This window comes from Hirundo rustica, chromosome Z, assembly GCF_015227805.2.
Source record: "Hirundo rustica isolate bHirRus1 chromosome Z, bHirRus1.pri.v3, whole genome shotgun sequence".
NCBI classification, from domain to species: Eukaryota; Metazoa; Chordata; class Aves; order Passeriformes; family Hirundinidae; genus Hirundo; species Hirundo rustica.
Window position 1 is genome coordinate 57,258,719 of NC_053488.1, and position 121,896 is coordinate 57,380,614.

The 121,896-nt window shown below is 39.1% G+C and overlaps 3 protein-coding genes across 9 annotated transcripts; 2 read left to right on the forward strand and 1 right to left on the reverse strand.

Moving 5' to 3' along the window:
• Nucleotides 1-12,888: 12,888 nt before the first annotated feature.
• CZH9orf85 (chromosome Z C9orf85 homolog) lies at nt 12,889-29,898 on the reverse strand. 2 transcript variants are annotated; one of them, XM_058424231.1, is made up of 5 exons: nt 29,766-29,898; nt 16,978-17,084; nt 14,728-14,841; nt 13,752-13,932; nt 12,889-13,043 (listed from the first exon to the last, which is right to left on the reverse strand). In XM_058424231.1, the coding sequence occupies exons 1-4, from the start codon at nt 29,865-29,867 to the stop codon at nt 13,755-13,757; spliced, it is 501 nt and encodes a 166-aa protein (XP_058280214.1). In that variant the 5' UTR covers nt 29,868-29,898; the 3' UTR covers nt 12,889-13,043; nt 13,752-13,754. The 2 variants fall into 2 exon arrangements, with proteins under 2 accessions (XP_058280214.1, XP_039947254.1); XM_040091320.2 differs by lacking the exon at nt 12,889-13,043 and having other exon boundaries at nt 13,473-13,932.
• Nucleotides 29,899-30,101: 203 nt separating this feature from the next.
• ABHD17B (abhydrolase domain containing 17B, depalmitoylase) lies at nt 30,102-49,892 on the forward strand. Of its 2 annotated transcripts, none has more exons than XM_040091116.2 (4): nt 30,102-30,216; nt 36,494-36,968; nt 47,056-47,235; nt 47,688-49,892. In XM_040091116.2, the coding sequence occupies exons 2-4, from the start codon at nt 36,502-36,504 to the stop codon at nt 47,905-47,907; spliced, it is 867 nt and encodes a 288-aa protein (XP_039947050.1). In that variant the 5' UTR covers nt 30,102-30,216; nt 36,494-36,501; the 3' UTR covers nt 47,908-49,892. The 2 variants fall into 2 exon arrangements, with proteins under 2 accessions (XP_039947050.1, XP_058280199.1); XM_058424216.1 differs by lacking the exon at nt 30,102-30,216 and adding an exon at nt 30,690-30,835.
• A 20,684-nt stretch (nt 49,893-70,576) lies between these two features.
• CEMIP2 (cell migration inducing hyaluronidase 2) lies at nt 70,577-121,611 on the forward strand. 5 transcript variants are annotated; one of them, XM_040089757.2, is made up of 24 exons: nt 70,577-70,809; nt 84,019-84,355; nt 88,654-88,794; nt 89,347-89,908; nt 93,050-93,219; nt 94,534-94,722; nt 97,404-97,573; nt 100,081-100,290; nt 100,696-100,901; nt 101,519-101,588; nt 104,218-104,346; nt 106,014-106,102; nt 107,741-107,872; nt 108,411-108,446; nt 109,171-109,326; nt 111,888-112,065; nt 112,519-112,734; nt 113,423-113,634; nt 114,139-114,324; nt 115,506-115,725; nt 116,295-116,393; nt 117,516-117,664; nt 118,400-118,506; nt 119,252-121,611. In XM_040089757.2, exons 2-24 carry the CDS (start codon nt 84,031-84,033, stop codon nt 119,446-119,448), a joined length of 4,149 nt encoding a protein of 1,382 aa, XP_039945691.1. In that variant the 5' UTR covers nt 70,577-70,809; nt 84,019-84,030; the 3' UTR covers nt 119,449-121,611. The 5 variants fall into 5 exon arrangements, with proteins under 5 accessions (XP_039945691.1, XP_039945688.1, XP_039945693.1 ...); XM_040089754.1 differs by lacking the exon at nt 70,577-70,809 and adding an exon at nt 71,615-71,664; XM_040089759.2 differs by lacking the exon at nt 70,577-70,809 and adding an exon at nt 72,824-72,857.
• The last annotated feature ends 285 nt before the right edge of the window (nt 121,612-121,896 follow it).

Here is a 121,896-nt window from a genome sequence, read left to right on the forward strand (position 1 = left end):
TGAAGTGATTTTGGAAAATGGTGCCCTGTCTATCTTGGTACTTGAGTTTCTTCTTTTTGACAAGGCTTTATAAGATAAACATATTTTCAGATTAGCCAGCTGAAACTGAAGAACTAAGAGAATATATGGTGTTGAGTATAAAGACATGCCAAAGTGCCTTCTTTACACTTTCAAAAAGTAGGCAATATATAGAAGAAAGGGGAAAAAAAAAAAAAAAAAAAAAAAAAAAAAAAAAAAAGAAGAAGAAGAAGAAGATACTTTCTCGAAGATACTTTCTCGAAGGCTGATCTCAGTCATTGTAATGATCCTAGACCAGCTAACCAGGTGGAATTTTTGCTGCTCCAGTTTTGTCTGACTGAGCTCCATGGAGTGATATATCTGAGTGCACTTCCTGTAAGCAGAGCATTTCACTAGCACACATCTCTTTGTGGTAAGAATCATTTAAGGACATATACATTTTCAAGGTAATACAGGTCATCTACTGATGAGATATACCCACATTTATGCATTTATGATGCATAAATAATTTTTCATGGTGTGAACATGCACATTCCATGTTGATGTATATGTTGTAAATATCAAACCTACAGAAGAACAAATCTTTGGGGGATTAGTTTTTAGCATTAGGATGATAGCTCACTGGTCAAGAAAGCCCACCATGGAGCCCCAAATGAAGAGAGATGGTGGCCCCTTGCTGGGCAGGGGCTGCTCAGGGTGGTCGGTGGTGGTGGCAGCATTACAGCTTGATAGGTCTGAGGGCAAAGGTCTCCTTTCACCACCAGCAGCCTCATTGTGTCTCTCTCTGGGAATTGGCTCCCTCCTGGCCTTTCCAAGCTGGACTTCACAACACAATAGTGATCCTGAAGACACTTCTCAGGTTGGGTACAAACCTGCTGAGTGCTGGCTGACCCTGTACCAGCTGTGTGCTGCGCAGGAAACAACAGTGAGCTTCATGTGTCAAGGAGTCAGCACAGACCAGGCTCCCCAGGCACAGGGGTGTTTTTGAAAGTCTTATCTTACATATAGAGAATGTCCCTTGGACTTGTTTTGTCAGCTTTTTTTTCCAGTTTGTCATCAGAACTGCCCTGTAGATATGAGATTAGAGATAACCTGCTGCGTGATACAACAACAGCAGTTTGGTGTTAGGCTGAATTGCAAGAAGCTTTTCTATTGGCACCACTTTATGAAGCAATGAAGTAATTTTGACAAGGTAGTTCTTTTTGGGGGGTTAAGGAGGAAATAAAACTGTGAAAGGTGACAATCTCAGAATCTGTGCAGAAGTTAAGCTTTTCCAGTCACCATGGTTACTTGCTTCTAAGCCAGAAACAGGGAGGGAATGTATAATTTATATCTTTAAACAGGCCTGCCTTATTGAAACTATATTGTGTTCTGAGTTGGACCCACTTCAGTAAAAGTGTTCAAAGAAGCAGGCCTGCATTTGATGTGAAATACCATAGACATTAATCAGAGTAATCAATTCCTGCACTCTGCAAACAAAGATTATAAAAAATGAACTGACCAAGCCAGAGTCAAAGTGGGTTCCTTGGTTTTTTTCCTAAGGTGGCACAAAACCAGGTTTGATATTTTTCAGAAGGTGATTTAAGACTGTAGTTGTTTGCCAGCACAAGGCCCCGAGGACTATTTAGGCTCCTGAAGCAAGTGTTTGGTGGTGCATGGAATATTTTCTAGGCATTCTGCATTGATGTGTTTGACCTTGTAGCTGTTTCTGCACCAGGAAAAAAATTGCTGATGTGGAAGGCAGTGTCTGAAAAATATTATTAGGAATATGTTATTGAAAACAGTATTTCTATCTACTGGGAAAAAGAAGGACATGATTTCTCTCTTCTTGTCCATTCGCTCAAACTCTCATCCATTCACTCCTTATTAGGAGGGAAAGGAACAGGTAGTTCCAGGAGAAGAAGATGTCCCTGCCCATATAAGGGGGGTTGTAACTAGATGATTTTTAAGGTCCCTTCCAACTCCAGATCATTCTATGTTTCTGTGTTATTTTATGTACACCGGCAAGAGCCTTCAGGAAGAGATTTTCCAACACAACATCCAACTCTTAAAATGTTATATATAAAATATTATGTCTCTTTAAAAAACACATCTTGTTCCATATCCATGCACTTTACTTTCATCCATATACAACTTAATTACATGATGGTCTGTACCTTTTACGGCAGAGCCTTTTGTAATTCAGGAAACACTTTGGATGAAATTCAAATAGTCCTTGGAAAAAAAGACTTACTTTCAACTTTTAATAGAGACTTAGGCACTACCTTATTAATTTCAAAAAACACTAGGGATGTGCATACTTAGATTAGGTGTCAAGAACCCTCAGATTTTTTTCTGTGATAACAAATATTAATTTTACATCATTTAATTGAATATTAATACTATTACTAAATGAGAACAGTATTGTAAAAACTGTAGCTTTCAAGTGTGTTTTTATTTCATGCTCTTGATTTGGTCTTTAAGTATAAATGCTCACATTGTAATTCATTATTAAACCATGGTGATGTCATCAGTTATGATTGTGACCCGACATTTGATTTTGACACTTCTATGATTTACAGTATGTAAAGGAAGAGTTCTTGACATCTGAACACTGCTGGTGCAGCTAATCTAACCACCACATTTACTGCAGCCAAGGCAAGTGATTCATGAGCTAAATTGTGAACAAAAATGGACTTTTTGACTGTTGTATCATCTCTAAATGTTAAAAAAAAAAAAGTTTAAAAAAGGTTAAAAAAAACCAAACCAAAACAAAAAAAACCCACAAACAAAAAATCACAAAAAAACCCAAACAAACAAACAAAAAACCACAAAAAAAACCCCAAACAAACAAACAAAAAACCCCCTACATCATTTGTTTTAAGCAAATCTTAGACTTTACCTGTGACGGTTCAATTGCAAATATCTTTCAGCAGAGAGGAGCACTGATGCCCACCCACAGTGTGATGTTATAAATTTAGAAACACTCTTCTGCTGTTACCATAGAAATCATTTAAGTTTGGGGGGGGGGGGAAAGGAATTTAGAATTTAGGGAAGATTTAACAGATGTTGTTAAATTTCATCTATTTTGTTTTCAATGCACCAAATACCCTCAGAGTTAAAAACCAGTCAAACTAACAGAGGAGAGATGTTTGAAATCTTTGGCTCTGCCCGAGAAAAACCTAGAAAACCAGAAGAATTGCTGGTAGCTGTCTTATCCAACTCTTCTATGTCCACCTGTCTTACACCATTGGAAGATGAATCCTTCAGCTCCCAAGATTTGGGTCACTTTTGGGATGAACAGGAATTGCACCTGTTTGATGGGCTGAAAAGAGTTTTACCTCCAAATATATCTTATTTGAGACTTAAGACCTCCTTAGATGCAATAGCCTTTCCAGCAAGAAAATTCACATCAGAACTGTGAACAGCTGTAACAGCTTTTCAAAACAGCTTCATTTTGTGATTAATTTGTATAAACAATCATTTGTGGATATGGCTGTGGATTGTCTCATTATAGCGAGATTCCATGTGAACTACAAGGTCTTCTCAGCAGGAGCAAGTTTTGATCCAAGTGCCTAGAATGCAAAAAGCTTCATATTCAAAATCACCTTTAGCAGAGTAGAGATTTGAAAATGTCAGATCCAGACACCATTAGATTTTGTGCTGAGATTCCCAGTGATTTTTATATGGTCTGGATTTGATGTAGTGCTCACACAGGACCAAGATCTTTTCTGCTCCTCACCCCACTCAACCAGAGAGGACACTGGGGAAAGGACACTTCCAGGACAGCTGACCCAGCTGACCAAAGGGATACCCCACATCATATGACATCATGCTCAGCATATAAAGTGGAGGCATAAAGAGGAAATGAGGGACATTTGGAGCAATGGCATTTGTCAAGTCACCATCACCTGTAATGGGGCCCTGGTTTGCTGGAGAGGAATGAACACCTGCTTGCCCACAGGAAGCAGTAAACGAATTCCTTGATTTCCTTTGCTAGTGTGTCTGGCTTTTGCGTAACCTTTCTCTTCACCTCTTGCTGTACATTTTACACTGTCTTTATCCTTACCCATGTGTTTTCCTTTTAACTCTGATTTTCTCCCTTATCCCACCAGAAAGTGAGGAGGAAAGAGGAGAATTGGGAAGAGCAGAATGAGCCAGTGGCTGTTGGGAGCTTAATTGCTGACTGGTGTTAAACCCTTTAAACTCTTCTGTCTTTCAAAAACATAAATCCAAACCACTGCACAGTGCTGACTACTAAGAAGAAAACAAACATTAATCTGGTCAAAAAAGCCAGGACGCCTGAGATAAATTAACAGTTCCATATGTCTCAGAAAGTCTTTTGCTATTTCAGAAGGAAACCTGGTGCTGTGTTATACTATGCTGATACAGACCTGTAATACTAAATAAAACAACATGCTGGTATGGATTTGAATGTTCTTATGCACATGGTTATCTTCTAGAGATCACCAGTCAAAGTCTGAAATTAATTGTGAAGGAAGTAAGAAGGAGCTCTGAAAACCACTGAGGAGGAGTGGCCAATAAATAGTTTTCATGTCTCTATTCGTAATCGCCTATGTTTGCACCTTGTCTGTCTCATGACCACACTCAAACCATGTTCTCCAGAGCACACACACGCACACGCACAGATGAAGTGAAGGGATTGAGGAACTGCCAGAAGAGAAAAAGACAAACCACAAACTCAGATGCTGCTGCTGTTCTCAAACTCAGAGGATTCCAAATAACCCAACCCTAAATATTCAGCACCTTACAGGTATTTTTTGTTGACCATCTTCCAGTTGCTGACTAATGAAGATACTAGTTCATTTTAAAATATAGGTTCAAACCTTTCTTTCAAGGAAGAACTGCCAATCATGCATTACACCCCTTAGTCAACACAGTGACTTTTAGTGAGAAGCAAACATTTCATTAGTTTGGTACATATGGATGCCCAGGTGTATGTTGATACAGTTTCTTACAAATTTTCAACGTCTGTCAACAAAGGTCTGAAATGAAAGTTTTACAATCATTTATAATTTTGGCACCCAGAGCTGAGTTTGCTGTGACATTGAAACAATTCAGAAAGCATATTCAGTGCATTAATGTATTGTGTCTGGGTGACATGGAGCTGACTTTCTTCACGGCAGCCCACAAGTGTTACTCATGGCAAAGCCCTGCTCTTCTGGTAGCAACTAAACAGCTCCTGGAAGTGGTGAGTGAGTTTCAATTTTTGATTTGCACTGCTCCAACACCCATTTTTAATTTTATGTTTTACTTTAAGGGTTAGGATTGGGTCTCAATTTGCAACCTTACAAGTCTCCTTACCTTTCTCCTTCCTTTTCCCATGTTGCAGAGAAGGAAGTTAGCAAGCAGCTGTGTGAGCATTTGACTCTCAGCTATGGCTGGTCCACCACAGTAAATGGGCAAGTGAGTTTTGAGAAGGAAGTCATTACAGGAAGGCAGACTAACTGTTTTCTACCTACACTTTTTTTTTTTTTTTTTTTTTTTTTTTTTTTTTTTTTTTTTTTTCCCCCTCCCCCCCTTCATTTTTAGGCTTCTTTCTCTGTCAACAACTCTACACCAGATTCTCTAAGATTTCTGGGGAAGTTATTGAATTGAACTTAATCTAACTATGTTAAATCCTTTGATTTGTGTAATTTATTGTGTTTGTGCAATGTTCCCTTGGTTGGTTGGTTGGTTTGGGTTTTATTTTTATTTTTGTGTGTATATTCTAATTAATTAAATATTCACATTACAAGAGGCCAGCATACAGTATTAGGTCGGTAGCTCTGACTTCTGGAAGCTCAGCACTTGCCTACTTGTGCTACTGCAGCTGCAAGTGTGTTAGCCAGGCTGGGAAGTACGACCTTTTAAGCTTTCCCTAGAAACAAACTTCACATTAAGAGCAGGATTTCCAGCTCATGTATCTGCCCTAGATCCCACCTCCTCCCCTCAGAAGGTTGCTAGAACTGCAGCTGATCTGTGCACTGTCAGCCCAGTGCACGGATCAAGGGCAGCCGCATCCCTGTGAGATAAAAGCTGCCCGGCTAGCTCTACGGAACGGAAACAAAGCCCTTCCGACTCACGATGCGATGTATCACCGAGCCGTGTGAAGCTAACTTGCAGGCAACCTTTTTCACTTTGTTACAGTGACACCTGGTGTTGCGTGGTAGCCCTTTCGCGAGAGAAAGCGAGGACGTCGGTAAAAGCAGCACCAGGAAGGCTTGTACTTAGGCACTGACAGACAAATGTTCTAATTTGCCAAGGGTGTTGTTTTTGGGTTTTGTGGTGGTTTTTTTGTTTGTTTTTTGTTTTTTGTTTTTAGAATTACTTTCTTTCTTCCACACTTACTAAGCTAGGAAAAAAAAAAAAAAAAAAAAAAAAGGTTCTGTGACTTTGTGCATCTACTCTAGATTATTTATGAATGAATTATACTCTGAAGCAACAATTGTCACAGATTTGGGGGCCCTCTCTACAGTTTGACAGCAAATTATTCCTCTAAATATAAATGAAAAACCTTGAATCAAATTCTTCATAAAAGTGTGTCAAACGTGAAGCCCACAGGGCTATCTTGATGTCAAATTAATTAGGGAAGATATATTAAACTACCAGTATAATTTACTCAAGCTCAGTAAATCATGCTCAGTAAATCAAGCTCCCTTGTAACATCATTTACCTTTAAGAAGGACAGTATTCTGTCCTGGTTTCAGCTGGGGTAGAGTTCGTTTTCTTTACAGTGGCTGTCATGAGGTTGTTTGGAGTTTGTGCTGAACAGAGGGTTCATTATACGCAGATGGTTGTTATTTTTTAGCAGAGGTTACACAGAGCCAAGGCTTTTCCACTCTTGGTGCTGCCACAGTGGTAAGGTAAGGCACGGGAGACTGGAAGGAAACAGAGCCAGAACAGGTGACCCAAACTGACCAAAGGGATATTCCAGATCATCATGCTCGGTATATAATGTGAGGGGAAGGAGAAGAAAGGGGGTACATTTGGAGTGACGGTGTTTGCCTTCCCAAGTCAACATCATGTGTGATGGGGCCCTGCTCTCCTGGAGATGGCTGAACACCTACCTGCCTGTGGGGTGAAGTCAATTAATTCCTTACTTGGCTTTGCTTGTGTGTGTGAGTTTTGCTTTCCTTATCAAATTATCCCTATCTCACCCCACGAGTTTTCTAGCCTTTCCCTTTCTCTTCCCTATCCTGTGAGTGGGGCAGTAAGTGGCTGCCTGGGGCTTGACTGCTGGCTTGGATTGGGCCACAACATACTCCCCAGTTGCAGACTAACAAAACTCAGAGCTATGGTTATTGAGAAGTAGTTCTGTGAAGAAGAGATCAGCACTTAACAGGGTCACTAATGGTAAAACTCTGTAATATTAAGAAAACCAAAACCTCTCAAACTCCCCCCCAAAAAACTCAAAAAAATCTCACTAAAAAGTTTATTAAATTACCAAGGTAAAGGAGTGATAACTGTTTTGTCACTGTGAGGGTCTAGCTTAAATTCTATGAGTGGGATTCTTAATCTGAATCATTCTTTTTTAGATCATTTCTATTTCGGCCCCAGGAGAAGTACTGAACAGTAATTACTGTCCATTGTAATGTCTCCTTTAAATTACTTTCATTTCAACAAAAGTTAAGCTATCTCAAACAGCAACAAGGTATTTCATTTCTTGGAAGCTGCCAAAAACCTCAGTTGACATGCTGGGAGGCAAGAAATACCAATTTGTTGTCAGGCTAATTACAATAAAGCTCTAGGTTTATTATTTGGACTAATTTCCATGCACATTACAGTGACAAGTGAAGACTGCAGAGTTGAAGAGAGGGCAGGTGCAGGCAGTGTGAACTTCTATACTTCCATACTCACAAGTTGTTTCCTGCCACACTCTCTTCCCTTTTTTCCACTTTCCTCCCACCCTCTGCCTCTGTATGGCATTTTGGACAAAACTGGCGGGACAACCCTGCTTGACACCATCAGATATTTGACAGAGGCCCACCTCTCCATTTAAAGGTGCGCATGCACCACACACTGTGATCTCATCAATGGCACAGGTTAGTGGCAAAGGTCAAGAATGCAAAAATGCCCAACAGGATTAATTCTGAGAGTGTCCTGGGTAAGTGCTGGGGGGGAAGGGAAGGGCTGGGGGCAGGGGGAGAAGAGGAATGTTATTGTTACTGTTTTGGTGGTTTGGTTGGTTTTGTTTGGATTTTTTGTTGTTTTGGGTTTTCATGTTGTTTGATTGGGGGGGGGGGGGGGAGGGTGTTGTTGTTGTTGTTTTACTTTTTTGGTGGGGCGAGGGGGTTCACAACCAGTTAGCTGCTAATGTGATTTTTTGAAGTAGCATAGACAGCCACTACCTGTGCTTGGTCTCTGTAGATCTTGGGTGCAGTCATGAGGATGAGAAAGAAGCAACTAGTTAGATGTGGTGATCCAAAATGCAATTCTTTCTTGAAAGGAGAATTCATAATATCACAACTACTAATACCCAAATGCAACTCAAGGTAGTACAAAAACTGGAAAGAAAAAAACCTTCCTGCTGAAACACAGCAAAAACCATAGCTCTAGGGTTCTGGCTACATAGTTTTGGGATGTTTTAAACCTTAAGGCAACAATTTCCTAAAATGGGAAGATTACGGCAATACAGCTTGAGTCTTTCTAGACATTTCTAGGCAAATTCCTTGTGATCTTTTTGAAGTATAAGATTAGTTTTATAGCATAAAGATATTATTATTATTATATTTCTCTAAGTATTACAGGCAAAAGCTTGTTCCATTCTGGAATGTTCCATCACTAACTTACTGTCAGAAAGACTAAGCTGCTACTGAAGAGTTATTTTCTTTGAAGAATGAGATACTAGCCATTTCCACAGAGACCTGAAAAACCTTTGTCATGTAGGCAATAGTAAATCTGCTGTAGCTTTAACGGAATAGAAGTTGTCCGGTTTTATGGGGCTAGTTTTTCCTTGGATATGGAACATTTGAGATTATTCTGCATTTCTCCAGTACTAGAAAACATATTGTATGGCCTTTTCATCTTTTCCCGCAAGATCCATGGCTTTATTTCATTCTACATACATCTCACAAGCATTACCGCTTTGTAGCGGGTCTGCACAGCAAGGTTTTGGTAGTGGGGGCGCTACAGGGTTGTTCTTTCCGAGAAGCTGACCTACCATCTTCTCCTGTGTCTGATGAAACCCACACAGTCCACCTCAAGGTGGACCCACAAAGCAGAGCAGTTGTTTTATGGTTCTGGCATCAATTCTGTTCCTTCCACTGGGAACAACCTGGAGTAATACATTGTTGCTGACAGTCAGAGTCTGTATCAGCTCTCGTGCCTGCTAGAAACTTGCACAGCGCAGTAGCTGCAGGAAAATGATGCGAAATAACTGTAAAAGGAAACATAATAGTCAGGAGTCAAGAGCCTATGAGGAAAAAAAAATAGTCAAACTGTTACATATGTAGCATTCTCTCTACATGTTATTTGACATATGCTACAAGTTTCACTGCTGGTACATTTAATAATAATTGAACTATGGATAATTTTCATGGATAGTTTTGATACACGGTGTCATGCTTGCTCATATAAGATAAGGGAAACTGCAAATCAAGTGCAAGAAGAAATATTACAATCTTGAGGCCCAAAAATGCAAGATGTCCTAAAATGAGAGATTTCAAGTGAGTGCTGCTATTCTGTAACAGGAATAAACTCCTTTTCTATTTTGTTTTGTTTTGTTTTTGTATAGAAGCATGGTTTTCTCTGTTGCTGTTTAAAAACAAATTATTAAAGTATTCGGTGCTGTTTTCAAAGCATTTATAATAATACATCTGATCCCTTCAATGTGGGTTTCTGAAGTTATGTCAGAGGCAAATGCAAGGAGAGATTCTGGTAAAATCTTAATGTCTTTGGCTCCTGTTTTCAAGTCCTCAAAATCAAGCTTATTATTGATGGCTGAATTATAAGTATTACCCCTGTTACTACAAATAGGTGTTTTCTCATTGACTTTGGGGGGGGATGGGGTGGGGAAGATAATACTTATGTGATTTCATCTTAACTATTTTAGTGGTTCCAACAGAAAAGTCTGCTACATGAAATAAGCCAAATATTTTATTTCTAGTCTGCTGCACGTTATTTGTCTGCAAATGTGTTATTAAGCCATAGAAAGAGCTCACTTCAACTCTTTCAAAGTTTAGGGACCCTCCTTTACAAACTCACTGTATGTGATGAGCATGTATACAGGGGTCATACCTTTTTTACACAAAGAGTTTTGAATTGTATTAGCTTTCAGATGAAAGGTGGGCAGAAGAATTAAGCAAGATGCTGTCAGTTTTCGTGAGCAGCTCCCTAAACCTCTGATAATGAAAGATATCTCTCCGTGTCACTTACAAAGCTTTCCTCATTAAATCTATGTAAGTCAGGTTGATGCTTCCAATAAGCATTTCGTTTTGCATATTCTACCAGCCTACATTTACTTATGAGAACTCCTAAACAAAGAAAATATACATAATTATAGGGATAGAGGTATACAAGGTGGCTCACATTTGATGACTTGCTGTATTTTCTTCTATTTTCCTTGCTAATGTGATGATTTACATCTCAACATCCAAGTACATGCCCATTATAGGGAAAAAGCAAGCTGTACTTTTCTTAATGAACCGGTAGTCCTACAACTCTTCAGAGGCTGGTATTATTACAGTATTTAGGGGAACACAGGTTAATCAGTAGCCAAGACAAGAATAGAAGAGCCTAGCCCTTGCAAAACTGGAAGTAAATCATGGGGCAATGTTTTTTGCATTACCTGTTCCTTCAAAACATTTGATGATAGGATATCTCAGAGATACCTGTGAACTTTGACAGAAGATTGTTAAGGAATTATGCTAGGAGGTAGCACTGTGTCCATATCAGAGCCTACTCATACTGCAATGAACCCAGGTTGTCTTAAGGAATCCTTATACATGGCAATTTTACTTTCGGAAATGTGTACAAGTCAACCACGTCAAGTTCTGGCAGCTCCAGCCTATGACGAGCATTTCCTCTAGTGGAGTAAGAATCATCTGGCATGCCTGCCTCACACACACCGGCAGTCCACTATCTAATTAATTACTTCAGTGTTGAGTCATGCCAAACGACACTCCTAAGGGCAAGCTGGTAACAGGAACTCAACTGTCAGCCCATCACTGCATCACTACTGATGCATCAAGTATTCTACAGCTGACTAATTAACATCTATCATTTTCTTCTTCAGTAATGTATTTGGTGAGGCACTGCAAGGTCCAGACAAATTCTGAAACCCCTGATCAGTAATACTGTTTAAATTGCAGCTCAGTACTTTGCAGGTACTGTGGTATTTTTATTTCCTGTAATGTTTATAGACACAAATTCATTATTATCTGTGAAAGAAAAGGTAGAAAGATTTCAAAATCTCAATTAAAAATTCTAAAAATTATTCTGTTTATTTGACTACCCTGAAGATCTCAGAGATCTTTGATGACTTTTGGTTTCCTTCTTTTTAAAAAAACATTCTCATTTCTGTATTTTACTGAAGATCAGCATTTAAAGGGGTCCTACTCCCACATTATCCTCTGTTCAGTAAGTTCCTCAAAGAGACAAGAAAACCAAACCCCTGATATCCAAAACTCTTACAAAAAAGAGTTATAACACCTTAATGCAGTTCTGAATATATCCTAATCTTCAGTCAAAATTAAATGAGAAAATGACAATTGTTCCTTTTACTTGTGTTAGAAGTCTTCAGTAAAATGCAAACTCATTTTCCCTTGCAAAGCTGCCATTTTGTAAGCTGACTCACAACCACCATGTTAAACAGTGTTGCAGAAATTATTTCCAGCAGTATATCCTTTAGCCACACTTACAACCAAAGACAGAAGGCTTGCCAGAACCAAAAACTGCCTTCAGGTAGGCTGGACTAACACTAGCCAGCCACCACTGCAACCATGCTCTCCCACAGCAAAGTTCCACCAGCTATAGTACCAGCTTCGAACAGAGCATCAGGACTGTGACATGAAGACTTCAGAGGACTTTCCCTCTGTACAAACATTTTTGCACAGTGTTGCAAAATATCATTTATCTCTGTTGCTCTGCTCACTCCTCGTACTGACAGGTTGTGTCACCACTATAAGAGAATTCTTCCCCTTATTTTCTCATTATACAGCTCCTGCCAGTTCCATCACATGTTTTCCTACCATACCTTCCTCTCACCTTTTGACAAAGGATAAGGCCATTATAAATTTTTCCAAGTGGAAGAACACTTCCCATACATATGTCACTTTCAAAAGCCAAATTCACTTTTGGGGACAGTCATGGGTTCCCCTCCAGACAGGACCTTTCTGAACCTAAATTCAGATTACTTATTAATTTCCTTCTTCCCACCCTCCTACCTGATCATCTGCAGCATGTGCATGGGATATTCTTTGTTCACTCTGCCCTTGTTGACGTCAACTGGCAGGGCAACAGACACTAAGTCAGATGTCATTGCTGTCCTGCTGGAAGGACTTACCTGTCAGTGAAACAAGACCTTCAGATACAGCACTTCTGAACACAGCTGACAACCTCCTTTTTTGCCACTGAACACCTCTTGGTGTTTTCCAGCTACACAGGACAGACGTGGGGTGCCTGTCTGCACCCAAAGGATTAAGTTTCAGTATTTCCTTCATTCCAATGCAGGGAGGGGTAACAATCTCAGAGCTGAATTTCCTCACAGATCATTTGAAAAATGAAGTTTGAGAATCAAGTTTTTCCATGCTCACTACTGCAAATCAGGCAAAGCACCAAAACAGATGTGGAATAGTATATTGTCATAGGTTAATGTATATATATAATGACAGTTACATGTAAAGAGCAAGAAGACAGTATAGAAGAAATCAAACCATCTTGAATCCTGTAAATACAGTTACTGCAACTTCAGTTAAGTTCTTTGTACAGCTTAATCAACTCTGGAATAGAAACTGGGAAGGGAGTAACTCTATAAGCATCACTCCACTATGCAAGTCTTCTTACACCAGAGAGAACTACATCAGATCCAGATGAATCTGTGAATTCTGAAAATGAAAAGAAAGTGTGAGACCAGTTATAAGAAATTCTAAAGTCTGCAGGTTTTTCTTTACAAAACATTAGCAACAAGGTCACAAAACTGTAATGCATAGTTATACATAGTAAATAAGCATTAACTGCTCATGAACTGTATTGGTGATAGCATTCACACACTCGCTTCTTTTTTTGTGGATCCTCGCCCCGCCCCCCCCCACCCCCCCACCCCCGCAGCCCCTCCGCAAAACAAACCCCCCCAGACATAAGTGTAAGACCCCATTTGGAAACTCAGTGACAGAATGTTGCAAGTTCTGCCTTCACAAAACCATTACAGCTGCTTTAGCTCTTCCTATCTGTGTTTATTCTAGACTTCCATGTAGATTTCCAGGTAGCAATAATACTTCCAATCAGCCACATAAACGAAAAAAAATTAATTTCAGACAATTACACAAAGAGGCTTTATTCCATAAAAATAGGAAGTTGTTACATTTATGAAATAAATAAGTATTCTTACAGATAGAATTTCTGAATATTTTCAAAGCAATTCTGTTCCTAATACACAGAAATGTGTATTAATACAAATCCCTACATGCATCATCATACACAATGCCAACATTTTCATACAAGGATCTCAGATGTCAAATCAGGGCTTGGAGCAGTTTGAGGCAAGCATTGGTTTTCCATATTTGATTGCATATAATCTCTTCCATAAACACAACCTTTTAGATCTCTGTCCTTTCAAAATTCATGCTTTTAAATTTTTCTTCAAGCACATCAGAGTCTCCATCACTGTCTGCACTACTGAAATTTGTATCAAAATCCAGCTCATCCTTTGATTTACTGCTCTCCTGGCCAATTTTAGAAGTCTCACTCTCAGTTCTGTCTTCTCCTTTATCAATCCTGTTAAAAGCAAAAGGGATGTTATCATCACCCACTTCTAGAATTAAAACAAGAATGGGATGGAGGATAGAATATCCTCCTGGCATTTCATCCCAATATAGAATGGAAGATGGCAGGAAGTGGGAAGATGGAGAAGAGGGGCAATAAAAGTCCCTAAAGTTACTTCACACTAAACAGGAAAGATATAGAACCCAGTAGAGTATGCATAAAAAACTACTGAGTACAGAAGAAACTGTAAGGAAAGAAAAATAAATATTTGAACAGCTTGACCAAGTAAGCAACTGCTGGACTGTTATCATAAACTAGTGAATTAATGTTTTATGTATTCACGCTCAATAAAGAGAGAAAGCTAGTAAAAAAAGCCCATCGCCTGCTGAATATACTGCGGTAGCTGTGCTCAATATTAGTCCTTGTTTAGTTCTTCTGTTCACTAGCAACTGAATCATCAAGTGGCAGACAAAATGCAAACAGCAAAGTGGCTTGTGCATAGTTTATGACGCTCTACACCAAGATCTGTTTTGAAGTGCTTTGTTCTTAAGAAGATATACAATTTATCTGTTGGTGTTAAAATGTGTTATCCATGTAGGACATGTTTTGGCTCAGCCCCACTAACATCAATAAGCATTTCACCCCTAGTTACATCTGAAGAAAGTGAAGAAAATTACTCCTACTGACTAATGTTTGGATTACTGAAAATATGGTATAATGTACAACAGCTTCATGGTAGTTTCCAGGCTTATTACACAGGAAATTATCAGTACAGGACTGAAACTGAGCCCCCTATGAACTACTTACGGAATTACTATTTCTTCTTGTTTCCCACACTTAGCACAAATTTCAAGTTTTCCAGCACATGGTCGACAAATAATATGATAAGGATCTTTTACAGTCTTCTGGAGGCACTTCACACTGTGAAGAAAGAACATGATTAAAAAAATATATATGAACACATTCCGGGTTCAAATACAATATACAAAAGAGGAATAAACGCTCCACAAAAGTGGAACAACACATTTTAGGTCAGTTTCAAATTAAACACTTGGTGTTTTATCAAGTAGCACTATCAAAATCATTTTGTTCACCCCTCTCCCTTACTTTTCTCAGGAAGAATTACTAAAACAAGTACGGAAAAAGAAATATTAAATCAAGAATTTTATATTTAAGTTGACAAAATAAACATTTCCATTTATTTCAGTAGGTAGTTTTTACTTTAAAAATTGCATTACTTCTCATTTAATTATAAAAATAGCACATGGCATTAAAAAGTACATGGACGTTACAAATAAAAAGCTTTTAGTTCAAACACTGCAATGACTTCCTCTTGAACTTCTCAGAGTATAAACTGAGTCAGTGCTAGACTTTGTTTTTTGTGAACACAAGCCTTCATGGAACAGTATTCTCAACAAAATCAGCCTAGTACGGTAGAGGGCTTGGGCTATTCTTTTTCAAAATATGATAGAATTCTGTAGACTTAGCAGTTTCCAGAATTCTGTGGCTTAACATTCAGATGGCATTTCTAAAGCCTCGTATAACCTGAGAACACTACCCAGAACAATATACTTCATGTAATGCTGCTGTCTTGAAAGTAATTTTCTTGGTTCTCATGCCCTTGAAAGTTTTTCCCAGGCATGTCATACCAAACAGGAGCACTACCAATGCAAAGCAAATTTATAAATATTTTTTTAAAAATAGTTAAACTTCTAATAACTAAGTACTCAAAATAGAAGTAAAGAAGGGAAAACTTGTGGTTATACTAACACTCATAATTTTACAGATGTTTAAAACAAGTTGAGGTACAGAGAAGTCCTCCATCCCCATCTTTTGCAACATAAAAAATCCTTTTTCTTTCTTTTTTTTTTAATTGTCATATTTTTAATGTCTATTTTACTTTACCCAGAAGCTTAATCTGTTGAAAATTTTCATAGTCTTGTCATTCCAGAACAGTGTCTCACCCAGCCATTGTATTGCTAGCCTAGAAACCATCACCTGTAAAGCTGGAATACTCTGAAGCACAACTTCTTTGTTCAAAAATATGAGGGAGAACATCACATATTCTGTTATAAGCTGCTGTTCTACAACACCACTTTTTCTACATCCAATGCTTCCCTGATTTACATAGGGGTTTTGCCTGCTTTCTTCCCTTTGGGAAAAAAAAAAAAAAACCCAAAAAACTGGATGCACATAGTTATTTGAGGAAGAGCTAAAAACCCACAAAACCCAAATTCATCTGTGGTGCACAGAACACAGAACGTTTACTTTTTATTCAGTAAGCCTCCTACCTATTTTTTTTTTTTTAAATACAAAAGGGTGAAATTGATTACTAATACCAAAATAGAAGCTACTGTAACAAACCTGGCTGTATTGTGCAACACAGCCCAGCTGTGGTTTCTCTGAGTTCAGTTTCATTGCTGAAACACTGGCTATGTCTGCTACCACATGAGATAAGGACCTCCACAACTGAGCAAATAAGAGGCAAGCAGAGAGCATCTCCTTCAGAAAACGAAAATAATTTATAGGCTTGTGATAGGTTAAAATATTTGTAATCTTTGTTATACAGTTCTACAAAAATGAGTAATAAAGAACTCTATGCAAATAGTGCCAACATTTCTTACTTAGGATTATAGTTTCTTACAGGAAGGAGCAAACATGCTAAGAGGTAATGAAATGCATGTATTGCAAACAGTAGCAAAGTACAGAAGAGATGTGCAGATCCCTCTAATACAGATGTGAAACAAGACCTTAGAAAATTGTTACACAACAGGTTCGGGTCTGACTTTTTGTTTAGGACGACACACATGGAAATGTCTACAGTTCAACCAGTTTTAACAGCAAAGAGGGAAGCAGTTGCTTTTCCTGTGTCTTTTTTTCAAAGTTTAAGATAAAAGACTACTGATTTAGAAAATTAACACTTCCTATATGTTGTCATTGCAGACTCCACACTTGAAAAATGTTGCATAATAGCAGCTTCTTGTGAGTTTCCAAAGCCACTTTCCAAAAGCTCACAAACTACACAACCAACAATTGACAAAAAGTATCTTCACTCACCATTTTTTAGGTTTTGTCAGTAGTTTGTACTTTCTGAATTTTACTCGCCACTCCAAGATACCTTTGCAATGCTGACACACCCCGTCATGAAGCTTAGCATTTATTTTCTGAGTAAGTAAAAACAAAAAAATTAATATTGATTACTTCCTTCTGCAAAGAGTAAAATCTTGCTTAGAAAGCATTTATCCCATCATAGGATTGACACAGTACTATAAATATGTTTGCTTGATATTAACATTAAGCCTTTCATATACATTTGTCTAGAAATTTTCCTCAAAGGAAAGAGTATGTCGAGGTTAAAGACTAGATGATGATAATGATGATGATTATGTTCTTAATAGTTGTACTTATTTTTGTTATTATATTGTTGATAATTGATTACAGTAAGTATTTTATCATTTTCATCTCTAGAAGTTTTACAAAATGGATTTAAGGAGAAATAAGCCCTGACATACACAGTTTCTGTCCAAAGAAGACTTACAAGACTTAGCATTTAACTTACTATTGCTCAACCTACCACTATACTACATAGTTTAAATAGCCTCAGGATTTTTCCTCAGATAACAATAAAGTATAATCCATACACTATTTGCAGTCAAATTATTCAATCTCTCTAATGCTAGCCTTCCTTCATGAAAAACATTTTTGCTCTCTGCACTTAAGACCAAATCTTTAAAATTGCAATTTAAACCATGGTATGTTTTCCATACAATGAAAAATTCACCTTAATATCTCCTACATCATTTTGTGTTTAGCTTTCTCAGAAATATAAAATGTCAACTCACCAGTAGTATTTGCACAAGAGAAGTTATTCTGAGATGGGAAACAGTACAAAACCACACTTTCCTTAAATAACAAGCTAGGTCCTTGTAATAGTTTTAATTTCGAAACCGGGCAGAAACACCAATTAATGTAGTGGTTTCACATTCACTAAATTCTGGTCTTAGTACTTACTCTTTTTCTGTGGGAGAGAGACTTGGAGGAAAAAAACAAAGCAGGCTCAACTTTAAAAATTAACAAATAGATTATTAACACACACTAAAAGAATAGAAAAAAGTAAGTTGGAAAAAAACTAGAACAGAATGAAACTCCAAAAACACTCTTCCCTCCCCTTACAAACTGTTCACTTTCTTACAAAACAACATAAAGAGACAAAACTTGTAATTTTCAGTCAGTTTTACTATCTGACAATAGTCTTTCATCGATTCTTTAGGGTAAGAGTATCTCTTAGAGTCATGGGTCCCGCTGACAACTTAGAACAGTTCTCTTGTGGGTTTTAAACTGTCACACAAACAACCGCGCGGAGAAACCTGCCTTTGTGACCCCTCCCAGGAGCAGTTTCCTAAGCTACTTATGGGTCATGGGTCTTAGACTTTTGCATACTGGGGTGTCACCTTTTAAAGATGAATAACTCCAAAGCAAAGGATTCTTCACCTCAAGGTACAGAGATATCTTCTCACTTCTTCACTGGCGCAGAGAGCTTCTCGTCTTTACCTCTGTTCAAGCGTCTTATAAGATTAATATTACTTAGTCTATCACAAACAACTTTGCTTAAATCCACACACAAATCAAAACAATCATCTCCCCAAATGCATATCTTTCCTATGATTTAAAGGAATCATCTAAATATAGAGTTCATTTCCATGGCTCAAGTAAGAATAGAACAACCAACTCTTCAACCCTCTGTCCCAATAGTCTTTTCACTGTTGCTTTACTGACTTCATGCTGTTGTTCTTTATGTCACTTTATCCTTTCCTACTCTCTCAGAGAAGGGCCAAGCTCTGGAAGCTTCATGTTGCTAGGAAAGGGTTAAATCTGCAAAAAGTCTTTGTCTCTCCTTCCCTAGCTCGTGGTATTAGATGTTCAAGGCCGCACTAGTGAAGCAAGAGGAACTCACACAGAAACATCAGAGATCGGAGCACTCGGGCTGTCCGGAATCACAAAAAACCAGGCAGGATCATAAATGCCTTCTCAGCCCACCCCCCAGTGTAAATCAGGGCGGCCTCGGCCTAAATGGTGCCCATAGCTTTTATCAGGGGCCCAGCAGAGATCTCTCCCTGCTCCAGGGAAGTTTAGAGAAAGTAGTTGTTGTAAAGCAGCAACCTCTCCTTCACCCCCGCTTCACCTGGGAGCCGATGGAATCCGGCCAGGCCTCAGGCCAGATCCCCTCCAAAAAAGGGGGGAGCAGCAGGTCCAGCTCGATGTTACCTGTCTCTCTCTGGCCAAAGGAAAGAAGAAAAAGGACCCACCTACAGGAAATCAAGGGGTTTTATATGGTACTTTCCAAAGTCGTGGCCAACAACTTTCAGTGGTCAGAACAGATGCCAATATTCCAACTAACCCTCTGATAGATCCCTGTCTCTTCTAAAGCAATTCCCAGGTCCTGACCTGAAAAATTATTCTACATTCTTCTATAACCAAAAAACCAAACTGTACTAACCCATGACAGTCCTTGTATGCTCAATCTAATTTTATTTCTTCTCTTAAGAATGCCAGCAGTAATGTTATCTATCACATGGGTGTTCATATTAATTCAGAAATTTAAAAATAGAAATTCCATGGTTAAAAGATGCATATAATAAAAAAAATATTTTAAGATAGTTTAAAAATTACTACCATATCAACATTGCATCAATAAAATGGTTTAAGCCACATCTACTTCTTAAGATATCAAAAAGGAGTGATTCTGTATAAATTTGGAAAAAAAAATATGTTATTCTTTCACAAATAAACTGAAAAAAAAGTTATTATATGCATACAGCATCTTCTGAAGTAACTTCCTGCTTTTGTGACCCACAATAATTTCTTACTACTCCGCAAAGCTTTACTTCAATACAGAAGACCAAAAAAACAAGCCAAGCTTTAAAAATACGGTATCTTATTCTATTCCAAAAAATGTACATGGCAGAGGAGATGCTACTCTCAAGTGAAACTATACTCTGGGACTTATGTTCCATTGTCTCCTTTTTTATTAAACTTACATGTCCAGTATGAGCTTTCCCATGGTGTGGATAACTGAACCTGTGATACTTTCTGGCTGTTTCAGTTAAAATAAAATTATTTTCTAAACTATCAAATACAGACTTGGCATATTAGGGAGCCAACCAAACAAGGTTTTGCATACTGCTTGAATATTTGTCCTAGGGTGACTTTATGATGCTTGTATCCCCAGTCGTCTGTTCTGTTTGTGCTGTATATTGAGTTCTGTGCCTTTAAGACTGGTTCTAAGAGCAAGGAGAAGCGCGGAGTTTGTTTTGAGAAAACTGCCTGACTCCTCCACATTCCCCTCTGGATTCGATGTTCACTTTTAGTTAATTTCAGCTAGCTAGCTAGGGTAGAGAAGTTCCCTGGACTGTTTTTTTTTTCCTTTTTCTTAGAACTGTTTAAACCTGCCCTGGACTGAAAACCAAGGGGAGCACTGGGGGCTGCACCTGCGTCCCACCGGGGCCTGGAGCTCGGCATTTTCCAGCAGCACCACAGGGACTGGGACTGATAAAAACTGAGAGAGAGCTGAGCTACACCCGCGGCAAGAACTTTCTCAGTTTGCCATCTCACTCCAGAAAGAGAGGTTTTATTGTTTCATATTATTCATTCTTTGTACTTGTATGCACTTTGTTTGTTAAATACAATAGTTTTTTCGACTTTTCTCCGAGGATGCTCTTTACTGGACCAGCTGGGGAGAGAGGCCGTTTGAGTCTGCTTCCCAGAAGGACCCCATTCAGGGGTTTTCTCCCAAATTTGCCCTAAACCAAGACAATATTGAATACAAAAAGCTGTGGTTCTGATGCATTACAAATGTATTTTCCAAAAAAAAAATACAAACAATTGCTTAACGTGCAAAACTTCTGAGAGAAGAAAATCATTGGTAAGTTCCCAGCAGATATCTGTTAAAGGAAATTCAATATCTTGCAATTCAAACTGTTATGAGCAGTGCCTGTGCTCAGTCTTTCAAAATTCATGCAGTTCAAAGACAAGCCTTGTTTTCAGCACTCGACCAGCACAAAGTAAGGCTCCAAGCACTACAGCCCACATAAACTTCCAACAATCTGCAAATTAGCCTGAACTTCCCAGTGCTCCCCCTTGCTCCCCTGACTTGCATTGACTGGGAATGCAGGAGGGCAGTAAGATACAAACACTGTAATTTGTTTTTCAGTTAGGGATACATTTATTGATACCAGCTATTTTTAATTTTGCTAAGGCCAAACCCAGTGAATGACGAAAGACTGCAGTAGCTTAAGTTGAAGGTAGATGTTTGTCTTTACAAAGAAGCAGTTAGCTTCCTGGATGAAAATGACATTGTTTCCCTAAACACATCCTGAGGAAGCTGGTGCTGGGGTCAGGAGCCGTGGCACGATGCAGGGACAGGCTCAGCAAAGCCTCTGGATGTCAAGAGTCTGTGCTCAGGACTGCACGCCCTGAAGAATGAAACAGAACCTACTTCAGAAACCTCTCACCTGAAGCAAATCCAAAGTTCATCAAACAGGCAGCCTATTATAAATTCTGCTAAATATTTGTTATGGAAAAAGGAAATATGCATAGTTATTATTCACGGAACTTTATAAATTTCTTCCTCCCCCCAATACTTTTATTATCTGGCTCCAGAATAAACAACAATCACACACTGATGCATTCCACATTTCTTCTTTTTCAAGTCAAACTGAAACACTGACTATCCCAAAGGCCAAAGATGGTAAAGATGAAGGGGCAGTATAGCAGGGCACAGGCAACCCAGGAGGTTCCTAACATAGACTGATGACAACTGCCTTCTCTAAGTGACACAAGAGCCAACATGGAGAGGTGCTATGTTCAACTTTGTTCTCACCAACAAGGAGGGGCTGGTGAGTGTGAAGCACGGTAGCCTGGGCTGCAGTGACCATGAAGCAGTGGATTTTAAGGTCTTTGGGTCAGTGAGGAGTGTGGGAAGAAGAACACTACCCTGGACTACAGGAGAGCAGACTTTGGCATCTTCAAGGATCTCCTCAGTAGAGTGTGATGGGAGAGAACTGTGGAGAGAAGAGCGGCCCAAGAGGACTGGATGATATCAAAGAGTTGTCTCCTTCAGGTTCAAGTGCAATGCATCCCTATAAAGAGGAAATCAAGAAAGAAAACCAATGGACAAGGAGCTCCTGGAGAAACTTAAATACATAGCTTACAGAGGGTGTAAGCAGGGAAAACGAGTCTGGGGGGAATGCACAGAAATTGTCCAAAAACTCAGGGAGATGCTTAGGAAAGCCAAAGTATGGGCAGAAATAAATCTGGCAAAGGACATCAAGGGTAAGAAAAAAAAAAAAGGCTCTTTAGGTACGTCACCGATCAAAGACAGACTCAAAAAAAATTAGTCCTTTCAGGAGAGATACAGGATATGGAAGACCTGGTTACTTACCCAGGACATGGAAAAGGCATTTAGACAGCGGGATTGAGTGTACCCTCAGCAAGTTTGCCAATGAGACCAACCTGTATGTGATCAACACACTGGAGGGAAGGGATGCTGTACAGAGGGACCTGGACAGGTTTGAGATGTGAACAAATCTCATGAAGCTCAACAAGGCCAAGTGCAAGGTCCTGCACCTGGGTTGTGGCAATTCCAAGCTCAAATATAAGGTGCATGGAGACTGGACAGGGAGTATTCTGAGGAAAAGGACTTTGTGGATGTTGGTGCATGGGAAGCTCATCGTGAGCTGGCAGTGTGTGCTTGCAGCCCACAAATTTGGCCAGCAGGGCAAGGGAGGGGATTCTGCCCCTTCACACTGCTCTTGTGAGACACCACATAAACATTCAGCTCTAGGACCCCCAACACAAGAAAGACATGGACTTGTCAGAACAAGTCCAAAGGAGGGCCATTAAGTACATCATGGAACTAGAGCACCTCTTCTATGAAGGCAGGCTGAGAGTTGGGGCTGTTCAGCCTGGAGAAGAGAAGGCACTGCAGAGACTTTAGATCACCTCCCAGTACTGGAAGGGGCCTATGAGAGAGCTGGAGGAGGACTTTCCCAAGAGGATGTAGTCACACGCTAAGGGAAATGGTTTCAAACTGAAAGATTGTAGGTTTAGATCAGATCTTAGGAAAAAATTCTTTACTGTGAGAGTGGTGAGGCACTGGAACAGGTTCCCCAGCGAAGCTGTGGATGCCTCACCCTTGGCAGTGTTCAAGGCCAAGATGGACGCAGCTCTGAGTGAACAGCCTGGTCTAGAGGAAGGCGTCTCGGCTCATGACATGGGGTTTGGAACTATATGATCTTTAAAGTCCTGTTCGAACAAAACCATTATATGACTTTATTATCACATTTATGTGTGTCAAAAATCACTCTAAGTATCCTGATCCAGGCATAAAAGCGCCTGGACTTTTCAACATGGTAAGACCACAAATCTTACCCAGCTGCTGATGAAGAAATCACAATGCATCTGCTCAGAAGGTCATAAACTGTAAGAAAGACAACAGCTTTGAAGTTCTAATTTCCTCCTTCTAAAGAGGCACACATACATCCTCTTCAGCAATTTCCTGTATTTTTTACTCAATTTTGATAACTCAAGTATGGGACATTATAATTAATCATTGGCTCAGCACATCTGAATACAAGAGACACTAAGACTCTACAACCCTACAAGGCAGCTGGTTTAAACAGTCAATAATGATTGATGGGTTGATGTAAAGAAAGCAGTTACAGAGTTTAACTTGTGTTTATCTTTCAGATTTTGCTCAGGAAAAAAAAAAAAAAAAAAAAGAGGCATGATATCTAAATGCTACCATTACTAAAACAAGTTGTTAATTTAGTGTGGATTTTTACACTTAATTCAGCATCTCCTCTGACCAAAAACCACCAAAACACACCATTTTCAAAAACAATGCAGACTTTAAGAAATAAAGAAAGCTGTCCTTAATTAAAGATTTGAATAGCCTCTTTTTTCAGATTTTTGCAATTGCTAAAAAAACATGTGAGAGAGAAGTTTTCACAATAAACCAGAAGACAAATTTTTCTTGTTTCTCAGTTTCCAGTCAGAATGGGGAAGACACCAGTAAAATCAAATAAACCCTTCTGATGCTTACTTTTCCAATTAATATTTAGTTTTTAATATATTTTGTATACTGTTTCTACCCAGCTTTTATGCAGGTAGTCAGGCCCTCACACGCAAACAGGAGGTAGTGCTTGAAATTAATTTCTTGGTGTGAAAACTACTTGTCTTGGTTTGAAGACAGGTATCTGCTAGGGAGAGGCAGGGCCTCTTTAGGAATGGGGAATTCCAATCCCTTCCCTCCATGCTATTATAATTTGGAAGATTAAAAAACAACTTTTCAGTCAGAGCTATGGGGAAAGGAATAACAGTCCTTTACTAATAAATATAACAGGACAAAGAAACAACAACAGCAATATTAACAACAACAACTACTACTACTACTAATAATAATAATAAACAGAACCAAGAACACCGAGGGGCTTTGTCTCACAAGTCCCAGGCAGTCTGATCCCTTGGGACCCTGAGAGCACCAAGCCGAAACGGTGGAAACTCCGGGGCTGATGGCTGGAAACAGCGGGTTGTCCCCGGCAGGCAAAGTGAGCAGCGCTGAAGAAGCCGCGATGGCCGGGCAGGGCTGGCCCAGCTCCAGCAGGGCAGGCAAGGAGCTCCGAATTCCTGGGCACTCCAGCAGATGACAGAATTTCCAGGACCGGACCCTCCATTAACAGTGGACTCCACGCAGCCAGCAGTCGCCCGACCGTCCTCTCCGAAACCAAGAGCAGAAGAAAAAACCACCCTCAGCTCCCGGAGCCCCCGGGCCTTTCCCTCCCCCTCAAACTAAGTGATCTACTGCCCTCACCACTTCTTCTGTGTGGGTCAAGTACCCTTAAAACATCAGTATTTAGTCTCCTAGCAACTTATGGGGGGAAAAATTCCACAGGAAAACTTAACCCCCAATACTACTCCAGTATGTTAGATTATGTTTCTGCTGCAGCAGTTTCTCTGGGATTTTCTTTATGCTCATTTCCGTGTTTTAGTCAATAGCTGTCTCTTTCCTTTAGCGTACTTTGATCCAAGGAGGAGTTCAACTCATCCAGTGTTTACAGTATGTCTATACTTTATCCAGGGAAATTACAGTTACGCAATACAGACATACCTAAGCAGTCTTAAGGTATGAGGCCACAAAATATCCCATGTGCACACTATATGCACAGTCAGTTGTACATTAGTGAACCAACATCCTCTGCTCATGTAACCTAATATTAAATCAACTATCAACCTGACAAAAGCAGTTCAGAATGTATTAAAGTAAACGCACCTACACCTACTAACTTGGCACACAAAATAATCCCTAGCTAAAACTAGGATTAAAGTGCTCACAGGTAAGATGCAAGGCCAGAGCTTCAAAGAAGCTTCACCAACCATTTGTAAGCTTCTAATTATGTGGGAACCTATGGCTATTTTGATTTCCTCTACTGAAAGCAGATTCCTGCAACTAAGCACATATCAGTGGTCTATTGTCCTATAAGTGTAATGTATATGAGTGTAATGTTAAAGCCACCCATAAACTTCCTCAACAGAAACACAGGTGACACCATTTCAATCACCAAGGACAAATGCAGCACATGGATTGAACGCAGGATTACTGAACAGCTGAACTCAGAAAAACAAAACTCCACAGGACCTCCAGCACATGACTTAGAGCAGTTAGAGTAAGTCAGTGCAGACTGACAAATGCAAAACTGATGCCAGATTTCAGGATTCCAATACACATTACACAGGCTGAAATTGTCCCCCACAAAGCTTCACTTGCTCACATATTGTATCAGCATTACTTGAAATTCCTTTTCTTACAGATATTTCTGATCAAATGTACTTCAAAACTTAAGCAACCTATGGATATAGCATTTAAGAGAGCTCTGGAAGGACTCTCACCATCTCCCTCAGAAAGAATAGAAAATACACAAACACACACACACCAGACACATATCCTGCACCTACCCACACATTCTTTCTCTCAGTCTCTGCCCCACCTCCAGAGTTGGGTTAGAGTCCAGAGCAGATGTTATATTTACTCCTATTCTCCCTACATGAAAGGTTACCACCCAAGACAGAATGTACTTTTGAACCCAGAGCAACAGGAGTGGCTAGAGAGTAGACCTCAGCTACCTACCAAGCTACTCTACACTGCAGCAAGAACACAATCTAAAAAACTGCAATAGTGTTATCTAACATTTCCAGTCAGCCACTCATTTATCTCTATCTCCCTTCTGTGCTTCAGAATACAATTACTGACTCATCATTTAAGCTCTGTATTCAGCTGTTCTCTCCCTAGTCCTCTCCCACAGTCTCAAACAGTGTTTACATTAAAACAAGTGATTTATCCATGCACCCAGCTCAAAAAGTAACTGACATTAACACTGTGGTGAAACTGAGGCTCAGAGGTAATAACCCTTGAAATTTAGGGAAATGTGGATTATCATCTTGGTTGTACTTAATGAAAGGGAACAAATGGAGAAACAAAACAGTCGTTTGAGTGTAAATAAAAATCACTTTGTGGTTTACTATCTTTCTACAATGGAATTCTAAATGTTCTCATTAAATTATATTTGCTTTCATTTCTAGAACTACTGTAGCTTCCATGATGACTTATGTAATATACTTTACATAAAATGTATATTCATATAACATAATGTACATTCTTCAGCTCGGTGCAGCAAAGAGCTATTCAGGGATATGCCATGTAATACAAATACCCACGAACAAATTCCAAGATTCAACAGCTAACAAGACAGTGTCTTACCCTGTCCTGGCTATTCCTTCTTCAGGTCGTCCTAAGATGCAAACTTTTTCAGCACTGTTGTAGGCTGTTTACCAAATACAGTAGAGAGGCAATGTACTTTGTTGCAAGGATGTTTCACCTCAACAAGTCTATCTCAGAGTAATGCTGTAGTAAAGACTGGTCATTAGACAAAAGACAGATGGATCTTCTAGCATGTTCTCAAGTAATCAGATCTATGGCCTTTAAGCTTAGAAAGTGGACACGGTTAGTGTCAGACAAAGAGCACAAAGCATTTCAAAAAACGACAATTCAACTAGATAATGACTGCCAGCAGAGAAAAGACAAAATACTATTAGATCAATTTCTTCTGCAGATACTGCTTCACTGAAACAGCAATAACACCATAATTAATACCTCAACTCCACCCACTGTACAACCTGAAGCTATTGTAGTAAATATTCAACATTGTTAATGCAGTGCACAATTACAGCAGGATTCAAGTTCTCAGCTGACAAGCATTTTGCAGCCCTTCAAGACAGCATTGCATTGGGCAGTGTACAACAGCAGACAGGCCAAATACAGAACTTCCCATATGTTTAACAGTGGTTTACAGGAAATCCACTCTCTTTGAGGATCTTTAAACACTCTTTTGATCTGCTGAGGTAATGAGAGGTAGAAGAGAGTAAGCCTCACTCTGGTATCAGTCCCTGTGATAGAATTTCTGATTTCCTTTTCCTCATCACACATTGAACATCCGTAACACATCTGATCATCCAGGACTACAAAACAGAGATGCAAAACTGTCATCATTCAGCATAGTCCATATCTAAACTATTACATTAATCATCTATGACTTAATCTTTGATAGTCTAACTTCCTTAAAATTTCACAAACAGTCATCAATATAATGACCCCTGTGTATCTCTGCCCTGGTTTTGGCCATGCCAGAGTTAATTTTTCGACGCTAAGACACAAAGGTTATGCTATACCACCTCACATCATCTTCCTGCCTGGAATGGCAGGAGGGGTCCCCTCCAGGTCACATAGCATACTGTGGTCTGGTACTGCCAGGGGTCCCACACAGTGAATGCTTGTGTGTCAATCATCTCTTCTACACTATTGCTGTTACTGTTTGTTTTCTTAGTTCATTTGCTGTTTCCAGTAAATTATCCTTATCTGAACCTGTGATCTTTGCCTTTTGTGCCTCCAATTCTCTGGGCTACAAAGGGAGAGGTAAGGGGAGGGGTGAGTGAGTGGTGCATGGTTTAGAGTGTTTCAGTTGGAACACTAAACTGGGAAATATAATTCCTAAAACACGGCAATACCTTAGGACTTGAATTTGCACATGACAGTATGTGCTAAGAAAAAGGAATGCATCCTCTCCCCTTACCAAAGGGAAAACTATCTCTGTATTCCATCACCTAACCCCAGAACAGGAAGTGCATTCTTCAGGATGGTACTTCCATACACTCAGCCCTTTCCATGAACCAACTGGCATAGACAGAAAGGAAATAATTTGCTTGAAATGGAAAGAAAAGAGAGACAACTTGATGGCCACAGCAAATCTTGACTACATTAAAAAAATATATATTTATTTGAGTGCATGATATTGTGCAGCCAGCTCTATAGGATATAAATTATTTTCAGAGGGAAGAAAAACAGAAAATCAGCCATGTGGATATTAAAGTGATTATTTCAGTTACAAAACAGATGCCAGAATTCAGTTTTTCTTTGAAAACTTTTTTTGATAGACCAGCTCTCTATGCTATTTTTTTGTGTGTATGTTTGTATCCAGACAGAAAATGCTCTACTATCAGAGGTCATGCAGTGACTCACACAACAAATATACTGCTTAGAATCCCAGGAAAGCAGCCTGTTCAACTTGCAGAACCAGTCCCAAAAAACATCTCAAAAACCAACCAAAACAAACTCACAAAAAACCCCAAACTCCCCTCTTTGCCATCAAGGCTTTAACTTACTACTTTGTTCCCCTCCTCTCAGCTCTTTCTGACAACCCAGGCAGGTTCAGTTAAAGGGATATTGATATGACAGAAATTGCACCAGATAAACTCTCCTAGGTTATTCATTCTCTGTTTCATCTTAGTCACCTTCTCGGTTTAGCCTGCAAGATGAGACATTCCACTTTGGTGGTGTTCTTCAGCCCCTTCTACATATTATGGAACGAAAGCGACAAGCACAGAGCATTTTCAAGAATATTTTGTAAACCACTTCCCTCTGCCGGCTTAGAACCCAAACTGACAAAACAATCTTCTGAAACAACAGAGTGAGGATGATAAGTTTTGTAGAAAAAATGCTGATAGACTAGCTGAAGACACCTTTCTATTTAACTTATCAGAAGAGACACTCTTTTTTTTTTTTTTTTTTTTTTTTTTTTTAAGAAATGTACAACGTACTTTTTAAAAAAAAAGTACAATGAAAGTTATCTTAAAATATGCAGATTGAAGCTGGGTATTTATGTGTGATGGGGGGAACTTGTTCAAACTAAGCTCTCAAAATATCAAGATCTCTGAGCTATGACCACATAGTCACAAACCTTGAAAAGACTGAACACCTTTCTAGAAGTCATAAGGATAACAGGCCATGGAACATTCAATTACTGCAAACACTGCACGAACGTCTTCCTCTCAGCAGTTCTTCGGCTTAACTAGGTCCTTTTAGGTCCTAAGTACGATTCAACTCACTACACATCTGCCTACAGTGACAACCTGTCTGAAACGTCTGGCTACGATTCTCTCTCAGCAGCACTGAGCCTGGTGTGGGCGGACCCGCGCCAGAGGTATGCCCATCACTAAAACGGCGCCGCGGCATCCACTGCCGCGTGACTTCCTTCGCGACCCCGAAGCCTTTCAGGATCCGGCACCAGGCCTGACAGGGCACGGTTTCAGAGGCTATAGGGGGAGCTGCTCACGCTTTCGGCAAGAAACCCTTCCCACCGCTCCGGCCCCCAGCGCCGCGTCGCCTGCAAAGGGGCGGCTTCTGACGCCGGGACAACTCCGCGCCCCGCGGGCCGCCCGGTCCCGTCCCCGCCTACCTTGCGCCGGGCGCTGGTGTCGTACTTGTCGTTCTTGAAGGCGCGCGCGTTCTGGTGGCGCTGGGGCCGCGTGCGCGACACGTTCCCCCGCTCCGAGCTCATCCCCGGCCGGCGCCGCCTGCCCCGGAACCGCTCCGCGGGCCCGCCCGCGCTGGGCGGTGCCGCCGCGACTGCGCCCCCATTGGCGCTGCGGCCCCTGGGGCCCCGCCCCGGTCGCCCCCGCGCCGGGGCAGTCTGCGGGCGAGGCCAGGCCGGGCCGGGCCAGCTCCGCTCCGGAGGCTGCGCGGGGCGGGCTCAGCGCTGCCAGGGCCGCGCGTTCTCCGGCCGGGGCCGGGGCGCTGACGGCAGCCTCCCGCCGCCGCGCCGTTACTCAGCACAGCGGGCGTCCCCACACCCCGCCGGCCCGGCGGTCGGGAGAGCGCGGGGTCGCCGAGCGGAGCGCCAGCTGCAGGTAGGGGCTGTCCTCCCCCGGCGTTGCGGAGATGAACGGTGTGCGGGTGATCCGCTGCCGCGGTGTGCCGGCGAGTTGTTTTCTCCTGGCGGGTCCGTCCGTGTCTCTTCCCCGACCCACGGCCCGTCCGCGCTGCCTGGCGCAGGCGTGTGTCGGCGGCCCCTGGGGCCAGTGGAAGGGCCCGCGGCAGCCACCGGCGTTTCCTCAGAGAGGCGGACGGCGCGGCTTCGGTCTCCGGCACGAACCGGGCGGGGAGCTGCCGGCTCAGGCCACCCTCCTGCCCGCGTCCCTGTGTCGCTGGGCTCGGGGATCTCTGGCGGTGTCGCCCGCCTCAGGGTGCCCGGGTGCTGTGGGTGATCTGTCCCTGCGCTCCCGCCTCTGTGGTCTTGCCCGGACTCCTTTGTCGGAAACGGGCGCGCTGACTTGCGACACGCTTGTTAAAGTCTGGCTTTTCGCGGCTCCACACAGTGCCTTTGAGTCGCTGCTGAGGACTCCGGTGGAGCCCTTTTCAGATGCGGACACCTGAGGAGTTAATTTAGTTCCCGACAGCCTGGTTGAATTTTTTCTCAGCTTCTGCTGTTGAGGGTGGGAGTGACGCTGGCCTCAACATTGCTCTCAGGTATTATTAATATAAAAATTTAAAGTATTTGGTCAGTCATTAACTAGGAAAGTTCATGGCTGCGGAAATCGGAGTAGAACCACCTGAACGCAGAGCGGTGTTGAGGGCGGAGCTCCGTGCTGGTGGCCGGCCGGCCTGGCGCTGGGACACCGGGCTGGGGCGGCTGAAGCACGGCCGGGCCTCAGCGCCGGGCAGCCGGCGGATGGTTTTAGCAGGGCAGGTCCGGGGTGCAGAGTCTTGCTTGGAGCATGCAAGGCGTTATGTAATCGACTTAATCCCGCAGTTGTCTATCTGGAATCTTTAGAGGTTTAGTTTGTTCTGCGGGTGATAAAGAATCTCTGGATTCTTCAATGTTTCCTGTATTCCCTTCCTTTTTTTCAACTGTGCCGTTAGGTTTTGATATATACAAAGCAACGAGCAAAGAATAAATAATGTCTCTCCGTGTAAGTTAAGATAGCTAGAATTTGTAAGACTGGCGGAGGTGTCTATTTGTTTGGAATCAAATTAACCAGAGTAAAGTTTTGGTTCCGTCTGCTTCTTTGTTTTCGTATAGTATACTTTGTCCTTTGAAAAATATCTTAAATAGTTACTTCACGGTATTTCTTAGTATAGCTTTTTCATAATTGAGTAGACTTACTTTGTGTTGTTTTCTGAACTTGCTGTGTATTCTTTCTTAATATTCTCTTAATCATTTTATGTAGTACTTAATCAGACGCTAATGATTTCTTTCTCACTGAACATTTTGTTGCTTTAAGTGTTGGACTAGTTAAAGGATGTCCATATCCTTCTGTTCCATTTTTTTATATAACACAGGTGTTGAAGTAAATATTGGTACTGGCTTGAACTCAAATTTTCATTGTATTGTGCTCAGTGAAAATATGAGGAAAAATGCTTTAGAATTGGTTTCAACAATATATAATGAATAGTAAAGATGAAAAAAAAAAAAAAAAACAAACAAGAAACCCACAACCAAAATACACACAAATAGCAACCAAACAACAAAAAAACCCCCCACCAGCTATTTTAATATCTTGCTAGTTATGGTTTGAACAGCACTTAAAGTTCCAAACCAGCATCTGTATTTATGAGTCTGACTTTGTTCTTGTGAATAGTTCGCATGAAATAGACAATTTAATTTAAATAAAAAATTAGAATAATTTAATGTAATATAAGATTTCTAGATAAGTGTTTGCAAGGGTTGGGCTGCATTTGAGATTAATACGTAGGGAAGTATTCAAAGATGTGAATAACAGGTTCTACTTTCTTGTTATTATGTACAGAGATAGGAGGACAGGAATAATTGTTTATATGAAAAAACTACATTTGTGTTCTCCAAGGAGTCACAAGATAAATACTCGAGGTATTCTTTAAGATTAAATAGACATTTTCTCCCTTCTGTCAGCCTTTATAAGAAGGCTAATCACCACAGAATGAATTGAAATCACTGCCTGTGAGCAGTTTTACATTTGTAATTTTATATGTTAGGTCTTTATTCATAAGAGAGTTAACGAGATAAAATTGATAAAATGCTCTGGCTTTCCTTTTAAAAGCTATCCCAGAAGGGGTAAATAATAGTTACTTGGGTCTGTTTTATTTCTTAGCCTCTATTGCTGCAATAGAAGAGTTTTCTGCAGTTTCTTCCACAAAATTTTCATACCTAATTACTATGAAAAATGAAGTATAAATTTAAAGGAGATGTATTTTTTATTGTATTCTTTGTGTTGTTAGTATATTTTACCAGGTATTAGAACAGTGTTTGCAGAGCATCACTGGCATTTTTATTACTACTGAAATGTCGAATAGAAGGTAAGATAGCTGTGTTGTTGGGATGTGTTGATCTTGGAATTTGATGATGCTGTAATGAGTACATATGTTTACATCATACATGCTCAGAAGAGCAAGTGTTAGACTTAGGTATTCACAACATGTCTTAGTCAAATCACCCCTATTAAAGTTACTCATCTGGACTTGTGGAACCATATGCTTAAAGTAATCTGGTCAGAGTTGTTTTGGCCTCAGCTTCACTAAGAACCCAGGTAAAGCACACATCCAACTTATTCACACTCTCATGTGAATACAATCCCTCACAGTGAATGACAAACCAGTTCCAGTATAATAAAAACATTGTTTGTATTTAGTTGGAACTATTCTCCTGTGGAAGTTCAGTAGGTGTTTTGTGTCAAATTAGTTCAGTTAGTGACCTACTGTTTTTCTTGGGTCTTGTGAGTGAAGAAAGTAGCATGGATTTGTTTTAAAGAAAAGAGTTGTTGGTTATTATGATTTAGTTTGAGAATGACCCTGGAATCAGAATGTTTTGTTTCACTAGGAATATTTTTCCATTGGATTAAAAGATCAATATATAAAGCCTGCATTAGTCTAGCGCAGGGGAGGAATAATACTTCATGTATTGCATTGTATGTACTACTGAATGGTCTTCAGCCTGTTATTTGCCACAGCTGGTGACAGCCCATTTTTAGCACATTTGAGCTGTCTTGGGGGACCGTACCACCACATCAGCTGATTCACTGTGGTTTACTGCAGTACCGCCCTGTGTGTGAATTCTGCAGGCCAGCTTCCAGTCTTTTGAAATTACTTTTGGCAAATAGCAAATATTTGCTGAGTGAGATCATATTTATGGTGTTGCTGGGCTGTTTATACTTATAAATAATGTAAATTCCTGATCTAATTCTTTCTGACAAGTGGATTTGGAAGAAATAAGAAATTCTGTAGCTATCATTGTGTGCTGGTAGAGAGTGCAATTTGCTGTTCCTGGGCAGAACAAACTATTTCTGTATCACTTTTGGAGGTACAAATTCTTTTCAATTTTTCACAAAAAAAAATAATAATCAACTCTTAGAATAAAGTATAATATCTAAGTTCACCTTCAGTGTTTCTGTAGAGGTGGGAAAACTGTCTTGGAACAGATCTATTTAATAGTTTCTGATAGAAACAGAAGTGGTTTCAAGTATTGGGTCATAAGTACTTGGGGAAAAATACTTAATACTTAAGACTTCTCCCATAGACTCCTTCCACTTATCCTGACTTTTGGGTATAACTGAAACTTAATGATCATATAATCTCATCTGGCGAGGATAAGCTATTCCAAATTTGAGTGACTAATTGTGCTAATACACAAGATTGTTACTTCAGTTGGCAAAAATATGGTCTTTCATTCAGGATCTTCTTTAAGAGCCTGCCTGCCTTCTTATGGGAGCTGATCAGTACTTCCTGCCATATCCTCTAAACTGGTAGTGTTGATCTCCCATGTCTGAACATCTGTGGTTTCCCTCTGTTTTGAAGAAATCTAGAGACCTCGGGTGAAAACTCTTTGTGCCCTCTTTTTCTGGATTATTCCCAGAATACTTGTGCTGTTTGTCAGACTGTCTCACTGTGCCTGTTTTTGTTGCTCTAAAAGTAGGCCCCATGTAACACTGTTTGCAGTATGCTTTCATAGTGTACCACCAGGAAGGGACCATTCACACGTCCAAAAATACGGGTAGTTGTTCTGCAGTAATGTTAGTGGTTTTGCAGCATTGTCCTTGAAGCTTTTTTAGAAAGAAATTTATGCATGAAAGCTATGTTTCTGTATGAATTTAAGGACAAAATTTGAAATATCTAAATACTGTTAGGTGTCATAGTTAGGAGTAAGATTTTATTGTTGGATGACGCACATACTTCTGGAACAGCATGGTACTGTAGACAACTGAAATCTGCTTGTTTTGTAGCTTGAGTCAAAGCCAGTATGTGAAACTATAAGTGTTTATGTTCACAGAGAACTGTCAGGAGATGAACTTGAGACTGGTAGATAGATTTAGTATGAAAAGGTTGTTTAAGTTAAAATGAAATGTCAGATGCCTTAGTACAAGGAAAGTAGCATAAATACTTATCTTTTGTGTGCTGGTTTCCAGCATGGTGCTTGTCAAATTTTGCTCTTCTTTTCTCTGAGAAGAAGTATTGCTTCAACAAAGGATTTTACCCCTCTCCCTTCTCACAATGTCTACTTTAGGGGCAGCTGTATCTTTACCTGGCTTGCTTTAGGTATATGTGTGTTTACTTTTTTTCCTCCACCTGTCTCCTCGCTCCCTGTTAAAACCAATGCTTTGAATTGATGCTTGTCTTAGTTTTGAAAGACAGTTGCCTGCCAAGGAAAGCTAGAGCCTCCCTTGGAATGGAGAATGTAAATCGCCTTCCCTTCAATTATAATCATTTTGCAATTAGGGGCTTTCAGGCAAAGATATGGGAAATAGGAGTAACAGTTCTTTACTAGGAATATTAAAAATCAAAGGGAAAATACAAATGTAGTAGTACAAAATAAAAAGGCAAGGAAGCAAACAAGGATCCTGGAAAAACCCGTGACAGAGTCAGGGATATGACCTGGCCCTGGTGGTCAGGGTGTTAGAAGTAGTTCAAATAAATCCTCCTGGAGTAACAGATGTGGTTCTGTGGAGTAGAGATGGTCCTATAGAAAAGTCCAGTGGTGACGGGATGGGTCCGGTCTTCCTCCAGGAATCCAGTGGGAAAACTGCATACCTTGTGTTCTTCAGTCCCAGTTTTTATCTAGCTAGGAACAGCTGGCTCCTCCCCCACTGTGTGGAGAATCTCACAATGGGATGATGCAATGTGTCATGTCATTGGTGGGCTCTAATGGCCCATTGTCAGAAGATGTCCCCCTGGAGGATAGAGGGTGGTGAAAGAGATAAGAAACACTGCCCCACCTGGATTTAATGGCTGGGCCATTATCAAGAGGCATCCTACTCCTTCTTCCCTGGAGGATCAAGAGAAGACAAACCATCTCCTAAAAACCAACCTTCAACAGATGAAATAGAATACACATTTCTAGGTTACATAATCCACTAGAGTACTATAGATTATATTGCTTTAACAAGTATCTTTGATAGGGAATTTAGTTTGGTATGTGTTTAAAGCATCAAAAAAACCCACCCCAGTTGTGTAATTTATACAGTTGCAATTCCTATGTGCAAAGAGCTAAGATTTCTTTGGAGGTTTTCAAAATATTTAGGTCTGCAGGTATGAGGTGCAATGATAAGTTTATGGCTGCGTTGTGTACCAAAGTTCTACAGTTTGCTAAGCCAGAAGCATCATCTTGTTTTGTCTTCTAAGTTTTGACCTTCATGCACCCTTCATACTCCTGATGGTGCTTGCAGGAGCTTGTACCCCATGATTGCAATACACATTCTTTGTATTTAGGAAATGCTGTAGGGATTTTTAGCTGCAGAAATCTGCATAACCTTAGTGTGCTGCAGCTCTGCAACATTTTTTAATTGTTCTTTATCACATATGTATTTTTCAATGGGAAGATTGATGTCTTAAGTAACTTCTTTTCCTCCAAAGAACTCCAGGACTCATGCTTGCTCTTTCCCTGGGTAAAGAGATCCATCATGTTTTAGTTTTGATGTCTAGCAGGGCTTTAGAGCTACCACTCCTCTTTAATAATATACTCCTGTGAAGTAACTAATAATATCAAATTAAATATTGTATGGAAATATGCATATATGTATCTAAGTCTTTGTTTTGTTAATGTTCAAAAGTTATGCATTATTTTCTAGAGACGTTATGTTTACTTTTTTTTTTTAAGTTGGGGGTTTTTAAATGTCAGATTGTACCTGGAAACTGACATATTCTCTCTTCCCATTTCAGACTAGAAGATGAATAATCTTTCCTTTAGTGAACTGTGTTGCCTGTTCTGTTGTCCACCGTGCCCAGGGAAAATTGCCTCCAAGCTGGCATTCTTACCTCCTGATCCTACATACACACTGATGTGTGATGAGAGTGGTAGTCGCTGGACTTTACATCTCTCAGAGCGAGCAGACTGGCAATATTCTTCTAGAGAAAAAGATGCCATTGAGTGCTTCATGACTAGAACATGTAAAGGCAACAGGATTGCCTGTATGTTTGTGCGTTGCTCACCTAATGCCAAGTACACTTTGCTCTTCTCACATGGAAATGCTGTTGACCTGGGTCAGATGAGCAGCTTTTACATAGGACTGGGTTCACGGATTAATTGCAACATATTCTCCTATGATTATTCTGGATATGGTGCAAGTTCGGGGAAGCCAACAGAGAAGAATCTGTATGCTGATATTGATGCTGCTTGGGTGGCTCTTAGAACAAGGTAAGACATTAGCTGCCATTTTTCTTTTACAGCGTCCTTGTCAAAGGGTTTTATTCCACATACATCAGTAGTTGAAACAGCACTGCTGTGATTTAAAATTAGTGGATTCATGTCCAAGACATCTGGTGGTGCCTGGTGCTGAAGGCATTGTCAGAATTAAGCAGGATCAGTACATATTACTTACGTGCTGAAAAAAATTTAAAGGGAATTAAATTTAATAAGCTGTGGTTTAGTCTTGAACCATTAGAGGATCATCCTTATCATAGTTTGGAATTCTCTCAGCTGCAAAAATTAAAAAGGTGGGGAAAATCCATAATGGTTGATACTTCAGTAATTAACCCGCTCTTATGATGTGGATGTGAGAAAATGCAGGTGTTTTTTTCAGATAATTTCCATCTTTTTTTGTAGGGAGAGGCAAGGTTTCTGTAAGGTTGAGATCACCTTTGTTTCAGAATTCTGACTAGTAGCTACAGCATTTCCAAAGAGAGAGACACGTTTTTGCTTTATATAGAAAGCTATCTTCACAAAATATAGTATGTGGGAGAAGTTGTAATGGATCTGTGTAAATGCCTTATGGTGAGAACAAAAAAAGAGGGATTTGGAGCAGTGGTGTTAACTCAAGCAGAATAAAAATGGACAAGAAAAAAATGCAAATGAAAGTATGTTGTTTCAGCAGTTTCTGTGTTCTAAGCCTCTGGTTTTGTGGGAGATAACAAGATGAAAGATTCTGAATGCATTCACTGACGTAGGTGAGAATCTTAGAGAATTCTCCACCAAATAAGTGCAGCTTCTCTAATTTGAGAGCAATTTTCTCCATGATTTTTTTTCCATTTAGCTCAATATTATTCTTGTGTTACAAATACCCAGACTACAAAAACTATTTTTAAAATAGTAAATCATAATAATAACTGATTATAAGAATAACAATCATAAGAATAACTGCTCACCAAAAAATCCCAGCACACTGTGTATTTTACACCAAAAAGGTGTAAAAACCTGAAGTGTGTCATGGCTTGGTCATTGCAACTTGAGCATCCTGTTTAATAATTATAGTATCAAGGATATGACTAGTGTAAGGGCATGTGGACTTTAAATCCTGGGTCCTGGTAATTGTCGCAGTGAGTTTAGAACTTCATCAGTGTAGTATTAATGAGCAGATTGTCCCTTTTCAGTGTTTTAAATGCACCTCTAGTCTTGCATTCCTTTTACATTATAACAACAGTATGATACTTCTTTTCAAAGAAGCATATGTTATCCATGTATTAAATAGGGGGAAAGCTTATTGTCATAAACCTCATTCAACCACATGGGATAGGTTTTCAGCTTCATCTATTCAAAAACGTATACTAGGTTGTTAAGTTTGCTTTTGGCGTTTATTTTTATTACAGTGGAAACTTGACATATGACTGTTCCATAAGCCAAGAGCTTCAATAGATGCACTGTTGACTATGTTTTCTAGCTGGTAGTTATCTGAACATCAGCTACTCAGTGAAATACCCAGTAATGTTTACCAAAAACGTGATGTGGTTTGTGAACAATGTGGAAGACAGAATTATTTAAATGTAACAGAAAATGCAAGAGAACTAGATGGTGAAATGGAATACTTTGTCAGTTTACAGGCTCTGTTTTATAAACTAGTTTGTAATTATTGTCTCTTCTTTCTCATAACAAATGCCTGAATAGAAGACCTGCAAGGAAATGTGATTGCAATTTGAACTTTCACCTCGGTTCTTAAGCAATGAAGTGTACTTTCTCTAAACAAATTAGATTGTTCATAACTGGTGGGACACAGGCTAATGGCTTTAAACTGAAAGAGGGTAGATTGAGATTAGCTATAAGAAAGAAAGAATTTTTTTCCTGTGAGTATGATGAAGCACTGGAACAAGTTGCCCAGAGAAGTTTCTAAGAGAAGTACTGGTTGCCCAGAGAAATTGTGGGCAACTTCCCTATCCCTGGAAGTGTTCAAGGCCAGGTTGAATTGGAGCTTTGAGCCGATTGGTCCAGTGCAAAGTATCCCTGCCCATGTCATGGAAGGTGGAATTACAGGATCTTTAAAGATCCTTTCCAACCCAAACTATTCTGTGATTGTAATGTGCCATCTAAGTGTGCTCTTTCATGAGCAGACATTGTTGGTCAGACCTCTAAATATATCCTATAAGATATTCTTATGAATATAAGAATATGACCTCACCTTAGTCCATTTTTTTGGTCTTTTTAATTATTTCACGTCCAGTAGAAATTAGGTAATTCTATGGAGTGTATACAGTTTACATTGGTCTGCCCAACTTGTGAATTTCACACGTGTGAAGTGAATTTGGTCTACTGCTGAAAAAGAGGTTGGTGTTGCCGGTTACATCTGTAGTATTTAGAACAGCTTTCCAATTGGGCAACCTGGTCTCATCCGTGTATCTGAATGCTGGATGTATCAGGGGAAGTGCAGCACATGACTTTGGATACATGTGCTCGCAGTTTGATTATCCAGCTATGGTATTCTCTTGAGCCCTGAGACAGTACTCAGCTGTGTTAAAATACTCAATGAATATCTGGACTAGAACGGAGCCTTTGATTATTTGCTGCATCCTTGATTCACTTTCATAGCATAGCCCGTTCTGTCAGTTTCACACTGGCACCATCTTTAACATTTATAGCTAATTCTGCAAAATCAAATTAATTTAATAGATTGTTTGCAGGATGTGTGTACAGCTATAACTCCTTGGAAATTCTTGTTGATGAGATGAGGTAAGAAAGGAACCCCTAGAGTTTTAAATGATGTCTCACAGTTTGTGATGTGATGAAGAAGTTACCTTTGGAGATTGACCACAGTTACCCATAGCTCCCTGCATTCCCAGTTCTAAAAAAATGGAATAATAGAATCCAGCACTAAAAGGTATTTCTGGGGCTTAATTCTACAGTCAACAAAACCACTTACAGTAAAGACTTGCTAGCATCTTAAGTTTTGCATCTTGGAAACACAATTCTCAGCATAGCTGTCCAGTGTGGACTGGACACCTGGGGTGAAATAGTCTGGAACTTGTACTGAGGGTGATGATGAGATTTTGCTCTGAATATTAATAGTCTTGTAAATGAATTCAAAAAACTAGTTTGGCAGCCTATCAGAACAGGTAAACGGCAGATGTAGATGCTGAGTTGTGTCCCTATTCTTTACCATTACTATGTTAATAGGAGGCAGTAGCTGCCTATGTGGATGACAGCCATGAAAGAAGGAGGTGTGATTCACTGCCTTCATCAGGTTTGGAAAAGTTGTACGTTGTTGCATATTCATGTGCATGGGACTGTTTAAAAGCTGCAAGTGAGGACATTCTTTTTCCAGCTGTCATAGCTGCTGAGTGTTGAAATACCAGGAGTGATTTTGGGATACGCCTATTTTCTGCTGTTCTGGTCTCTGAAGGCCTTTGATGACACCCCAGCAAGGGTGGAAAGGTTTAATCAGCTCCAGGCAAATGCAGGGCAAGTGGCGCTCCTTCACAAACCTCTGAAAACGTGCCAGCATTGCCTCATGACTAGATTTACCTGTAAGAGGCCAAACAGCCCTTTCATTGTTGCTTATCATGGACTGTGCAATAACTGACAAATTGAAGAGTAAATCTCACCATCAGACGATGTGATAAAGTGGACAGAATGTCTGTAAATTGAACCGTCAGGTATAGGAATAATACTGAATCTCTCCAGATGTTGGCCAAAAGTGTTCATTTCACAATTTACAAATTACTCTTTTTCATTCAGAAGTTGGGGGCGGGGGGGAGGTTGAGGTACTATAACTTTGTGCATTTGGAGAGAAATTGAGGTTTTATTTAAATTGATAGGGAAAAGCAGTTCAATTACCACGGAAGAGAATCCTTGACAATAGAACAAGTGTATTTGTAGCACTTTAAAATTTAGAAGGGGCCGAACTGTGATGAGAAAGGCAGAAAAGTTGCAGTTTGTTGATTACAATGTGGACAATGGATGTGCCTCTCATAAAACATAGTTCCTTTTTTTTTGCTCCCAATGGAAGATATTATATGTACAAGAAACAGATTGTGCACCCAGTTGAGGAAGAGCTGTATGCTCCTGGATTTTATTCATGGTCTGGAATGTTGATAGTTACAGGTGTGGATAATGTTCACACCCTTCATGTTCTGCAACTTGAAGCTGTAATTTCGTGTGTTACATCCATGATGACAAAAGATTCTGAATGTGCATTAAAAATCCCCTCAGGATGTTCACCCTTGTTACATGTGCCTCAAGTGCTGTGTTGGTTTTCTAAATGTGTGTGTTGCAATAGCGTCACAAACTAGTTTCTTTAGAGCATCTAGTATAAGCCTAAAGACGTTATATGGAAAATTTACCCTTCTAAGCTTGGTCTTCTCAATACTTTACTTCATTATTGTAAAGTGATCGAGTCATCTATATTAAGAGCAGTAGTTCAGAAGTAAATATAAATTATCTTGTCTCCCTTATGTATATCCAGATCAAAAAGGCAGGTATTTTTATTAAAAACCAAAAACAAAAGGGGGGAAAAAAACCCAAAAAAACCACCAGAAAACACCTCTACGTACCTTGTCACAACCAAACATGCATTTTGTAGTTTGCTTATTGCACATCATGGTAATGTGATACAAATCCAGTGAAAATATAAAATAAGGTCAATATACAGTGTAAGTGATGTTCATCCAATTAAAGTGTTCAAGGAAAGGTCAGCACTTTGAGCAACTTGATTCAGTGAAATATTACCTCCCTGTGGCAGGGGCCTGGACTATATCACATTCCAACTTCTACGATTCCACAAAGAGAAAAAAAGAGAATGGAGGGGTGGAGAAAAGGTGGATGGACCAGTAAGATGAGTGCTTAATAAAGTGCAGAAAAGGTCTTGATACAAAGACAGAAAAATCAATGAAATAGTGGAAGAGTTTCAAGTAAATTGCATGAAGTTCATCACATAGGGAGGGAAAAAAAAAATCATTCCTGTTTAGCAGTTCTTTTCCTACTGGAAGCTGAAAAGATCAGGCCAGGAGTGTTTAGGGTTGCTTCTTTTACGGGAGAACATCTGGTCAGCATATATAGGGCCACAGAAAAGGATACTGGCTTCATTAGTGTTATCTTGGGCCCTGGTTCCAGGCAGTGGAACAGTTGGGACCATTACAACAACTTACTGTCTTGATCCTTCCTCAGCCCACCAGTGGCATGCTGTTCCCTGCCTGTCTCTGAACAGAGGCAGCACAAAGGAGCACAAAAGCAGTTGCTCCACTACTGCCATACAAGATTTATTTAGTTCCTTTCACTAACTGTTAAAACCTAATGATGGGGAACACGCTGCTGAAGCTGAAAATAGGAAAGTGGTTCTTTTCTGTTTAGCAATAGCCTAGCTTTGTAGTGACATTAACCTGTGCCTTTAGCACGGTGATGAGGCAGAGACTCGTGAGCACTCAGACACTGTGAGGATGTCAGGAGGCTTATGTGAACACAGGTTCTGTGTCAAAAATGCTCTTTAGATTCCACCTGCTTTCCAGGCAGGTAACATTTAAGTGTGTGAACATAAAGGATGAATTGGGTGTTGAAAGGAATTTCAGTTGCTCTGGGAAAGAGGAAGATGTTTCTGTCAGCCTTCAAACTGCAGAAAATATCTGTCAAGTTTTGTACCAGATTCTGCCCAGAATAACTTGTCCATGAGGAACAGTGCTTTCCCTGAGAAGGTACATCTGTGTGTAGCTACTTTTAAGGTTTTCTTCCAAGGTCGTTTTAGGTGATTATGGCTTAAAAAAAAATTCACCAAACTTAAAAACACCCTCCATTACCCTTATCCCAACACTGAAGGTCTGTCTATGCTGACACACATTGTCTAAGGTTACTTGAGTGGACAACAGTGTTTACATTAGTCCTATTATCAACAGAATTAGCTTTCAAAGATAGCAACAGTCTTTACAGCATGTCTTTGACCTCTTGTAACCAGAGGAACTACCTGAACCATATGGTTCTGTAAATGTCATATTCCCCTTCCTCAGGATGGCCTGTACTTACAAGGCCTAATTAAGAGAACAATGTTACTGCAACTTTTTCTTTTGATCTGACACTCCTCCTTTGTGGGACCAGGTATATAGTCAACTGTTATTTTGACACAAAACTTCTTGGAGTTTAACAAGCTATGATTCTGTTAAAAGAAGTAAACAAATTTTATGACTAGGGTACTTAAAAAGTTACCTTTTCAAGAATTTTTCTAGTTTAGATTGTAAAGTGATACTTTTGAGAGATAGCAACAGAGGGGCAGTTAGGCTTTCTTTTTTTCCAAACATTTCAGAAACCTGTTTTATTGGGCTTGCAAGGTCCAGCTTTGGTAGCAAGAGGCTACAGGGGTGCCTTCTGTGGGAAGCTGCCCGAGGCTTCCTCCATGTCTTATAGGGCCTGTCTCTGTTAGCTCTAAAGATGCATGTGCTGCAGGTCAAGGCTGGGCCAATTAGAAATTATGGTAGTGCCTCTGGGATAATAGTTTTAAGAAGAGGGGAAAAGAAAAAATGCCCATTGTAATTTCAGCCAGAAAAGAGTGAAGTGAGAACATGTGATGGAACAGCCCTCCAGACTCCAGGGTCAGTAAGGAAGGAGGGGCAAGAGGTATCCCAGATGTTGGGGCTGAGATTCCCCTGCAGCCCGTGGTGCAGACCATAGTGAAGCAACTGTGCCCCTGCAGCCATGGAGGTCCACAGGGATGCAGAGATCCACTCACATCCCAGGGAGGAGCCCCACATCAGAGCAGGGGGATGCCTGGAGGGAGGCTGTGATCCCCTGTGGAGAGAGAAGCCCGCACTAGAGCAGCCTGTCCATGGAAGAGTGACCCACGCTGCAGCAGTTTGAGGGGGACTGTTGCCTGTAGGACAGACTCACATCGGAGAAGTTGTGGAGAACTGTCTCCTGTGAGAGGGATGCCACGGGAAGGATTCCTTGCCGTGAGCAGCGAGAGAAACAACGTGTGATGAACTGACCATGACCCCCTTTCCCTGTCACCCTGCGCTGCTGCCGTAGCCTGTAGAGCTGAGAAGGAGAGGGGATGGAGGGGAGGGTGTTTTTAAGGTCTGTTTTACTTCTCATTATCTTACTCTGATTTTGTTAATAATAAATTTAGTTAATATCTCTATTTGCAGCTGGTTTTGTCCATGATGGTATTTGATGAGGGATCTCTCCCAGTCCTTATCTTTGCCTATGAGCCCTTCGTTAAGTTTTCTCTCCCCTATCCATCTGTGGAGTAGAGTGAGAGAGCTGCTTTGGAGGTGCCTGGCACCCAACCAGGGTCAGCCCACTAAACCTTTTCGCAGGAAAAGGGAAGACTGGAATGAGTGGTTGTAATCTCTGTTTTCCAAGCTCCTTGGAGTTTGTTATTTGGCAGGCAGGGGTTGATTATTAGGTTTTCATCCTCTTCAAGCTAGAATATTCAGAAGGCTACCACCACTTCTGGTTATTGATATCTTTCTTCTGGTTTACAGTTTGCAAAGCATGTAGTTTCTGGTGGGCACTGTAGCAATTTGTTTCACTGTGTTAGAGTAATGATTACTTTAATCCAGATACCGTAAACGCTCCTCTTGGCTTATTTTTTTTGTAGCCATCACTTATCTGTCTTCAGGCTGAAGGAATTTGATCAAAAAATAGGGAAAAGAATAATGAGAAAGAGGAGAATATATGTTCCAAAATATTCTTTTTAAGTTGCTGTCCTAGGGTGACCCCTAAACCAGGACAGTTGGGCTTTAAATTCCTGTGTAATGGCCTGTACCTTGTAAAACTCAACATCCAAGGAAATGCAAGTGTGGTAATTGGCAAGGTTTATTATTTGAAAACTGTTTTATCATAATGTGCTGTGCAAACTGCATGCCATACTAGTGATGCAATGTGTCAGGTATTCATGCAAGTTTTGTTCAGATTGTGGGAATGAGGGAAGGCTGTACTGTACTTTCAGAATGGACAAATGTGATGTGAATTGGGAGATGAATTGTAAAAGAATAGGTGCTAAGATGTTCTCATGTGTTTTAGAGTAGATGGAGAAATAGTGAAGACCTTCGATTTGTGTTTTGTTTCAAAACTTTAATTTATTGTATTTATGTCTGTTGGAATTTTCAGAAAATCTTTCTAATGCTTGAAATTGCTTATTTGAGAACTGTCATGGGGTGAAGTGCCTGCTAGTAGTTCCAGGCTGATGATGAAGACTTAGAGTTTTATAAGTCTTAATTTGATTATGATCTGATTATGACTAGAAACTCTTTCTAGGAAACACTAATAGTAATTAAGTAGTCATGTTGCAGCAAGATTCCTGTGTCAGGCAGAGTCTGCCTCTGTGCTAATACTTTAAAGATTTTTACATTTCACTTTATCAGAACTGAATTTAAATAAAAAGGTGAATATTAAATAGACAATGTTAGATGTGAACAATGGGTCTTAAACCAAATTTAGCAAATTATTGGTATGCCTAATAAGTTGTGCCACTGGTACGTGACATGTAAGTAATACTACAATCTTGAAATCTTCCTAGACACATATTCTTTTATTAACTGTTTATTATATACTGATGTAACTTAGTAAACATTTTTTCTGGCTTATTAAGAATTACTTGTGGATTTGGGGGCAGCTCTTTTGTTGGTTGGTAGCTTGAATGTCTTGGTACACATGAAACACATTTTTTCCTAACGTTTCTTATTTTTTTTAGTCTCTTAGACTTTACTGATTTTAGTGTTTGGTTAACTATATCGTTATTGACCCATGTTTATAAGATACTGGAGAATTTTTTTGTTACTTCTGCTCCCCTGACTTTACTGGAGGTATTCAAAATATACTAATTTGTTAACTTCTTTGTGGGTATGGGTGTTATATAGTGTTGACAGAAATTATGCACGCCTTTATTGTAGACAAAGTAACAAGGTGCACTTTGCTACACTTGATTTTCATTCCTTTTAGAATTAAAGTGGCAAACATCAAACTTCATGCTGTTGTTCCACAGTGATGTTAAGCTTGGCTGCTCTGACTTAAAAAGTTGAAGAAGTTTTAATAATGCATGAGAACAGTGATTTGGGGTTGAGTTTTTTCATTTAGTTTTGGGGCTTTGGGATTTTTTTGGAGGTGATGAGGAGGATTTGGTTTGGTGAGTTTTGGGGTGGGTGGTGGTTGTTGGTTTTGGGGGTTTTTTTGTGTGTGGGGTTCGGCATTAATGCAATGTAGTATCCCTTCCTATTCAAGGTACTTCCTTCCCCAAGTTTAGATATATTGTTGCAGTCTGACTTGTGCTAACAGTACCTGGTTAGTACAGGGCAATGGATCAGCAGCTCACTTCTGTTGCAGACGCTGTTCTTGGCTACTTTATCATTCTCTTTAGAGGCTTTTCATGTGTAACTTGGGTAGCAATTGTTTTTTGTATTCACACTAATGCCGAAAAACATATTAAACAGACTTGTATAAGTTTTAACTGGATGTTTCTTTTGTTTGCCGCTGTTAATTGCATCTTACTAGGAGGGAGGCTTTGACTTCAATTCTGTATTCCCTGTTGAGCTACCTTGCTTGCTAGGATTAGGTTGATAAGAGCTTCTTGGCTATTACATGGAATGCTCAATATTACTATACTGATCACTGTCAGTATGGGCGTGCTTTAAGTATTACTAAACTTATGAACAATGTTGCCAGCTTGGAGGCTTTATCAGGTATCAGAAGAGTAAAGCTGACCAAATTTTTGCAGGCTTGATTATGCTTCAGGTGATGATAACCAAAGGCCTATTAAGGCTCTAGTCAGTTTTCTGTTGTAGGTCCACTGCAGTTACTAGTAAAGACTTTTAACTAGTATGCACACTGCATTCACAAATCCATATTTAAGAAATTAAATCATTATTTCAATATCATTCAGGCACAAGGAAAAAAATATACTGCAAAGAGAGAGTAAATAAATGTGTGTTTAAGTCAGGAATGTCATAGAACAGATTTGCTTGTTCTTCTACCAGCTCCTGTTTCATAGTTGATACCCTTCTGAAAATTTTCATCTTCAGAAATGCTTTTTTTGCCTTGCTCTGTAGGTTTTGTCTTTTTCACTTTATGTGTCACTTTTAAAACATTTCTAATTTTCTAGGTATGGAATTCGCCCTGAAAATGTGATTATATATGGCCAGAGTATAGGAACGGTACCATCTGTGGATCTTGCTGCTAGGTATGAAAGTGCTGCTGTAATTCTTCATTCTCCACTGACCTCAGGAATGCGAGTAGCTTTTCCTGATACGAAGAAGACCTACTGCTTTGATGCATTCCCAAAGTAAGTGTTTTTTTGGTTGTTTAATTTAGCATTAATTTTCTCTATTACAGAAGTTTTCAACTAGAGAAAAAAGTAGTCTGGCAAATTCTATGAAACTTTTTTCAAAGGTTTAATAAAACAGTTGGAGAAAAATCTGTGAATAACATCAAAAAGGAACATTTGATCTGAAGATGTTTGCAGAACTTTGTAAACCTTCTAGGCACTTTGCATCTCTAATCATTTGAGTGGATATCTGTAAGGAAGTAATTAATTTTCCTATGTATAACACATAAATCCCTAGTTCTAACAGGTAGTTCCATCCAGTGAATTGTTATCTGGATAACTGTGAACAAAGTCATTTGCAGTATGTTTCTGTAAGACCCAAAAAATAAGTAGATTGTAACTGAAGAAAATTCCTGTCATGTATTTCAGAACAATGCCATTGTTTTCATAGATATAATTTTTTTTTACAGCATTGACAAAATTTCTAAAATAACATCTCCTGTCTTAATAATCCATGGAACTGAAGATGAAGTAATTGACTTTTCACATGGGCTGGCATTATTTGAGCGTTGCCAGAGACCTGTAGAACCACTGTGGGTAGAAGGAGCGGGCCATAATGATGTGGAACTCTATGGACAGTACCTCGAAAGATTAAAACAATTTGTATCACAGGAACTGCTGCACTTGTAACTTTTGTTGTGTATTTACAATTTTTTTCCATTTCACTGCAGAACTGCACGCCTTGATAAACATGTAACTTAAAACCTGAATGTTGTGTTTTCAAATCATCTTGGTTGCCTTCATTAAATGTACAGGTAATGATTTGTCAACATAATTAATGAAGGTTTTAATGCCAGCATTATATACTGGAATTACATGATCATGCAGTTGGACTTGGCAGTTCATATTTCTTTGTGTGAGGTTTTTTTCTTCTTAGATACTAAGGAAAAAAAAATCACAAGGAGTACTGTAAGAAAATTGAATTATAAAAAACCAAACGCTGTTAAAGTGTTGCCAAGTGCTTTAGCATATCAAAAACAAGTTTATAAATATTTTTTAAACATCTCAAAGTGTACTGTGACTTATTCTGTTGCACAGGTGTAATTAAAAAACAGACTTTTAAGCAGTTGTTCTGTAAAAATGTAATAGCCATGCAATATGAGTAAATAGTAATGTGTGTAATAAGGATAAATAGTCACTGGAAATGACTCATAGCCTCTTGCAGGAAAAGGCGGGCAAAATATTTGTCTTTTCCCATATTTTTTATTTCTTTTGTGCTTAGTTTTCCTTTAGTTATTTTGTACTCATATTTTTCCTTAGCTTTCAGCATAATAAAATGTACCTGCTCATATTCTCAGGAGTCCTAATCTTGCCAAAATAATGCCATAAGTTAGCATTGTTATAATGCAAGTATCATTTACATTGTTGCTACTGAGGCCACAAAATACCTCTTTGAAACCAGTAAGACTTTTAAAACCTAGAAGGCTTCTTGAACCTTGTAGTTTTAAACACTGATTTTGTAGACCCACAATGTGTCATTAAGAAGAACCTTGAAGTTTATCCAGCATTGTAATAAAGACTTTGTAACTTAGCAGTTAACTGATCAGGCTTAATTTTGAATGTTTAATGTAAAAGCTTATTATTTTTTCAATATTGTGTGGAAATTTTACTAATCAGGCCTGGATGGGGTGGGAGGAGTGGCAAGAAGAGAATATTGACATTTTTCTATTAACTTGTCGTGAAATAAACTTAAGTTGCCTTTGCCTTGAATGCATTTTGCGTGAATAAAAGTATGAAAAATAAACTTAATTATATGTAGCCTAACTGTAAACAAAATAATATTCCAACAATACACACTGGGCTTTTAAGGCCTTGGGGAGTCTAATTGTTCTGCTTGTTTTTTGTGATTGAGACTATTGTATACCTAAATGTAGCTTTGAGTATTATGAAAACTGGTTAAGATGTGTTGATAAATAGTAAACAATATTCCACAAACTTGCATTTCTTCTTTTTTCTTTTTATTCAAAGAAATAGCAGTAGTTGCTTGTAGTATCAAAATACTTAGCAACTCCCCATTTATTCAAGAAAATCTGACATCTAAAGTGACAACCCATTGTTCTGAATTGCCAGCACATTTCTTTATCAGCAACTACTGTTCTGATCACCCTCCCATCCCCATGCCTTGTCTTACTACAGTTTTCCTGTTCAACACATAGGCTTTCTGCTGCAAAGCTGCTTTGGTAGACATTTTTTCTGTAATGAATTCTACTATTTTCTTCTGTGAAATTGAAAGGTATTCTTGTCTTGTGCACTTCGGTGAGTTAATTGAATAGAAAGAAATTTGTTCTCAAGCAACTAGGTTCCTGTTTGAGTTTTTGATCAAGGATGCTCCAATGAGTTCTGAAATTCAGAGTATATTCTGGAACAACAATATTAGACTTAAGGATTTTCATCCTAGTTCAAGACTTCTGGATACAGGTGTGTAACTCAGCTTTATTACATCATATTTAATAAATAGTTTGATTTCCTTCTCTTACTACCTTCCAGCCACAATCTCTGATGGAAATCATTACATTAAAAGTGGCACATTAAGTACTTTCTTGGTGATGAATGAAGCTTTTTTGAGATTCACCCTCAGGAATTAACAAATAAAGAATGTAGTAGTGCAATGTTAAGTAATATATATTGTCTGTGGTTTGGTTGTCTGCCCATTGCAGGCAAATGGTCAACTGTCATCACAAGAGCTATCTGATTGTGCCAGGGGATATTATGGCACAGTGTAACTGAAAAAGATAGAAAAGGTGTTATAGCAGTTTTGTTGCTTTTGTTTGTGTTTTGTTGAAGCAGAACAAAAGATCTGACTAACTGTTTTGTCTTCAGTATGTGCAGCTGTGTTGGATTGCACTGGTGAGTAGAGATTCTGGTCTCTTTTGCACCATTTACTCGCAGGTAATTATTGCCAGTTTGTGCTGATTTTTGTTTTATACCTGTATTTTTTCAGATGATTTGGGTATGTGAAGGAATTTAAGTGGGTTTTAGGCATAGCCTAGCCTGTAGTGCAGATTGTATTATGGCAGCAAACTTTTTAGTGACAGAAAGCAGCTCTGAGCTGTTGCAACAATGAAAAAAACATTTGATGTCCTGATTGTCTTATCCTTATACCATCGTTTTGGTGAAATTGACAATGGGCTGTTGTTTAATGTTACAGATGCAATTGTCTTCTGATAAATAAAGTTGATTCAGCATTCATTGAAAAGACAATGCCTGTATTTTAGGGAAAAAAGAAAAAAAAGAGTGGTTTGTAAGCATGCTGGGGTCATTCCTGGTTGTTTTTTTGGTTTTGTTTTTTTTTTTTCCTTTAAGAGATTTTTTTGATAGAACTGAAAAAGACAGTTTACTAGAAACCTTGGCAAATCAATTTTTAAAACAACTTCATATATGTAAAACATGTGATTACCTTCTAAAGGTGGGGTCTGTTTGGGACATGTTTTGCTTTTATATTCACAGTTCCATAAAACTCTCCCCTCTTTACTTCCCACTTCTGGCATGAAAGAGTTCTAGTGTATATTCAATTAGCTACTCTTATTGATTGATTTCAAACTTACTTTCCTTTTCAAGACTTTTTTTTTGTAGGGGAAAAACATTTCATGTTTATTTTGGGGCTCCTTTAGTTAGGTGACAATGGACAACAAGGTACTGCTCATTTGGAATATTCCAGGTCTTACAGATACTAATTTTTCTCACTACACTGTTAATATTTTCAAGGAAGATAGTATGTAAGTAGGGGGCTGATTGGTTGAAAACTTTGCAGAAAAGTATTTGGGGACCCTGCTGGGACAGGCTGCACATAAGCCAGCAATGCACCCTTATGCCAAAGGTGGTGAGCAAGAGCATTCCAGGCCCAATAGGTAGGGATTTGCCAGCAGGTCATGGGAAGTGATCCTACCCCTCTTCTCTGCACTGTGAGTGCAGATGTGTGTGAAATGCTGGGTCTAGCTCTGGGCTTTTGCATGGGGGGAAGATATGCATGTACTGGAGGAAGTCCAGTGCAGGGCCACAGCTATGACTGGTGCATCCAGCACGGGAAGAGATGCTGAGAGATGTGGGGCTATTCATCCTGGGGAAGAAAAGGTTTGGCATTATATTAACAGTTATCTGTGAATATCTGAGGGAGGGAGTGGAGAGAGCTGAACGTTTCCCTGTACTGCTCTCTGAGAGGCAAGAGTCAACACACTAAAAATTAGAAAATGTATACTGAAATTAGCAAGTTGTTTTGGTTTTTGTGTTTGTTTGTTTGGGGTTTTTTGTTTGTTTGTTTTGCTTTGATCGTGGTTATTTTTGTTATTGTTTGGGTTTGGGGGTTTTTTTGGTGAGGCAGATCAAGTATTGGGACTGACTGGAGTTCTCATCTTTACACATTGTCAGAATTCAGCTGAACACAGCTTTAGGCAACCCATTGTAGCTGACCCTGCTCTGAGCACACAAGTAGATGATCTCAAGGGGCTCCTTTCAGCCTCTGTCATTCTGTGTACAGCAGCTCAGAAGTGGAGACTATTTAAAAGAATTATCTCCAGTTGGTGTTCCCTACTTTTGATGCTTTACTTTAAAGCAACAGCAAGCAACAAAAGCCCCTTTTCTTAGTCCTTACACCACCGTTTGATGCACTGCTGCTGAATCAGACTAATACCAGATTTTATATCAGAGACAGTGTCATCAAAGATCACAGATTGCTAGAGCATACTACAAAAGGAAGGTTGAAAAGCTAGAAGCAAAGTATAAGCATGCTATCCTGAAAAGAAGTGCTTGAAAGATATCTTAAACATTGTCAAAGATGGAAATGTTGCATTCAAAGGTACTATTAAGTTGAGATAGGGTGGTTTTGGGTTGTTTCAATAAAATCTGGTAATAAAATTGGTTCTACTTCACCTGATTAATGTTTGTTAAACAAATGAAAATTTTTTTGTGGGGAGGTTTGTAATGAGCTAGTAACTGTGTGTCAGGCTTGCTTACCATCAGTTAAACCATTCAGATAATTCTCATTGTTAAAAGTTAGTGTGAAAACCCATTCAGCTTGAGAACCAGTCGAGAACCACCAGACTGATGTGTTAGCATGCCACTACTTTAGAACTCTTGACATATGGAACTTCATAACTGATTTTGAGTTGTGAGATTATTAATTATAAACAGTCATAAAAAGAAAGAATGATTCTCTAATAAATTCTATTGGATGATGAAAATAATTTCTACCCTGTATTTTTTCCCCTTTTTTTTTTTAATAAATTTCTCTGTTAAGTTGTCTTCTTTCTGTGCAAGGAAACAAGATTGTAGCAAACTTATGGTAAAATAGCAAGGAAAATGTTTTAAGAAAGAGGACAATGTAAAAGAAATGGTCTTAAAAACAGATTACTCTTCCAGTTAGGAATGGCAACCATAAGAAATTATCTCAGACTTAAGTTTTTCCTAGGAGCATTAGTAAGGTGTCTCTTCTAATAACACTTTTCAAAATAATGAGAAAACCTTGAAATGGTCTTGTTGCTTAAAAGAAGTTGGTAAAGGAGTATGGTTGGTAAACCATACAAACTGTTGTACCTTTAATGTTTAATTTTCAATTTTTTTTTTTTCTTGAAGAGGGCAAGTAGCTTTCTGATCTTCAATGAGCACTGCAAAGAAGACATGAGAGAGACATTGATGAGACAGTCAATATACCTTCATATTAGGCTAGAAGCTGTGTGCACTTCAAGTAGGTAACTGTGCCTTGTCTCCTGGAGCTTTGGGTGCATCAGGTAGGTGGTAATCAGGCTATTATACTGAGACATTTTTAATTTCCAAAGCCACAAATGTTTTTGCCAGAGGTTTTCTTCTGGAATAGGGTAGATGATGAATTGACTAAAAGTCTAAAACTCAACTATGCCAAAGATCCAAATAAGTCTTAAGCTAGACAAGCATTTCCAGTCATTTGATCAGTAACTCATCTAGTACCTCAAGGGCACACAATGGCACTGCAACTCTTTCTCTAGCACCTGAAATATTGCAAACGTTTTTGGTTGGCCAAATCATCTGCTTTTAAAGGTCATATGGTCTAAGTACACTTTAATTGTAAATGTCATGTATTTATGTATGTCATTCTGAGGAGAGCAAGGAGTGTGTGGTTTAAAATAGCCTCCCAGGATGGTGTGGTTTTGTTACATTGATGGCAAGGCTTTAATTCATTAGAAGCACATACACAAAAGATTTGGGTGGTAAAATCTAAGTGCTGATGAGCCATTGCAGTTTTCAGGCTTTTCTGCTTCTCAAGATGATACTAGTTAAATATATAGTTTACTTCTCTATTTTGTATTTGGCCAAGTGTATCATAGTGTGCTGCACAGAGAAAAGCAAAGTAGTGCATGCCTTATTATTAGAATTCTGTTTGTGTTGTAGTATCATTTATAGTTAGCAACACGATTTAATAAAAGTTTCTTTATGTCAGAGATTTTGTGGCCACTGAAGTGGTGGAACACAAACCACATACTTGGAGCCAGAACAGGAGGATAGACAAAAACTGCAGACTTGAAAAAATGTATGAGTTCCTCTTCTGCACTATTTGTAGAGCCTAGGATGATCTCATTTTGCTCATCATAGCAGGTGTGTAATAGATACCCTGTCATTATGTTACTTACAATTCCTAAACAAGAAGAGTTTGTATCTTGGTTTAAGACAACTTGAAGAAGAACACTCTGGAATGAGCTGCCTCCCTTTATAGGTTCAACCAATCCTTTTACGCCCATAAGTGATGAATACAAGTAGATGTAAGTGAAAAGATAAGTTTACTGACAATGTGGACAGCAAGAGTCAAGAAATAGCAGCAAATATCCACCAGATACAAAACTGCTAAGCCTCCCAGACTCCACAGAACAGAGAGACCCAAAATGCTGGGGACAGCCCCCAGGATGATGCTCTACAGCTAAGTGTGTGGTTTCAAGGACAAAGGGAAAGGTAAGTGTGAGTCTTCCCTGATCCCCCTGTGCTCTGCTTATCTCCAGCTGGAGCTGCAGCTGGTGTTCTGTGGATCACAGGCTAGGAATTTGTGGAAGGACTCCTCTTTCCCTTGGTAGGAGCAGTAAAGGCAAGGTGTCTGGGCTGGTGTGACTCCATAGTCTTCTCTCCTGGAGTGGGGACAGATGGATCTGGACCAGCTTGCTGGAGTGGGGCTGCCCCGCTTGGTGCGGCAGTACAGGCAACACGTGTGGAATTTGCCTCAATGGCGGCTCAAAATTGCCAGCTGCAGGCTCTCCAAGACAAGAGAAAAAAGCTGAGCAAGAATCCCAAAAGGACACAGCTCTGCCTGGGCAAAGACCAGGAAGCCAGCAAGCCAAAACCCACATGGCAAGAGGGGATGAGCTGCTTGTGCAAGCCAACTTTAAAAGCCTCTGATAGCACCCCCTGCCCCACCTTCTCGGCTGTAGGGTCACAAAGAAACAGGAACAATTTTGGGCCCAAATAGATACGGAATACGACAACATTTTGGGTTACCTATGATAATTTGAGTTATCTAGAAGTTAGGGTGATAACGTAGGCTGTATTTTATGTGTTTCTCTGTAGTCACAAAATCTTGAGGGTTCAGGTTCAAGGAGAAGTTGAGATTCACTTATCAGTAACTAGAGCTCTTCAGAGAGATGCGATATCACAAGGCTTGATAAAACCACAAGAACTGGCAGATTTGAATATGCAGTCCTGGAGGCAACTTCAAAAAAATGCAAGTGAGGTAAACATTAAATTTAATCCATAATCATTTCAGACTGCTGGTACAATGCATTATAGTCCTGCCATATTTTCACTTTCTAATGTAAGGAAATGGATTTTATGCACGGCGTTATTCATGGATTACAAACTCATGTTGTGTTTTCCCGTGCGTATCTCATCTGTGACATTTAGGCTTGCTTTCCACAGAAGTTTGCATCCAGCTGGTTTTTTTATTACGTAGTTTAGTATCTTCTTCCAAGTAGCAAATGATAGAAAAAGAGAAAATGTCCTCACATTGCACCAGGGTGGGTGTGAATTGTATATTAGCAAACTATTGTTACTAAAGAGACTGTCAGGGATTTGAAGAGGCTGCTCAGGATGGTGGTTGAGTCACCTTCCTGAGGGTATTTAAAAGACAAGTAGACACAACACCTGGGGACATGGGTTAGTGGGAGAGCTACCAGTGCTATGTCAGTGATTGGACTTGTTGGCCTTAAAAGTCTCTGTCAGCTTTAACAGTTTGGTGAATTCTATGGGGTGTAGCTATTTGAGAAAAACAATTATATATAAACAATAGCATTCGTGTGTGAACAAAGCATCATTACGCACTTCTGATTATTGCTTTGTCAGTGGTCAGCAGCTGTTCTGGGTCAAATTGTCTCTGTGGCATGTGAAGACATGGCCATAAGAATGTGTGTGCTTAATGGTAATTTTTTTGTCCTTGTTCTGAATTGTATTTAGTACTGTATGACTTCAGTAAACAACTGGATTTTAAAAGTAAACAGGAATCACTAAGGTTTGTTTGTTTGAAATATACACATTTCCATGTGTCATGACTCTGATAGATGTACAGATATTCAATAATTGTATAGTTTCATTGTAGTCAATGATCATTTATGATAGCCAAAAATTAGATTGTTCTTATTAGTAAATCATTTGGCTGGCTGCAGTGCTTTTTGATGCTTTCATTTTATGATTCATAGGAGGTTTTTTTCTGTTACAAAGGTCTAATTAAGGAACCAATTTGGTTATGGTGGTGGGAGCTGATCCACTGCATTGAGCTTACAGGAAACATGGGGACAATCTCTTTCCGTGTTGTTAAATGTATCACATTTCCACATGGCTTAGAACATGAAAACAGATTAGCAACTAATGCACAGAAAATACTTTAGTTATAGTAAATTATCTTAAGATGTGCTGTAGTATGTCAAGTAAGTTGTCCATCTGTCCCAGTGCTCTCTCTGCAACATTGCTAGTCAGAGGTGTGATTTAGAAAGAGCTTTTAGACTGGGTACTCTCTGTTGTCAGGTCTTCTTGTGCTCCACTGACATCCAAAATTAGAGAACTAGAAATGTCAAAGACGACATTCAAACCTATGCCCTTTAAAACCTGTAGTCCGTGATTGTGTTTCTTGCCTTTTTAATCTTCTTGATACTGTTGTTCTATGGCTACAAATCCAACAATTTCATCACTCTAAAAGAAATACTTTCTTTTCTCTGTTTTTAAATCCATCTCCTTAAATTTTCACTCCTAAATGAATGTCCTCCCTTTTGTGTTTGAAGGATTTGGTGAACAGTTTTTCTGTCATCATGCCAAACTCTTCTCTAGTAGGTTTCACTATTTTTCTTGGTAAAGGAAGTGCTCCCTCTCCTTCGTCATTTAGTTGTCCTATGATATGTCTTGTTTGAGAAGTAATGCACACTTTTGTATGCTTTAGGATGCACTGAGAAACTGCATTACTGAAAATATGTGCTCATGCTTTCAAATAATCTGATGTCTCCAAAACTAAATGATCATCTTTAACTTGTCAGTAATGTTTTCTGATATGTACTATAACACTTTGATGTGATATTTTTAACAACAAAAAAAATGCATATACATTGATAATTCCTGTATTGATCCTTTCTTTTAACTCTAGTAAACTTCTAGGAGGAAAAAAACATTGTGTCATACGTATCTACATTATTTTTTTGGATTATAGTTCACCGTGACTGATACTTCTTTTGCCGCTGTGTGTCTTGAAACCCCTAGGTTAATGATTTTTTGAGAAGCGCAGCAGCAGAGAAGCAACTAAATAATGTCAGACTTCAAAGGCTCTTGATCATTAACTCACTTATTGCCAGATTGCTGATTGTGATGTTTGCAGCTGTAACAAACAATTTTGTTCGCAGCTGTGTACTGGAATTGCAGCTATTGCCACATACTGATGTGACCAGTCTTCCCTTGAGTTTAGATTGCTCCTTACCTTCACACACCCATTTCTTCCTGCAGGCTCTTTATTGTCCCTTGCACTCTTGTCTAGCTGTCCCTGTCCTCGTCTCAGTGCTTCCCAAGCCCATCTCAGAAGTCTTCCAACCTGCAGCCAGACGTGGATGAAGTTCCATGGACTGCGTGCCATATTCTGCATTTCAGTGGCACAGAAGAACACACAAGAAGGGACTTCCTGCAGAAAATATTCAGCTGTTCCTGCTTTCGTGAGGAGAGGCTGGTTGCCAAGTAGCCAGAAGGCCAGAGGAAACAGAACACTACATAAGCATGTATCTGCTCCTAAGTATTTCTCTTCCATCTAGTTGTGGGAAAAGAAAACACACAAAAGGGAGGATGCAGAAAATAGGATGTTCCAGTGGGGAAAAAGAAAAAAAGGTTAAGGTAAATGTTTGGCCTGGTGAAGGCCTGCAAATGGATCTGCAGATCAGATTAAAGGAGTTTGTGGTTAGGTAATGGAAAGCAGAACCAGCAGAATGAGACAGAAAAAGGAGAGATGCTGGGAGAAGTGAGAGATTTTGACAGAACTAGACAAAATGAGGAAAGGGAAAAATGAAAAATACAAAAGGAGCTTAAATTTTTTGTCTTTTCAAAATAAAACATTTTTTGAAAGAAAAATATAACTAATCTAAATGGGAGTGGAGCAACTAGTAGATGGAGAAGTGCCAAATATAATGAAAAATAGAGAGGAAGGAGGAAAATGTAAAAATGAAAGGAAGTGAAAAGGGGGAGGGGGAACACCCTACATTACTTCTGTTTTTCCAATTCCTGTGTTTTATCATATGTCCTTGGGAAATCAGTTTATTGTGATAAAAGAATATATCAGTCGCATGTCCTCTGCTTTTATTCACTGATACTATTACTGTACTGTAGCTAGACTAGTGACTTCCAAAAGCTTTTGATTATGCACCTCTATCAGTAAAACCTTTCTGAGCATGTACCCATAATAGAGGCATATATGTTGGTTTATAAATTGTATACATGTATAATTCTATTAATGTATTATGTAAATGCTTACTAAAATAGAAGTTAAAACAATGTGAGATAAAGATGAAAGAAGCAAACACTATTTTATTTTATTGTTTTGTTTTGTTTGTTAATGCTAGAATCCATACTTCTTCACTCCAGTGGACTATCTGGCACACATTCTAAGCTGTACATTTCCCTGCCACATATACACTTTGGAAAGCACTGGAATAGACCCTAATGCAAAGTCTAAAGCTTTGTGATGAGCTCTCTCCAAAGCTATTGATTACATTTCTGATGATCTTGGTGAGGAGGATATGGAGGTGGCCTTCTTATCACAAGATGCAGAGCTACCTCAGCTCTTCATAAGTGTTTTATAGTATTGCACAGAAACATTTTCAGAAATAGCTGGTTAGGACCAGTCAAAATCACTGATAAAAATAATCATTCAGCCTGACCACACTTGAATTTTCTAAGTTCTGTTGTCTTATATACCAGCTACAGGGAAAAAACCCTATGGTTTCCAAAAATAAAAGCACAGCTTACTGAAAGGAGTGGCCATGTCTTTAGAAGTTTCTAGTCCATTTACATCCAAAGTAGATCTAAAGCTATTTCATACAGATATTGAGAATTCAATTTAGTCTTTTATATTTTCCTAAGTTTCTTCTCAAAGTAGGGTCAGCAAATTGAGTTGTGCACATCTTTTGAATTAGACCTGCAATCATGTTTTCAGTTCCACAGATAAGCTTAGTCCCACTTCTTCAGGCATAACTTTTTTTTGTATATGTTGACTCTTGGTTTTCAAATGTGTTTTACATAACACATTTGAAAATAGGATGACATTCAAAACTTCAATAATGGATTGTATTGGCCTTTCTTGAGAGGGGTAAGCCCACAAAAAAAGCCTTTATTTTGCTGTTTTCCCATGTGCATTCCAGGGGAACTTCATATAACAGGTTTTGGGAAGGCAAGAACTGTAAGAATATAAGCGTAGAATTGTAATTAAAGAGTATTTCTTTAATGTTTGTATAATTCATGTTCTTATGTCTAGAAGCAGTAACAAAAGGCAAATGCTGATAGTGAAATAAAACTTTGATAAAACTATGGATTATTTCTAGGTATTTTCAGGTTAGTTTACATTTGAATGCTTTCTGACCTTCTGTATGCCCTCTGCTGATGTATACCTTAATTCCCAGACATTATTACATTTAACATCCTAGCCTAATAAATATTTGTTACCGGCAGATAATCTAATGCATTCTGCAGTTCAGTGGAAAGGCTATGTTTGAGTGCTCTAGAAATGTAGGAATTTATGCCAGCACAAAACCTCGCAAATTATATTAACCCCCTTAGTTAAATTTATACTTGTATTTCAAATATGTAATTGGATTTTACTGTTTGGGGGGAGGTTGCTGATTTCATATATTTCCTTGTAAGAGTCCATGAGTGCTATCGACCGGTCATGTTAATGGCTTAAGGACCAGGATGGATAGATCCCAAAAAGGTGTGTTTAATCTTCCTGGGCCTGACCTTTCTGTTGGGAATATTAGAAAAGACTGTAATGGTTAAAAACAGACACTGGTTTGCATTGACTTGGACTGAGAAGATTGCTTATCGTCAGTATGCTTCCCCACAGTGGCATCAGGCAATTCCTCTGTACTTTGTTTTCAACTCACTTTATAAACACAAACCCATCATTCTTTTAATCTGCTGGAGTGCTGGTTGAAGTTGACTCAAACAATAAAAGGGTCTGTATCCTGTGTTGAGTCTCTGCTATTTTTTAAGTAGTACTTAATGACTCTACTGTTTGTGAAACAATACTGGCAGAGTCATAGGAAGACCCTACTGCATTGTGACCTAGATCATTATCAATCAGATAAACTTGAAAAAGAGGCCTCCAGAGCTTTAGATTTAGTTTTAAATTTAGATTTTTAGATTTAAATTTAGGTTTTTAGATTTAGTTGTAAATAGAATGCATTTTATAAAGTTTTGTATGAGATCTGTTTTACAGAGGATGTTTATGAGTCTTTTCAACAACGAAGGGCCAGTAAACTCTTTAATATACCAGTCCAATATATTGAAAACATATATTGGACCACAAAAAGTTTATCCCTCTCCCACAACGCAAATTAACACACGCCTGGTCCTTTTAGTTTGCCTCCTGTGTTTTAAACTGTCAATGGACACAAAAGTTATATTTCCAAATTCCAGCTTCAAAACAGAAGCTAGAGTACTTCTTTTTTAAAAGAAAGCTTAGGTTCTGATGTAACCATAGCATTCTAAACAGAATAAGAGGGAATGGAGACTGTAAGGCAGATGTTACTAAACTTCATCTAATGAAAAAGTCATGAGAGCTGACAACACCAAATAAGCTTGAGTTTCCACATTGATTTATGGTGTTGCTCCTTGCAGGACCAATTTGAAATTCTGCAACTTAGGTCCAGAGGCTGTCAAGGATGGGCCTTTACAGTTGAAAGGTTGTACAGCTGAGGATACCAGTGAGGTACCTTGGTGTGTATAACATGGGAGATCACAGCTTTGGCCTCTATCCACAACTTCTCTGAGTTTTTCTCTGAGTTTAACCAATTTGTATTTCAGAGGAGATTAAAGGAAGATTAAATATGTTTGTGTCAGCCAGACATCAAATGTAGCAGTCTGCTGCTTTAGATTTACCCAGTCCATAGTAAGATGCAGCTTTTTCATTGCTAGTGTTATCTAAATGTTCAAAGAGCCTTAAGCCACAGAGAATTTTGTGCTGAAAGTTGTTTCTTCCAGTTCCTGTGGAAAAGCTAGGAATCCTCTTTTTCAATGCTATCTTATTCCATAGCCATGTCCATATCCAAGAAAGCTGCATTCACCATACAGTTTCATTCAGATCTGAAATACTTCTCTAACTTGAGTTCTAGCTCAAGACTAATCCAAAGAAAGGAACAAGCCTCATTTGAACTCATTTGAAGTTTTGGGTGTTGTCAACTGCATATGAAAATGTCAGCATTTTATTCACAAAAAAAAAAAAAAAAAAAAAAAAAAAAAAAAAAAAAAAAAAGGGGAGAGAGAAAAGTTGTAGCTGCCTGCCTTCCTCAGTGAGGGAACATTTGAAAATATCGCTAGTGAAAAAAACAGCATGTACACCAGGATAAAAATTAAATTCCTTTAAAGGGAGGAAAAAGTTCCATTCCACTGGCAAGCAACTCTAGTAAGCAAGTACGTGTTCTATTCTGGGTTTGAAATGGAATATGGCACTAACCAGTAGTGGTGGTGAGTTGTTAGCCGCACTAATTTCCTGCCCCCAGTTAGCAGTAACATGTTTACTAATATTGCCCTTTAAAATGTGGTTACTCTGTGTCTTGGTTTAAAAGACAGGAATTTGCTAGGGAGGGGCGGGGCCTCTCTAGGAATGGGGTATTGTAATCCCCTGCTTCTAAGTTACTATAATTTAGAAAATTAAAGGGGCTTTTCAGATAGAGGTATGGGGAAAGGAATAACAGTTCTTTACTAGTAAGAATAACAAGGCAAACAAACAATGACTACAGCATTAATAATAAACAGGTTTTGTTTGACAAAGCCTGGGGCAGTCTGATCCCCTGAGAGCACCACGCTGGAATGGTGGGAACTCCCAGGCTGGTGGATGGAACGGCGAGAGTCCCCAGCAGGCAGGGGGAAAGTCCCGGCAAAGTGAGCAGTGCTGAAGGAACCGTGATGGCCAGACAGAGCTGGCCCAGCTCCAGCAGGGCAGGTGAAGGAACTCAGAATTCCTGGGCACACGAGCAGATGATGGCAGATTTCCCAGAACCGTACTTTCTGTTGACAGTGGACTCCTCTCGCAGCAAACCACAGTCTGGCCGTCCTCTCGGATGCTGAGAGCAAGAAGAGCCCCCAGCTCCCGCAGCCCTGTCCTTTTCCTGTCCCCAAACTCGTGTGATCTTCCCCCTCCCGACTTTCAGCCACCTCCTTTGTGTTGGTCAGGCACCATCTAAGCACCTGCACTTAGTCTCTTAGCAACTCATGGGGAAAATTTCTATAAGAAAAAAAGGAACAAACCTAACATTCTGTTTCAGGATTAGCACCCATGAGACCTACGGGAGCCAGTCACATCTCATGTCTTTCATCATCCCAGTCAGCAACCTCTGTTATTAAGTTGATATGCATATTTTAAAACTTAAGTGTAGAGCTGAAGGCATTCCAAGACAGATAGTAAGGTTGTTTGAATGTATTTGTATAGTATCTTGCAAGAAATTTAGACACTAGATCATAAATACATCATATAAAACAGGATTCCTTTTTATAAATACATCAGATAAAATAGGATTCCTATTTAGGGGGAGTGATGAATAGTGAACCAAAGTTTAAACTCCAAAGACCAAATAAAGCTATGCATTAAAAAAAAAAAAAAAAAAAAAAAAAAAAAAAAAGTTATTACTACTGAGCAATTCTTTAGATATCAACATATTCCTGAGTATTCGCTACACAAGATAGATGGATCAGGTAGTACTGCTTCAAATTCAAAAACATTCTATGAGAAGAGGTCCAAAATAACAGCAGGGAAAGATATTTGTGTCCATTTGTGTCTGATTTTAATTCCTTATCTGTACATAAAGTCAACATTTTGCACTAGGGAATAAGTTTTAAAAATTAATGTGATTTCTGTACACTCTAGCTTTCATAAAATTCATTATTTATTGTCACATTTCTCCTATTCCAAAAAAGTGTCTTCTTTCCCTGGTTTCGCATGAGAGACTTATGAAGCTGACCAAAGGTAAGTCATTATCAAAAAAGCAAAATAAACAGGCAGAAGCATCTTTTAAAGTCTTTCTGTTAAAATGACACACCACAAAGATTAAGTTAATATCTAATTCTGGTGGGTTGACCTTGGCTGGATGTCAGGTATCCACCCAGTCACTCTATCACTCTCCTTTTTCTTTCTGACAGAAACCTGTTCCAGCATAAGCTTCCCATGGGATCACAGCATCCTTCAGGCATCCCCCTGCTCCAGGCTCTGGCTCCTTTATGAGCTACAGGTGGATCTCTCCTCTCCTGTGGATCTTCAAGGGCTGCATGGGCACAGCTGCCTCACCATGGGCTGCACCAGGGGCTGCAGAGGAATTTCTGCTCCAGCACCTGGAACACCTCCTTCCCCTCCCTCTGCAGGTCTGTTTCTCTCAGGGATACTCACTCTTCCCCAATGCAATAATTTACATATATGATTTGATTTTTCTCTCCTGAAGAGTGTATGATTTAAAACAGTAATGTAAAAAAATGTTAATTACATTTTAAAATGAAGTAAAATAGCAACCTATAACCATACAATAGTCCTTTCTGCATAGCAAGAAATTTGACTTAATTGGGAAATTATGGTATCCTGCTCTTTGTCTTTTTGATTAGCAGGAACATAAATGTCTAAAGAGTTTATAACCAATTGCTGACTGCTTCAAGGAGAGGACACAAATTTTCCCAGTCTCATAGAGCTTTTTGTTCTGACCAGTCTGCCCAGCATGAATCGGGTCCATGTACATATAGACGTTTAGTCCAAAGACTGCGTGAATCTCATGCCTGCAGCAGGGGCTGATGAAAGCTCCTGCATTGTTTCGGCCTCATATGAATTGTAGTCTGAACCTGTGAAAAGGTCTAAACACTGTATAGGTCAGCACCATTGGTGATTCCTTATGCTTGTAAAAACTGTAACTATATGGAGGGACACACCAGGCTTTATGGAAAATATTGTCCAAACAAGTCTTAGACAGCCTCTATCATACATAAAGCCAACAAGACCTTTTCCGTGCAGTTATTACCTCTGAGTCTCTAGAGCCTTGGTTCTGATTTTTTCTCGTAGATGCCCTCCAACAACTCTGGTGGTTTTTTTGCCCAGGAGTTGACTTCAGTTAAGATTTTAATCTCTATTAAGTATGTGCTCTCTCTAATTCAGATATTATACCTTTGCTGTGCTCAGCTTGAAATTTCAGCTGAGAAATCATTGTCTAAGTTATCTTTCCTGTCTGAGTTTTTTGCACAAAGATGATGTATGTTTCCATCTGTAGTCTTTTTCTTTATTTTTTCCTGTGCTCTCTTTTCCATGTAGCTTGCTCCATGGAATTTTGCAGAGGCAGGACTTAACTCTAAAATGTTGGTGTCAGTGCAACATGTACATCTACCTGGCTTAGTAAATATGCTTCTACTGAAGGGGAAAAAAAAAAAAAAAGAAAAAAAGAAAAAAAGAATAATTAAAAAAATAAATTAAAAAAAGGAAATAGGCTAAGGGAGTGGAACCAAAAAGCAAGAGAAGGATAAGATTGGTAGCAAGTGAACTTGAAGGAAAATTAAAGCATCAGCAGAAGAGAACTTCCCTGACTGAGCAGTCTTATGTGTACAAAGAATGGCAAGCTTGCCACACTGGGAATGTTTTCTTGCCTTCAGCATGTTATATACTTTGTTAGGTATTTTTTCCTGTCTTTTTTCCCCCTCATTTCTTACCTAAATTAAATGAGAGTACTTGAGGAGACAATAGGAAACTTTTTTCAAAGGTTAGTTTATGGCAAAGGTTATAATTTTGGGGTGGCTCCTATTTTGCAATTGACACAGAACAGGAACTTGCTGGTCAGAACAGAACATGAGCAATGTGAAATGCAGCTCCTTCTTAAAAGCTTGCTGATGTGGTTATGATAGCATGTGGTACTTACAGGTTATTGGGAAATCCAAAGGAAAGTTTATGTACAAAATTACAGGTTCCAAAGAGTTACTGTTCGGAAATACTACTGAGGGAAACATCAACTCAATATTCAATGTTGACCAACAAACTAAAATATTTTAGGTATGATTTAGGGAGAAAATACAAGGAAAAGAAAGCACTTATTTTGATCTAAGGTACCTGTATTCTGGAGGATACTGCAATTCTCTTTCTGTCTTTAAATAAAGGGGCAGCAAAATTGGGAAAAGGAAAATAAAGATGCTGAAATATGAAGCAGTTTCCATGAAAGGGACAAAGAAATATGTTCTGTTAATACATTTATTATTATCTCAAAAGAGATGAGCATGAGAGAACTTGATGGAGTGTCATAGAAAAGGTGAATAAGGACTAACTTTCTTTCAACATAAGAACTATGGGGTATCATATGCGATAACTGGGACTTCTGAAAGAGATATTTCTTGTTACAAGATATGTTTCTTGTAACTCATATGTCTGGTGTAGTTGCTAAAGAGCTCCTTGTCACAGGATATCATGGATGTTAGCGTATCAATGGTGATACCAAGCTGCAAGTCTCTTGAAGGAGTAGTCTATCAAGTTTTGATGTATGTTTGCTTAACTTTTTAAAATATATTCTTGTAATATCTTGTCAACAGCTGTTGAAAATAGGCTACTTTGCTAGATGAATCTCTGATTTAGTATAGAGAGTTCTATTTTAATGTTAATTTATGTTTTTTGTAAAGAAACAGACAGGCAAAACCAATAATGATCATGATGCTTTCACCTCAAGCACTTGTTTAAAGGATTGATTTTTAAAAAGTAGCATGAATTTTAGGATCATTGAATGTCTCAACCTGAACCAAATGTTTAAAGACCATATTCTGAAGGATTGAAAATTCATCTCAGAGAATCAAAGTATTAATTTGTCTTGGGCAAACAAATACTTCTTGTTTTTACATTTGGCTGTCATTCATATTAGACACTTCAGTTCCTGGAACTTTTTCATAAAAAAAACCCCAAAAGGTCAGGATGACATCCTATGCATGGAATCCAACTGTGATTCTCATTTGTATTTGTTATTTTAAAAAGGAAAAATGTTCAGTCCATCATTTGGTGACACATTGTGAAAAAAGTGTGCAGAAAACTGAAAAACTACTGGAATCAACCCCTCCTGATTTTACATATGCATGTTTTTCCTTTGATACAAAACCAGGTAAGCATTAGTGCCTTATTCTACAATATTACTTAAACATGTATCAAATATGTTTCTTTTTTTACAGAAGAAACACATTTTACAGAAGTTTTTATAAAATAAATAAATTTTGGGGATTATGGTCTAAATGTGAATTGACAAGCCCAAAACTTCGTAAGAAGATTTGCATTAGCAAATCATCACGTGCAAGAAATGTATCCTCTTGTATTTGATGGAGAATTCTCTTTTGAACTTGGTTTTAATGCTCTGGAAAACAATGTTATCTTAGTGTCCTAGTGATGCAGTTTGCTTTTCCTGTTTTCAAATACCCAAAGTGTTCCTACCTACATATGTTTCTTCTAGGATGAAATGAAGTACCAGCGAAAACAGGTTTTTAGAACTTTCCATATCTGCTTTTGGAACTAAGCAGTATAATAATAGTACTTAGAAGTATTACAACTTTTATTTTCCAAATGTTTTAATGCTTTTTAAAAAAGTAATATTCCCAAGCATTTCACCCTGTGAAAATATTTAGATTTCTCTTCAATCAGATACTTAATAAATAACCATAAGAGCAGATGACTTAAAATGCATTTCTCTACAGTGGAAGTCTCTGTCTTTCTGAAAAATTAAAAGAACACAATTTTGTCATGTTTCTGGCTTACAAGTATGTGGATGGAAATCAGAAATCTGTGCTTTAAACTCTGCTCATCTTGTAAATTTCGCAGAGTTTTAACCAAAATCATTCTCTGTTAAGAAAACAGAACAAAAAATTCAGGACTTAAATTCATCACATAGAAACATTATGTGTAGAATCAAAAAGCAGTTACACCAGGCATATGAGATAAAAAGCAAATGATCATAGATATTTCAAATAGTCTCAGCTAAAGTCTGGCATGCAATTTGTAGGAAATTATGCATTTAACAATTTTTAGTCTGCCTTATGGATTATGACAGATGTTAAAAGGTCTGTAGACTGTGGCTCATCTCGTGAGCACAGCACTCCAAATTCAACTCTTGAGGATCTGACTAGCCTAACAGTGTATCTGCTTATACCAAACAAGCAACTAGGACCAACAGTCCTTATGGCTGTATTTCTGGCCACTCATTTACAGTTTCCATCAATATTTACCTTAAATTCAAGGCAAATTTACTGTTCCACTTAGCTTGTAAAAGCAACATAAATGTCAACCCAATTCACATTAAAATAAATATTGAAGTAACTTGGAAAGTGGACACCTGCCATGAGAAGCTTTCCCAAGGAAAAAATTTTTAAATATGGAAGACAATCACAATCAAGTGTTTTTAATAATGTTGAACTAAAATCTAAACACAATGAGAAAGTAGTATCTGTGTTTCTTAATGTGAATGGATGAATTGATTTGGTAGGGAATTGTGACTTTTATTCTGATAATATTTAAAATTAATGCAATATAGCTTTGTTGCATTTTGTCTTTCATCAAACTGCACTTTAGAAGTGTAAAAGGCAAAATACAGCTTTCTGGTACTCAAATATGTTTTGTGATTTTTTTTTAATTATTTTTCATTTTCTCTCAGTTATGTGCTCCCCTTCATATGTTCCATCTATGTATATCTGCTCCCCCCTCTCATTCTTGTTCTTTATATTTATTTTCAACTCTTCTTTTAAAAACCCAGTTTATTAATTCTTTCACCCTTCAGTGCACCCTTCAGTGAAGCCTCCCTTCATCAACACAAGTTTTTTTACGTAATTTTCTGATTTGCTGCAACGTTTAATTACTGAGGAGGAAATCGAAAGGCCACTAAAAACATATCAAGTTTTGTTGTCAGTTTTCAATGATTTTCACCTTTACACAACACAGAATCTTGAAATTCTGACAAGTTTTTCCACTGTAAAAATTTTGACAACATACAAAGTGACAGAGAATAATGACAGGCAGGATTTAGCAGAACTCAGAAATAAGTCACACATTTTTGTAAACCTGCAAAAAGTAAATTAGTTGCATATGGGTTGTCTTGACATACAGGAAAAAAAAAAAAAGGCATTGGCTCTTCAGTGAGCAGGGGAAGATGATGCACTGAATCTGCTCCAACTAAATTTGGTTAAACATTACCTCTGCATTCCCTCAACAGGCATTTTTCACTTGTCTTCTCCCTTAAACTGTTGTTACATTTTGTTAACTGCTGTTACCTTTGGTTGAAGCGCAGTATGTCAAAGTAAGATCAGGCTTTTACCAAAAGCAAAGCTTTCTCCAGCCTAGGCAGTGTTTGCGTTATTATAATAATTTAACTTTTATTGTGCCACATGTGCTACACTTCCAGAGAGTAAATTAAAGATCTGTGTGTTTTTTATGATAATTTAAAACATGGCTACTCTATGGAAAAAGTATTACCACAGAGTACCTGGCACATATGCCAGAAAGGCTTAAGTAAGGAAAGAAATAAGTACATTTTCTCTCTTATTTCAATAGACCAACAGCAATATTTTCTAAGGATCTGCATGGGAAGTGAGAGAATAGGACATAATTTTACCTGGTAACTGCCTATGTTTACTACCACCTATTGCTTCCTAACTTGCCCCTTCCTTTCTCCTAGTACTTTTTTTTCATTCAGAATGACAAAACCTGCTTCCTTCTTGCTTATTTTGAAATCATTAGACCTCAGTAATAGCATCAATCATCTCTTTCAAGTCCATCTCTTGTCATTTTAAAATTTTGGTTTATACACTTTACCAGTCTTTTGTCTGCTGAAACCCAAAGCAGCATGAAGAAACAAGTGATAACAAATGTACATGCACTAATGATTTCATACACCATTTAGGTTTGATAGAGAGGTTTCAAATACTCAGGATATTTCAAAGTCCAATATTTTGCATACTTACAGGATTTAGGAATTGTTTTATTCAAATGTATCCATCATTTAAAAGCATTACAGTTGTTTGGTGATAATTCCATTCTGTAAGAGATCTACAACTACCTGAAAGGATATCATAGTGAGGTGGGTGTCAGTTTTTTCTCCTGGGTAACGAGTGGCAAGATGAGAGGAAATGGCTTCAAGTTGCACCAGAAGAGGTTTAGATTAAATCTTTGGGTTTTCTTTTTCACAGAAAGAGTTCTAAAGCATGGTAGAGTCATTGTCCCTGAGAGTGTTAAAAAAAAAAAAAAAAAGTGGATATGGCACTTGAGGACATGGTTTAATGGTGGACATGGTTTAATGGTGAACATTGTTGTGTTGCTGGATTAACAGTTGGACTTAATGATCTTAAAGGTCTTTTCCAGCCTTAATTTTTCTATGGTCCTATGATCTAGTGCTTTTACAACTCAAAGGTGTTTGTGACCTGCCTGAGACTGAAAAGAATGTATTACGTGAGTTGTCTAAAATATGCACACATGTGTGCTCCTACTACACACACACCCCTAATGCAATATATTTCGTTTCAGACTATTTAATTATGTAGCAATGTTTTACTTTATGCCATTATACAGTAGTACTGGCAAAAACACCTGCACTGCAAAGAGCTTTTTCTCAGGCTTCTGTCTGAGAATGTTGATCAATAGTCTGTATTTCTTCTTTCTTTAGACAAGCATATAAAAAAGTAAATACTTTCTGCTCCTGGACTAGTACCTTTCCAGTAGATAAACAGTGCTTACTTTCAATTTAATTTCAGCCAAAGTAATTGGCAAATGTAAGTATTCAGTTTATATTTGTTGAAAAGAGGCAAAGTTTTACAATTGCACATGTTAGAATGATTGTTCTCCTGGGCTTACAAAGAAAGAATAGAAGCAGAGACACACTGTCAAAGCCAAGATGAAATTTTCTTATTCATATACCTAAGGGCCTTCCTCTCTGTGATTTAGTGACAAAAGCAAGTTAGGAACTGTCTCAATTCCTTTCGTGTCTCTACAGGCAAATCTCTTGTCTTGAGTCAATTATTGCTGTAAATCTCAGGCCTGAGGCTCAAGCTGTGGAGCAGAGCTGCAGGTACAGTCCCCTCTGAGCTAGTGCAGCTGCTCATTCCACCTGCCCACGGGCAGCTGCTATTCAGTGGTACAATGGTTTGCAGTTAAACTGCTCTGCACCCTGCACTCCTGGGGTGAAATATTGCAAGCAATGGATCCAACTGTGATCTCCAAGAATCAGATTAATGAAGCTGATTTGCAGTCTATTATTTAGGCGCTAGATGTCTCCGTGTGCTATAAGCACACCACACAGGCTATGCTTACTATGCTTTAAACAAAGAGGAAATCTCTAGAGGCAAAGTCAGTAGGGCAGTGTTCATAGACATACAAGTGAGTTATCACTTTGACTTCATCTGTTTGGAATATTCCCAAGGAAATAACTATGTTGGGAAATACTTGTATTTCCCGAGGCATTTCATTGAAGCATCTTGAATCCGATGAGGGCGCTTTTTTTTTTTTTTTTTCCCTGGCTCATTAGTAATGAGTGTGGCCCAACCTTGCTGCACGGAAATGGTGGGAGGTCTCAAACGTAAGAGAAATCCGTTTTCAGATTTACATCAAAGTTGACAGCCTTAGAGGCTGAAGTGCCCTGAGGCTTCACAGTCCCTCTTAAATGTCTATACCAATTGAAGCTCTTTGCTGTGTAACAGCTACAAGCAGGGGTTCTCTGAAATTCAGAACATTTTGGGGTTTAGTTTGATCTTTGATACTTAAAAAACATTAGAAGCCGAAACAAACAAACAAACAAACAAAAAAAGCAAATCAGAAAGCGGAATCAGGTTTTCCAGTCGGTTCTTTCCTTGGTCAGACTGCCCGGACTACAACGGCCGGTAAGTAACTTTGTTCAGCCTGCACGAACCGATAACCACTGCGTGCCTGCTCTCTGCTACCGCCGTCTCTCTGCGCTGCGGGTGTCCCTTCTTCCCTCCCCGCTGCCCCTCCGGAGACAGCACTCTGTCTTCCCTCGCTGCCGCCTGGCTCTTTAACTGCTCTGGTACCTCGCGCGTATTTCACACAGCCAGGCAGCACCTGCGCGTCTACACTGTGGAATGATTATGATTATGATTTACTATTATTATTATTACTATTATTACTACTGTTGTTACTATTACTTTAACACGAATATCGGCATCTAACGCTGTGTCCAGTGTCTGAGCTGCAAATCAGCTCTTCTCCACGCTGCCCAGAGGAGAGCCGTAGGTACAAAGCCGAGGAGAGCGAAGTACCCCCCTGCCTCCTCTTGCCCCCCAGGCCCGGGTGCTGCAGTAGGCGGTACCTGGTCCCCCGGCAGCAGCGGGACGATCGGCGGGATGCAGTTCCGCGGGGAAGCGCCAGGGCCGGGCCGGGCAGCGCGGCGCCCGGCGGAGCGCAGAGCGGAGGTGCGGCCGGGCCGAGCGAGGGGCGGTGCGGGACGGCCCCGCTCCTCCCCCGGCTCGGAGGCGGCGGGAGCGCGGGAGGCGGGGCCGCGGCTGCGGGACGCAGCCGCCTCCGCTCGGGGCCCGAGATCTGGGTCGCCCCGCGGGGGTTGTAGCCGCTGCCAGTTGCGTAAGGGCGGCAGCCGAGGCGGGGAGCGGCGGAGTTGGCGAGCAGCCGACGGCCTCCCGCCGTGTCCGGGGCGGGGAGCACTATGCCGCCGCCCTGAGCGCGCCGCCGCCGTCCCGAGCGCGCCGCCGCGCCGGGCCCAGGTGAGAGCGCGCCCGGACCGGTCGGGGCCAGCGCGGGTCCGGGCCGGGCTGGAGCGCGGGCAGGGCCGCTGCGCCCCGGCCGGGCGGTCTGCGCCGAGCTAGCTTCTTTTGTTCCCGGGGCCGGCGGGAGGGGAGGGAAGGAGGGAGCAGAAGGAGGGAGCGGGGGCGGCGGCAGCCGGCGGCGGGGCGGGGAGGGCCGGGCGGCAGCCGGAGGCAGGCGCGGCCGCCCCGAGGAGCCGCCCGGGGCCGCGCGTGCCCGGCAGGTGTGCGCCTGGCGCCGCTCCGCGGGGCCGCGGCAGGTGCGGCGGCGTGGCCGCGCTCCCGGGGCCGCGGCTTTGTTGGCGTGCCTGGTCGGATGCTGCTGGGATCGCGGTGGAGAGCGACCGGGCTCAGGTCCTCATCGCGGCGTGACTGCGCTGGGACTTGTCGTAGGCATCCCGGAGTGCTCGGGCTGCTGTGGAATGCCATCCTTGTGATGATAACCAACAGCTGCTTTGCTTGCCCAGAGGCACGGAATAAACGCTGAGAGTTGTACATCATCGCAGCCCCTCTAGAGAAAAGAGGGTGTGCAGCGATTAATGCGCTGCATTTGTGCTATATCACAGCCTAGACGAGGACTGTGTCTTGAAGATACTACCCTTGTTTGTATTTTACATATGTCTTTAGTGATACTGTTTCCTTGAAAGGGAAGAGATTTTATATTTCTGGGTAGTTCTAAAAACAAAATAGCAGCTGTGGCTCGACAAAGACATTGTAATAAGGAGGATAAAGTAGTACTTCATATTTTTGTGTGGCATTAGACTGTTTTCTTGAATCAATTTGAAAAAAAGTTGCAGCAATTGAGCTACTGATGTGAAATGGCCCATGGGTAGTAGTAAGGAAGAGGGAGGTTAATCTTTGTTCTTAGGAGTCTACAGCTCTTCGAGGTGCTTTGTCTACATGGATCTTGCGCACTGTCCACACAGATGTGAAGTCTTCTGCCAGATCAAGTTTGTTGGGCCTCCTCCTCCGCCACTCTCTCTACTGATACAGCGTCCGGCAGACTGTATGTGGGGGCCTTCAGCAAAGAGGCCAGAGAAATAAATTATTTGTAAATCACAAGAAATGTTACCACATACAAAGGGATTCGGGAAGAAGAAAGGGAGTGTGGAGGGGAAGAGGACAAAGACCCCCCTCACAAAGGGTCTTGTGAGGTCTGTGCTATAATGAGAGTGACTTCTGGAGTTCAGCATATGATCTTAACAGGAGCGGTGGAGTGTGCTGTTTTCAGATGGGGATAGATGTTTTCCAGCGGCACACTGTGGGTTTTTTAAATTACGAATATTAGCATGTTATCTGCACAGTATTTTGTGGTGAAAGTGGTGTTGAGGATTGGCTGGAAGCTTTTAGCCAGTTCATCTGACTTGGTAAAGACATTGCATAGTAGAAGATGGTGGCCCTTGTGTGTAGAAACCATTGTTTTCAGAAGGCCCTGTGAAATCCACTAAAGGTTTCCTACCTGTTACACATCCTGTGACTGGAAGTTGCCTTTTGGTGATACAGTTCACTTTTCTTCCAAGCTGACAGACCAGATGACCAAAAAAGTTTGTTTTTCCTCTAAGGCATGAATATAAAAATAGGTAGAACACAAGCTGTGTGACTGCCTTGGTTATTTTGCAGCGTTCCTTTCTTTATTTTAAATTGGAGTTGATACATATTTGAGTAGCTTGTCCTTCAAAGGAATTTAGGAGGTTTTATTTCTTTAAGTAACGACAGGGTGCAGTGGGACAGGTGCTTTTCAGTTTTATTTAAATTCTTCAAAACAACATTCTTACCACCAAGGCTGCGAAGAAATGTCTGCATGCCTTGGATGGTCGGGACTAGGAATGATTTTTAATTATGTATAACTTTTAATGTGCTTTAAATACAAAGTACAGTCCTTAATTTCCTTTATTATATGCCCAGTGCATTTCAGAAGTTTTATTAAACCGTTTTAGCATACTGTTTTTGTGTGTTTTGAGGTGAGTCAGTTCAGCTTTTGCTGTGGAAGTCTTGTCTGCAGAAAGTGAGCAGTGACTCAATTTTATTTATCATAGCTGTTGAATAGGAGGGAGCCGTTTGCTTCTTTACCTGTGAGAAGGTTCTGACGAATCTCTGTGCTAGGACTGGAGCTCCATCTCCTCTTGATTTTGCCTTGTACTGGAGCTGGGAGGAAGCAGGGAGGAGAGGGAACCTGGTCCCCATTGTCTGCCGGAGGCTGATGCTGCAGCCTCCACAGCTGTAAGGGCACGCTTCTGCTCCCTCTGCTTCACAGTTGAAGGAGCTCCTTGGCTGATGGGCCACATCATGCATAACTTCAAGGAAACTTGTCCCACAGTGCTTGCGATGAACTGTTCTTCACCTTCTGTGTGCATGCACCAATGGCTTTAAAAACTTCAGGCAGAAATTAGTGGGGAAACTGTCACCTAGTAAATCTTGCTTTCTGTATATTAAAAAATTAAATAATGGGAGTACAATCTGAAGTCTATCAATAAGGTTCATGCTTTGCATTAGTAACGCTGTTCAGTAGAATCACCTACGGTATGCATCAAAACATGATTAAAGTCTGTGTTGTGAATTGCAGTTTCTTATTTGGAGTCAAATTGTGATTAGACTTGATATGTTCTCTGCTTATTTTTACCAAAAGGGATTTCACTATTGATTTAATGGTGGTATTTTTGACAAGACAAATGGGAATGAATTATTCGTAGATGTGGGTGTAGAAATCCACAGAAATATTTTCTTGGAATAGTAATACTGAGAAAGAATGTGGAAAAGGAGTAGGAAAGTTGAGCAAAGATGTGAGGGAGAAAAGTGATGCATTTGCCAATGTGGAAAGAAAATACTGAAGGCATTAAAGAATGCATACTTTAAAACTTGTAACTGATTTTATTACTTTGTTGTCAAGTAGGTTAACTGTGCTAGTAGCTCTTCTATCTTTACGGCACATGGGATTAAGAAGGACGTGTTAAAAAGAGTAGTGCAGTCCTGCAAGATGACTAGCTATACCTGGCTGGATGTTGCAGTACTTGGCCGTTGGGTGCAGAGTTCTCGGAGTTTCCTAGAATGGAACCCGAATATGAGTGCACCCACCAGCTCAGCAGAATGCATACTTAGTGGCAGATTACAGGGCTTTGTTTTGCTGTTTGAAGATGGTGATTTTGCTGTTTTGGGATATCCAAAATATGCTGTTTCTATTTTTTATAAAAGGAAAATTATAGCAAGTTTTTTATTTTACAAAATTATACAAATATATCATGTTGCGTAAGTTAAGTCACTGTTCCTTTTTCACCAGGCTCTCAACTCATATAGTTCTGTGATTTCTAAGTTATTTTAGAGCCACAGGTTATGTTGGCATTCAGATATACAGTCAAGTTATTCTTCATCACAAGAAACTCTTTTCACAAGACTTTGTGCCCTCATGCATTAGCTGGTATGTGATGTGCCCTTCTGCTAGATTGCTACCTTTCCTACAGCAAAATGAAAACTGTACCATGTTTCAGCTACTGTGTATCAGTTTGGCATGTTGATGTAAGCGATCAGGTAAAGATGCATTTTGTGTTGCTGATCTCAGCAGGAAATTGCAGTGGCTAAGTTAAGGGGGATTTGGTCCTTGGAGGAGGAGAGGTGATTTTGGAAAAGTGAAGGTGAAAGACAGTTAAATGAGGTCTTAACGCGTAGTAGAAGAGTGACCACATCATATCAGGCAAAGTCTCGATCCAGGCAATTACCCAGTGTCTGACAGTGGTGAGTAATAGTCATCTGGTGAAGCTGCTTCATTGTGATGCTACTGCTTCCAGCTTGTGTTTCAAGGACTTCCTAAACCTGGAGAGGTGTTATTTACAATAATCCTCAACTGATTTCTCTTCTGCAACCTTGTTGCTCTCTGAACCTATGTAAATGCTTGAGGTCCAAAGCATAGAGTACTGAGTCAGGTTCAGAGACTTCTGTTTCAGCTTTTTTTTTTTTTTTTTTTTTTCCCCTCCTTGGAAGAGGCATAAAATGTTGTTTGCATTCTACCAGCTACTTCTGATTCTATGGACACGTGTCATATAGCCTCTCTCTTAGTCATGCATCACCAGTATGAAGAGTCCTTTGGGGGTTCAAAGAGCTAAGAGGTGCTGAAGTCATAGCTGTGTTCTCACTGGATGTGATTTGTAGCTCTTAATTATTTTTTAATGCAGTCTCATTTAACTTGGCTTATACAAAGACAAGAAAAAAAAGTGGGTGTGCAGCTGCAACAACTCAGTTTTTCAAGCAGCATTTGTTGTTGTTGTTGATACACAGTTAAAATCTGCAGAGACAGTCCTTCAAGTATGCAGAATAATGGGTGACATACTATTTTCTGTAGCTTGAGTTGGACTGAAGAAAAAATTCCAAGAACTTAACAGCTTTGCCTAAGAAGGAAATCCACATGCTGATACAAAAGAGAATGTGTTATTATGCCGATTCATATTTTAAATATAACTTAAACTTGACAGCACTTTGATTAAGTGATTATATGAGTACACTCAGGAGTCTTTTTGTGTGTATCAGTTTACCAAAGCTAAGTATTGGATCTGATTCTTTTCCCCACTGCCTGTTACATTCTGTACTTTTATATATGCTTACAATCTATTTATAAGAGCTTTTCTAATTTAATAATAGATATCTAATCTTACTGTCCTCTTTGGAGGAGGATTGTAGGCCCAGTGATTCAAGGTAGTACTGGAACTCAACTTTATCTCTCTGAAGTGTATTACCATTACAAAGAAAATTTTCTGCTTTGAAATCCTGAGCTGTAGCTGTTTGGTTGGTATTTGTGTTTTTCTAGAGACTGAAGATATCTGTATACCACTTCTTATTGTCCATATGAGAAATAGTTTAGATACTTTTCCCTGATTTTTATTTGGATTTTTTCCTAACATCTTATTCAGGTTCCCTAAGGTTAATGTGACGAATCTGTCACTTTCGTGTGGAAGTTGTTGACATAAGTGTAGCTATTTATTTACTTAAAAGTAGACTTGTACTCAGATGCATCATTGAGCTGAGGCCAAAGCGTTCTCTAAACTAACCCTCACAATGTCCCTGTGAGGCTAGTGACCCCTTTTTTTTTTCTCATGTTACAGGCTAGGGGCCCAAATAATCTGTGACTCATGCAGTAAGCTAATGGCAGATGGGTGACTAAAATGCAAGTTTCCACTCTTGATCTCTTACGCAAATTATTAAACATTTCGTTTCTGAAAGTGGAACAGTAAAAATTATTCCATTCATGTTGCCTATTTCAGCACATGCCATATTTCCTAGTGTGCTCTTGGATGTGCTGTATTTAAGCTGTCAGTAATTCACTTATTTCTGCATGGTTTCCTCCAGCAGAATGTGCTAATTTTTAAACAGTGAATGAAAACCAGAATAGACCTCCCCAGTTTTTAAGTAATTTATAAAGATAGACTGTGTCAAAAACAAAGGGTAGGAAAGTAGAATTCACTGGAAATGTCAGATACCATTTTAGATACACTGACTACAGTTTGCTGTGGCTGCTGGCTTATATTTCTTTCTTTCAATTGGCAAAATCTGAAGCTACTACAGTTCTACTTGAGCATACTGAAAATTGCAGTGTCTTCTCATCAATTTAAAATTCTTGAAAGCTTACAGGATGATGTTTGATGTCTAGGAACTGGAAAAAAACAGTCCCTGCAGTTTCCGCAGTAAGACACATCTCTGCTCCACTACAAAAATCCCTATGCTTTGTATGTAAACTTTCTGCAAGACCAGATTCTTCATCTGCTGCATCAAATGCTCTGTAAGTGAAACCAGGTGAGTGCTGCAGAGCTTATTCACACAAACTGCATGTGAAGGACAAAAGCTGAGTTGTCATTGGAATGGGGAACCATTTTTCTTGTACGAATACCTTCTGGTCTTTGTCTCATCCATAATGGTGATCTGCCAAACACCTGCACAAGAGGGTAGAAATGAAATTCATGGCTCTCCTGTATGCTGTCAGCCATGGACATGGGAATGGTTTTACTTTACCATAATTTGATACTTACTCCCACAGACAAATTCTATTGCAGCATGTCTATTTACCTCCTTCCCTTGGAATACAATCTTCTCACCATCCTCTACCCCTCACCTCATCATCCTTTCTAATCTGTAGATAATAGCTTATTTGTTTTGTATATCACCTAAACATATGTAGTCCAACTTTCTCTACTTGTATATATGTTTGAAATCTCTTCTGAACTGGAGAAAAGCTTGTGTTCTCCAAGATTTCATTAGACCAGCTGATGAAGATTATTTCTATCTATAGGCCTTGTCTTACACTGTAAATATAATGCATGCTTTCACTTCTGCCTCTTGATGTGTGGTACAGAAGTGGTTCTGTGATTCTGTATTTTGAAAGATTTGATGTAAGAAATAATGGACCTTGGCTCAGGTAGTTTCCACTGGTTGTGTATCATGCAATGATACACGTTTTCTACGTGCCAAGAAATTCACTGAAGATTATTAGTTGCTACAAGGAAATTCAGGAAACCTAGTGCAACAGAGTTTATCTTTTAAGTTTTGTAACTTATGCCATTCTTATATCTGTTTCTTGCTAATTTTTACTCTGATTTTCTCCTGAAAGTGCTGAGCATGGGACAAAACTTGGTGAAGGCATGCAGAAAACAGCATATGTGTCTAGATGTCAGTAGAGTTTCTACAGGTTTGTTTTGGGGGGTTTTTTTTGTGGTTTTTTTTTTTTGTTTGTTTGTGGTTTTTTTTGTTTGTTTGTTTGTTTTGTTTTGTTTTGTTTTTGTAACTCAGCTGAGATTTTTCAGAATATTCCACAAGTATTGTGATTTCCAACAGTTACTTACTTAACTGTAGCAGTGCATCTTACTATGGACATATTCTTTCCAGCTTTTGTAAAAAAGGTGGAAAAGCAGGTTCCTTCCAATATGCTGTGTGTTGTCTTAGTGAATAGGTAATTTTGGAATGAGGCAGGAGGAGAAAATACGGAAACAGAAAGGAAAGCATGTGGGCACCCTGTTTGGAATTGTTCTTACTGGTGAGGTTAAGATTTGTTGAATTGGGGACTTCCAAGGCACTGGAAGCATTGAAATTTTTATTTCTGTTGGAGTTGATCAGCTTGAAGGTCTGTAAAGGTGTGCATATCATGCTTTAGGAGTTTGCCTGACATCTCATTCTATTCAGTAATTGTTTCTGTTCAGGAGCTTTTTAATACTGAGTTCTTGTCCCTTTCCATGGGTCCCTCACTGTTCTTTGTTTTTATATCAGACAAGTGGCTCTCCCAGGAAAGCAGTAATAACTTTTGTGGTATAGAATCACAGAATCACTAGGTTGGAAGAGATCTTCAAGATCATTGAGTCCCACCCATCTATGCCCCAACACCTCAACTAAACCACGGCGCTGAATGCCACATCCAGTCTTTCTGTAAACACATCCAGGGATGGTGACTCCACCACTTCCCCAGGCAGACCATTCCAATACTTTATCATCCATTCTGTAAAAAATTTTTTTTCTAATATCCAACCTATATTTCCCATGGCACAGCTTAAGACTGTGTCCTCTCATTCTGTCAGTTGCTGCCTGGAGAAAGAGGCCAACCCCCAGCTGTCTACAGCCACCCTTCAGGAAGCTGTAGGGAGTGATAAGGTCACCTCTGAGTCTCCTTTTCTCCAGGCTAAACAACCCCAGCTCCCTCAGTTGTTCCTCACAGGGTTTGTGTTCCAAGCCCCTCACCAGCCTCGTTGCCCTCCTCTGGACACGCTCAAGCATCTCAACGTCCTTCCTAAACTGAGGGGCCCAAAACTGGACACAATACTCAAAGGTGAGGCCTGACCAGTGCTGAGTACAGGGGAAGAATGACCTCCCTGCTCCTGCTGGCCACACCATTCCTGATCCAGGCCAGGATGCCATTGGCCCTCTTGGCCACCTGGGCACACTGCTGGCTCCTGTTCAGCTGCTGTCACCAGTGCCCCCAGGTCCCTTTCCTCCTGGGCACTGTCCAGCCACACCTTCCCCAGCCTATAACGCTGCAGGGGGTTATTGTGGCCAAAGTGCAGGACTCGGCACTTGGACTTACTAAACTTCATCTTGTTAGACTCTGCCCATCCATCCAACTGTTCCAGATCTCTCTGCAGAGCCATCCCACCTTCCAACAGATCAACACACACTCCCAGCTTAGTGTCCATAGATTTAATACTGTGTTGCCTGGGGAAATATTTTTTGTGTATGTGTTATTTTCCTCCACCCTTTGCTCAGTCTTTTCCTTAGTGGTAATTATGTACTCTGAGACTAGGCAGTGTGGTAATAGGTCAGCACTAGAGCTGGTGGTGTTTGATGGCCCAGATCAACAGGACTGTGCCATTTCTGATGGTTTCTCTTTTATTTTATTTTCAAGACTTGTGCTCCTTAAATATGCTTAAAGAGAAGCATTAATTTCTCTGCACTGTATGAACTAAGCAAACTTTCTTTTACAATGTTTTCAGATGGTGTAGGTGTGAGAGTTTGACATGTTTTGTTACACTTAGCATTTGACAATGCAGAAGTGTAAAATATCTTCGTATTTTTCTCACTTTTTGGGTGGTGTCTGTGATGTTTTGAATTGTCTGGTAATATAAGCCAGTTTCTTTCCAGGAAACCAATACACAGTCATGTCTCAGGAAAGAGATGTCATATGTTATCCCCTGGTTGTACAGTGCATATGTTTCCAGTTTCTGACCATGTGGGCTTGAATGAAAACGTGGTAGCGGGACAAGTTAAAAGTGGTGAAGGAATACTTGAGGGGATGGGAGATGTTACTGACTGTTCAGCGGCTCACTGCAGTCTGCATGCTGGGGTTTGCTGTCCACATCTGTTTGCTCAGTTGCTCTGTAGACATAACCAGGCTTGCAGGTATTCACTGTTTTCACTTGGAAGCTGTGCAAAGTAAACTTTTTAAAAATTATTATTATTTTTATTATTTATTGTTATTTTATTTTAAGGTGGTTTAGGCTGATGTCACCAGTATAAGAAGTACTTGCTTGCTTGCTCATGCTGTAGGAAGGGATGCATGAGCAGAAACCTGGATTGTGTGCAGTTGTGCTACTCTTGCAAAAGAGTGATATGCAAATAGTGCAGTCATCCAGCAGATGGGTAGCAATGAAATATCTGAGATACTCCAGCTGAGTCTGTGCATTGGGAGCTTCCCTTTTACTGATGGGCTGTAGGCACATGCTTAAGTGTGGCTCTGACTAAAAGCAGTGTTGAATAATGGATTTAAAATCCTGCATAATACTCTGTTGAAAGCTGATATGCAAGAAGTTTGGGAATAGTGAGACAGCAGCATTTGTAAATAGCATGACAAATAACACACTTGTACAGATGGAGCTCTTGGTTGTGTATGTTGTGAGAACTTGACTGTTACTGAAAGCACTCTGAAGCAAGCTGCAAAGTAAAATATTGCACCATTCTGTGTACCGCAGTACGATTGCGAAAGTGGAAGGTGTTCTTGTCTGGGACTGACCATCAGGAAGAGATGCCCAGTCATGAGTTCTTTTAGGAGACCATAGCATAGGCGCAGGTCAAAGGGAAACTTGGGAAAATGCATAGGAACTTCCAAGCAAATGTGGTTTAACAGTTTGGGTATTTTGTTCTTTATTCTACTCTGTAACTGCATTTGCAGAGTAAATTTTGTGCTGTATTTGTGACACACAAACTGTACTCCTGCAGCCAAATATTGCGTTCTCTGGGACGTAACTGGCCATACAGACAATTACTTTGCAGGCTTTTGTGTGGTACTCTGTCCTAGGGTGACTCCTAAACCAGGACATACTTTCTGAAGGCTTTCACAGAGTGGGAATAAACAATCCAGTAATTTGAATCAGATTATCAGTCTGTCTTTCAAAAGAGCTTAGTAGCTGCTCTACAGGATAGAAGAGATACTTCTTCAGCTAGAGAATTTCAAATAGCTCATGAAGAGGGAAGGAAGTATTGCAATGGTTACTCCTGTTGTAATGGAAAACTGTATGGTAAGTCTATAGAAGGTGCCGAGTATCTCTTTATTCAGTCAGTTTAATTATTTTAATTTTGTAATGGGTAAAACAGCAATTCTGCTGTCTTTTTCCCACCCATCCTAGGGGTGACCTGTGTTTTCACTTGAGTGGGATAGTGGAAAACCTTTTATAATTGCCAAAGTGAGGTTTGCAAACAAAGCAGAATGCTTTGTACAACACAAAATATGCTTGAAATATGACACAAGTGTTTCCAATGGCTGCTGTAATTTTTTTTTTTTTTTTTTTTTTAATTGTTTCTTTAGAGATCTGGCAGTACTTTAGGAGGCCTTGGTAGGAAGAATTGTGGGAAAATTATTTTGTAAAACTATTTCAAGTCTTGCACAGCCAGTCTGGATTCAGTTGATTTAGCTGAGTAGTTGAAAAACTTTTTAACTGTTGATACTACTGTATTAATTTCCTCACTGTAACAGAAAAATGTCCTACCTGAAAAATTTACTAGGTTTAAGTAGTTGGGGTTTCAAAACATTAAAAAAAACCCCCAAAACCTCAATGCTGAATCAGGTTTCTTAAAACATTTAATTAAGAAGCTAGTCCAACCTTTGTTTAGCTAGACGTAAATACACATCTAAAACACAGAAATTACTTTCACTGCTGAGAGATGATAGTTGTAAGAGTGTAGGGTGATAAGTGAAGAGTGTAAAAGCACAAGGTTAAAGCAAAGTGTTCCACATTGTGCATAACAGGTTGAGCAGTTAAGTTTGAGAGCAGAGGATTAGATTTGTCAAAGAACAGAAAGAAGAACGCTGAAAATTCATTTGTTATATTGAACAGGTGCAAGAAGCATTTCTGGAGGACTTGTAATAATTTTTGCAGCCTGGGATAGCTATTCCAGTTAATGTTTCAGCGCTTTCCTTGTCATTGTGCATACTTCTAGAGATGATGCATTGTCTCCCATGAAAGGGTAATCTAGCCTGTTCAATAGTAGCAGCTTTTTTTCCTTGAAACAGTGAAGTATCAGATTTTGCAGCATGTGGGACAAAAGGCTCCTTTGCTACTTCTCAGAATAAGATTACAGTTGTCACGTTTCTCCTTCATCAGTGTGCCTGACACTTCAGAGTATGGCTCAGACTTCCCTTTGTTAATTGTACAGAGAGAGGATCTTTGTGCTCTTCCATTGTCAGTACTTTTTATTTTTTCCTACACTTTGCTGTTTAATGCACATGACTTATGCCTAAATCCCCTTCAGCATTTAGTTTCAAGATTTAGGTTTCAGTTAACTGAAACTTGAGCATCCTTCTCAAAAGATTTAATCTGTAAGAAACGTTAATCATAATGAGGGAAAAAAAAAAATGCCAGTTTTGTGAATACTCTGTACAACACTGTTTACTGGAAAACCAGAGAAAACAGACAAATGCAGGTTTGTCTCTTAAACTAGATGAGTGTGCTGAGTTAGAACTGCTGCTGAGGTTGGGCCAGGTAGTGATGGCACTGGTATGTTTTCCCTTTGGTGTGCTTCAGAAGAAAGATGGAAACAATACTGAAATAAAAGCAGCACTCACTTCTGGGCCATAGGTACAGAGATCTGGAGCAGTCATGTTGCTTCCAGGCTTTGTGTCCAAACCCAGTCATCTCAGCCGAAAAAAACCCACAAGGTTTTTTGAATAACGTGTAGATGACTTTCTTATGGAACCATTCCTGATATCTTTATTAGCAATTGAATCTTGCTGTGAGTAAATTAGGAGCTTGCTGGCTCAATGCGCCTCAGCTTATTAAAAGTGTTGAATAAGCTGCATCAGCATGACTAGAAATAAAACAGTATTTGGTATTTCAGTTTAAACAGCTTTTAGGGCTTCCAGTGTAGGAGGCAGGCTTGTCCTTTTCAGCATCTTTTCCATAAGGGAAAGTGAGGAGTTTGTTCAGCTTCTGTGTACAGAAAAAATACATTTAGACATTCTTTGCATAACTGTGGAGAAATAGGGGTTGCTAGCTTTCTCATTGTTCATCTGATTTGTTAACCTCATAATACAAGTTAACCATGAAAATACTCTGAAAAATACCCAAATACCCACTGGAACTACAAATAAATGGTCTGGGCTGTTCCCACACCACATGCTTTTGAGTTTAATTTTGTTGAAGACACATATGCTATTGCTCCATGCAGTTACACCGTGGCAAGTGACCAGTAGCAACTGAGTAATAGGTACTTTGTAAATAGTCACAGCTTCCGTGACTGTTCTTGACACACGTGGCTCAAAGTTGCCTTTTGTTGTTGTCTTCTTTTTTTGTTTTATGCATTTTGATCTGTATTCTGAAAGCCTGTCTCTTATTCTTTCCCCTCTGTGTGTTTGTGTTCCAGTGACTTTATAACATGCACGGCACTGATACCAGGGGGAGCTCCCCTGCATTCCTCCGTCCTCAGAACGGGAGCAGTCACAGATCTTCGGGGTATGTCCCGGGGAGAATTGCCCCTCTCCGTCCCCCACCGCCTTCGCAGAGCCACGCTGCAGCAGAATTCACCTCGGCGAGACAAGAAGCCCAGACAAGACTCCCGTCCTTACCAGTGGAGCAGCACCACCGACAGGCAGAAGCCAACAGGCATAAAAATACTCTGATTTGCTCTGCCATTTCTAGCCTTTCACTTTTTATTGCACTGGGGATTTTTTTGGGAATAGCTTCAAAATATGCTCCAGATGGTAAGTTTATTAAGAAAATCATCCTAGAAGTTATGCTACTTGTGAATATGACTCAATAATTCAGCATCAGGATTAATGTTGAAAGTTAATAGGACACTCACTGTGATTTTAAGATTGAAGGAGGCAGAGACTGGGGGAAAAGATCAGCTCCTTTTTTTTTTTGTTATCAGTGTTGTTTTTTATTACATATGGTTTGATTTACTTACATGAAACAGGCATAGCAGTAAATAAAGATTATTGGTGAGGGGAGAAAGAGGCATGAATGCTTTATAAGCATAATTATTTTTATTTGCAGAAGCTATCTCATAAGTTCACAAATTGTAGACAAAACTAAATCCTATCTGTTTCAGCAGTAACTAGGGAAGGTAGTAAAAAAATGTAAAAGTAAAATAATTTTAAAATCTTTTAGAACCTAAGCTAATAGTATGTGTTTGATTTGTTTATATGTAAATTGGGCAGGGACCTTTTTTGATCCATTAGCCCTGATTTTGTTTTTGCTTTAGCTCATTTTAGAAAACTGGGAACTTTTTTTGGAATTTGGAGAATCTCTGAAACTTGTCAGTGGTTGTAAAGTACCAACAGGTGATGTGATCACAAAGTACATCCCTCTAGCCCAGTTACTCCTAAAAGGTGCTGTGAGGTGCAGTTGCTAAATATTGGTAGTACAGTTTGGAATGTGGGTTGTTTGGGTGTGTTTGTTTAGAGTTTTTGGCTGTTCTTAAGACAGTAAGGTATCTAAAAGCTAAACAGGATTTTGAATTGAAACTGTTGGCTACTGTAATGACAGACTTCTCAGTGGCTTTTGACATAGTAATTAAAAAGATGTTGTTTCCAAAGTCAGTGCAACACAGGCTGAACAAATCAGATAACCAGCTGGAGATTTCAGATGACAGTACAAAATAAAAGCACATATCCGACTGAAGTGCTCTTGGTGGTGACTTGCTTGAGATACTTCTTTGGGTGAGGTTACTGAGCTTTCCTAATGATTATGAGGGAAAATAACAAAACCTTACGGACTAGTAAATGGAAGATTGTTCTTCTGTTATGATACAGATTGCTGGTAATGGGTACATACGCAGTAAGTACTTTTGTTGCAGGCAAATTCCAGAGGAGACTGAAGGGTGACTTACCCAGTTAACACTCAAATACTTTGGAGTGCAGCCAGGCTCTTCTTGGTTCTGTTGAGCAACACGACGAGAGTTAATAAGAAGCTCCACCTTAATATGAGGAAGAGCTTTACTGTGTGGTTGACCATGCACTGCAACAGATTGTCCAGAGAGGCTGTGGAGTACCCCTCACTGGAGATACTCCACAACTGTCCGGATACAATTCTATGCAATGTGCTCTGGGATGAGCCTGCTTAAGCAGGGAGGCTGGACCAGGTATCCCACTGTGGTCCCCTCCAGCCGTATTTAATCTGTTGTACTGTGAAACGGACACAAGAGAAACTCCTACAGGCACTAAGGAAAGCCTGATGTTTTAATCTTGTATGCTTGTCACAGAAACTCACCAAAAGTTCCCCGACAGGTTGAAATGTTAATGTGCATTAACATGAGCATAATAGCTCTGACCAAAGCACGTGTGGTACTGCAACGAACTACACCAGTTCCAGTTAAGTGTACTTTTCTTCAGAGCTAGTTAGAAATCCATATTGTTAGAATTTTTAATGTCTGTTTAAAAGGCAGTGGAAGGAATGTGACATTTGGTAGTAAATGCATGTAAATTCTAAACCTCCAGTGTACTTTCCCCAAAGGGAAGATGCTGCTTGTCAGCATTTCTGTTCCTGCTTGTCAGCTGGTTTCTTTTTCCTCCTTGCTTCTGTATTCCTGACATCTACTCCTGACTCATCTAAGTAGTCCTGAACACTGGAGGTCAGGGAGAGCAGTGGAAATGCAATTTGCTTCCCCATTTCCCCAGGCTTCTGATGAGGGGTCAGAATGACAAACTGTGGAGAAAGGGAAAAGCTCTTCAATCTTGCAGCACTCAGCTGGACCTTGCCCAGGGTAAACAGGATCCTCAGAAAATTTAGCTGCCAAAGTCTGATAAACTTCTGCTGAGCATAATATAACACTGATAAGTTTTTCCCAAAGGCCTTAAAAGTTCCAGACATAGTGTATAAACAAGTAGTAAGTAACCATTTAGTTGTATCTTGAGAACTGTTCCCTGCCTGTCTTTTTCTCCTGTCAAATTTCATATGCTTGTTCCATTAAAGGTTCTAGCATTGGGGGTTTTTTGTTCAGGATGCTTTCTTGTGGGTGGGGTGGTGAACTTCTCCTCCACCACTTGCAGAAATTTTACTTCTCCCCCCAGCTCTAATAGAAGCCACTAAACCTGAAGGAATGCTGACCCATTTTTACAGAAATGTTTTGAAGCAGAGGCTTGACTTGAAAAATTCTCAACATGAGTGGCTAAATTTGGCAAGGTCATCACTACCTAACGGTTTCTGGTCTGTACTTCTGTTTTTATTTAACTTTAACTCTAAAGGTAGTAACTGTTATCTGTAAAATCTGCTTGGTCATTTTGGAGATAACATATGGTGAAGTTCTAAATATTTGATGTTTTCATGCAGCCCACCACAATTGCTAAGGGAGAAATTCAAAGTCCTTGTGCCAAACACATCTGATCTGCTTGCCAAAAAGTTGACCCACTATGCCCAAGAGCATGTTTGCGTTATAGGAGTGCCTGTTTCTGATTCTGATGGTTTGCTGGGTTGTAATATAAATAGATTTTAAAATTATAATTTTTTTAGTTACTGTTTTATGCATCTTCTTTCTGATTCAACAGAAAAATATATGGTTGCTAGATCTGCTCTTCTGTGAATCACACTAAGCAGAAGTCATCAGGTTGCTGACTCATGGTTTCCTCACACTGCCCTTTGCTACCAGCCAGGAAATAAGCATTTCTTCACAGGGCTTGTGTGTGTCCTGTCTGGGGAAAAGGGTTAGGGACTCTGCATGAGTCAGGCAGTAGACTTGCTTTTATCTGGTGAGTGCTTAGCATTCTTGCTGATTGCAGTTCTCCTTGCATTTCGGCTTTCCCTCGTGTTGAATTATATTTTCTAAAAGCTGCTTTCATAGGATTCTCGCAAAAGATTTAATTTTGTTTTTATTTTCATAATACTACTTGTATGCCTTCCACCCTTTCTGCAGTTTGCTAATTTTTCCCCACTGGTAGTCAAATCTTGGTTTATGTGGCTTTCCTGAGTTGGGAGGAATTTGAAATGTGGGGAATTAAGACCAAAGGAAAAACATTTCTGTTAGCAAAACTAAGACTGGCTTGTATTAAAATTGTAGCTAGGTTTTGATTTCTTTAGATATTGCAAGAATGGACTATTTCTGATAGCTTTTTTGCCTCCAAAGCAGCACTTCAGAGGTGTAGGTGTATTTCTTCAGAAGACAGGATGTGAAAAGGTTATTTTGGCTGTTAACCTCATTTGGCCTGCTAACGTGTTTATTTTGGCAACTTTTTAATTGTTTTTTGCATAGGAAAAATATTTTTAATATTTAATTTTTAAATATTAATTTTTAATTTTGTTAAGATAATCCAAGGAATATACTTTCCCATTTATGTAGTGTGTCTATAGTGGCCTCTCCTTCTCTGGCCATGTAGCTTAGTTTATAGCCTGTGTAGTGCCACAGCTTTTAGCAAGGACTGCATTTGTCTCTGCTCTTGTGTAGTTTGTAGCCTGATATTTAAGCTGACTTCCTAAGGGATACAAATGTTTGTTAGAACCCAATGTCTCATCTCCTGGGAAACTGCTCTAGCTAGTTAGATTTTATACTAAATATATTAAGGGTGTCTTGTCTCTCCTGCAAATTTCCAAGGAAGGAATGATTTGAATGCTTAAAAGTAAGAAGGGATCAGCATTTCTGACAGAGTTGAGATGTTGAGGAGGCGAGATACTTAGATGCTTTACAGCCATGTTAGTCTAGTTAGCTGGCCTGAGCTTCCAGTGCTCAGTGTGATTGCTCTCTCTCTGACTGCATTCCGCTTATCTCTTCTCATCTACTACAGTTGATCTAGCAAATAAGAGAAAATCAGATGGGATTCAAAAGTATCTATGGTCAACAATGTGTGGTCAATAGTAGTTTAATTCAGAAAAATAATGCCTTCCTACCCCTGAGACTTCAGCTGGTTTTGGGGTGTCTTTTTGGCTATTCAAATACAATAACTGCAGTATTGAAAGCATAGAAGGATGTGGGTGCCTGACCCATTCCTACTTGTGTTCATCCTAATGCCATCTTGATTGATGTGATGATGTTTGTTTTTTAAAAATTGGATTTCACATTGTATTGCAGAGAATTGTCCTGATCAGAATCCTCGCCTTAAAAACTGGAGCCCTGGGAAAGATTCTGAAAAACGAGTTATTATCAAAAAAGGGGATTTGTTTCGTCTGACCTCAGACGCTACAGTACACTCTATAGTTATACAGGATGGAGGTATGAAATAGCAAGATTAACACCTTGCTTCAGTGTCCTTCATATTTTTACTTCTGTGATTGCATAAAAACATGTTGAAACTTCATCATCTTGCAGCCTACTGACCAGTTCCCATGCTTTCATACTTTCCAGCCTTCTGCCAGGTCAGGTATATCATTCAAAAGATGAGTTCTCTATGATGATGCTCTAGTATCTTTTCAGTGCAGCATTGATGTAGTTTCCTGTGCAGTATAGGAAAACAAGATTGTTTAATAGCCTGTGTGGTACTAAATCTGTTTGTCCTCCAATGGTAACTGCTGTATATTAGTAATCCTAACAAACAGGCAGAAAAAAAGTGTATTCTTTTTTCTAAGCAAATTCTTAGAAAGATAAATCACAATTGGTAACAGTTACTTTCCCAAATATTCTTAAATATATATAAGAACATAACTTAATTATGCTTAATTAATGGGTGTGAAATACCTGTAATTTTTCTGTTGTTCTTACTGTAGAATTTGGTTGAGTCTCTCTGAATTTTGCTTTGATGTACAAAAATACTTTTTTTCCCTTTAGGTTTACTTGTTTTTGGTGACGATAAAGAAGGTTCTAAAAATATTACCTTGAGAACTCGATTTATCCTGATAAAGGATGGTGGAATGCTTCATGTTGGAGCAGAGAAATGCCGCTATAAATCCAAAGCAACTATTATTTTGTATGGGAAGTCAAACGAAGGTGCTGACGTGCCAGAATTTGGCAAAAAATTTATTGGCGTGGGCTCTGAAGGAACGCTGGAGTTGCACGGGCACCAGAAGGTATCATGGACTCTTCTGTCAAAGACTATATATTTCTCAGGGCTGGCCTATGGTCATTATACGTTTAAAAAGAATTTTTCCCGAGGACTAAATGTTAGAGTGATTGATCAGGATACAGCAGAGGTTTTGGAAGTGCTGAAGTTTGATACTCATGAATTTGCAGAGGAAAGCTTAAAGCTCCAGAATTTACTGAAGAACGGGCATCCTGGTCGCATTATTGCTATTGCTGTAGGAGATTCAGCTGCTAAAAATCTTTTGGAGGAAACCAGAGTGACTATTCAAAATCTTCTGGGAAGTAAGTTTGTTAGAGGATTAAGTTACAGGTAAGTAATTTATTTTCCCTTTTGTGCTGAGTAAAGGTGCAGACATGACATGCAGATTCTGCTGTGGGGGATTTGCTAAACTTTGACAGTTCATAAAGTTTTCAGACAATTCTTGGTGTTGTTCGTAGTGCTGCAGTAATAGTATTCAGTTAGCAGTACGGTGCAGAGACTGGTATCTGTGTGACAGACTTTTTTACTTACTCATAATAGCTTGCTTTCACTGTTCTTTCTAGAAATTAAGCTAAGACAGATAGGTAACAGTTGCTAGGGGAAGCTTTTCATTTGTATGACTTTAGGAGAGCAAGGAGTGGAACTAAATGATCTCTAAGGTTCCTTCCAACCCAAAACATTGTTTCTAAGGGATACTAATCCCAGGTATCAAGCATTTTATTCGTACTCCTGCACTGTTGAAATAAAAGTACATTAACTCTCCACTGAGTTCTCAAAGGACCTGACCTTTAAAATTGTTTTGTGGTTGAAATGCAGTTACAAGGTGTCTCAATATCTTTTGGCCATTCCTTTCACTTGGTCAGGATTTGTATGTTGAAACAGTAGAAGCAGTATGACAGGAGTTTTTAAAGCTGGAAACTTACACTGCTTTTGATTGCTCTTCATTTAGTTGTTGCACATGGCTTTTTGCAGTGCATGTTCTGAACTTGGCTTTGTGCCTCAGAGGGTTGTCCACACTACTCTGGACAAAACAAAGGATTGTGCCCAGGTGGCGAAAAAGGTCCTGATTAGTATCAGCAATAATGTGGCCAGCAGGACCAGGGCAGTGGTGTACTGGGCACTGGTGAGGCCACACCTTGAGTCCTGTGTCCAGTTCTGAGCCCCTTACTACAATAAAGACTGCTTGAGTGTGTCCAGAAAAGGGCAACGGAGCTGAGGAAGGGTCTAGAATGTAAGTCATATGAAGAGCTGCTGAGGGAGCTGGGAATGTTTAGCCTGAACTAAAGGAGGTTCAGAGAGACCTTATTGCTCTCTACATGCCAGGTGGGGGTCAGCCTCTTCTCCTAAGCAACCAGTGACAGAAAAGAGGACACCAGGAGAGGTTTACAGTTGAACATAGGAGGAATTTCTTAATAGAAAGAAATACTAAGCATTGGAACAGGCTGTCCAGGGAGATGGTAGATTCATCATCCCTGGAGGTGTTCAAAAAACTACTGGATGTAGAACTGGGTAGCATGGTCTAGTTGACAAGGTGGCCTTTGGTCAAAGCTAGACTTCATGGTCTTAGAGGTATTTTCCAGCCTAAATGATTGTGGTTCTGTGTTGGCAATACAAGTGAAAAGTATACCCAGTCTCCTAACTGCCTGTCAGTCTGTTCTGCTTCAATTGGGATGGTGTTGTGTAACTTCTTTGTATTGCCCAATGTTTTCCAGGAAATTGGTCATTTGGTTTTTCCGTTCTATTCTTATCCCTCACTATCCCCTGACATCTGAATTCCAGTTAGTTTCCTCCCTGTGCTTTGGCAGAGGCAGGCTGGCTTTTCAGTCCGGATGGCATGTTCTGACCTCAGTTCCTGTCAGGAGTACATTTGTGTCAGTGGCTGTGTAAGCACAGGGGTGTGGGATGGAATGCTCTTGCCTCTGAAGCAGTTTGGCCGAAGGTGCCAAGACCTGGATGTCCTATAGTAGAATACCACTTCCTGGAAGCAGCAAAGCCTGTGTGGCTTCAGATTGCTCAGGCTGTAGCGCAGCCAGCCCAGCCTGTCGTGAGAAGTGTAGGTTTCTAGCGTTTTTCTCTGCCCGTGACCTCCACACCAGTTTGTCTGAAATGAGGAGCTTCTTCAGCCTGTAACTGGGAAGAAGCAGCCTTTCTTCCCTTTCTGATTTCCAGACTGATTCTTGTCTGCTCTCCTTAGTCAGTAAAGGCTCTGTAAGGACATAGAATATTTTTGTTCTGCGGTGGAAAGACAGGCAAGAAGCTCTACCTGATGGCTTGCTCAGGAAAAGCAGGGTCATTTTCTTAAACCTCTAAAGCTAGTGAAAAAGATGTCAGCATGGAGGTGAATACACCATTACAGCCCTCTCCTGCAGCACCCAGAATGCAAAGCATGCGGCAAAATAACTTTATTTTTAATGTAGGTATGTGAAATGTTGAGTCTGTTTGCTGCTCCTACTGAAAGGCTGGCCCAGTATGTGCTATTCCTGTGAACATGTTTATGCTTAAGTATGGTTTAGCTTTCTGACCCCAATCAACATAAACATCAAGGTTTAAAATAAAGGCAACTGGATTGAAGGTAGCTTTAATGTCTGCCTTTGAATCAATCATTAGCAACACTCTGCAGTCCAGCTAGCTGGCACTGTTTTCACTTGGGGTGAATGATTCAACTTTAATGATGCAAAATTGTCTGGCTTTTTAATAGATGATCTCGACTACTTCCTTTGCACACATGGTTATGGCATTACAGAGCAGTAAAGGACAGCAAAATAAACTTGTTTTTTGAATACTTTTTTTGAACTTGGTGGCAGCTTTCTGTGGCACATGGTTTGCTTTTAATTTTCAAACACTCACACATCAGTGGTATATTATATTGTACAAGTTTGTTAACAGCATGCATTTCCTTTTCTGGGTCTGAGCATCCTGAGAGATTCAAAAGCTGTTCCCTGTCCAGCAGAGGGTCGAGCACCAGTGGCTGTTGCTGGCTATGTCCATCGCTCCTGGCCTGGGGAACACATGGTTCCCTGGAGTCCTGATAGCTCCTTTGGGGTGTTGCTGGCAGATGGCAGGGGCCTTATGGCAAGAACACCAATGCTGACTCCTGCTCCTCCTGGGCCCTGCTAAAGCCGTTTGGGAGCAGGATCCTGTGTGGCTTTTGTCACACATCTCTAGCAATTAACTTTTGGAAAAATGTGTATCTTCTTGATTGTTTTACTAAACATGTATATGAAAGTCTTCCCCAGTAAGAGCTCTTGTATTTGCCAATTCGTGTATAGGACACCCAGTTATTTTAAACTACTTTTCTCCACTGTTACATCTGCCCATTTCCTTCTATGTTTTGAAGTTGCATTTTAAAATTAATTTGGAAGAGCAAGTAGAAGGGTTTTTATGACTTCCTATGGTCCTTGTCTTTTCCTGGTTTTGTAAAGAATTTTTAAAGAGCCATTATATTGAAACATTTACTTTTGATTTTCACAGGCAAGCCTGGGCTTTAGTTGGTGTCATAGGTGGTGGAAATTCTTCCTGTAATGAATCAGTGAGAAACTATGAAAACCACAGCACTGGTGGGAAAGCTCTTGCTCAAAAAGAGTTTTTCACAGTGGATGGTCAGAAATTTGTTGTGAGAGCTTACAGCGAATGGAATGATGGTAGGAAAGTGTTTTGTGAAATCCTACTGTTGGGGGAAAAAGAAAAAATAATTTATATGCTTTTTTTTCACTAGAACTTCCAGTTGCAATTCTAATTTTTGAGTGGTGCTATAAGTTTTTTCTTGCTATCGATGAAATAGGAGGACAGTTCTTCAGTACTACCTATTGTCTCACTCTGTATACAGTATGTGAGCAGCATAATACTGACTCTTAAATTCTAGTATATTTAGATGAAGATAGGAATCTTAGAAGTTCTGACACTTTTAAAATTTATTTTAATAATTTGGCAGTCTTTTATAATTTAAATCAAAGCTTCTGTGATGTTGATTATGATACTAAAAGAAAAAACTATAGAAGCCAAAAGAAGGGTTTTATTATTGTTAGAAATTTTGGGTGCTGTTAGAGTGCTGAACTCTAGGCAGCTGCTCTGACACAAAGTTGAATAATAAGCTAGAAGATCTGCTACTTGCTTGCTTTTATCCTTTTTTCTTCTTTTTTTTTTTTTTAATTTAAGATATCTTTGATCTGAGCTTTTATGGGTAATCTTCTTTTTTTTTTTTTTTTTTTTTTTTTTTTTTTTTTTTTTTTTTTTTTTCCTTCTTCTTCTTCTTAGAATTACTAAAAGCTAGTGTGCTTTCCTCAAAAATTTTTTATGGTAGTCATTAATTTATTTGTTAGGCAGTTGAGCTATTTGGTACTGCCCTTTTATACTTCACTACTGCCCCGTGAGAATGTATAGACTTATATTTAAAAAAAAATCCACCAAAGTATATCTTTTACTTACTGGTGCTGTAGAGTTAGGTTCAAGAGTTAGCAAAAGCAGCTGAACTTAGGCAAAGTCATCATAAGCCAATGAAATTCTATGTGTGTGCAATTCAGTCTGCCAAACTGTTCTAGTTGTACTTAAAAAAGAAAGTCCTCTACTTTGTTTTCCACGTCCTTGATTTCATCTGTACAGTTTAGGATGGCAAAGAAATGTCACTTAAAACAAGCAGAGGTAGCTGGACCTACAAATTACTGCCATATGATGCTAGGGGTTTTTTTGAATAAAAAAACAAAACAAACAAAAAACAAAAAAAACCACACAGATTTTTCCAGTCACCATTAGTTTTTGTGTTTTCCCTTTGTTTTGTTTGAGATCCAGTAACTAAACAGGCTAAAAAGGCATCTCACACTGGCACATTTGAGGTCAGAGTTGTATTTTAGAGGGTTTTGGGGCCTGCAAAATCTCATAGGTATTTTATTAGTATCTTCTTGGGAATTGTTTCATATAAAGGTGAATATAATTTTTTTTTTTTTTTTTTTTTTAATTAGGTGTCCCAATATCAGGCTTCCAGGTGGAAGCAGTGGGTGGAATAATACTGAATCTTCTGGATGATGTTAGTAGTTGGGAGCCTGGAGACAGGATTGTGGTTGCGAGCACAGACTATTCAATGTATCAGACAGAGGAATTCACCCTCCTTCCCTGCCCGGAGTGTACCAATCATCAGGTTAAAGTCAAAGGTATGAGAGCAGTCACCAGCTGAAGATCTGTGTGAAATATGTATTTGCTGCTGAGCAGGCCCTTGCAGTGGAAGCAATAAAGGGCAGCCTTTTCTCAAATCGCTGTATGGCCTTTGTTGCCACATACATGGATATGTAATTCTCCTTGCTATAAAATGTGAGGTCTGCCTCACAGGTCACCATGATAACTTTTCTTTCTCATTTTTTCCTAGGCTCATTAAACATGAGCCTTTTTTTTTTTTTTTTTTTTTTTCCTTCCCCCCCCCCCAATTACGGTTAGGCTTGTTTTCCTTTCTTGGCTCCTTTCAGTCTTCACAAGTTCTCTTTGTATGTGCTTGAATAGCTGTTGTGGTCATTACTTGTTTCCTTTGCATTTAGTGTCATTCTCATCTTTTGAACTGTTATCATAATTTTTTCTGTTTCTTTTGTTATTAAAAAAGTAGAAATAAAAACAGGAAGGGAAAAAAAATTTGCAGTCTTTGAACCTGTATCTTTTTTTTCTTTTTTTCTCCTTTCCCTCAGTCTCCTTTTTACCACCTCCCCAACAAAATGGTTATGAAATAAGTGGCCCTTCCAGGATTTTGCCCTCACAGGATATCCCTGAGTAGTTGCAATCTGTTTTTCCTTTGGGCGTGATGCACAAGTAAATGGTCATGTATGTTGTTGACCATTTCCTTTTCATTATGTGAGTCATTCTCCTTGACATCACAAGAGCCTCCCAAGGGGCTGGCTTGCCAGCTGTGCTGGCGTCTCTGTTTTCCTTCTGCTGCTCCACACTTGCTCCATGGTGCTGCCATCCCCCTTGGTGTCCTCCAGCTTCTGGTGCGGAGCTTCCCTTCTCCCTCCTGGTGGGCTGCAGTATCAGTCCGTCGCACAAGCTAACAAGTGGTGTTCTGCAGTGTTGGTTTGCAGCAGCTCATGGGTGCTTTTCTCAAACTGGTTTTGTTCCGTTAATCTCTGCACAGTGCAACTTCCTCTTCTTCATTCTTAGAAGCTCTTCTACTTCTTCATTGGTTTTCTCTCAACACCCTCAGATTTCCCTGTCCACCTGTGCCTTAAGGGACCGCCAGTCACCTCTGGTGGTGAAATTTGCTTCTCACACATTTGTTAGCATGGGTCCGGTATGTTTTATTGCATTGAGAAATTTCAAGTATGAAGAAAGCATATTCACGTTTACCTTATTATATCATCAGAGAATACCAGTTTGAGTGAAGCTGCAGAGCTAACTTAGTGCTATTGAACGTGACATTTCCTTGGCTTTGTTCTTAATGTCACTTTGGGCCTAGTGTTTTAAACAGCAAACTTTTAACTGGAAGGTTGCATTATGAAGTTTAAGCAGTTTCTTGTAACCACTGAATAATGTGTATGTAGATTGTGTTTCATGTTGGAAATTATGTGCTGCGAAAAAGCAGCTGCTTTTAAGGTTTAAAAAAAATGTTCACAGGATTTACAATATGGTATAAAATACAAAACCTTGGGCGCTTTTTTTTTTTTTTTTTTTTTTTGAGAAAGTAAATCCTAGCTAAACTTTTAAAAAAGATATTAAAGGAGGTGAACTTAGAGTCAACTTTCCGCTGGGGTTCTTTGCCCCCCTTAATATAGTTTTCTTTATCTTAGTAATGAATACAGTTTTAAAAAATCCCTCACACCACCCTACATATTTGTTCCACAAAGAATAAATTTTCTGTGTAATGGTAAACTTGACATGCTGAAGAATGTACCGTCTTTTGAAATTACTTCTTGCACTGTTTTGCTAGGTTTTCTGCTGGTTTCACATTTCTGTAGTAGGAAAATGAAAAAGATTTTGTTGTAGGAGCCCTGGTTGTTCTTTCTGCACTTGATTTCTTGAGTTGTTAGTCAAATATAAGGAAAAAACAATAGGCAAGCCTTTAGGGAGAGGAGTGCAGTCCTGTTTACAGACATTTCTTGTCTTTTTAAATCCTCAGAAGCAGATAGAGTGTTGGTATCACTCTTAGTTCTTCTTCATGTTGTGGTAGTTTAGCCTTATCCTTTTTTTAAAGCTTGGAGGGATAGTCTATATTCAGGGTATCATAAATGCATTTTTTAAGGTTTACAGAACCAGATAATTTTCTCAGTTTCAATGAGAAATTGATTGTGTTTTTCAAGAAGGGTTTAAAACTGGAGTATCTTATTTTCCCTAATTTTGAGTTTATGCATCTTCAGAATAGCTATCTAAGAAAGAGGAAATTTAGTCAGGAAAGCAAGTACTTTTTTTCTTCTAGGAGAAGATCAATACAGCATTTTCAAACAGTGTTTTGGCTTCACTTTCAGTTCTTAATTTTTTTTTCGAACAGATTAAGCAGCCAGCATCTTTTTTCTTTTAAAGCAAGTCTGCATCTATGTTTCACTAAAAGTCTAATACACTGGAATAATTTAAACTCTTTGGTTTTTTCCCATTCTGTTCACAAACTACTGGATCGAAACTTTAAAGCACACTTGCAAATAAAGTGTTGATATCTTTTGAGGATTAGCTTCTTATTAAAATGAAAAATACATCTCCCATAAGAAAAGCTGAGAGACCAGCATGTTAAGGGAGACTAACACACAGGTTTTGTTGCTGCAGTTATCTTGCTTATTTATAGAAGTTGATTCTGGTTTTAATCAGTGATGACTTTTTTTATCCTTTTTTCCCTCCTGCTTCAAAACATGTTGTTGGACAGAAAATCCTCAGTTTCCTCATGTAGGAGAAGTAATTGATGGAGTGGACATGAGAGCAGAAGTTGGAGTTCTTACGAGAAACATCCTAGTAAAGGGGGAGACAGAAAATACCTGCTATCTTGAAAATGCGTGTCAGTTCTTCAGTTATGATACATTTGGTGGACATATCAAGGTTTGAAAAACATTTTAAATCAACTTTCTATCATATAAAGGTATATTAAGGACAAAAATGTTTAACTTCAAAGGATTTGAAAACTTAAAGAACATTAATTCATTCAGTTGCTTTGCGTAGAAATTACTTCATTCTCAGCTTTACCCAGATTAGATTTAACCCCTCAGGACAGTGTGCGGAATTGAAGGAAGGGATATAATGCACAGACTATTCTAGAAGTGTCCAGCAGGTATTGTGACAATGTCTGCCATTAAACCAGTGACATCCATGCATGTGCATCCTATAACATTACAGAATAAAGCTTGATCTCTCTTGTGTTTCTCTTCCTTACTTTCACTGCCTTTGTACCTCCCTAGGTGAAGAGCACTGAATCCTAATTCAGATTTCACATCTGAACCTGAGCACTAGAGAGGCATGGAGGGGGAAGAAACTGACTTACTTGTACTATGGGGTTTTATATTTGGTTTTTTGTAAATCCGAAAGTACTATGGTTATAAAAATGAAACTGCTTCAAATTTCTTGTATTATGAACATAAACAAAGCTGAGAGAAAGGAGTGTTCTAGAAACTGGTATTTAAACTTGTGTTTACTTATATAGTTAGATGAAAGATTTAAGCAGCACTGCTTCAGTGATGCTAGAGGAGTTTGAGGCCTCAAATTTTAATTCCAAATATATTTGTGCTCATTATGTAGTCATCGTAATTTAAATCTCTTTCTAATGTATTTGGACACAGATTTTAATTTCATAGAGGTGGCCATAATATCAGGAAAGAAAATAAGCTCTTTTCTACGATGTGGTAGCTTTTGTTTTGTGGAAGAAGGTAGGTGGACTCAAGATGTCAAGGGTTCAAGATAATGTAGTGAAAGAAGATAATGTAGTGAAAGAAGATAATGACAAGCTGTGGATCTTGCTAAGTGTGACCTTGATTGCCACAAAAGTGTAAATAAGCAGACCTTCAGTCTGGAAGGTAGAAGAGAAAACAAACATTTTGACTAATCAAAGTTAAATTGTTCCCAGGAGACGGAGTAGTGGTGTCTGCTGCTAAACCTAGACTTCAGCACTGAAAGCATTTTTGGCTTATGCTGATCTTACCTGCTCAAGCAGAGGGATACTGGATGTTAATAAATGTAATAGCTTTTGAACATCCTGAATTTCCTACTGGTCACTAGGTAGTAGCCTTAAGGGGGCTTAGTGGTAATGAGGAGAGACATTGATTTGCAGTTATGGTGCTTTTCAGTAGTAAGAGCTAGAGATTAGGGGTTCCTAAAAAATCAGGTTTTGACCATCCCTCTATATGTTAGGTTTGCAAACCCTAAGAGTTCAATTAGAGGAGGAGGAAAAAAAAATATTACTGATTTCCCTATGAAAATTGGTATTTTTGATAAATACTCAGTACAGGTGAATTAATGAAATGAAGTTACCAAAAAAAAAGTAGTTTGTTTTGTTTTTATTTTTGCCTTTTTTTTTGGGGGGGGGGGCGGGGGGCGGGGGGGGTTGTTGGTTTTTAGCTCAGATTAGCTCCTTGCAGTTTAGCTGTTGCACTCGTTTATGCTTTCATAGCAGGTTAGGTGGAAGAAAATACTTCCCTATATTACTGGTACAACCCCATTATGACTTTACTTTGTACGCAGTAACTTTACTGTGAAGTAGTATGATTGTAAGGATAATTTCATATTTTCCTTAGTAAAGACAATCCAATGTCCAGTTTTATGTTCTCATTGCAATGAGAACATAGATGCACTGGGGTGTGTCTAGGAAAGGTCAAGTAGCAGTGTGTGATGATTAGCGACGGGGAGCGGATAGGATGGATCTTGTTGCTGTCTTCAGGTACTGGTGAGGGTACAGAGTGGCCACAGCAGTTCTTGGAGTGCACAGCAGTAGGATAAGAGGCAATGGGACCAGGCTTAAAGCAGGCAAGTAATGCTCACATACTGGGAAAATGAAAGGGTAGAACCAGTTGACATCCTGAGTGTCTCTGTGGCTGGAGGTATTCTCTGAGCAATGTGCTGAGCAGATGTCTTAGGAAGCTGACCCAGCACTGAGCTCTCAACTGGACTAGGTATCTCAACAGATTCCTTTGAATCTGCATTATTCTGTAGGTTTTATTCAGCTAAGCCTGTCCTAGGTGAACCGCGCTGGTGCAGCTTCATTAGAGACACACCCAAATGTGGGTGACTTCTGTTTGGTTGGACAGTACATGTAAGAATATTTAATGCACCACCTGGTAAGGACCAAACAGTAAAGTGTGGCAATATGTCTGGTGAAAATTCCTCTGTTGTAGCCACATGGAGATACAGATTTTGAACTTATATATGAAGGGTACAGTTTTGTAAGACATGTTTTAGAGCAAGACAGGAACATTTGTTCTAGCTTTTATTGTGTTGGTCTGTGGCAACTGTGTACATCTAGCTTCTGTACATCTGGGGCAGATGATGTATCAACTTAAAATTTCCATTGGTTAAAAAGCAGATAATTGGTTATTCACTGTGGACTTAATTTCTTTTAGATTTTGAAGAATTTTACATCTGTTCACCTTTCTTATGTGGAATTGAAGCAAATGGGCCAGCAGCAAATTGGAAGTTACCCTGTTCACTTTCACCTTTGTGGGGATGTGGATGAAAAGGGAGGATATACTTTTAAAACTTATCTGGAAGGTCTTTCCATTCATCACTGTTTTTCCAGATGTGTGACAGTTCATGCAACTAATGGTTTGCTGGTAGGTGCACAGAGAGTAAAACATATTATGTTGGAATAAATATTACAAAGAGCATCTAGATGCCAAAATAATCCCATCCCATCTGCAAATCCAATGCTCAGCAATAGTTTTCTTATTTCAGTGGATAAACAAATTACTGCAAACAGTAATTTAACAGTTCTCACTGTTCAGTTTTTTGAGATTCTTACAGCAACTAGCTGTTAAGACAGAGCTATGAGGCAGCTAAACTCTCCAGACATAGCAGGGTGTTAAGGGATGAATAAAACTATGTGCTTGAATCTTCTGTACTGCTGATATTGACACTTCACTTTGCAGCTGTGCCAGGATAGTAGAACTAGATGGTATTTGTCAAATGAATCTCAGTAAATGCTATTACTACTGACATAATGACTTGTATTTCTACAGATAAAGGACACCATTGGGTATGACACGCTAGGTCACTGTTTCTTCATAGAAGATGGCATTGAGCAGAGGAATACTTTGTTCCACAACCTTGGGCTAGTTACAAAACCAGGCACTCTTCTACCTACAGACAGAAACAGCAGCATGTGTATTGGGATTAGGGATAAGGTGTATGGAAGTTATGTCCCAGTGCCAGCCACAGACTGCATGTGAGTATGTCATGATGAAAAAGTAAAACCCAACCAGTTGTTAACCAGCAGTTAAACTGCTGATGATTTCTTGACAAAATGCAGATGGAAACGTTTTTATCTATAATTTAATGAATGTAGTTCACATAGCATCGGTATTTTAAAATTAGGAATAAAAATTAACATTTAGTCTTCTATTAAAGAAAAAAAAATGGTTTATAGGTGTATTTCTTGGTTTATAGGTATAGGTATATAGGTATATATAGGTATATTTCTTGTGATACTTGGGACCTTAAAAGTCTATTGCACATCTTCACTACTGCATAAATGTATGCGTATTCTCAAGTTGTCACCACTATTTTTTCGGAATACTACTTGTTTCTTGTGAATGATTATTAAAACAGTTTATCGTTGCATGGGATATCTGCACAACATTGAATACAATACTGTGCACTGAAATAAAAAAAAAAAAGGGCATTTTTGATGTTTAGATGTGGAAGGTTTTGTGATTTGCATTCTGAATGTGAAGCAGTTACTTCATCAATTTAGCTTTTTCTGATGTGCGTGTTAAAAAGGGAAGATACTTTTTTTGGAGCTTGAGGTTTTGTGTAGTAACTTGTTTGTGAATAATATTACAGGGCCACTTCAACATTCTGGATTTCTCATCCCAACAATCATCTTATAAATAATGCAGCAGCAGGCTCACAGGTAATGCATATAGGTGTAATTCATGACAAAATGCTCATGTCACTGGCATTTGTAAAATCTAACATTTACGCTGCCAGATATATGTATATTTTGCCTTTTTTAATATATTAATCTTTTTATGTTTGGCAGCATATTGGCATTGAAAGTGCAAGGTATGTCTAGGTGTGCATTTGAGTGATAACAAAAATCTTTGTTGTGGCTGCAACAGAGGAGATCTCTTCTTATATTTAATAGATGTGGCACTAGTAATAGTGTCTGTGGATAAATCCTTTTATTTTCACAGAACAGATGCACTTCATATTAAGTCTTCTATATTTACTGTAGGTTGGTATGAGTTTAGTGACAGCTCTGCAAGAGCTGTAGTCACTGAAATGAAAAATGACTACAGAAGGTGTTCATTGTGTAAGAAACAGCTAAAACACTTCTGTCAGTGGTTAGTCAATTGTTTACAGCCAGTAGGGTTTTGCTTGATAGGGTTTTGCTTGTTCTGAACCTTGTGTTAGTGCAAATATCTTGTCATAGCTGCCTGTGATGTAAAGATCTGTACATACTGTGGAGGAGGGGGCTGAAGTCTGTTCTATATTGGATGAGAGTCTGAGATAGGTAAGGTTTTTAGTTGGATTTTTATGAAGGGATCAATGGGAATGGAAAAAATGAAAGGTTGATTGTTGTTGCAAAGGCTCTGGTGTTGGAAGAGCATGAGCCTGTGTATTTTTAGCCACAGATAACATATATCTATAACTGATAACATTTAGAAGTAAAACATTTATTTATTAACAGGTAACTGTTATTAATAAACAGAATAGGATTAGCTAAGTTAAAATACTGGAGTATTAAAAAAATCAGAAAAATTTGTCCTGTTTTTTGTATGGTCTGATTCTTGTTGCTTTATTTGTAGTGGGTTTGTTTCTTTTTGTTTGTTTTTCTACGTGACTGTCTACCACTAGGAGGGATCTGGACACACCACCCAAATTAAACCAGTTCTTTTCTGTCCAAAACGATGTCTTTCCATTTTGCCTGCTTTATGTAATATACCTAGTTTAGGCATTGTAGGCTAAGTTAAACAGCTTCTTTGATCTGGTGCTTGAGTCCTGCAAGGTCTTTTTCTGCCTATGTAGCTCATCCCAGTTTATGTTACCTCCTTTTGTTGGCAGGATGTGCCTGACTGGAGCAAGCATTTTGTCTGTTATGAAGTTTAGCCACTCTCATGTATGCCTTTTGCATTGATATAAACACATTAGTATAAAGGGACCACAGCTTATTGTTTCAGAAACAGAATAATTCAACTGTGTTCATACAGACTCCACTGTAGAGATTTTGCTGGTATGAACTGGAGCAATTCACAGCCAAAAAATTCTATTCCTTCCCCAGGTCTTAATTATGCAGTGAAGCCTATCATAAGGCTGTATAGGCAGTACATGTTTCTTTGGTTTTTTGGTGTGTGTGAGAGAGAAGAGAAAAAAAACCCAACCATTTTCATATTTCTGAATGCTTGCCGATGCTTAACAAGCTTTTAAGTTTATCTAAGTGTATTTTTCAAGCATCAGGGTGTGTTTTGGATAAAATTTATTTGGGTCTTCCAAGCACAGAGCTGTACTTAATTATATGTGAGGTAAGATTTTGGTATTTTTATTAATGGAACATTAATCCGTATTTGCTCTGTAATGGTTAATCACCAGAAATGTCAGTGTGTCATCATTACACACTGGGATAGGAATGTTACTGTAAAGTAGAATTTCCAGCATTCATTGGAAAATTAGTGTATTCTTGGCATGACATGCATGAAATATTTAAGCCAGGGTGAATTGGCTTTATCCATGTTTCTTGAAAATGTTGATGATTGTTTTTTGTGAGATGGAGCACTAGTGTTTCTTTACCTACCATTTAATCCTTTAATGTGCCTTTTGGGGCGATTTTAAAGTTTTTTAAGGGCACACAGCCTATGGTCAGGCAAAAGTTTGGATGTCTGTAGGTGTCTGCAGTGCAGATGTTGTCATGGTGCCACCTCCAGCAAACAAAGATGTAGTTGAAAGGGAAATTTTGTAGGTCTCATTTAGCACATAAACATTGCTTCTTTAAGAGCAGAGATACTAAAAAAGTATAGAAAATTAACAGATTCTAAAATTATTACTGCATGTCATTGGCACAGTGCCCTGAACTGGCCAGATTTCTTGATGTGCTTTTTTCCTGTGTTCTGAAAGCTCTTGAGGGTTTTATTGGCTGTGCCATTTAGATTTTGATGGGAGCAGAGATGAACCAACCTTTACAGACTGGAACAGTAAGGATAAGAGGTATGATTTTGTGTATCTTACTATGATTAGTATTATCTACTAGTAAAAGAGAATCTAGTGTCTGGGATGACATAACTGAAATGCAGAAGTTACATTAACTTGGACACTTTTCTACTTTGAAATATTAGAACATCTTAAATATGTGGTGTTGAATGGCTTCACTGAGAAGCAAAACACTTTTTAGTTGATACTGTCCACTAGAATATAGCCTTATTTGCAAAATCTCACTTTTTCACTGATTAAATTGGTTTTCTGAGACTGTATTTTAAAATACATATCAGCACCAATAATAGTATCAGAATCACTTATAAGTAACATTATTCTCTCATTACTTGCAGGATGCTGGAATATGGTATTTATTCCACAGAGTTGCGACAGGAGATTCTCATAGTTTAGCCGTCGAAACCAAATCAGAGCTTACACCCCTAGGAATCTTCTATAACAACAGGGTTCATTCTAATTTTAAGGTAATGTAGTATGTTATTAAAAAAAAAAAAGTGATTTTTTTATTTTTCAGTATTCTATGTTAGAACTTGTCTGTTCACATTTTAGCTGTCACTAAACTCATAAGTAGAGGATAGATTTTGTGCTGTGTTTAAACTGTACTGTAGAACGGTGTATAATGTGCATGGGTGTATTTTCTAGTTGCATTTTGAGTATTCACTGTTTCAGATCCTCATAAGACACAAACAACTAAAATCAGTTAATACTTCTAATAAGTAGCATTTTAGACACTACTCTTTACAGCTTTGTCTCCTACTCCAAAGAAAGCTGGCCCTTGAAGAATCAAAGTTTATTATAGCAGTGATTCATCTAATAGCTTGCTGCAGTAGCTACAACTTATTTTTCTGAGTCTCAGGTGTTTGCACATGGTGACACAGTCTTTGGCTAGAGATTAAGCTTTAATATTGCCTTCAGGAGCTCACTTATTTGCAACAGTTTTCTTCAGGAATTCTCAGGCTACAGTCATTGAGCAGTGTTTTGATAGTATGACTTTAAAACCTTTTCCACATCTCAGCTTAAGTTTCACTTCAGCTGAAGTCCTTAAAGTATTTCATCTGGAATCTAGTTGCTATGTGTATGTATAAATGTAATGACATTTACAAAGCTACCTAACTCTAAACAAATACTTATTTGTGTTTGGTTGCTGCAGGAGATTCTCATAGTTTAACCACTGAAACCTCATGGAATTATTATTATTATATTTTATTTTGTTTACCAAGTGAAACTGATTTTTCCTGACAGTTGGTTGTCTGGGATACCAAGAAATGATACAATGTTTGATGGAAGTTGTGTTAACAATGTGTTTGGGACTGTAGGGCATTTTGTTCAGATTGGAATTAGAACATGTTGAATACAGAAGTGCATTGTGAAGAAAAGAGTTTCACCTGTATAGCTGTTATCATCTCTAAACAAGGGTAACAACTCATGTGCTAAAATTCCACGTTGAAAGAGAGCTCCACTAACAGTGGAGTGAGTGAGAATCTGCTTGTGTATAAGACTCAGTTGTAATCATAATTAAGATCAGAGGTGAAAGTAGTCACAGGTATGTGACTTTATGTGATTTATATGTATTTCAGATAAAAAAGCACAAATGCTTCCTCATGCTTTTATTTTCTCAAGTAATTTATTTCATACTGGATTATTGAGTTTCAATCATATTGCTGTTTGGACCAAAATAATGTTTAGTGGTAAAGGTAATTTAGTTTTAAAGTGAACTACAAAGGGTTTTTCACAGTGGGTTTTGGGTTTTCTTTTCTTTTCCATTTATGAGAATAACTTGAACTCACCATAATATTGGCTTCCAGATTTTGCAGAACAGCATCTGGTAATAAATGGAAAACCTCAAATAGATGTTGTGAAAGAAACCTGAAGTGAACTTTGAAAATTTTCCATTACACCTTTTTTTTTTTTTTTTTAAATCACAAATAATTCCTTTTGTTTTAGCACAGACTGGTTTTTTTATATTAATTAGCCAGTTTTTTTCTTAGACAATAGGCCAATTGAAGCAAAACTGAAAGATTTAAGAGTTTCTAATAAGTGTATGGAATGCAATGCTTAAATTTTTAAAATTTTATTTTTATCCTATCTTTAATTTTGGATAGTATGAATTTTCTTTCCTTGCTTATTTCAGGCTGGTTTGTTCATTGATAAGGGTGTTAAAACAACTAATGCTAGTGCTGATGATCCCAGAGAATATCTTTCTTTGGACAACAATGCAAGGTAAAGGATATTTTCTTTCAAGTGAGTGAAAAATGGCAAAGTTTTGAGACTTCTCTTATATTCACATGGGGAAAAATCTTTTTAAAACAATAAAATAATTTATAAATTATAACCAAACAGTAAGTTCATATATATTCTTTTCCCTCATTTATTCATTTGTTTTGGGAACAACAGAGGTGGTGTGTCTTAAAGGATTTGGGGTTTTTTCTGAGCTTTTGCTCAGGATAATTTCCATCTTAGAAGACATTGTTTTAAACATGCTCTGCTGTCATGCTTAAAATGTTTTCTGGAATTGCTGCTAATAGGAAAATATTCCTTTAAAATCTGATCTTCTGATTTATAACTGAGTTTTAACTAATTGTTAGAAAAAGGCTTCAGTAGTGCATCCACTCACCTTTCCTACTGCTGAATGTTTCTGCTGTTCCTTCTAGACTTGGAAGTCATAGCTTGGTAGTACAGTTCTACTGAAGGCTCTTTGCAGAGGTGGTAAAATCAACCACATTTTCTTCAGTTTACTCTCAGAGTGAGAGAAACTAACGGAGAGTCTAGAAAAGTTCCAGCTTATGTGCCTGGTTAGTCCCGTCCTAAACTTCAAATAAAATAGCCTGGGATAGTGGTTACATAAATATTGAATAACTGTATCTGTCAACATTCTGTCAACTAAGTAGTAGCACTGAAAATATGGTCCACAGATTATTGTCAATCCACCTGTGTTTAAGACAAGGACGGTTGAGTGACTGCTGGAGATGCAAAGAGGAAAGTTCCAAATTTTGATGCTACTCAATACTTAATTTGGAAATGAACCTGCTAGTTCATGGAACCAGACTGAAGGGACTTAAATGTTGAGAGGACTGAGACTATCAAAACCTAACATTTACCTATCTTCCTCTTTCTACCTTGGATAGGGAGGGGGCCGATCCAAATCTGAACAAAAGAGTATTGGGTGATTGGGATAACAGACTTAGGTATCTTTACCTGCTCAAAATGCCTGTTTGGAATTTTTTAAAGGTATTACTTTTTGTCTGGGGTCCTGGGGGTAATCAAGTCACCAATCACCAGTTCTTAATCAGACTGTTCTTTCCCACTATGTAAACTAGATTCCAGTCTAATTTACTGTAAAAGACCATCTTGGTAGCAATGCAATAAAAAAAGGCATGCCCAAAGAAGTGGCACTGCTGTATGTCAGAAGAGTTTGAAACATTTGAAGGACCAGTTAGAGAAAGTTCCAGACTGTTCTTGCATAACTGATGTCAGCCCTGTGTGCGTTTCCAAGGAGCTTATAATTCCCTTCATCAAAGTTTCACATTAATACTTCACTACAAGTGGGGATGGCAGAAAGAAAAAAGGGATAAAGGGTTGCTGAAGGTAGCTAAAGAAACTTAGGGAGACTAACCAAGAGTCCGTGAGAGTTACTGGAAAAGAGACATTTCACATTCCTGCTTCACTATACCCCAAAGACACTTTTCTAGTACTAGAGAGCTAGAGATGTACCTGCTTTTAGCTTCTTTCATTACAAACATGAAGCAGAGTGGAATTTGCCCATCAGATGAGTATTTATCTTTCAGGTTTACTCAGTGCAACATATATGGCACATGTAAAATAAAAGGTTTTCTTGTACTGAGTGTTTATCTCTCCCAGGTTTCGACCTCATCAAGATGCAGACCCTGAAAAGCCCCGAGTTGCTGCCCTGATTGACAGATTAATCTCTTTCAAAAACAATGATCATGGAGCCTGGGTCAGGGGAGGGGATATCCTCATTCAGAACTCTGGGTAGGTATTTGGAAGAAAACAGCTGCATGCTGTTAAGAGGTTTTCCCTGAAGCTTTGTTTATGAAAATGCATTACAACAAGGTCATAGGAGAGGATTGATGGTTAATTTTAGGAATTCCTCAGTATGACCAGCTTTCATACCAACCCACAACTTCAAATGTGCAAGTTTATATGTGATTAGATGAGAACCTGCCTTAAACAGCAAAAAAAAAAAAAAAAAAACCAAAAAAAAAAAAAAAAAAAAAAAAAAACACAAAAAACCAATAGTAAAAAGAAGCCTAAGAGTTGGTTGAGACAGTAAATTCAGACTGGGATTTCTGTTGTCTCCCTGAAGCTCTCAAGTCCTGCTTAAAATGCGTGGAGTATTTTACTACTTTTTAACAACAACGCTTTTAGAAAAGTTAACTGTGTGGTGGTTCTAAGTTTCATTAATAGAAACATTCAAGCTTTTTTCAGTGCACAGCAGGATGTGCTCTTACATTAGCCAATTGTTGAATAATTCAGAAAAAACAACTGATGTTTTGGACTTTTCTTGTAGGTTTGCAGACAATGGAATAGGTTTGACATTTGCTAGGTGAGTACTTTGTTAATCACTTCTGTGTTTCCTTGCATAGAGGCGTAAAAAAATCTATATGCATTTATTATAATTAATAGGTATGCTTTCATAAAGCTGCAGTTTTCAGTTTGGGGCCTGGTTGTATTACCAGTTGTGCAGATGATGTTATAGAGGCTGTAAACTGGCACAGCTGCCAAAGTTTCCACTTGAGCTGGAAACTAAAGCTTCAGCCTGTGCTTGGTTTACACCACAGCTTTCTGCCTCTTTACCAGAAAGGTTATGTTTATCCAGGTATTCTTGGTAGTGCCTATTCCTTAGGCAGTATTTTATCTTCCTCCTGAACCGCTGAAATTGAGTAATGGAAAAGAAAGAGGGTGAACATTTAGCAGGGGTAGTGTCTGTTTCTAATGAAAAATATCAAGTAACTTAGGTAGTGAGCTGAAATTAGTGCTATTTAGATTATGACAGACTGGTTCTAGGGTTGGAAAAGTGGGCTGTAAATAAAAAGCTGCTGCCCTACAAAGGGAGTTAGAAATTTTAATGTTTGGCTCTGGTGAACATTTTCGTGAGTTAGCCTCTATTAATGTTAGTGATTAAATCTATAGTTTTGTGGATTATACATGAAGTCTATACTGCTTTTCTTGAGGAGGACTGTTACAGAAGTAAAAGTAGTGCTGTGCCTTGGTATAATCATCTGCTGGGGAGTCTTGGCTAAAGACTTATCTCTGATCTGCATTGATAGTGATGGGAGCTTCCCAAATGATGAAGGTGCCAGCCAGGAGGTATCAGAGTCACTGTTCATAGGTGAGAGCAAGAATTATGGGTTTCAAGGTGGACAAAATAAATATGTGGGAACTGGAGGAATAGACAACAAGACACGCACACTGCCTAGAAATCGGTAAGTATATCATGAATGAAGGAAATAGAAATACAAGAAAAATTCTCTGTTTCAGATGTAAAGACCCTTCTTGGTTGAGCTGTCAGAGATTAAGACTCCATTGAAAGTGGTGCTCTCTTTTTCATTTTAATGCTATGTGTGCAGCTGTGTCACTCTCACCTTTTTACTGAAGCCGGTTCATCTGATGCTTCCGCAGGTTACTGTTCTGTAGCAATGAGAGCTTTCAGGTAAAAGAATTTCAAATGTCAGTTTGGGACTAGACATTGCAGTCTGTCTGTGACAAATCACAATCTGTGACCCTGATCCTTCCCTTTTCTCTTTGACTTGCACTGATGCTTGTTTAACATAGTACCAAGTCCCACCCTTGCCACAGAATAGGAAAAGACACTGTTTTGGTTTAAGCCCAGCTGGAAATTGAGTCCTATGCAGCCACTTCTCTTTCCCCACCTCCTCAGGTGAGAAAGACCAAAGACAGGTCTCGAGCTGAGACAAGAACAGTGTACTGGAAACAGTGAGATTAAGAATATTAGCAGTAGTAGCAACAATTTTAATAGCAAAAGTATACAAAACAAAGATGATTTATGTACAAAAAATGCTCACCACTCAACCTGCCACTGGGTGGCTGGCTGGCAAGATGAAGAACAAGATGGCCAAGAGATCATCAGCACCCTAAAGTGTACTCCTGGTGGACAAATCCTCTGGTCAGGACCAGTGTTACTCCACTGCTTCCCTGGAAAAGGAACATTCTCCCTTCAGGAAATGAGAGTCCCTTTCCCTCAACTCATAGCCAAGATCTAAGATGGTGTCAAGTAGCACAATGCCTTGGCCATACCCACAAGGCTCCAGATTCTGTCCCCATACATCTTTAGCCAAATAAGACAAAGAGTGAAGTGGGCCTGGCCACCCTTGTTTTTTGCTGTTCAGCCATTTAAAGGGGAGAAGTTAATGCAGTGGTGATAGGAGGTATTCAGTCTTGTTGAGTGGAATCACATAACAGCTGAGGCTGGAAGGGGCCTCTGGAGGTCTTCTTGTCCAACAGCTCTGCTCAAGAACTGTCACCTAGGGCTCACGTTCCAGGACAACATTCAGGTATCATTACTATATCTCCAAGGGTGGATTCTACACAACTTTCCTGGGCAACCTGTGCCAGTGCCCAGTCACTCTCTCAGTGAAAAAGTTTCTTCTGCTGTTTAGCAGCAACCTCCTATTTTCCATCTTGTGTGCATTGCTCCTGGTCTTGTCACTGGGAATAGCCTGGCTCCATCTTCTTTGCACCCTCTCTTCAGATACACACTGAGATTCCTGCCCGAGGTTTTTCTGCTCCAGGCTGAACATGTGTCCCAGTGTTTCTTCCCATGAGAGATGCTCCAGGGACTTAATGATCTTTCTGGCCATTTGCTGCACTTTCCAGTATCTCCATATCTGCCTTGTACTGGGGACAGGCACTTTGCATTTCACTTTACCAGTGCTGAAAAAATGGCAAGTATCACTTCCCACAATTTGGTGGTAACACTTCTCACACAGTGCAGCCCTGAATACCTTTTGCCTCTTGGTGGCAAGGGCACGTTGTTTGGCTTGTGGTTAATTTGGCTTCCACGAGGACCTATAGGTCCTTTTCACTTGCATAAAGGGTTATTGCTCCCAAGACCTTGCATTTCCCCATGTTAAACTTCATGAGGTTCCCATCTGCCCATTTCTCCAGGCTGTCAGGTTCTGTCTGCATGGTGGCACAACCCTCTGCTTCATCATCTGCTTCCGTCTGTGTTGTGCCTTCTGCAAACTTGGCCCATAGACTATTCTTGGCCTAATCATCCAGATCGCTACTGAAGATAATGAAGAAGGCTGGACTTGGTATTGACCCCTGGGTACATCACCAGTTACTGGTCTACAGGTAGATATCATGCCATCACTTTCTGGGCCTAGCTATTTGTCTTCTCATCCTGCTCATACTTGATGAAGATCTTATGGGACACAGTGTCAAAACTCTTACTGCAGTTTTGGTAGACTGTGTCCACTCCTCTCCCATTGCTCTACCTGGCCAGTCATTTCATCACAGAAGTTTATCAGCTTCTCCTTACTGAGTCCATGCTGATTATTCCTGATGACTTTCCTGTCCATCAGGGACCTGGAAATGGTTTCTAGGATTAGCTGCTCTGTCATCTTCCTGGGAGTCAAGCTAAGCCTTACCAGCCATTCTGTGGGCGTTCCTTCCCTAAATTAGAAGTGATGTTTGCTTTCCTCCAGTCTGCAGTCACTTCCAGCTGCCATGATCAATCAAAGAGCAGGTGGTATTAGTTTTATGCTGTATTTCTCATACTGAAAAAGGGGCGTATTTGCAAATGGACAGTGATAGCTCTGCTAACAGGAAAATTTAGGAGTAGGGGATTTTTTGACTCATTAGACAAGCACAGGAACCGTATTTCTTTTACCAGATCTATCTTATGAGTCATTCTCTAATTGTTGCTTTATTGATTTCTCTGAGAGGAAATGTATTTTACACAGATTCAAGTGTATCATGAGTTTTGTTACAGGATGGTATAAATACTTGCTTGCATCAACAGGACATTTCCAATAAGAGGCTTTCAGATTTATGATGGGCCTATTCACCTTACCAAGTGCACATTTAAAAACTTCGTGCCAACTCCAGACAGATTTACCAGTGCAGTTGGATTCTTGATGAAAAATCCGTGGCAGATGACTCCAAAAAATAACATTTCTCTTGTGAAGTTTGGTCCAAACGTAAGTTTATGACAAGTTTTCTTTAAGTCTTGCAAATTTAACACACACAGACAAGATCTGAAGATCATCCTTTCTACACATACCTACTTCAGAGGTTATCTCCTGGCTGGAGGTCACACAGAGTGTATTCCTCTCCTGAGCAAAAAACCCAATACCAACAAAGATGTAGAATGTGTTATACTAAATGATTCATGGCTTATGGTAAAGCTGAAAAGAAATTTTTGTAAGATTTTGTAAGGTTTGATATATCTTTAGCAACAAATTTTCTGTAGTAAATATTAACACTGTTCAGAAGAAAGGGCTGGCCTGAGCCTATTACTAAAACCCAGCATGTTCTGTTTTGCTATCCTTGCCATAAAGTTTTTAATCAGCTTTGTCCTGTGTTTCTGCACATGTGCAAATCTTAGTCTGTTTCAGCTCAGTAAAAACAAAAACTTCTATTGTCATTGTCAGGTTTCTTTGAAAGCCTTCTTTGGAAAACCTGGTCCCTGGTTTGAAGAAGGAGATCTGGATGGTGACAAGAACTCAATATTTCATGATCTTGATGGTTCAGTTACTGACTACAGGGATACCTATGTGAGCCGAATGGATAATTACCTGATTCAACACCCAAAATGCATTAACATCACAGAATGGAGTGGAGTGGTTTGCAGTGGGAACTACGCACAGGCTAGTACTTTCGGCTTTTTGTTTAGTGTAAATCTATAATATTAACTACTTGTGGAGTCAGATAGTGTAAGAAATACAAAATTACCTGTCTTTGGATTTCAAAATTTTTTGACTTTTAAAAATACTTTTAATCATATCACACTTTTCAGCCAGTTGTGTATATATCATGTGTCCTCTCAGCAGACTGAGGATACAGTATCAGATGCTGCAAGATCAAACTAAATGTGTTTGCCAAGACTTCTGTGTTGCAGCTGTATCTGCTAAAACATGTTGAAGCTGTCTTCTTCCACGCAAGTTCTGTCTGCTTTTCTTTCACAGAGTGGATTTTAAGGGGTTGTTCTGTTGGTTTATTTTCTGGAGATATTAAATACCACCTTGTGAATACAAGTGTTACAGGTTTGATTCCCATTCTGGCTCCTGCTCTGTGGGGCCAGGTGTTATAGCTGATTTTTTTCCTCCTCCTTAGGATTTTTTTGTCTATAAAATGGGAAAAATCTCTAATAGTTTTTTTAAATAGGACTTTTATTCAGGAGAGATTTATGTATTACATAACTCAGAACTCCAATTCCAGCATTTTTGTTAATAATGTGTTAGAGTCCAAGGCATATACTGATTGTGCTTCATTATTTAATTTTCTTTCGCAAAGAGACCAAATCTTCCTATTTTCACCCTCTTAAATACCATACAGGTTTATGTCCAAACCTGGAATGGACAGAATCTTTCCATGACTATCGTCCGAGATGAGTATCCAGCCAATCCCATGGTTCTTCGAGGTATTAATCAGAGAGGAGCTGCCTTTCAGCAATACCAGCCAGTGGTGATGCTCCAAAAGGGCTATACAATACATTGGAATGGAAAAGCTCCAAATGTCACCTATCTGTATCTCATAAACTTCAACAAGTACGTTTACCTTCTTTCATAGCTTTCATAGTAGTAAGGAAATACTGAAGTTATGTCCTGCAAAATTACTGTGTGTGCTTTTGCAACCATCTGGAAGACCGAAGCTTGGGTTTGGGTTTTTTTTGTAATTGCAAATACTAAAGTATGAAGAGTAAGGGGTTAAACAACAGAATTGCACCTGAAGTTAAACACTTGTCCAGTACAGTGTCTTTAAGGAAAAACCTTAGGAGAAAAAAATGTACCAACAGTGAAGTTGAGCAGAATTGCAGTTGAATTGCTTATCATACTTGATTTTTTTTGGCAGATAAACTTATTTAATATCAAATATATCTTGAGAGAATCAGAGTTACTATAATGTTTAATGAAAGACTGTGCAGATTTGATCATCTGGTTGAGAGTTTATGAGCTTTTGTGTTCCTGTTTCTTTGTTGGAGTGATCTGTTTGCTCTGTTTTGACAGCTCAACTGTTCCTACAAGTACTCATACATTTTATTTTGGTTTTAGGAATGATTGGATTCGTGTTGGTCTTTGTTACCAACCAAAGACAGATTTTCTTATAGTATTGGAAACCTTTCAAAGGCGGTCATCTGCTCTGTCAAGCAAAGTGGAGCGCTACATGCCTGTGTCTTCAATGATGGAGCTTGAAAAGAGTCGATCAGACAAGAGGTTTTACTTTGACAACAGTACTGGGTAACTCTTGTCATTTGACTCTACTTGAAGATGTTGTTCAAACTTGAAATGTCCGGTTTGATAGTGTTAAAGGCAACTGGTTGAGACACCTGCATAAGAGGAAAGCTTTTGAGAAGGACTCCAAAACCCTTTGGAATGTTTACATGTCTTTAAATCTCCAAACTACCTTGGTTGTCATGGAAATAATTTTCAAGAGTACCACAGTCACCAAAGATATTTCCTCCCCCATAGGTCTGGGGAAAATATAGTATCTGGTGTGCTGCAGAGCAGTGCCTTTTAGGATTTAATTTCTTAGTCTTCAGAGAAATTAACTGTTTCCTTGTTAAACTGAAAATTCCAGAAATTTCCAAGAAGCTTTCTCTTCCAACATTTAAAAATTATATTTTTGAAAATCCTAATTTGTTTTCAGCTGTCTCAAAAGAACTTAAAATCCTAGTCTCTCTTTCAAAATTACTTCTCACAGAACCCATTAAGATCCTTATGAGAGGTTTTAGATATGGTCAGTTTCCACTAAATTAAGTCTTATGTACATAAGTTGCGAGTTTTGCAAAAAGTTGATTCTAAATTTATAACTTGTTCTCTTATTTGATTTATTCCATTACCTACTACTTTACCTGTCTGTAATAAATACACAAATGAATGTAGTTTTTGAACAGACATTTATGTTGCTTTGTGTAAGAGCTGCTCTGATAACAGTCTAAAATGTAATAGAGGAACTTCCACTCTTCTATGAACATTATTGACCACTACACCCCAAATTGCATTTCCAGGCATTTGAAGTAGCACAACAGTATTGTTCAGTGCTGGTGGGTGAAACTGAATATTTCTGCTGCATGTCTACAAAGATCAATGAGCAAGGGAAAAAAATTCATGCTCTGCAATTTGGTTTTTGTTTCCTGCAAGCCACTGATCTGAAGACTGATTCTTCTTTGCAAAGCATCTACATTTATATTGGTGTCTCCTTTAATTGTGGGGAATTTTAGATAAATCATTAAAGATTTCCTAACTCTAGTGAACTGTAAATACTTCGAAACCCCTGGATAGTGGTGCAGAAGTACTCTTTTGTCTCCTTCAATACTGTTTGTTTGTTTCTAAAAATCATGAATTATAGCTGTTATGATTGAATATAAATACCTATATTTCACCAGTTAATTTAGATTATTTTTCCCCTTTTTGTGTAGATTACTGTTTTTATTTCTTCAAGCCAAATATGATAGGGATGGTCACAGTTATTGCTCATCTCAGGGATGTGAAAGGATCAAGATTGTGACCAAAGATGCATCAAAAGGGATAAGTAATTGCATGGCAAAAGCTTACCCGAAGTACTACCAAGTACCAACCGTCATAAAGCAGATGCCAGAAAAAACTACTGTACCATGTACAAAATGTGGCACAACTCAGGTAAAATAAAACAAGCAAAAACTTTCATGAACTGTAGAATTGGTGATGCTATCTACTCAATTTATGTCCAAATTTCAGTCTTTCAGAATAGAATACCGCAGTTATCAAATTGCATTGGTGAGCTTGTTAATCTTCTTGGACTCCTTGAAGGCTTGGAGCCCTTTCTGTAGCACAAAGGGTTTTTTACTTCTTTTGTGCAACTTCTGCTTCAAGTGCTACAGAAGGTGGACACAGGTGAATTGATGTCTTGTACTGCAGTATTGTCTGTGCAACATGAAGACCTTTGCTGCAGAGATCTGCAAGGCAAACCTTCTCTCTGTCTGGATCTTTGCTTATTAGTGTGAACTTGAAATTGTCTCAGTTAGACAAGCTGAGAAAAATATTGACATTAGGAGATAAAATAGGTTACGCTATGTATCATTATATTTATTAGGATTAGTAGTACCATGAATAATGCCACTGACAAACAGATAGATTTGCTTTGGAGCATGCTGTTTGTTGTAAACTGATATGGTAAAGTGTTGAAGAAACATTAATATGAGTACTTATCTTTTTTGTTTGATATCCAGATGGTGTTCACCAGTGACCCTCACAAAAACTACCTCCTTGTGCAGATTAATTCATCTGATGAAAAAGAACCAAGCAGAGGTCAGCAAGCATTTATATATGTAAGTATTCTTTATGATTTTCTTCTTAAATATCTCTTTAGCAGTTTGTATTATAACAGTTGTACTGCTCTACATAATGCAGAACTCAGTTTTCTTCACTTAAATGAAAAGATTGGTTCATTGTTTAAAAAACAAAGTCAAAAAGCTTTTGTTTAAACATCAGAAAGTGAGGCTTCAAAGTTCCATTTTACATTTGAATCCAACCTGCTGAAGAGAAAAATGTTCCCATTAGAGTTTAAAATGTTCAGCTTCATGTTAAAATCGGTGTGGGTATACATTTATGGCTGGTTTTGGAAATAAACAGAACACGCAGCCTAACAATTTGTTAGTTAAGTCCATTTTGTTGAAATTGTCCTTGTGCAAGCGAATTAGTAAGTTAGTAGGATGGGTCACACAAGCCGTTAAGCTTTGCTAAAGTCCTCTAAACGACAACTGCTAAAGAATCAGTAGATTCCTGTATTTGTTGGCCCAAATAAGCCCTGTGATGTGACACTTGTATAAAAAGTAGTTTAGTTTGACTTTTCCATTCAGATGCTGAAGTAGACTTGCATGTGATGGTGAAATGCCATTTGCAGACACCCTCCCACCGCAGAACTTAGTCTGCACATGCCTTACATTCTGCAGTGTCATTGTTCACCTGGCTGAACATTCAGTTATCCAAGCAGACAAATGGCACATGAGCAGCTTAACCTTTGCAGCTGCAAACTTCTCTGGGAATGTGTGTGCCATATCCAGAACAGTAAGAGCACTCAGTAGGAAAACACTTGGCTAGAACTAGCCTGCTGCAGGGGTCAACTAACTATTACTGTCAAGAAGTCCAGGGGGTTCAGTATCTGAATTTCAGCTTCCGAAAGCAGGAGCAATGACTGAAGCAGTAGGAAATCACCTGGAATGTGCAATATTCCTATAGAGGCTACAGGCTTAAGACTTCCATGGAATTTCAGAAATCCCATTAAGCAGTGTCCTTTCAAAGGGAAAGCTGAAGAGATGCAAGGGAGAAGCAAGTATTTGTAAGGAAATTACTGTGTCTAAACTGGAGTAAGATTGATTAACACTGAGTGCAGTAGAATTGCTTATTTGATTCATATTAACTTCATTTCCTCTCTTTTTCTTCCCGTTCAGGTCAATGACACCATGTTTTCCTTCAAGGATAATGGGATACTTATTGTTGTAGTTGATGCCTGCACTGGCACAGTGTTAGGAAACAAATTATTTTCTGGAGTAGACATTAGGCATGTAGATGGATATTTAAAATCTGGAATTCCACAAAGGTATGTGCAACTCATTTCCAGTATGTCCTGCAAGCTGTAGCTCTGCTCTCTGACAAGGATTTAAATAATGATGAATAGATAATGATATAAGAGCACTGAAAGTGAACAAAATATATGTCTAAGTTCAGGAAAAAGGAGAAACGTAGGAGCAATTTATTGGACAATGTAGCCTTATTTAAGGAAAGTAAGCAGATTTTGAACACCTAAATTTTTTCTGGTGTTGCCTTTTTCCTCAAAAATAATTTTCTTTAACACAACATCATGTAATAACACTGCTTTGCTTAAAACAAGAATAATTTTTTGTTTAATAAGGAAGTGGCAAGGACTATGTGAAAGATATCATACTGTTCTCTCCCTAAAGGGAGAAAATTTTTTATCACTAAACAAACAGTTAATGTCAGAAAATATTCAGCATATTAATTTTCTAATTTTGAACCAATATCTAAACTTGGGTTTTTTGATGCAAAATACTAAAAATACTAAATAGTAAACAAATGCAAAAATACTGAACTGTGTTTAAATTACACTTTCCATTTATTTTGAAGTTAAATTTAAAATCAGTTTAAACCCAAGAAATTCTAAGTACTGCTTTCAGAAAGATTTGACTGTTTCCATGTCAGAAGTACTCATAAGGAATTGGACTCTGGGTGCAGCTAGCTCTAAAGGCGTGTAGCAGAATATTAAAAGAAAAAAGTGTTTATAACAACTGCTGTGTCTGTGCTGTTCCTGTTGCAGGTCTATCATTCTGCTGAGCACAAGAGGTGATGTAGCAATTCCTAGTAATTTAGCTGAAGCCTTAATGTCCCTGGGGACAGCGAAACCACCTTATCTTCAGAGCCACGGTTGGTGGAAATGTTGCACGTTTCTTTGACACCCCTTTGGTCTTTGTGTTATGTTGGCATGGTGGATTTCTCACGGGGTGTGTGAGAAGGATGCAGCTGGTGGAGTGTGGTTTCCAGTTTGCACTGGTGTGGCTGCTGTGTGTCAGCTCTTGTTGAGAGGGGAGTTGGGCAGTTCTACAGCAGATGGGGCAGAAAACCCCTTTATCCCATTATGTGAAGCTTGTTGCAAACAGAGAGGTAACTAGCAGTTCTTTGTGCCTGTGGATCACACAAAAAGAGTCCCCGGCTTTTTTTCCTAAGGCCTGCATTTTGTGCCTCACCCAGCAAATCGATCTTTAAGCAGTCTTTTGTGCCTGCCTAGTAATTCCTATTCTAAAGTAACTTGAAACTAGAAATGAGAAGCTATTGGTATTTTGAGGGATGATGAATTTATAGGCCACATGGGGTAGCTCTCACCTGTTCAGAGGGATGGCACAAGTTGTGGTTGAGAAAGCAGGTTTTATAACTGTCCAATTAGCTGTGTTTTCAAATTAAGATTTCAGGGTGTTTAATGCTGAGTATTGAGAAAGGAAATTGCAAATCATTATTTGCTTTGTGGTGCATGTAAAGCTGAGAGTGGATTGATGTCCTGAATAATATGGGGGAAGGAATTTTTGGGGAGCACGCCTTTTCCTACCTAACTAGTCCTGTATTATGCTGCAATGAGCTTGGCTGGTTTGGTAATACTGAGCTTTTTCTGTCACAGGAAGCTTGGCCTTTCTGGGCTTCAGAGGAAACATTAAGCCATCCTGGATTAAGCTGTTTACCAGTCCTGCTGGGCATGGGCTTGTTCAGATAGAAAAGTATATCCCTCTGCAACTGGAAGAGTATGGCTGTGCCAGAGCAGTTAAAAGCCGTCGGAAAGACCTTGAGCTTCTGAAGAAGGCTGCACGATCTCATTAAAGACTAAGATGTACATAAAATCTGGGGAAAAAATGTGAACTAACTTATTTTTTAATTTATGGCATTTTAAACTATATTGTTATCCAAGTAAATCATGTTATTGTCTGACAGATGTTTGCCAGCATTGACTGCTTGAATGCCAATCTGTGCACCTTCTAGTTGTACAAAATATTAAAAAAATTATTAGTATTTGTATAAACAGGTTTCAGAGATTTTTCAGATGTTTGTATTTACTGTAAACAAGTTCCTTCTGTTTAATACTCCTTTTGTATGTAAGAGAGTATTCATAAAAGCCTTAAGTTTTTAGTAACAGGTGTTGGAGTGCATTTTGGGTTACTTGAAAGATCAACATCAATGTCTTCAAGCTGTTTACAGCTTGAATTGGTCATTATAACTTGAGCATTTTTCCCTCAGCTGTTTCTGTGTTTCCTTGGGTGTTTATTTATAAGTCAGCTCAGTTACATTCTCAGTCTGCTATCCAATGTGTTAAAACCTGGTTTCCCCTATGCATGCAGCTGTCTCAAGGGATTTCAACTGCAGTAAAAATTGCTTTCCTGTGTGAAAGATGGAGGGAGGAATTCAAAGATCCATCCTGGGTCTGGGTGAGGATTGTGTACCATTCAGCAGAATTTTACAAGGCTATTTGTACAAGCGTGAAATGCAGAGCAGGAAATTACTCTTGTTCTTTAGGATCACTGTTTATTTTTCCCTCTGAATGCACAGGTGTGTCTGTAAGAGTTACTTTAATAAACAGTCTAGAAGTTAAGGCTGCAGTCTTGAGTACAGTCTGACTTCAGCTTAGTCTTTTAAAGCTTTTAGCCAGAAGAGCAAAGCTGAGATACTGTTATTCTCAATTTGTTAGGAAATTAGGCTTCTATTCTTGCAGTGGTGGGTTTTTTGTGTTGTTCTGTTTTTTTGTTGTTGTTTTGGGGATTTGTTTTGTTGGTTGGTTTGGTTTGGGTTGTTTTGGTTTATTTGTTTTTCTTTAATTATTTTTAAGGCTATCTCAGCTTTAACTTCTAAGTGAATGGAAAGTGCTCTCAGTTCATTGAGTCATACCTTCTGCCTTAACTTTGATTCCTTTAGTATACTCATGTTGTTAATTCCTATGACTTTATATTAGGTCCGTTGATTTCATCTGGTTTTGTCAAAATTATTAGGCTCTGCCAATAGTGTGAAAATCATTTAGAACAGCAGCACAGCTGCCTTTTTCCAGGATCCTTGTCTTTGAAATTAGATTTCAGGGATTATAAAGATGCATTTCATAGTAGGGAACAAAAGGTGCCATAGGGCTAAAATGTAATCCTACTTCTAATAAAGCTGACGTATTTCCTTCTTCTTGTATATGTTCTCATTCATTCAAGCTGATATAATGCATCTACCATTCTGAGATGCTTTGTACTTTGAAATCAGAGTAGAGTGGCTGTTGGAAGTTAAATGTATGCCTGTCCTCTCCAAAGATGTTGAAAAATTGTGGGGATTTTTTTTGTGTGCTTTAAATGAGAGGAGGCACAATATCAAATGTATTGCTCTGTTCAATTAAAATATGCTACCTCAGTGCTACAATTAAACTGCCTGGTCTAGTGTAGTTTGGTCTAAGTGAGGACGGAGGGGGTTAGAAGTATGACATAAGAGTTGAAGTTAACAAATAGATGACTGATATTATTTTTATTGTAAAACCAAGCCAAATGGATAGTGTATTTTGCAGTTGTTCTGATGCACAGTTCTCTTGTAACATTTAAAAGAAAAGTCATTTTGTTAGGGGAAGCTGTGATAAATCTGTAAGACTAGCTGTAATGTTTGGTGTTATTAATGCAGGGCAGTGTGATTTAAATGCTCTGAGTGCAGTAGTGGTAGTGTTTGGGGATTAAAATGGCATTAAGACTTCCTCTATTCTGTGGGTTATTCTCAGCAGAAAAATAGTGGTGAGGTAGTGACCCTCAGGCTTGTGAAGTTGGCCATTATTTATGATATTCTGCTGTTCTAAGCGTCTTGTAAAAATTGTCCTTGGGAGTGTCAAGGGTATTCTGATATAGAGCTTACTGATGGAACAATTGGACCTGAAGTTAAAGTGTTTGTCTTTTGTGTAAATTTAAACACTTGTTAAATAGCATAAATAAATTTTTACATCTGACAAGGCAATAAAATTATGGGTGTCTTCTGTTCCTGTGTCAAGTAATTTTATAATGTCTGCTGTGTGAATAATACAAACTATCTTATTTCAGTTTACTTGTGAAGTCTGTGGAGTATATCCTACTCTTCAGTCAGAGACAAGTTAGCAACACTGTAAAGGAGACACTGATGGTGAGTGAAGTTCTGGGCCTGTCTTGAAAGCCAGGTATCTCGAAGCCTATCTGAGCTGCTGAGTGTACAGTCATTTCAGCTCAGGGGAGCAAGGAACAGCAGTGTTACTGACTCAGGCATCACATCCATGTTTTTAACTGCCTG

What these genes read in the sequence shown, in the direction of transcription:
- CZH9orf85 (XM_058424231.1), bottom strand. Translation starts at nt 29,867, where the DNA reads ATGAGCTCGGAGCGGGGGAACGTGTCGCGCACGCGGCCCCAGCGCCAC. An exon ending in ACACCAGCGCCCGGCGCAAG is followed by an intron (nt 17,085 to 29,765) that starts GTAGGCGGGGAC and finishes TTACTTACTCAG; the next exon opens with AAAATAAATGCTAAGCTTCA. An exon ending in CTGACAAAACCTAAAAAATG is followed by an intron (nt 14,842 to 16,977) that starts GTGAGTGAAGAT and finishes CTTTCTTCACAG; the next exon opens with TGTGAAGTGCCTCCAGAAGA.
- ABHD17B (XM_040091116.2), top strand. Translation starts at nt 36,502, where the DNA reads ATGAATAATCTTTCCTTTAGTGAACTGTGTTGCCTGTTCTGTTGTCCA. An exon ending in TGGGTGGCTCTTAGAACAAG is followed by an intron (nt 36,969 to 47,055) that starts GTAAGACATTAG and finishes CTAATTTTCTAG; the next exon opens with GTATGGAATTCGCCCTGAAA. An exon ending in TGCTTTGATGCATTCCCAAA is followed by an intron (nt 47,236 to 47,687) that starts GTAAGTGTTTTT and finishes TTTTTTTTACAG; the next exon opens with CATTGACAAAATTTCTAAAA.
- CEMIP2 (XM_040089757.2), top strand. Translation starts at nt 84,031, where the DNA reads ATGCACGGCACTGATACCAGGGGGAGCTCCCCTGCATTCCTCCGTCCT. An exon ending in CATTTGGTGGACATATCAAG is followed by an intron (nt 97,574 to 100,080) that starts GTTTGAAAAACA and finishes AATTTCTTTTAG; the next exon opens with ATTTTGAAGAATTTTACATC. An exon ending in TCTTTGGACAACAATGCAAG is followed by an intron (nt 106,103 to 107,740) that starts GTAAAGGATATT and finishes TATCTCTCCCAG; the next exon opens with GTTTCGACCTCATCAAGATG.